The sequence below is a fragment of the Denticeps clupeoides genome, chromosome 6, assembly GCF_900700375.1.
Source record: "Denticeps clupeoides chromosome 6, fDenClu1.1, whole genome shotgun sequence".
Taxonomy (NCBI): domain Eukaryota; kingdom Metazoa; phylum Chordata; class Actinopteri; order Clupeiformes; family Denticipitidae; genus Denticeps; species Denticeps clupeoides.
In genome coordinates this window covers 2,462,729-2,570,023 of record NC_041712.1, presented here as the reverse complement: position 1 = coordinate 2,570,023, position 107,295 = coordinate 2,462,729, and the positions used below count along the sequence as shown (strand labels likewise).

Below are 107,295 nucleotides of genomic sequence, written 5' to 3'. Positions count from 1 at the left end.
CTGCATGAGAACAAACACACCCCTAGGGGGTTACAGACTGAACAAACAACAACAAAAAAACGTGTTAAATGGCACAATTCCAATTAAGATAATTTAGTAAGGAAATGTCACGTTTAACTTAGCTAATATCTGCCCATGCCTGTTACTGGTTTATACCACCTAAGAAGCTAATTATTTGTGCAAAGTATTAGCAGTTTCTTTTCCTGTACTTGTTGTGGTCACTGTACATTGTACATAACAATTTTATATTGTTTTGTTTATTCAGGGAGAATAATGCATGCATATAAATAGAAAAAAAATCTGAACAGTTACCAGACTTACGTGTTGCTCATCGTCGATAAGTGTCCGATATATCGCGTCCGGCAGCCGCAGCGTCCCTGCACCTTTAAGGCGCCGAAGGAGTGCGGCCGCAGAGGAGGAGGAGGAGGATGGGGAGGATGAGGAGGAGGAGGAGGACAGGGCTTATTCCGTTATGCTGGGAGCCGGAGGAGCAGTGGGAAGATGCGCCTGCTGCTTGTTGCTTGCTGGAAGGAGAGAGGTGGCGATGAGGGACCGACTTTAAAGGAGCGCAGCTAACAATTCTCGCCCCCTCGTCCACGCTCTCTGCGGGCTACACCTTGACTTTTTTTTCGAGGAAACTTTTTTTTGCTTCATTATTTATTTAGACTAAAGTGACTTTGATGGATTCGCTGATTGCGACGGCAGCGCTTTCGAACGACGCTATTTCCGGTGCCGCGCTCTGACATCCCACCTGTCCGCCGCGGGTCTGACTCAGCATCGCACCTGGACTGCAGCAGCCGAGCCGAGTCGAGCCGAGTCGAGCCGAGTCGAGTCGAGCCGAGCCGAGCCGAGCCGAGCGCCGCATGAACCCGGCAGAGCAGCGCACTGAGCGGCGGGCTCGACCCTGAGCAAGCGCGCACGGGGGACGCACAGAGACGGGCTTCATGGTCGCGACGCCGCTGCCACCGCACTGCAAATGAAGAACTGAATTCAACAGAAGGCCAGAAGAAATCGTAGTTTGGGGATTGAAAGGAGCGGGGCATGTGGATATTGGCTTTTATCTTTTCCCAGTGCATCTTGAATGGTGAGTTGTCAGGAATACTTCACACTGTAATCAACTTCGTTTGGGCCCTCATTAGCGCGATTTACCCTCGTTTACCCTCATTAATGGATGAATGAATGAATGAATGAATGAAGGCGAGATGTCGTGGAAGAATTGCGGTGGTGAGGCTCCGTGGGGCCACCACCACGTACATGCAATGCTTTACTTTAATATTATTATTTAATTCACTGTCCTTGTTAAATCGTCTATAATCAGTTAGCAGTATTGTGTTATAAGAAACATATAAATGGATTCGATATTAACGATATTTAAACAGACGTGGGCATAATTGAGACTCCGTGTCCAATCACATGATTTCCTGAGTATTTTTTTATTTTTCTAATTAAAGATATTGTTTAACGATATTTTAATGTTAGAAATTCAAGAGCTAACGTTGATATATGACTATAATTCAATTCAAAGACAGTGGTAATTTCTAGTCTTTATGCAAGTTTGGTATAGTATCATCCAGAACCATTCATAATAACATTTTAAGTATGTTGAGGAAAGATAAACCACAGGAATCATTTTAAAATTGATGTTGCCATATAACATTTTTTGAGCAAAATAAGAAAAGTCCTTAAGAAAAGGGAATTTTTAGAGAATGGATTGTTTTCTTTGGCATTGCATGCGCCATGTTGTGAGTGGAAGCAGGAAAGCAGAGGGTGATAAATACACTTCATTCAACCCTTATCACCATTTTTCATGCATGCAGCTGCAGCTGCTTTAATCCCCATAAATGGGTTTGACCATTGATAAAATGTGCAAAAAAAAAAAAAAAATTAAATGAACAAATTCTTCATGTTAACAGCAGCATGGATGTATTTTAAATGGTTATTTTAATTGGTATAAATGATTATAGATGTTGATATATCTTTTAAGATTGTGAAACCTTTTGTAATCGCTTGGACGCAGCAAGTGATGATGGATTAAAATAAGAAGGGGGTGAATTTGAGGTGTGGGGGTTGGTGGTGGAAGGTGTGGTGTGGCTGTGTGTGTGTGTGTGTGTCGGAGGGGGAGGAATGGGGTGATACACAACTGAACAGAAAAGAAAATGGGGGCATTTAAAATGTCTGTGTGCTGTGAATAGAGGGGCGTTTGAATCCGAAGTGGATACTGCTACGCGAGGAATTGGGAGACGGCGAAGCATCAGCCAGGGATGATAGGAAGACCATTTTGTAGCGAGGGGCTGGTGGACCGAGGGAAGCCAGTGGCTGTTTAGCACAATGGATACAGTGAGGATGAATCCCCCTGAATTTGTACCCAGAGCACAGCACCCAATACCAGTGCCCCATTAACTGTCACAGTCCTATTCTGTTCAGAGAATTACTTGAACAAACATTTCAGAGCATCCCATGATTCCAGCATTCCCCGGTGAGTTTAAAGGATCCTTCTGCTACGATGAATAGATGGACAACTCAGCCCAGCAAAGCATTAAAATGTAATAAATTTAAGCAGTTAATTCATCTTAAGTGAATTAACATTACGATGCATCTGTTCCATCCAGGAATATGGGAAATAGGGTGGGAAGAAGGTATCGTAGTGTAAGTATCTTTTTCTTGTGAGGACAGATTGGATATGTGACAAAACAAGGCTTTTATTATTTGGTTTAGCTCCTTAGGTGGTCTCTATGGAAACCCCCATAATGAATGTCAGTGCTGTGTGGGTTTGATTTTTACAAGGCCACTGTCTGTGCCAGTGACCTCCAGAAGTTCCACTGTGCATGACGGATTAGCAACCACCATATTGTTACTCAAAAGCTCAAACAAGGTAAATTAAAAGAAAACATCAAATCTTAGACTCTGTAGAACAGAAGAATAATAAGAATAGCATTTCCTGAAGATCTACTGTAAATGCAAAATGCCTCCTAATTTGTACTACAAAAAATATTTTATGTAACCCCACAGTGTAATTACAGTGCATTTATTATAATCATGCAGCACAATATCTCACAAATATCTTCTTTTTGGTTCTGCTTGTAATAATGTGATGGCATAATCATCTAGGCAACAGATATTGAGTTTTTTTTGCATGTAAAATCATGCAGTGATGCTTTCGATGGCACTTCAGGTTTTGGAGTGCTCTCGCCACAGTCTCTTGTTTAAAACACAAATGTAATTGGAACAACAGCTCCATCCTCGGAGAGACAGAGCGGCTAACGGGAATAATGTTGTTTTTGCAAACTGATGCCAGGGGGCAAATCTGATACACGCTCAATTGGACCCTAATAAGCTTTGGAAACATGAAGTTCCCTGAATTTGTTGCCGGTGTCGGAGCGAGTCGCTCTGCGGTTTGTTCAGGTGTTTTTGTGCTCAGAAGAAGAAGCTGATGAGAGAAATGTGAGCCTCTCTGGAGGCCTGTGGTCGCCCTCGGTGTTTGAACACATGAAATGCTTGGCATGCTGTTTATAGTCGGATTAGGTTTGACAGGAGGCGAGCTTTGGTAAGCAGATATCTCAATCAATGTGTGAACGGAGAAGCGGCTGATTCTGAAGCCAGCTGCCATTCCAGCATGATACATATGGTCTTATGGGCTGTAGTGACGGTAGTAAACGTGCCTTTTGTGACCCTCTGCTATCACAACATGTTACTTTGGATGCAGCAACCTTCAGTGCTTTTTGTTAATTAACATCCTAGGGAGCAGGTCTTTCCTCCAGAAATCAGCACCAGAGACAGCTCTTTTCTATCACTGACTATGCAGTGCACACAACGCACCCAGTAACTACATGGAATGAACACATGGAAGTGTAGTATTAAGCTATATATATATATATATATATATACACACACACACACACACACACACACATATATTGCAGCTTGGGTTAATAAGGTTTTGTCTCCTTTATATTGATGAAAAAAGCATATATTCTATATGCTTGTGGACTCAGTGTGTTAAGGGATTAAAACACAGCATGGAAACAGACTATTTACTAACCATTAAGCTACAATTGCATTTCTGGATGTGTGTGCATGCATTTCTGGTGTTTTGCATTGCATTTTATTCAATATTTGAATTTTGGAGTTAATGTTTCAATCTGTGCTTTTTCTGCTGCTATGGTTTTCTGTTGGAGGTTTGCGAGGTTATAGTGACAGTGATGTTTGGACCGAGAAAGGCTGAGGCTGTGGTGTACATTTGTCAATTATATGTATTAAATAAATAACCCAGGGTAAATTCTTACGTTTTTAAATATAAACATGCAGAAGTCAGCACTATCACGGCGGTGGCAGGAGCTGGACCTACCAGGAAGGACGCATTTGCACAACTACTCACAAGACAGGGGATTTTACTTGAAACAAAAGCACTAAATACAGGACATAACACAACAATGTACATACAATATCCCATGACCCCTCCAGAGTCAGGCCATGACAAGCACACAAACACCATAATGCAGCCACAGGCCATCATTTTATCTGTTTGCTGTGTTTGCTATATTGCTATATATTGCACAACATAGCATGCAGTCAAGGTCTGTGATATTAATATGCATGGGCATTATTATCCACAACTGCATTCTCGCTATTGCAGTATTCAGCAAACAGCCAATACCACCAGCATAACCAGTAACATCTAGTTTAAGCTCATGCTCAAAATTTCAAACATTCTATGCTAACAGAAGAAAAGTTTATATTTTGACCACTTCTGAAATGCATCCATGATTTGGTAAAATTACTTTTCTGAGAACAGTGTAGCAGTGATAATAGTTTGCTCCATATAACACATGGTAGAGGGTGTGGCTCACAGAACATAGTTATGTTTTTACTTGCATTTTTCATAACAGTACTACAAATTTCACACACTCTGTGATACATACGTTTAATTATGATTCCACATTGTTCACATAGTTACTAAAAATAAGATGACCCAAATGAATCCATTTTATTTGAAATCAGGAGTCTGCTCCTTACCTGCTAGGCAAACACTACCCACCACTTCAAAATGTGACCAGGAATTGTTTGAGCAGTCTGAGAAATCTTCTTAAAACGTGTTGGCAGGTCGTTTTAATGTTGGTGTCAGTTGGTGGTCAGCTGAGCATTTTTGTGTTGATTAGGACACATCACAAATTTTGTTTTTATGATGGAGATGTTTTTGTTTCGGGGTAAACCTATTAAATGATAAAATATGAACCCAGTCCATCCACCGCATATTTCATTATTTTGCTAGAATGTCAGTTAGTTTGTTTGCTCATGATTCTTTAAATTGTGCATTACATTATGGAACACTGTCTTCAGTTCTTCCTTGTGGCTGCAGATTGCTTCATCAGCGTGCCCCCTCCTCTTAATTCACATCAAGCTCCTCTCTACCAACATGGCTTAGTGTCAGTCAGGCCCAAGGTCTGCAGAACTAGGGAATATTCTATGTTTGGTAACAGGCTGACAGAACCGGGCTATGCAGTGGGATTGGGTATTATCTCCAGCTTTGATGAGTTAGACGCCTAATAATCCGGTCTGGTGTGAAAACTTCTGCATGTCCTGATAAAAACCTCAATGTAAGAAAAACAAAAAAGAATGTTTATGACTGTACACAAATTTATTTAGATTTTCTGGTTTAAAATGTTTTTAATTTGCTTCAAATTAAATATTAAAAATGTGTAATAGGCAATAATGTTTAAATACAGTCAGCATGCAAATATGCTAAAACAGAAGTGGGGCAGTAGGCTAATGTTCCGTCTCTTCACAGCTGCAGAATGTTGCCTAAATATGGCAGAGGCCAGCAGTGTTGATTAAAGAGGAAATACTAACATGATTATTTTCTTCTTTTCCATAAAAGAATGTCAAAGCAATATTTGACATATAAGGCAAATTCCTATAAAAAAAAAAACTGAAATTGAACATTTAGTTGTTGGGTGGCGGCAGAATTCTTATTGAAATACTATTGTCTATGTGTTTAATTTGTCTTTACAATCGCAGCTCAAAATTAGAGCTGAATGTGCAATTATGTTGGACATACATTGATACTAACCCTTTGCAGTATTAGCAATATTTACTTTGATTAACATTATTATTTTAGATTAAATGTAGAGAGATTCAGTTGATAAAATTGTTTTGGTGACACCCCAGTCCTAATTTAGATGGACTCATATGATATCTGATTTTTATACAGTATGTGTAATATGGCTACGGTCTGAGATGGTAAGAGCCATGTTTAGTGCAGCCACTGGGGGAAGAGTAGAGGCTGTGCGAGGGTTGGAGCTGCATGCGCTCTGCGACAAGCCAGGAGCTCGTCTGCACGTTCCACACCAGCCCAGCCCAGCCCCCACAGCACCCCACCATCTCTCCTCTCGTCTCCACTCCATTGTCAACACTCCGGACTAGGTCAAATTCATTTATAACATTGGAGGGAGTACTAGAATGCTGGGCTCAGCCAAACGGCCATAAACAGAGCAGTGATTGATCTGTGGTGCGGGTGAGGGACACATCAGTTCTCTTCATCTCGCCCCGCCAACTCCCTGTTTCTTAAAAAGAGCTGACAGGGGCCAGGCCGACGCGTACCTTCCCCTGCTCTGCACATGGGCACCATGAGGAGGGCTTGTAAATTATCATTTTTTTACGCTCTGTGCATTTTCTTTGGAGATTTTAGGTGAATTTTTAGTGTGTGTACCAGACAGTTCAATTCAATTAAATCAGTGATGGCTTCATGATTATTAATTTCTACTCAACATAAATTCTACTGCATGTTTTTATGTGCACAATCATATGAATTAAATATTATCTTTTTTAAATATCTATGCTATGCATTTATGTTTCTGTATTGTTGTACCCACTAAAAGAAAGATATTTTCAATTTTATGTTCAAATAATATCAAGTATAGGTCCAGTCTGCATATTTGTTAATTATACAGAGACAGTATGTGCTAATTATTTCCCTTTGGTGCTCTTTTTTAACTACCGAGACATTTTCTCCTTGGCTGGCCATCTCCATTTTGTGTAAACAGTTTTGCTTGACGGCTGAATCCATTTATGCCACTTAATTGTTAATGTTTGACGGTCAGAAAATTTGCATGATTCCAGTTCACGGCAATGTGTAACATTTTCAAAGAGCGCCGCAAATGTCTCATTAAAGTGTTGCTTGCCTGAGGTCTGTTGTGCCTCCGCTTCTGCTTCTATCAGTCCTTCCCCAGAAGTGATTATGCTAATTGCTGTTTGATCAGATGATTAAATTATAATTCGATTAATCCTGAGCACTAAATGCTCTGAATACATTTACATCTGCTTGGCTGCCTCGCTTTATGGAGCGAATGTCCCTTTGCCACACAGGCATGAAGAGAGATGACCTGAGACTGAAGTGCCAACCTGCAGTTTTTAAGGCTTTCCTATTAAATGTCCTGAAAATATTAAATATGAGCGCACCATTGGACTGACATTGGGGAATGCACTTAACACCTTTTATTTAAATTGATTTATTTTTATTTTAAAAAATCTTGGAAAGAATAACATGAATATTTGCAATGTTTATCTGAGTACCAGTTAACACAGAATTACAATTTGTATTGAATATACTGAATTACTTATTAGTATTATATATATTATAAAATTATATATATTTATTTAAAAAAGAATATAAATGCCATGTTGTCATTTTTAGGGCTAATTCTCTGCCCCATGATCTCCCGGTTTTCCGTGCTGTTGTGTATCTTGCATAGCCTCAATTTGCCAAATGTCCATGACAGTGATTTATTGTTAGATTGGGCATGCAGTCCTGGGGGTAATATCTTAGAATGATGAAGATGGCGTCGTTACCATACTCCCCACCCCACCCCCCTCGCTCCTCTTCTGCTCTTCTGGGCACCATTATGGGGGGCTTGCTGGTGGACCACGTGAGTTGCAAAGGGTTTCTGCTGGTTTTTTGGCTGCAGTTTGCAGATACAGTTATGGCAAGTGACCCCTCCTCCTGTCTGCCCACCCCAGAGATATCAGAAGGACACTCCACTGCAGAGGCTTTCCCTCAAGATGGAGTAGTGCTGTCCGTGAGGAGAGCAAGCAGGCAGGCTGGATAGGTTACTGGGGAGGGGGAGGGGGTGCTGCACGAGAAGAATGAAGCCGTTTCTAAAGCTGGAGATGCAGGACGTTCACACCAGGCCAGCAATTAATTTCCAACCAGCATCTTACCAAACTGTTCATCAACATTTCCATTTTTTAATGCGTTCCATGGCTGTAAAGTCTAAGGAAGAGATGAAAATGGAGACGTGCCACCGAGCCGCAGCGCAGGGCTTCCCCAGCTAAAACGTGAAATGAGAAGTGTAAATGTGTAATGGGTGAGAGCTGATGATGCATTAGCGCTCGCAGCTGTGCCGGTGCAAGCGCAGGGAGCTCATTTGGTGCCGCCGCCGGTGCCCACCCATCCGGGGCTATTAGCACCTTCCGGCTAAATGGAAACGGTATTCCAACCTGTATTCAGATGTGATATTCCCACAATCTCCAGTTAGGGATTAAAGGTTCCACCCTGCCTCCCCCGCCGAGCCGTCAACTCCCTTTCACTCACACTGTTGTCATCACTGATTGGCCGTGAGTGGGAATCCCTTAACTCATACATGTATGCTTATAATATTCATGAGAGCAAATTGGGAGTGGGCGAATGGTTAAGCAGCTCCCCGGCACTGCTGCTTCTCCCTCTCCCCACCGTAGCCCCGGGCCAGGGGCAGGAATGCTTACTCACATGGCCGCCGTGCCGCACCCGCCCCTCCCCCTCCCCAGGCTCTGCTCCAAATGCTGCATTAATTACCTTGAGCTCCTGACACAAGCTGTCACAGTGTCGCAGCCACTGGGGATACCCCGGCTTCACATCCCGCCACAGACAATGCCGTGGCCGCAAACAGGAAAGAGGCTCTCGTCCAAAGACACGAAGCCGACGTGGCTCAGATGGCAAATATTTGCAGCAACCAAGCTGTCGCCTCTCCAACACCTCCCCACACCCCACTCCCAGTAACCTAAACTGCCGAGAGAAGATATGGTGGAGGGTGATGATGTGTTGGTGACAGGGTCTACAGTTTGGTAAAGCGCGGGCGCCGGGTGTACAGAGGCTGCCCCACTGTTGCCAAGCAGAAGGATTAATGGGTTAATGCCCAGGCTATTTCTGTTGCTGTTTGTCCGGTCAGTATTGATTGCCCATTTACTTAAATGAATCGCCTCAGTAGTTCTGAAAGTGCTCAGTGATGGCTGGTTACACTCCGACACTATACACATTTGGTTTTGTGTTCGTATGATTGGGTTGCAAATCATGTTGTTTATAAAATGTAAAAAAGCTTTTCCAAAAACTAATCTGACGTTAAAAAGAAAACTGACAGAGTGGTACCTGTGTTTGAATATTTTTATCAGATGCATTTTTGAGCTCAAAAGCATGATAATGCAAAATAAAGTGTCTAGCAAAAATTGACAGAATTTCACTACTTGTTTTAAGACCATAGAATTAAAATGCATCTTGCCCGTTACATTAATGTTTATTTTATTTTTTTTATTAGAGTATTGGAATATTAGACTCATAATGCTTGATTCTTACTGATACTGTAAATGTAAAAATGTATGTTTAGGCAATAACACTGTTTGTATGCAAAGCCCACATAGATATAAAAAACACTAGATCATCCAGTTGTGGCTGCTCTAATTTCCTATACTTTCCTATAATTGTCATCTTTACCATGACTTTGATTAATATGATATTAATTGTTCAACCCTGACAAGTCTTATTTAAATTCTCTTATTGACACATTTTGCATAAAGATGTAACATTTTTTCTTAGGGATCTAACAGATCAACACATTTACAGAATCAGAACACTAAAAGTGCATTTTCTGGCACTGTGTGTGCTATCATGTGCTGTATTATGGGAAGAAAAGCTGATTTATTATTTAAGTGTTTCAGAATACCTTTGATAGTGTCTGTTTTCATGACAAGGAGCACCATGCCAGATCAGACAACAGTAGTAGCTGTAAAATTCAGTCCTACATAAAATTGGTTTGAAAAATGGTTTAAAAAGAAATTTGATGATTCAGTGTGGTATTTTTTCTGTATTAATCAACTTGTTGACCTCTCAGGACTAATTGTGTAAGAGTTTGTCACGTCTATTGTTCAATGATGTTCTTTGGGAAAGTGATATGTCTTTTGCAGAAACATCAGAATCTTGAAAACCACACAGAATTCTAATGTACACCACCCAGCCACTCAGACATACAAATGTACACTCTAAGAAAGGATGTGTTAAATTGAACACAATTTTACACATTAATGGGTCAGTTTTGGAACAACATTTATATAAAAAAATCTATTTTCAAAGGTCCAAAATAGGACAAGGACCAGACAGATGTTTTGCAATATAACATATAAAACATATAAAATATATAACATAAAAAAATGCAATATAACATAACTAAATATTTTACATTTAATTCATTTTAAAAAGATGCATCTTGGTCTAACAAAGCCAATGAGTTCAGTATTGGTCATTTGTCCAGTGGCCAAATGATGCTTTGCCCGCTTTGAGAAAACTCTCATAGGACAATCAGAGGAAAGCTGTTGGTCCTACTGGAATACCTGTGAGTGTGCTCAAAATCTGTGCCGACCAGCTGGCTCCTGTGTTCTCCAAACTTTTCAACCTTTCCCTCAAGCCACTGTCCCTCACTGCCTGCAACAATAGTCCCAGCCCAGCACCATTAGTGTCCTCAATGACTACAGACCCATTGCACTAACACCCGTGGTTACAATGTGCTTTGAGAAGATGGTTCTAAAGCACATAATGCCTTCCCCCACTGGCCTCCACTCTGCCCTGCATCACCTGCATCACTCCTAGAATTCTCTTCATCGCCTACAGTTCACATCATCTATCATATATCATCCCATAATATGCTGGTTGTACAGTGGCCGATAAGAAGAGACACCTTCTGGTCTCCAGAACAGCAGAGAAGGTGATCGCCTTTCCACTCCCCTCCCTGGAATCCATCGCCAGCTCTAGGTGTTCCTCCAAAGCCAGAGTGATCATTAAAGACCACCTACATCCTAACCACCACCTATTCAACATACTGTCCTCTGGGAAAAGGCTCAGATCCATCAGGTGCAAAACCAACAGACTGAAGAATAGCTTTTACCCATAGGCAGTCAGAGATCTTAATGTCCACATCACTGACATCACTCCTTTTACCGCTTTATGTGTGTGAGAGGGTGTGTGAGGGTGTGTTTGTGTATGCAGACTTTTCAATAGAGTCATCCCACTGTTGCCACTGACTATGGGCCTGTCCAATATCTTGGCAAATGCACAATCACCATCCTACCTTATTCTTACTGACTAAAGCCCTTCCATCTTATCTAATATACTTATGATGCCCTTGTTTTATAATCCCCCCATTGACTCTTTTACCTTACATTGTGTAATAGTGTTTTTATACTGTTTTTATATCTTGCACTGACACAGGTTCAACTTTAGTTAAGTCATTTTTTCTGAATAATAAAAACAGCTAATTGAGATAGTTAACAATTAAAGTCAAAGAAAAAGGTCTGCCTCGGGAGAGCTAATAAATGTTTCTAATAAACTGATACCATGGCCCACAACCACATTTTTACCACATCACATTTGTTGGAAAAATGTCCATGTTTTGTTGTAGTTACCCTCTTTATGGGACACAGGTTTCTTCAATATATTATGTTTCTGTAAGCATTTCTAAACATTTGACTTTTTATTGTCACTATCCAAGGTCTAATGCAGTCTGAACTGGAGAACGCTGCTGTAGAGGCAGATTTTTTTTCTCTTCTTTTTCTGTTTCTTTCCAAAAACAATATGATGACGATGAAGTTGATTGAATGATGGTTGAAATGAATGTGGTAAGACAATTTCCATGGAATCCCAAACAGTCCACCCCTGAGGCCATGTCATTGTGTAATTATTATGGATTATTTATACTTTATTATGATTCATCTAGTGCTGTTAAAATGAAGTGTCTAAAACTAAAGTTTAATGCCCTACTAAAACTAAATATAATTATATACAAACCATTAGCAGTTTCTGAAAGTAGATCTGTTCTGGTTGTGTTTAACTAATAATAATGTAATTGTTTATGCCATTTATTTGACGTAGTTATCCCATAATGGGGGATGGCAGCCGAAAGAATCTCAAGTTGTGTTTGGAAGATATTGGAACTGCTATGGATATGCAGACAATTTTCATCTGTGGTGTCATCACGCTCGGTGCCGTCTTCACACTCGCTGCACTGGTCAGCACCTCTCCACCCTTGGCACCCACACCCATCCCCCTCAGTCACCTTGACTCTGTGGTGTGAGGTGCCCTTGGGCTGTCACAGCCGAGCTTCTGAGATACAAAGCAGTGTGACCCAGACAAGAGCAGCGGGCCGACAAGTTACATTAAAGTCACTCTAAATCAGGCTTAAAATGTTCACAACGGGGAGATCAAACAGAAAGTGACATACGCAAAAATATGTGTTGTCTCGCGCTTCGCCAAGACGAGGGCTGCTTAAAAATCAAACAGTTCAAAGTGTGCTGGTAGGGCTGGTAGAAATAAGTCAAATAAATGATAGATGTACCATATTCATAATTGAACAGTATCACTTATACTCTTCTTGGTGGTTTGGCGCATGGAAAAATTATGTTTCATGCATTTCATGCAGGCCACCGAGAGGATGGCAGCTTTTGAGGCGCGGCATTTTGGCATGCGTTGCACCTCTCAGCCGAACACGTGTTCGGTGGAAACTATAGGGGCCTGTGCTGTATCAAAGATTGAACTGGAATAATCAGCAAAGAATTAGTTAAGACCATGTGTCAGCATTGACGTTGGGCTTTGGATGAGCTCACCTCTGGCTTATGGGTTTATCCCTAATGGTGGTGCCAGAGCAGACACTGAATGTCTGTGGGATTTCAGCTGTCTGCTTGTGTGCGTTTTTGAAGGCCCAGGAGACTTGTGAGCTTTTTTTTTGTACCCCCTTTTAAATGCTGTATTTGAATATCCCTTGAGGTTTTCAAGCTCAGAGCATCTAATCATATGAACTATTGAATATTTTATGACATATTTGATCTCATCAACATACTACATAGACAAGCTGTCTCATTTATTAAGCCATGGGTTATGTCATGACAGTTCTATTAGTGTTTGCTAATCAAACATATGAAGATTTCTCAAACGGCAAAAATAGTCTTTATCAAGCTTTTGTTTACTGAAATTAATGTCATGCTGTTTGCAGAAATTACTATTAAAGCATGTTACAATATTATACAAGTACAGCTTGTTGCAGTTACAGTAAAGCATCATGTTGAGTAAGTGTTCTTTTTGGAGGGTTTACTCAGATCCCAACTTGCCCAAATATGTACAAGTTGACTTTACATAAAGCTTTTCACAGTATGACAGTCTTTTATGACCCCCACCACACCTTAGTTCTCACTAACACAATATATACACAATATGAATAATTTGGACTTGTTTTACTTAAACATACTGAAGGAATGTGTTGGAAGGAATATATTGGTATTATGTACATAAAATACAGTGTGTGTGCATTATATAAGTCTGACTTATGTTTAAGTTACATGAGGATTTGGGGTGTTTGCTGTTGTGTTTGTTGTGACAGCTTGACCTGGGAAGGGATGCAAGTTTGCGAATAGAATTAAGACTAAGGTATTTCTGGATAAACTCAACAATTTCTCTGCTCTTAACCACTTGAACTGAAACATTTCATGCCATTTCCCAGGGTCGGTATGAAAAATCCAGAATATCTTATTTCTGTTTTGTATGCAACTTAGGGTCAGTGTTTGGCCTAGCAGGAAAGGAAGTGGACCTGTAAATGAATCCTGAACCACCAAGGTGCCACTGACTTAAGTACCATCCTCACACACTGCTCCCCGTGCGCCTTTCATGGCTGCCCACTGCTCACTAAGGTGATGGGTTAAATGCAGAGGACACATTACATTGTGTGCACTACATGCCCTGCTTGCTGTGCATCATAATGACTTCATTACCCTACAACTGCAGTTGGTACCTTTCTATAATCTATCAAGAGTTATGCAGTACTCATGCAATACAGGCTTAGAATCTGAAAGGCAAGTAAAGTTTGGTAGAGCACCACTGCTGTCCTTTGAATCCATAGTTGCTCTTGAAAGTAGACATAGGGGACAATTGAAAAAAAAAAATATTTAGCTATTTGAAAGTTACAAAATGTATGCCTGGAAAAAATGAACTGACAACCTAAATATGTTTATGAACATCTCCTGAATAACCCCTGAACTATGTAATCTAGGATTAGGGTTAGGTTGAGCTAGGGCTAGGTTTTGGTTGAATCAATGATCCAAAAACATATTGAATGTAATCATTGATTGAGTGCAGCCGTAATATTTATTTTTAAATTTATTCAGACTCATGGTTTTTCCTTGCAAAACATACAGAAGATATTTGCAGAAACTATACACTAATTGAGAACTATAGATTATTCGGTGACTGTGTAGTCATCGATCCATACCTACTTTGCATACCTACTTTTTCGGTTTAGGGATGATAACTCTGCAATCTATGGACACAGGTCACCAATCCACCGCAGAAACATTTTGAAATTTACTGTGCTGGGTCTGGTGGTGTACAGTACAGGACAAATGTTTGGACACACCTTCTCATTCAATGTGTTTTCTTTATTTTCATGGCCATTTACATTGGTAGATTCTCACTGAAGGCATCAAAACTATGAATGAACACATGTGGAGTTATGTACTTAACAAAAAGTGGAGACCTGGCCTCCACAGTCACTGGACCTGAACCCAGTCGAGATGGTTTAGGGTGAGCTGGACCACAGAGTAAAGGCAAAGGGGCCAACAAGTGCTAAACACCTCTGGGAACTCCTTCAAGACTGTTGGAAAACCATTTCAGGTGACTCTTGAAGCTCATCGAGAGAATGCCAAGAGTGCAAAGCAGTAATCATAGCAAAGGGTGGCTATTTTGAAGAAACTAGAATATAAAACCTCTGTGAAGATTCTCAGTCTCCAGGTGAATTTGTCTGAAAGTTGAGTCGTGACAACTGGACTTTCTTTAATGTAGAGACATTTCATTCTGCATCCACAGAACTTTGTCAATCTGAGGGAAATTGGCTTGTTCCCACAAATTTATCCTCCAGGTTGGTTTCACCTCAGTCCTGCCTTGAATAGGCTTGTTAAGTGAAACAAAGGTAGGTGGATGTGTGAATTGGGCCTGATTTTCCTGGGGATGGATGAAAAGGCATCATTATAGGTTGAAGATTGGTTGTGTCTGAGGCCTCCACCTCTGTTGAATGAGGGGTTTGTTGATTTGCACATGCAAATCTTCCCTCACTCCTCTCTCAAACCACCTATCTTCTCTGTCCAATATTTGAACATTCTCATCCAAAAATTTGTGTCCTTTGTCCTTAAGGTGAAGGTACACAGCTGATTCTGGCCCCGAGGTGTTGCTCCTTCTGTGCTGGGCCATCCTCCTGTGTAGCAGCTGTTTGGTTTCCCCGATGTACAGCTCACCGCACTGGACAGCATACACTACATTGCTCACTACATTGCTCTTCTTCTGTTTTGGTATCCGGTCTTTTGGATGGACGAGTCTCTGTCTCAGTGTGTTCACAGGTTTGAAATGGACCAGCGCCCATTTTTTACTAGTTTATGTTGTTAACATTTACATTTATAGCATTTATCCGACGCCCTTATCCAGAGCGACTTACAAGTTACATGGACAGTCTCCCTGGAGCAACTTAGGGTTAAGTGTCTTGCGCAGGGACACAATGGTAGTAAGTGGGATTCGAACACGGGGTTTCTGGTTCATAGGCGAGTGTGTTACCCACTAGGCTACTACCACTCTGTGGGCCTACAACATAAACTAGGTGTAATCAGGACGCTGCACCATAGAGCAGAGAACAACCAAACAGCTGCTCAGTGTGTGTACCTTCACCTTAAGGACAAAGGACACAAATTTTTGGATGAGAATGTTCAAATATTTGACAGAGAAGATAGGTGGTTTGAGAGAGGAGTGAGGGAAGCTTTGCATTTGCAAATCAACAAACCCCTCATTCAACAGAGGTGGAGGCCTCTCCAACCTATTTTGCTGCCCTTTCATCCATCCCCTAAAAATTTAGGCCTAATTCACACGTTCACCAGGTTGGCCACATTTAACGACCTGCTTAATGGGGGAAGGAGGAGCTGCCAACCCCCTGCCCTGCCTTTGTTCCACTTAATGAGCCTATTCAAGGCAGGAGTGAGGTGAAACCAACCTGGAGGATACATTTGTGGGCACAAGCCAACTTCCATCAGATTAACAAAGTTCTGTGGATGCAGAATGAAACGTCTATACATTAAAGTAAGAAAGTCCAGTTGCCATGACTCAACTGTCAGATAGAATATAAAACATGTTTTCAGTTATTTCACCTTTTTTATTTCACCACATGTGTTCATTCATAGTTTTGATGCCTTCAGTGAGAATCTACCAATGTAAATGGTCATGACAATAAAGAAAACACATTGAATGAGAATGTGTGTCCAAACTTTTGGCCTGTACTGTATGAACTGGGAACTATACAATTACATTTTGGCTGAGAGGAGTCCTGGTACATTTCTTTAAATATCATTCCACATTATTGCAGTTGTGATACCATCTTCCTAGTGGCTTCCGGAATGAAAAGAAAATTTATCACAGCGCTACATAATTTCATCTTATGAAATATAGCAGTGACACCATTGATGCAGTGAGTGATATGAACACTTTAATGGCCATGGGAACTGATAGTAGGAGGTGGTAGTAGCCTGGTGGGTAACACACTCGCCTATGAACCAGAAGACCCAGGTTCAAATCCCACTAACTGCCATTGTGTCCCTGAGCAAGACACTTAACCCTGAGTGTCTCCAGGGGGGGGACTGTCCCTGTAACTACTGATTGTAAGTCGCTCTGGATAAGGGCGTCTGATAAATGCTGTAAATGTAAATGTAACATTTCGGCCTTTGACTATTATTGCATTCATTATTTCGGCTACCACTAGAATTTCATTGTGACAGCCTCTTGAGTAAAATCATTGTTGTAGAAAGGATTGAATTCGTAACACTGTCAGTCTACTTTCTACTGGTGTGTTTTTCTTCTTATTTATTATTTTATTTATTTAGCTTTTTTTGTTGAAAGCTAAAATGAGATAAAAGCAAAAGCCATGAAGGTGAATTGAAGGTTGAAGTACAGAGTGCATGAGCGAGCAAGAGCACAAGACAATGACTGTGAAACACTTCATGACCTCCCCTGTGGCTTCTCCCTTTGTTAATAACTACCTGTACGCTGCTGCCTTAGTGCTTTTCAGCTTTGCTGCATTCTTTCTCTCCCTCTGTCTTCCCTCACAATGCTCTAAAAAATGAATGGTTTTACATCTCTGCTGGCACAAGCCATGCATCAGTCGCCGATTTACCAACTAAAGAAATTGACTTCACGGAAGGAGTCCCTAAATTTTTTATGAATTGCAAAAGCATGTAGAGACAAAAGCAGCACTACAGGAACATCTACAGCCATCACCAAAAATCCACATGGAATTGGTGAGGCTCTCTGTATGTCTCATTGTAAAGTGGAAGCAAATGGGGGCTTCATGACTGTCTAAAAACATAGTTGGAATCCTAAGTGACTTGGAGTTTGAGAGGAGTGCATCAGTTGATGCACTTGAAGTCACTGTTCATTTTAGGACTACCTCAGAACTTAAGGTGACGCACCTTTTACAATAAAAAAAAACGGCACCAAGCACAATAAGAGTGGATGGTGGATTTAACGGGTTGATATAGCGTTGTACTAAGGATATGTTGATATTTATTGATAATACTGTGACTTTCACTCTGCTGATTAATACGTCTATGTGTTATTATGCTGGATTCACGTTGTGCTCACGGTCTTGCCTAAACCTTTAATAGTGTCACAGCTGTACAGTAACATTGTCAGTTGTCAGTGCAATGTTTTACATTTTAATTTTTCTAGGCTCTGTGCATAGCTGTAATGCCATTTCAGCAGGTAATTTACTGTTCCAGTTCATTTTCCTACAGTCTCATTTGATTGTCTCAGCAGCAGATTTGAACTGGAAATGCTTTTCATCTTTGTATGCATATGTAGTTTTAACAGTTCCTCCACCTTCTGGAAATATGGTTATAAACATCATTACCAAAAAATAAATTCCATCCACCAGCTTTATCCAATGTATATACAAAACAAGAGTTTCAGTCCTGAGAGATGGCTGTGTGTCCCCCACCTCCACATCTTTGTGTGCCTGCTTCAAATGTTCTGAAGCACAGACCCTTATAAAGCCCTCTGTGGCTGTCCCGTCAATTCCATGACTCCATCTGCACGAGTAGAAAAAAACAAGTGATTAGAAATATGAAGGAAGTTAGGTTGCCTATACGTCCAATACCAATACAGGATTGATACAAAACCATCCCAGCAAATGTTAAAGTTTGCCATGGTAGACATTTGCCGTGGTTTTTAACGTCAACAGAAGAGGAAATCAAGTTATTAATCAAGTCAAGTTATCAAGTTGATTTTTATCAATTTGAGCTAATTTCCTACCTTAGCCAACATGAAATATGTACTTACCTTGTAATGCTCTGTAAACCTTTGTTCTCCAAATCTTTCTTGCTTTTTTCTTGATTCATATTGAATTTTGATCAGTGCATTAGTGAAGAGCCTTAAAAAAACAAGAAAATAAGTAAAAACAATGTGAATAATACATGTAGAAACAGCATCAATCAAGGCTGTATAACATGTATCAATTGACAGTAGAAAAACAAGCCATATTGTGTGGTCAAACAAGCATATTGTGTGGTCAGAGAGAACAGTAGACATCTCTCTCGCTCAGAACCATGTCACCTCACACTGCCAATAGATGGGAATGCCCATCTTCTATCTGCACCGCAGAACGTTTAATATAGAGATGATCAAATGAAAAAAAAAAAAAAGGAACTCCACCATGATTAAAAGTAGTTCATTTTCATTAATAATATTAACAATGTTGTTATTTGTCATAAATAAAAAATAAATATAAAATAAGCAAAAATATTAAGTAGAAAAGATGCTCAGAACAACCTCATTTGGACTAGAATCAGGCCTTATACAGAGCTCCTGGGGATGTAAATACTGGCCATTTGAAAGATGTAAAAATAATCATCTGACAACACAGTCCAGGACTGAATACATATTGATGTCCAAGTGGGGTCATGATTAGATGTCAAAATAGTAGACAAAGTTGCACGTCGTGTAAAAGTCCAGAATTGGTCTTACACCAATGGTGTCAATATAGACATGATCTGCTCATCCATAAGATGTCTAATGTTTAGTTGGTAATCTAATTTGAAACATTTGCAGATATTACCAAGAACCAACACATTATTTATGAATAAAGAATTCATTTATATCAAATGTGTTGTAACTTATGAAGAATCAAATTCAACCACAGTTTTAATAATATTTATGTAATATTTATGTAAAATTCCAATTTCATTGGAATTGTTAAGAATCTTCACTCCATTTTCTTCTCAAGGATCTGGAGTGTTTGTCTCAATAAACTGAAATTTAATTGTGAGAACTGAAGTTAATTTTGGAGAAGTGAAATTGGGTTACGTTTTTAGGGATGTGTAAAAAGGCAGTTTCAATTTAATTGTAATTTTTGGGAATCTGCGCTCCATTTTGTTTTCCCAAGGACCCGGATTGTGTGTCTTAATAAACTGAAATATAATTGTGAGAACTGAAATTGAATTTGGAGAAGTGAAAATTTGTTAAATTTTTAGGGATCTAAAAATGCAGTTTCAATTTAATTGGAATTCAGATTTAAATTAATACATTTTACTTCAGTTTGAACAATACAAATTCAGTCTGTGCATTTAAAATATATTAAATTAAAATTTAGTTTCTATGGGCACAAATTTAAACTGTTGTTTCTGTCATATTCAAGAGTTTGTGGTTATGCATGTGCATAATAGCACTATAGGCAGAACTGGCAAAAAAAGTAATTTCATGCAACAGTTTACAGCCATGTATGTGCTTAATTCAACTTGCTCAATTAGTTCTAAAACAAGTTGTAAAAAATTGTTATCTATGCAACTGTTGCTGTGTTGTTAACTTCATATGTCTGATATCTTATCTCTGATCTTTAAAAAGTACTATTAAACAACTACTATACTAATATTGCAGTATACAAAGTACACTAAATAAACAATCAGAAAATATAAATATGAAAGAGTGTATTAAAATATAAATGTATAAATGTGTATATGTAAACTTATATGTATGTATATATGTACACATATTGCAAATAGGAAAAAACACTTGTGCATTGGATGTGTGTGTTTGTTTGTCTGGTCTGTATATGTGGTCAACTGCAACAAATGTTTTATAAAGTCAACCAGTGGCTGGATGGAAAGACCTGAATCTCACCTTCTCATATCATATTCTCACCTGAAGCTGCAATTTAGCCTTTTAGCCATCAAGGGGTCCTCTTTCATGTAATTAAGCCACAGTGTATCTATAGTAGCCCAAAATAAAGGAAGTAAGTGCTGGATCTAGCATGTTGAGATTGAGATGACACACTGAAGTGGCTACTGGCACCTGGCAGATTCAGTTAGATGTGCTTCATAGGGTTGATTTAAATTCAAGATTCAAGAGAGGTTCATTGTCAATACAACAGTATACACAGTATATAACATCTTGAAATTAGTCCAACTGTATGCATTAATTATTGCACGTGCACCTATAAAAATGTGTTTAGAAATTGCTAAAAAAAAAAGATACATATTTGTATGTCAAGCCATGCTTACCTCTGCTTTTGTTTTTTTGCAGTTTACAGTGAAGATCTACATTCCAGCCTATATTTTGTCAATGCATCTTTGCAAGAGGTAGTGTTCGCCAGCAATACAGGGACCCTGGTGCCCTGTCCTGCTGGGGCCATTTCTCCAGCAACGCTGCGGTGGTACTTTGCTACTGGGGAGGAGCTCTACGATGTCCCAGGGATACGCCAAGTGCACCCAAATGGCACCCTCCAGATCTTTCCTTTTCCTCCTTCAAGCTTTAGGAACATAATCCATGATAACACATACTACTGTACAGCAGATAATCCCTCAGGGAAAATAAGAAGCCAAGAGGTTCATATTAAGGCCGGTAAAGTGGAGTGTTTTTTTTATTATTATTAATTTATTATTGTTATTGGATACTGCTGAATTGGCCAATAAATTGCTAGTAATTCTGTGCTTTGCTTTTTACTCTAGTCTTACGAGGGCCTTACACGGTCCGTGTAGATGACCAGAGAGCCATGCGAGGCAGTGTGGCAGTCTTCAAGTGCATTATCCCTCCCTCTGTTGATGCCTACATCAATGTTGTGTCATGGGAGAGGGACACCGTCTCCATTGTCTCAGGTAGGAACTGTGAAAAGTCAATAATCCAGTGTTGAAGTCCATTTAGTCCATTTGGACCTGCTTTCTTCTCCCTTCCTGAAAATGTGAATTATAAGTAATGAAATATAGCAATTTTATTTATTTTTTTCCACTGGAACGTTACCATCATCTAGAGAAACGTTACCAGTACATTGGCAATGTGATGTTTTGCTATTGATTTTTTATAGTTGACTGTGGTAGACCACAATATTCCACATATCAGTATATGTCTGTGTCATTTACCATCATTTTGTTGACCCAGTGGTTGACCAAGTGGAGTTTAATTTGATATTTCACATATTTTTAAAAAACTTGTGCTTTATAGACCAGTGTATCCAATAGGCTTTAGACATGGGGGAAGTCAACTTGAATGTAACTTCTGAGGCCATGAGTTTTTGAGGTATGAGTTTTTGCCCATGAAAACAATTCATTACATTGGGTTTGTTTATGAGACAATGACACATTATTCTTATACATGATAAGACGGAAGGTGTTCCTTTAATCCTTTTATATATTTTTGCTGATTGTAGTCTGACTATAATTAACCGAGACACTGGGCTGTATTTCGCATTGCATTTCTTGTTGCTGGTCCCAAGCCTGGGTAAGGGCTGTTGTAAAACCCGGTGTAAAACTTGTGCGGACCAGTTGATCCCCTGTGCTGACCCCTAATGGGAGCTGAAGGAAAAAAGTGTGATTATCATTGATCAATATGGAAGCTCTTAAGACTTTTTCCTGTGTGGATGAGTTTTTTGGTTAGAGAATTATTGTCTAGCTTAAGTTGACAAGGTGATTTTAGGTTTAGATTTCCCTGTCTATCGTTAATTTGTAGAAGTCCTTCTTGGGTAGTAAATTAATAAATGTTACTGACTAAAGTATACTGTATTTATGGGGAGCCATAACATTATGATCACTAACATGGATGTATATGTTTATATGTTGGAGGCTGAAAAACATGTGCAAACATAAGGAATTAAATGATCTGTCAAATGTTATCTCCAAACCTTGTAGCAGGATCTCCATCTGAAGTGAAATGGAGACCAAGACTTGTGCATGTGGGGTGGGCAGGGTGTTTTGTCCAAACTATTAGAAGAACAAATTATTTTATTGATTCTGATAGAAACAGTTGGGGTGGCCATGTTGACACATGGCAAAAACACCAACAATGGGCACGTGTACATCAGAACTGACCGGTAGCAGGTGTCCTGATCTGATGAATCACGTGGTGTGGGCGCATTGCTTAACTGGGGAAGAAATCACAACAAGATGCGTTAGTGGAAGAAGGCAAGCCAGTCGAGGTGATGTTTTGGGCAGTGCTTTGCTGGGGAACCTTGAGTCCTACATTCATTTGGATGTTAATTTGACATGTAGCACATATCTAAACACTGTTGTTGACTAAGCACAGCCCTTTATGGAAATGGTATTCATTAAGAGCTGGGACCTGGTTTAGAAGAAACACAGCAAAAACGGTCCCGGAATGGGATGGTCCCAGAAAGCAATGACTTTGATGAGTTGACTTGACTTGGCCTGCAGATTCACCAGCTCTCAATAGAGGGATGTGTGTGTGTGTGTGTGTGTGTGTGTGGGGGGGGGGGGGGGGGGGTGCTTTATTGCTGGAAAAACAAGTCAGTCAATCTATGGTGGCTCCTCCTTGCAACTAACAGGACTTAAAGGATCTGCTGCTACTGGCTTGGCAGATACCACATCTTCAGAGGTCTCCTGGAGTCCAACAGGTCAGGGCAGCTTTTGGTGGCAAAAGATGGACCTACACAACTTACTCAAAACCTGAATCTATGCTTATGATGTTCAAGGCCTACCAGTTTTTCAAGAGTGTGTCCTATTGCCGGACTAAAAGTCTTTGTTTTTAAGCTTTAAATCTTTAATGAACAAAAAGATCCACAAGAAACACACTCAATATTACATGACATGAGGGGAGGTCTGCAGCAGTGTTGAATAATGCATTTATATTGCACTGTTAAGAAAAGGAGCCAACCATGAACTAAATTGTAGTGGACTGTCCATTGTGTCTGTCCAGGGTTAGGTTGTGGCTGAAGCTTCTGCACCCTTGATCTGAAGTAATAATAATAAAGATAATAATAATATGAATATAAAAGATAAATAACAAATGCCTGAATGATATGTCATCATAGGGATGTTTCATGCCATAACATTTTGTTGTTTTATTTTATTTCCATGCGCAATGCCTGTAATACATAATACTTTTCTGAACTATAAATTCTAAGGCATACCTCTGAAATATTCATGCTGTCTAATCAGCACCTTGATATGCCACAACTCTGAGGTTGGATGGATTATCTCGGTGCTCACTAACACAGATTTAGACAGATTTGTGAACAATATATGTAGAAAATGTTTTAGATCTTTGAGTTCAGCTCATGAAGTGAGAACAACATTTCTCCCATTATTTATAGTGAAACACCTAATTTTTCAGCATGAGAAAGGTCTTTGTCTGCAGCCTTCTGATCTGTATACTAGGAAGAATGTAGGATCCCAAATGCTGCAGGGAAAACGCTTTGTATTCGAGGCATGACTGTAACACTACAACCATTGGTCTATCTAGCACAGCATAAAAAAACTTCTTCTTCCTGCCTCTCATTCTCCTTCACCTCTTTGTTGATTTATTTAATCATTTCATCAACTGCAGAAACTGCAAAATCTCCTGTTTTCCCCCAACTTTCACACACAATATGTTTTTGTGTATTTTTTGTTTAAGAATCAAATATATTCTATCTGAGTATTAGTTAACAGTACTTAGAATCGGTGTCATGAGGGCAGTTCTAACTGAGCGCAGAAAGCGGCAGTGCCTCTTTTAAGCATGGCTTCCATGCTAATAGTTTTACTGGTGCATGTGCAGCCTGGGAAGGGAGGGTGACTAACATGGCGGCATTTTCAGCAGCAAGGCTGCTGAGATGGAGGCTGCAGGGCGAGGCTTACTCTTCTGCATACGGGCAAGATGCTTTGCAGTGTGACAAGCTGGACTAGAGTCTTTTTTTTTCCTGTGATTGGCTAGAGTATTGTTATTCAGAAGAAAATGGGTCAGCTGGCCTGCAGAGGATAGGATGCGAATGCAGGCAGACAACAGACACAAGCTGTGGACCGGTGGTGGCTGCAGTCTGCAGCAGAATAATGTACATGTGTAGAGTAAAGTTTCCTTCTGTAAATTTACACAAGGTGTGTCAGCTTGAGGAAACCAGGTATTGCCGGCTATTCTCAAATAAACCATCCCATTTTTCACTTGTACTAAGGATTTAGGAGAAAAAAAGAACACACGGGAAAAAAATCAATATCTTGGTGCATTGAATCATGCAGCGCTGGCAAAGGAGCGTAATGGGAAAGTGGGGGGAGAAAAGCATTTATACATTCACTGAGTGTGCAACATAGAATTTAATTCTTCACAACAATTGCATATAGTTTATGTTGAGGATTATTATTATTTATAAACAGCATATTTTTAGCATCTACAGATGTATGATTCTTGTTGACCATGCTTTCTGTATGTAGGGCATGTAGGTGCTGTGTGCAGCAGTGTTTATGTGTTCAACTACACGAAACTCTATTTACTTGTGAGAGCTGCCGCACTTAATTCTTTAGTTACACTTTGCAGCGGTGATGAAAGATACGGCACAATGGAGAAAAAAACGGATGAACCCAGATCCCTTCAATCATCCACCCTAATCTGATAAACAATAGTTCATTGTTTTCATTTTTTATCTTAGAAATTGGATTTCCAGATTTCATGAATGTCCTAAATTTCTGAGTGTAGTATTACATCGTGCAGTTCCACAACACACAACAGTTGCAAGAGAAAACCTACATGGATTCATCAATTGAAATTTGAGAAACAGAAGAGTAAGATGGAAAATAATGAACACAAAATAAACAGAGCAGGATCTTTGATGGTTGTGGATCAATGTATATTGCTGTTGGCTAATCCCCCCCTAACCGACTTGACTGAAAGGTTACAACACTGCACTAAGAAAGATCATCAACATCAGTTTATGCATCCTCAGAATTAGTCGTCACCTCACAGACATCTTCATTTGAAGGCACAATTTACACAGCTGGTGAAGTGTCCAGAATGCTAACACTGCTAAAACAATTTTTTGTACAAAGTATTTATACACTGAGCTGTAAGTAAAGATAAATTCTGTTGCTGAGGATTTCTGCCAGTGCAGTGCAAGGAGTCTGATTGGCTGAAACAGCACATGACTTGCTTCTGCACAGCCAGTAAAAATCTGCTGTACTCTAGTTTGTTGTTGTTCCTTTTTTTAATTGCCTGGAGAAATTGAACAAAAATGAGTGAAAGACAGAGTGCCTTTCATCTAATTGAGAAGCTCGTATTAACCATGGAGAAGATAAACCTCACTCTCTTGACAGCCATTAAGTTCTCTGTTTGTTAGTGAGAATCATTTTCTTGTGAAAGCTACGTTTAAAAAATTAAAGAAAAAAGGGTGTTTTGCAGTTCCTCTTTACAGCATCACATCCTATTTTAATGTAGATGTTGCTCTAAAAATAGCCTGTTTCCCCCATAACTCGGTCATGCAATACAGTATTAAGTCCAAAATGGAAGCCATATCATGTGACCCTGAACATCCATTTTGTCTGTCATTTAGCACAGGTTACGTGTTTCTGCACATAGCAAAAATGTTCATGGTAGGAAATATATAGAAACCTGCAACTGATAACCCTATATGGACATACCATACCTCATCCATTGCATTCATAGAATATTTCATTCATGCCATGTTTAAATTATACAAATTTTGAATCAATTTGAATGATTATATATTTTTACTAGTGGCAGTCTTGTTTTACAAATCATTAATAAAGTGTACATATTGTATACGTAGCTTGTGAGTAGTATAATGGCAGAACATAGAACACAGCATAATTAGAGAATGATAAAAAAAAATCCTCATGTGCAGACCGCTGAACCTGTGGATTGCTGAAAAATGACACTTGATGCCTCATCTGAAGGGATCTTGATAAACGGTGCAGCCCTCATGTGCATGCGGTGGATGAAAGGCTGTGTTAACGGCTGTTTTCCGGTCCTGCTTGCTTGGTATTCTGTGCCACTGCCTTGGGCAGATGGGCCGGCAAGGATTAGATTCCCTAATGAGCGATGCTGGCGGGTGGTCACAGTTATGAGGCCACCCTGTCAAGGAGCACGTCTGACCCAGTGACACAGGAGCTCCACTGACCCACCAAGGTCACGTGGATGTTTCTGACAATTCAGTCCAAGCATAGGTCATGAAAACTTCAAGCGAGAGATGCTGCTCCCGCTCACCAAATGAGCTAGTCAGTTTAAATGAACTTCTGTAGAAATTCTGTATATTAAAAGCATATATTCACTTCTATATTATTGACATAAGGATACTCACCTTTAAAATAATCTGCTAATTGCATTAATATGGGCATGCACATCTATGTATGATCTCAGGAGACGTCCGCGGCCCCTGCGTTGTGGCGGTGACAGAAATCAACGCTCTCAATTTAATCCGGTGATCGCACAATGACGAACTGTCCAGTGTAATTACACAGGGCCTCATCCCGACAGCGTTTTTTTTCCCCTACCGTGCCCTAATCCTTGTGGCATATGGAGATGGAATTAGTAGAGAAGAAAATAAATGAATCAAAGCAGCCAGCAGCTTAGCAGCAAATATTTGCTTTGCAGTGCCTCCTTAACATCTTCATTGCAGCTGACATGTTTTATAATCCCGAATAAAAACAATAACAATAATATGTTTTAATAATAAAAATATTTTGTTCTTTGATTTCGAAAATCCTGGTAGTTCATTTATATAAAATGTATTATTTGTCCTCATTTCTACAGAGACGTTATGGGTAACATAATGATATATTACAAATTATGCAAATGTTCTCGTTTACAGTTTTTAAAAAAATTCTGTGACCAGAAAAACATGGTTGGTTTAAAATACAAGTGACATTGTAAGTGACATTGATTAGCTGGAGTCAACACACAGACCTGATCAAAATAATTTAGCTTTAAATCCACAGCTAGATCCCCCCGAGATAGAGTATCTCCATGTTGCCATGTTAGATAAATGCCGTAAATGTTAGGATTATTATGGGAATTTTCCTTTTTTATTATTCCAATGTGAAATTCCACTTTATGAATGCACAAGTTGCGTTTGCGTTTTGGTGATATTTGTTATATGTTTAATCATTTGTCCTTTATTTTCATGGTTGTCTGCTTGTGTAAAAAGACTGCGGGGATCAACAAACTTAAAAAGTCCACAATCACATCAAATTCTCTGGTTATCTTCCTAATGTTACAAAGGTTTAGATGATACACATGCAAAGGGATTCTGTGGAGCTTTCATAATGGCTAAAACTTTTAATCCCCGAACTGAAAACTCCACATACTGCCCCATATGTTATCTGCTCTCTCTTGAAACCAACAGGGCTGACTTATCAACTTGGACGTCTTTAACTTAAAGTCCATTCTTGCATCTTTACTGAGAACCAAGCTGGGATGAAGGAAGATATATTTAATGCTGCAATTATTATTGGAAACAATGACAACATAATTATTTGTTTAATTACAACCACATACTGTAAATCACATACTGTAAATTTCATGCAATTGTAGTTTAAGGTGGAGTTTGTGTACAGCTCATCCAGAGCCACATCTTATCTTCTGACCCAGCTATCAACTTATTCAGTCACCATATTTAGCTACTTTGAGCATCTGGGTGATGCAGGCATTATTGGACTGAGGGAAAATATAACTGCTCATACAATAAATGCACATTGGGAAAATAATATCCAAATAAAATGACAAATCCATTTTATGATTGTTTTATAACATTCAACCACTGTAGATAATTCAGGTATTTTTGAGCATTAGTCTAATGTCTGCATCTTGTTATACAAATTTGTGTGATTTGTGATAAATAACCAACCTTCATAAATAATATTTTGTCATTTCATCTACAGTGAATTTCTGCAAACTGAGCTCCACACAGTAATTTATCTCTAGAAATAAAATTAATTATTTATAGTAATATAAGTCTGGTCTGAGAAAGTTTCAAGAGTTATTGTGTAGAGGGAGTTATTGCATATAGCATTGAGACTCATAACAAGTGAAGTCCTCTGATGACTCCAAAAAATCATTTCCACAATTGCCGCAGCAGCTAGTCTACCATTCAAGCAAAAGTGACTGCCACCCAAGGTTTCAGGAATAATTAATAAAAAAGACTAGAGTGACTTACACCTGTATACTCAACCTGTAATTAAAAAATGAATAATGCTCCAAGGCAGCAGCTGACCTTGAGCTCCAAGGTTCCCTATTTGGCTGCTTGCATTATTCAAACGTTCCTCAGCTGTGAAGGTGGCCTCTGATGCAAGTTCATCTACATGCATAAATTCTGTAGTGCCTCAGGATATGAACATATGGGAGCATTTAGCAACCTCTACATCCATCCTTTTCCCCCAATTTACCCCATGCCTCCCATCATACCCCCTACTGCATGTTCAATTAACCTGTCACTTGTCACCACACAAAGCTCAAGGTACCATATGCTTTACATATCAGACACCTTCAAAGAATCCCAGTCAGCCAATGGCACTGGGTTGTTATGTTTTTTTTTTACTTGTCTTAATGTGTATAGATTGGCCATGAAGTGTGTTAAACACAGTTTTGCATGAGTGATAGAGTGATTAAAAAAGTTGTTTCTGACAATGACCAGTGACTTTGAAGTAGCTTCAGTGCTTTTTTGTGTTTTAATCAAAGCCTTGCATCACTAATCCCCTTTTGAAAATCTAATTCCATATTTTACATATGTACAATTTAATGTACAGTTTATGTGCATTGTTGTGTGTACTCAGCAAAAAGCTATTAAGAGCGTAGTAGCCTACTGGGCAAGACACTCACCTAAGAAAGACCACAAAGTCACAGGTTCAAACCCCACTTACTACAATTGTGTCTCTGAGCAAGACACTTAACCCTGAGTCCCTGTCACTACTGACTGTAAGTTGCTCTGGATAAGGGAGTCCGGTACATGCCATAAATGTAAATTTAAGTGTAACACTTCGAGCACATTTTTTCACTTCTTTTTAACCAACCAAATCATCTTGCCGAAAGGGCAGCTGTCAACAGCTGTTTTCAAATGTATATAATTTCCAAATGTTGTCATGAGGCTTTTTCTTCATCTCTGCTCTGAACATCACAGGCTCAAAGCTGCTACCAAACATGCTGACCGATTATCAGCCCTTTAACTAAAGGATTCTGCTTTTTTTAACCTGTACTGTTAATGATAAAGTTAATTACAATATTTTGTTGCTTTGTATAGTTACCCAATTCACAACATAATGGCAACTCATCAAAAAACAACACATACACATTTTTTTTATCTATACATCCTCTGCACTGACAGATTTAATCAGGGTGTTCTAACTACCTGCCAGGATAGAGGCCTTGTTTGTTGCTTCTTAAGGTCATCCACATCACAGTAGGAAGCACTTCCATTTCATCCACCCTGCAGTTTGCCTTTTTTTCCCCGTCTGTTTCTCTGTGGGCTCTCCATGTAACCCTGCTCTAAAGGTTAAAATAGTGCATATTTCATTTAAGCCAGTTAGGTTTCATATATGAACAATTGTGCATGAAGCCTGATGAGTTCATTTTTGTTGTCATTTCCCCATTAGAACATTATCCTCTGCTACCTCTGCTACATCATCTGCTCTGTTGCAAGAGTGTCATGTGTCTGTAGGAGATTCTCTGGGATTTCAGCACCTGAACAACTTGATTTTGTAGTCAGCAGGCAGATAACGGAGCACTGCAGCGCTGCTAGTCGTCCTGAGCACGCTCAAACCCACCCCTATTGTTTCTTATTCTCCTTTCTTCTGCGAGGTAGAAACGTCGAGTCTCCTGGTGCAGTAACCCACTGACACATCCCTCTGATCAGACCCCTGCTTTCTGCTGAGGGTCACCCCGCCTCCACCCCACCCTCCGCTGCTAATGTCACTGCCTTCGAGTCACTCTCCTGGTTGCCACAGTAACCACCTTGCCTTCCTGCTCCTGTCACATCACACCTAAAGAGAAGAATATGTCTTCTGCTGGAAGTGAGGCTTAAAGTGAAAATGCAAGTCGCTGTTTCACTCCCCCACTCCTTCGCTCTTTCTCTCTTTTTCTTTATTCAAGATGTTACTGAAAGGGAACATCTGCCATGAAGAGCGGGGGAGAAGTAGGGGGGAGGGGGTGAAAGGCTAGAGGGGAGGTGTTTCTGACTCTGACATGACAACCAGGCTTTTTCAAATTTGCAAGCTTCACAGGACACTTATATTTTCAAAAGCCCCATGGCAAAATCTGTCTTTTCCCCGTCCATCTTGTACAGTAGGGAGGTTTGTCTGCCCCGTTCAAAGAGTGCTGCGGTGCACCGTCTTCACTGCTAAAGGACTAATTACCCCCTCATGCAGTAAGCATCATTTTAAAAAAATGATTACATTTTTAAATTTCATGTGAAGTTTCTATTTTCATAATTTAATTCTCCATCAGGCACATCCCTATGCATCTAATGTATAGTACTAGCATGTCATCATCATTCTCCATTCCACAATCAGGCCGTAGCCTAGTGGGTAAGACATGAGACATCCCACATGTGAGAAAAGCACAAGTAACCCTGACTACCATTGAAACTGTGTTCTGCCTGTTATGAAATTATATATAATAATATGTAGTAAGAATCCATAACAAAAACAAGGTGATATGGCCTTAGGAAAACTAGTAAAAATTGAATAATTAAATTTTTATCTTAATTTGTGTACATGCTACAAGCAAAATGAATATTAGCTTTTCAGTCAATTATACTTTCATTTCAATTAAATTTTCAGTGTATTCAGTGTATATTGAAAATGGCAGATTGAGCATTTTTATTAACTAAAGAAAAATGCACATACATTTTAAGCCATTGCAATGAAATGTAGGGAAAGTGATTATTTGTCACTGCAAACAGTGAAATGTGTCCTCTGCATTTAACGCATTCCTTGAGGGAGCAGTGGGCAGCCGTGAAAGGGGCGGTACTTTGCTCAGTGGCATTTGGCCGGTTCAAGATATGAACCAGCAACCTTCCAATTATGAGTCTGCTTCCTTTCCCGCTGCTTCATGGGCAAACAAAATGCCACAAAACAGATGTTGAGCTGAGCCAGAAAGAACCAGTTAATATGAATACATAATCCATCAATTTGTCTTTTAGATATACATCCATGTAAAATTAATTTTATCATTTGTTTTACTCAATCACTTAATTCATCCTTGACTTTAACTTAAAAGCTTTTTATTGTACAATGGTTTTCTTGCATCTACATTGGGTACGGGGTACTGTCACTCTTTGTTATAATGCAGCTATTTGCTAAAACCATTTAAGTTCATTTTTTCCTCATTAATGTGCACACAGCACCTCATATTGACAGAAAAACACAGAATTGTTGACATTTTTGCAGATTTATTAGCACAGAAAATATCACATGGTCTTTAGAATTCAGACCCTTTGCTGTGATACTCATATATTTAACTCAGGCGCTGTCCATTTCTTCTGATCATCCTTGAGATGGTTCTGCAGCTTCATTTGTGTCCAGCTGTGTTTGATTATACTAATTGGACTTGATTAGGAAAGCCACACCCCCATCTATATAACCCCCTACAGCTCACAATGCATGTCAGAGCAAATGAGAATCATGAGGTCAAAAGGAACTGCATGAAGAGTTCAGAGACTCTTCTGTGGCAAGGCACAGATCTGGCCAAGGTTACAAAAAATTCTACTGCACTTAAGGTTCCTAAGTGCACAGTGGCATCCATAATCCTTAAATGGATGACCAGAACCCTTCCTAGAGCTGGCCATCTGGCCAAACTGAGCTATTGAGGGAGAAGAGATTTGGTGAGAGAGGTAAAGAAGAACCCAAAGATCACTGTGGCTGAGCTCCAGAGATGCAATCAGGAGTGGGGAGAAAGTTGAAGAAAGTCAACCATCACTGCAGCCCTCCACCACTCATGGCTTTATGGCAGAGTGGCCTGACAGAAACCTCTCCTCAGTGAAAGCCTGCATGGAGTTTGCTAAAAAAAAAAAAAAAAACACCCAAAGGACTCCAAGATGGTGAGAAATAAGATTATCTGGTCTGATGATGATAGAACTTTTTGTCCTTGTTCTATGTAGTATGTGTAGAGAAAACCAGGCACTGCTCATGACCTGTCCAATCCTGAAAAACCTTGCTTAAGACCTCAGACTGGGCCGAAGGTTTACCTTCCAACAACACAAGACTGTTCTTGAATGTCCCTGCCAGAGCCCTGACTTAACCCAATTAAGCATCTCATGAGGGACCTAAAAATAGCTGTCCACCAGCATTTACCATCCAACCTGCCAGAACTGGAGAGGATCTGCAAGGAGCAATGGCAGAGGATCCCCAAATCCAGGTGTGAAAAACTTGTTGCATCTTTCCCAAAAGACTCATGGCTGTATTGGATCAAAAGAGTGGTAGTAGCCTAGTGGGTAACACACTCGCCTATGAACCAGAAGACCCAGGTTCAAATCCCACTTACTACCACCGTGTCCCTGAGCAAGAAACTTAACCCTGAGTGTCTCCAGGGGGACCGTCCCTGTAATTACTGATTGTAAGTCGCTCTGGATAAGGGCATCTGATAAATGCCATAAATGTAAAAGGCTGTTTCTACTAAATACTGAGCAAAGGGTCTGAATACTTAGGACTATGTGATATTTTGCTTCGTTAAATAAACCTGCAAAAATGGGTTCAGTGTTTTTCTATCAATATGGGGTGCTGTGTGTACATTAATGAGGAAAAATTTAAGGGGGTTTAAATATTTTCTATACCCACTGTATCCCCTAAAATATGAGCTCTGAATGGGCAAATTACCCTTTCAGCTTGTCCATCCTGTTTGTAGATACAGTGCACAAACTGATCCCTCATAAAACACAGACATACACACAGGACATACAAGGCCCATTTGTTTCCACAAGCTACAGAGCAATCTAATGAACTAGCCAGAAAGTCGTGGCCCCTCCCCCTCTGACCGCCTCCACCTTCAAGACGAGGCAATGAATATTTAATAGCAGTAAATTACAGGACCCCTTGAGTATAATGAAGGAAAATCAGGCAGTTAACGAAAGGCTGTGCTTTGAATCCCATATCTCTCAGCAGAGGGAAAATGGTTTGAAGTAGCACGTTGTTTGATTATCTAATACTCCTGTTACCCCTTGTGTAATACTTACAGAGCATGGCTTGGTATGCCTTTACAATTGCCATGAAGTGATGAGAGCACAATTTTCATAAGCAGTAGAGAAAATAAAGTGAATCAGTTGTAGAATAACACATTTTATGAATACTAATAAATTGAGGCAAAATAGCTACAGGCCTAGAGGGTTAAAGATGCACCTTTTTATTTTCCCCTTTGCTTGTTTTGATGAATGTCTCACAATTCATATGGCAGCATGGTGAAGGGATGGACACATTTGCACAGCATATAACAAATCAGGGTTTAATACATGAAACAAGGACATGCAGGAATATAAGACAGACATTCAAGGACCCGACAAGGACATGATACAATGGGCAAACATTTATAACACTTCACCGATGTAGGGTAGATCAGGGTAGTCAGGAGCACAACACTGACAATATACAAACTCTGGTCCAAATCACGGAGCCAGAGTCCCCCCTCCGGAGTCAGTCCATGACATACATTTTAACGGAATGGTGTGGAGATGGCATAACCAGTGGTCAGGGAAAATATTTTATAATTGACTGGAAGTAGCATCAGGATTTAGTTCTATTTATAGGAAATGTTCATTAGAGATTGAAAACTGTGCAAATTATTGTTTAATATATATTGGTGTTTGAAAGTTTGTGAGTAAACTGTCTGGTGAGATATATGGACATAAAAATGGATAAAATGAATTCATAAATAGCACATTAAATTGCCTAGAGCTGTGTGGCATATTAAAATGTTTGCCAAGAAAATACAAAACAATCAAAATGTGCCTCCAGAATTACAATAATGGCAGTCCTGTAACTACGCATAGCATGCGAATGTTTTTTAAAAGAAGTGAAGCCAAGAAGTCTACAGATATTCTTGCAAATCCATAATCTCTTCTGCTCAGCAAAGCTGTTAGCACATAAGTGAAAAGTGAAAGTGATTAGTTGTGACACACTACAACACAGTTCACACAGTCAAATGTAGTCTCTGCATGTAACCCATACCCTGATGGTGTGCTCTGGCTGGAAAAATATTATTAGCTACCATATTAGCTATCAGATAAAAGCCGTTGATGGCATTGGAGCACAGGATTTCCTGAAATAATGTTAATATTTTTCATCTTTGTCAATCACAATGGCTCATTGTGCAATTGATGTTATTGCAAGAGGTTTTGTTGTTGTTTATGTGTAAGCACATGTATGCACACTGATAGTGAGCAAGTGGCATCTTATCAAATTATTATATTTATTTATATGAGCATAAGGGCTAGGCACAGATAATATAATCTGAGTCCATTTACTTCTAAAAAATTATCGACTTAATTCTCGGAGTGCATCAAATAAACGTTGCATGAATTATTCAATTCAATCCGTCTGTGTGGTAGAGGCCGAACTACCTTGAGCTTTGCTGTACTCAGATCAGGCAACAACAGTCACTACTTTTTGACTAGAATTTTTATGCCCCTGGCAGAAAATCACAAGGCAATGTCATTATGATTGTGTTGTGCAAGGCATCGATGCAGGTTCGTCCACATCTGCATCGCAATGCATCAATTATGCAACTATTCACAACCCCATAGAAACTCATGACCCCGTATGACCCCCTGAAAAGAGATTTTTTGCTACAGCCTGCAAAGCAATGCTCTTCTGCGAACACTGTTTTCAAAGTTGAATTTTAACTTTGCGCGATGTGATGAACTGTTGCACGACCAATAGAAACTATGCATTGAAGCAGCTCTGAAACCAAGCTTACCGTCATCTTACCGTGACGGTCTTCTGGATGCTACAGGTCTGCCAGGTGTATTTTGACAGTGAACGTTTCTTATTCTTGGCTGTATATATGAAACTGTCACAGCCGCCAACCCACCTGGAACCTGACAGGGTGCACGCGGCTGCCCCCCCCAGGATGGCCATTTGGATGCAATCATGGCTGTGGTCAGTGTCCTGTATAGACATTCGGCGGCCATCTTATCTAGCGCACGCTCATCATTGTGGTTTATCGTCTTGTTGCTGTTTGCCCTTTTTGAAACAGACAACTGCCTGTTTCTTTCTAGGCTTGTCACATGAGCTCGGTCACCGTGCAGTAAGAACGTAGAACTGGATGACATACCACCTATTAAAGTGCTATTAAAATGGAAGTTACTCAACTGCCGCATTGTGCCTAGTCCACAATTGGGTTCTCATCGCCTCCCTCCCTCGGATTTCTCTGCAAATGCTGTTTCGGACAATTGCCCAAAGACATTTCTGCTGCCTGACTTCCACAGTAACCCCTGACTCAGCTGCTGCTTCATGTGCCCTCACTGCCTCCAAATGCTTGCATGCTTGTTTGTGATCTCTTTACCTATATATTATGCATGTATGTTTTATTGAATCATTTCAATAAATTAAAGAAAAAATATAAAACAGAAATAGAATGTGATAGAATGTGTTTTTTTTAACAAAAATAATGAGGTATAGTTATAAAACACATGGTGGTAGTAGCCTAGTGGGTCACTAACCAACCATAAAGTTCCTCACATTATGAAATGTATTTAACATGAACGTTCAATATTTGATTTACATATGTTTTTTCTGGTTGAGGCGGCGCAATGTAAACATGTGGTCAGCTATGGTGTACAGGCAATCAATGTTAATTTGACCACTTGCCCAATTGGTTCCACACAAACTTTGCGCAGTTTAGGAATATGGAATAGAAATGGAATATTGTTAAATAGTTCTTTACATGAAATGCACATGTTATTTACATGTAAAGGGACTTACAAAAGCAAACAGTAAATGCCTAATCACTTTGTTGAACATCCATCCATCCAGGCCAAAATCGAAGGAACACAAACAAAGTGGTTCTTAAAATTAGTTTATATTTACATTTACAGCATTTACCAGACGCCCTTATCCAGAGCGACGTACAATATGAATGTATCTTAATAGGAAAAGAACAAGACCCCATGAATTTACCTGCACAAAAAAACCTATTGTCACATGATTCCATCCATGTGACTGGGAGCAACACAGAAATGAGGTAATGTGACTCCTATAAATAGGCAAGATGGCCACTGCCAGTCGCTCAGTCATTGATTGACATCGGTTAATTCAACTCGGGTTTAACCCGCTACAAGTAAGACCTCTCCTATTCATCTCCTCTCTACTCCTTCCTCTCAACCTGCCCCGTTAACAAATTCAACCTCAAGCGCAAACGGCAACATCCGTGTGGTGTTCGGAGGAAACTTAGCTGCCTCCTTCATCACACCACGCCGGGGTTCCTAATTTTCTCCCACATGTGCTCGCGTTCTGGACCCTTGGTGGGATGGTTCTAGGAATAAAAAGGCCTCATCTTCTAAACCGAACCCATTTTTCCACTGTGTCCTCTTCCCATTCATCGTTGTCCCTGGACCAACCTCGCCTTGGACTTCATCACTGGTCTCCCCGAAGCCAATGGAATGACCACCTTCCTGACCATAGTGGATCGCTTCTCCAAGGCGGCCCACTTGGTCACCCTGCCCGGCCTACCGTCCTCTGCCACACAAATCATCTGCCTTCACAGGCTCCCCCAGGACATGCAGGTTTCCTCTGCCACAGGAAACAGCCCTTTTTAGGTCTGTTACGGATTTCAACTGGCCATCTTCGCCCACCAGGTTCCCGTAGGTGGGGTCCCATCGTCCCGTCAGATGGGACCCATCAGATCCATGGCTGCCGAAACACCTGGAGAACAGCATGGTTGGCCCTCATCACCTCCACCCACTGGACGTTGGCCCAACATGACTGCCGACACCCACGCCGACTGCGCTTCCGAGTGGGACAGAGACTGTGGCTGTGTCCTCAAGATTTTTGTCTCCAGACCGAGTTATCCAAACTGTCCCCTTGGTTCATCGGGATGTTACGGATCCTCAGCCAGCTGAATCCCCTTGCATACCATCTCCAACTCCCACCTAATATCCATGCCCATATGCCCGTGTCCATGCCTCGGTACCTTTTTCCAAATGGTAGGATTGTGAAGAGTGTATGTGAAAGATGTGTAGAGTCCTTCTCTATGCGGTTGGCATTCCTGATGCAACAGTAGTATGAATAATAATAATACCTAAATTTCCTATCAGGCTACCATGGCACTCCCTTTGGCACACCCCTTTGGCACTCCGCTACGGCAAGCCAACATGGCCAATAATCAGCAGGTTCACAACACGTTTTTAAAGGGTTAGTGGGGAACAATCAAGAGTCACAGTTGCCTACTGTCACAATATGAAAAAAGTTGGAAGCAAATGTGGTTTCACACTAAGAAATAAAAACGCTGATTAACATGGTCTGAATTGACTTCTTATCTCATAGCAGTGCTACTGTTTACTAAATTTGCTGGTCACAAAAGTCAAGTAAGCACAGGGGTCACTGCACCATGTTTTTCCAGCCGCACTGCGATTAGAGATGATCACGCTTCTCCTGAGAAAGAAATGTGGGCTCACATGGCTAATTCCTGCCTCTTTTGTATGTGGCGAGGAAAAAATGTGGTTTTTCATGTGTGAAAAGACTGTGTGGGTTGGAATGACCCCTCTAATGAGGCAGGAATGGGGGAGTTGAGGTCATGTATTTAGGCTGTTAGAATAAAAGACTTCCAACAAGATGCATATGACTTTGTGCTGGAAAGAAATGTTTGCGTTGCTGCAGGTTTAAATCACACTGTGGTAGTTGACATGATGGCAATGACTTTTTTTCTTACTTCAAATTAGATGCTAATACGTTCACAGGTTCTCACAGGCAGTTAAAGATTTTATGAAATTAGGAGCAGTGTGTGTCAATTAGTGAAATATGTGAAATAGCAGGTGATAAAATCCACTTTTAATTAGAGTCTCCTCAAGTAACTGCAGTTCTTATTCTTTCCCTATGTATTTTTTTTACATCTTAGCAACTGAACAGTGGCAGTTATCCCACTTAAAAATGACAGAGGTCTGTAATTTTAATCATAGTTACACTTCAACTGTGAGAGACAAAATGAAAAGAAATCCAGTAAATCGCATTGTATGATTTATATTTGTATAATGGTGCAGAAAATAAGTACTTGGTCAATAGCAAAAGTTCACCTCAATACTTTGTAATGTAACCTTGGTTGACAATAACAGAGGTGAAACGTTTCTTCTTGGTCTTCACCGGGTTTGCATAAACTAGCTTTGATATTTTCCCATTGTTCCATGCAGATCTTCTCAAGTGATCTTTTGGGGCTCTTGCTGGGCACAGATTCTCTATTGGATTGAGGTCTGCAGACTGGCTAGGCCACTCCAGAACCTTGTAATGCTTTTTATGTAGCCACTCCTTCATGCCCTGCGGGGTGTTTTAAATGACAGATACATGGCCCCATTCATCCATTCTTCAATACAAATTCAATACAAAAATTTTCCTTTGCTGAAAAAAGGGTGGTAGTAGCCTAGTGGGTAACACACTCGCCTATGAACCAGAAGACCCAGGTTCGAATCCCACTTACTACCATTGTGTCCCTGAGCAAGACACTTAACCCTAAGTTGCTCTGGGGAGACCCTGTAACTACTGATTGTAAGTCGCTCTGGATAAGGGCGTCTGATAAATGCTGTAAATGTAAATGTAAAAGCAGCCCCAGAGGATAATATTTCCACCATGCTTCACAGTGGATATGATGTTCTTGGGGTGCAACTCTGCATTCTTCCCCCTCCAAACACAGTGAGTGGCATTTATACCAAAGAGTTTTATTTTGGTATCATCTGACCACGTCATTTTTCCCAATCCTCCTCTGGATCATCTCTGGCAAACTTTAGACAGGCCTGGACATGTGCTGTCTTAAATAGGAGCGCTGTCATTTTAATCTATGACAAGGTAGTGTTTTACTAATAGTAAACTTTGTTATTGTGGTCCCAGCTTTCTTTGGGTCATTGACCATTGACCGTGTAGTTCTGGGACGTTTCCTCAAGATCATTTGTACCCTACAAGGTGAGATCTGGCATGAAGCCCTAGAAGATTGACAGTGATTCCATTTTCAAATAATTGTCATATGGTACATGGCATGAGAATAGAACCGGGTAACAGAAATCATGCAACAATGCAGACCAGAAACATACAGGAACCTTTATACCATACTGCAGATGATGACAATCAAGGACATCAGGCAGACAAAAGACACAGGACACCAGGAAATCTGGTCTGGAGTGTCAGGTAATGTTTGGATCATGATCTCTTCTCACCAAGTTGCTTGCCTGTTGTAGATTGGCTCATCCCAGTCTTGTGCCTGGTGTCCTTAGACAGCTCTCTGGTCTTGGCCCTGGTGGAGGTTGGAGTCTGACTGTTTGAAGGTGTGGACAGGTGTCTTTTATACAGATAATGAGTTAAAGCAGGTGCCATTAATACGTGTAATGTGAGAAGGATAGAAGAGCTTCTTAAACATCCCCTATGAAGAAATTTTTTATTTTGTGAGATTATTTAACATTAATACAAGTTCCTCTAGCCTGTTGGTGGCTCTGAAGTGGCTAAAAATGGTGATATGTATAAAAAGTGCTTTGGCCATTTTGCTTTGCCATTCAGAAAGCAGGAGCTCAGACAGTCACATCTGGAATGACTCCCCTTATGTCGTCATAAGGGGTCGGGTTATCTTCCCTTTCTTATGCTTTGTTTGTCCAGAGATTTTCCCACTCCTCCCCTAAAAAAGGAACTCTACTGACTGTCATGGAAAATGTGCATTGCAGTTGCTCGGTGATTGGATGTAAAAATGAGCACATTTTATATCCATACAGGGGAAATATCATTATGGGACTGCCTAAAATGGCTGTAATTCTGCACCATGGCTGAATTTCAAAAAGAGACTTCAGATATAGTATTAGGAGACCGCTGTCACACTGATTTGGCATGGCGAGGGAGGAGATCTGGAACGATGGCTGGACATGGCAAGGAAGAAGGACACATATGCACAACATCAGGAAATGGGTTTATTACATGTTGAACAAGACTGGGGAAACATCAAGTAACAATGACCCGTCAGTGAACAGACACAAACTGGGCAACTTTATACAGGCAGACACAGGTGAAAACAATCAGGAAACATAATAGCAGTGGACAAACTTGAAACTTAGGTCTCAACTCCAGACCCTGACAACCACTACGACTTGTATATAAGCAAAAAAAATAATCATAATAGAGGACCTTAAAAGAGTGAACCTTCTTGCTTGTTTGTAGGTGCAAAATTCTGTCAAATTCTGTCTCTCACAGTTTGTCACGGCCTGAGGCTGATGGGCACACACAGCAGGCAATTCTGTGCCTGATTAGCAGGTCCTGATAGCTGTCTATCCGCGGACCTGTTGAAAAAAGAGAGGAGCCACAACTCATAGCTGCAGCATTAACATGGACACTGATGCTTATCTTTTTTTTCTTCAGTTCCTAGCAAACGTCACACGGCTTCGGCATGCCAGTTTTGTGTTATTAATAAATCCCTGCTCTGGGTATTCTGCTTCTGCGCCCCTTTCTCATTCCGACCCGTTGTGACAAAGTGTACAAGTGATGAAGTGCTGAAAATTACAGCCATCTCTTATCCTTTTAACTGGGACAGCTTGCACAATCAATACTTCCAAATACTTTTGCCTCACTGTATATGTGAATCCACCGACTGACTTTTAGTTAAAGGTTGCATGACATATTAGTGAATATAATAAAAATAAATAAACTGTAATTGCACCATGGCTTTTGCACAGCAGACCAGCTTTAGGCACAGCAGGTGTTGCATGGAGACAAAAGCCCTGGAACATTGGGGCAGAGCCTTCCTTTCACAGACAAGTAGTTGTGGGCAAACAGATGGTAAAAAAAAAAATGCATTTCATGTCAGCAACTATAACTTGTTTTCAAGGTTACCCTCAAGTGTCTGTACTTTCCCAATGAACTAAATAAACACAGAGCTAAAAAAAAAGAGCTTATTAAATCACAATGTCACTGCTTATTATCATGACGTGTTCTTTCAGGAAAACTTGGAGGTCATGGGTCAAAAAACGGCAAAAAGAGTTTAAAATATTTTCGTGCATTTTATATCACACGCTCATGAACCATCTTCCCTGTTTTCTTTTGATCCCAGCTGGAGAGTTACACAGCAGTGACTTTTTCTATCTTCCAGATCATTTACGAAAATGAAACATGGAGAATAAAGCCAGATTTCATAATACAATTTGTTATGGTCTCAGTGGCACCTCCCCCTCAGCAGAGGGGGCACGAAACTCCAAAAGGAATTCTGAACCCCAGCAAATAAAAAATAAAATAAGAAAAAAACCTTCATAATAAAAACGTGGCAAAGATGCTCATCACAGTTTGGATTTACCCCTGGCTTGCGACACTGACTTCCTGGTACAAACCTGCATTCGACCACCCTTACTTTTATGGCACACTGGCAATACCAAGTGACTGGACAATGTGATCCTCCCACCTGTTTTTTATCAGGGTCTGCAAGATTGCATTAAGGATGAGATGGTAAACTACGATTGAGAGGAGACGATTGCACTGACCATCGCCATAGACCATCAGCAGTAGGAATGGCATCACAAACGGCAAGGCACCTGAACAACCTTCCCAAATCTGGAGCCGTGGCGCCCAGTGCCGTCAGTTCTGAGACAGCCACCAAAAGCCAAATGTCAGAGCATGCTGTGGCAGACAGAACTACCTGAGACAATCAGGAAGTGTCCACCTCTTGATAAGATATGCCCATCACGTTCACCTGGGCTTTAAACCTCTTGGACCAAGTCCTTGCTCTGAGCTTCTGTCTGCCCTGTCACTGCTGCGTCCAAGCCCTGGATGGTCGGCCCTTGGGCACCAGTCATTTGGAATTCCTTACTGCCGGTTTCATCATTCCCAGTGGCCACAACGAATTACTCGTTATGCTGTTCAATTTTTCCAACAGCTGGGCAATATTCTGATTCCCCTGAGCCAGAGTCCATCCTGCCAGGCCCATGCATTGTCGCTCCAGTGGGGCCTCTGGGACAAAGTTCTGGCGATCCACCAGATGGATCTGCAGCTTCCTGACATGCCCCCCAACATGGTCTACATTCCTGGCCCTCTTTGACCACACATCCTCCAGTTGGGCCACAACACCACACTGGCAGATCACCCGGTCTGCCAACAACACTGGAACTCATCTACCACCCCTTCTAGCGGCTGATGTCCACACCTACATGGTGTCCCCTTTATCCTTGGTTTTCATCTCTGGCCTGCCCCCATCCTATGGAATGATGATCATCATGGTTCTGGTGGATTGTATATCAAAGATGGCTGGTGGTTTGTAACTACAGCTCCCCTGACGACCCCAGTTCATAGCAGTTCTGGAGGCAGCTTTGGCAGCAGTTGGGTGTCACAGTCAGACTCACCTCCGACTAGTGTAGTGACCCCCAGTCTAATGGTCTAATGGCGTTATCCATGATTGACTCCTGTGTTTTTGACGTGCCTTCCCTGGACCATTGCCTATTAGATTTACCTCTGGCTTGCGCCACTGATGAACCATGCTTGTTCTTTACACCTCTTTTAGCCTGGCACCTTGATTGACTTCCTGAAGCAAACTCTGCTTGAGTTTGACTGCACTTTCTGCCCTGCTCCCACTCTGAACCACAACAGCCTTACGAATGCACTTGCGTTCACCACTACACTCTGACTGAGCATCCTGCATGGTGTCCTACCAACACAACGTCTCATTCACCTCAGACACTCATCTCATCCACCACAGACACTGCTTTCTATGGCAAAGCTAATCTTCAGTCAACCCGATCTTCAGTCAGCGACTGCAATTGCACACTCCACTATCCCACTTGACAGAAACATAATTAAAAACACCAAATCTGTGTGACAGACAATAAAAGAAAGGGCACATTAAAATGTAACTATTTTCTTCCTCAATGTGTTTATTGCATGTGTTAATGCACATTACAATATTACTTTTTTGTGGGATTAATTTAATTGCAGTTGGTTAACAGTCCAAGACCTCATGAAAGATTATTATGTTCACATGCATTAAATGCATTGCATATGTCAGACGCCCTTAACCAGAGCGACCAACAATCTGAGGTTACAGGGACATTCCCTCAGGGTTAAGTGTCTTGCTCAGGGACACAATGGTAGTAATTGGGATTTGAACCTGGGTCTTCTGGTTCATAGGCAAATGTGTTGCCCACTAGGCTACTACCACCCTATGCAAAAATGTAGCTTGCTTCAAATCATTTTAAATAATAGTGCCAGGAAAAAAGTGCCTCTTTAAGTGCCTGTCAGGATCAGTCAGACAGGAAACATTAAAATGTTTTTGATAATTGTACATTTCTGCCATGATAAGAATTAGCATATGAAAGTTGTTTTTTTATTCAATGTGTTCATGTGTTCATAAGTAATTTCACATTACTGAGGCTGACTAGACCCCGGTGTTTAAAATACAACACTGTTCCTCATAAAGAAATCTCATATCCAGAGATGGAAATTACTGTACTTAAGTAGAATTTTGGGGTATCTGTACTCTACTTCACTATTTATTTGTGTAACAATTTTTTTGTACATGAGCAGGAGTATCCTTAAAACCACTGGTGCTCTGGTGCATGTATTGTGGTAGTTAATGTTGTGAATACTTGTGCTATCCCCCATAGTTTTTGAAGCGACGCACATACAGACACATTTACATGGTTAAAAAAGGTTCTGGTACTGATGTGATGTGTAAACCTTGCACATTGCTGTTTACAACAGGCTTCAGATTTCTGTGGAAACATGGTTCCTTCGGTTCTTCACACCATGTTTTACTACACTATTTTCACACCATGTTTTACAGTCATGTAAGGTTATGCGTTTTGGTGTTTGTGTAGTTACTTACCTATTTTTAAAGCTACTCAGAATTTTGAATGATTGGCCACAAAATAGGCCTCCACTGCCCCTATATGTAATATAAATTACAGAAAAAATAATAAGCTGTTACAGTCATATATAAGGGTTCATATGTAATATTTATACAACTGATAATATTGAAAACAACTGATGAATATAGATACTGTCAAAGGTTGGCTGGACATGGTGAGGAAGGAGGACGCATTCGCACGATTTCACACGACAGGGGTTTAATACAAACTACACAAGACAGGGGAACATCAACACGCACAATGACCCGACGGCGAACAGACACGAACAGGATAGTTTTATACAATTATATAAATATACACCAGGTGAACACGATCAGGGAACATTACGCAAGACGAACATGAAACTCCGGTCCGAACTCCAGATCCGGAGTAACCCCTGCCGGTCCAGATCATGACAGATACACATCAATATTAATATATCATAGTAGTAATTAATAATTGTTAGTTTTGATATAAATTGTCACGTATCTGCTAGTTTGATGCATATTGTATAATGCTTAAATCCTTGGCATGTGCTATTGGCTCTGTATATGTGCTTCCTGTGAATGTGAAAAAACAGGTATTTCTGTAGTTTCTAAAAGCATGCTAAGAGAGTGTTGACATCCAGTCCAGAGAGGGAGTGCCCTGTGACGCAGGGGACACTGTGTAGGAGTAGAGACCAGCCAGCCGCAGTGGCATGCGAGCTTTCCAGCACCCCCCTCCCTTCACGCCACCCCGCTTCCATTTATTATTGAAGGCTTTCTGTGCATTTCTGTCAGTTTGCATACTGTAGGCGGCCTGTCAAGTGCAGGGCTGGTGTACTAGAGCACACCAGATCGTTATTATTGACCACACTTCTGTGTTTTCTGTGCTCTGCAGACACACACACACACACAGACACACCTCATAGTGCTTCAAAAGATGCTGCATTAAATACACAATGTAAAGCTGCTGCATCTAGTTCAATTTGTGTAATTTTCTTAATTTAAATGTTCAAATCAGTCACTGCTGTTCTCTCTGCACTGCACATTTCTCTGGTCACAACGTCTCTAAATAGGGTCTATATTCCCATGCAAGGCAAACCTAATGATGTTTGGTTCTATCCACTCACAAACCTTATTATTTTGTGGTGCAAAAGAAAAAAACGTTGACTGTGCATTGTAGGAAACTCACTGGGGGTCAAGCAGGCAGAGTATGAAGCAGGGGTGCACTGCATGCTGCATTATTCATGAGAGGGAGCGAGAAAGGGAAGACAGACAGGGAATGAGAGAGGGGAAAGGGTGGTGTTGGGTAGATTTTGCAGGAAAAAAGCAGGGAAAAGGGGCATGGCGCTTTCATTTTCACCACAGAAACAGTGCATCAAAAGCAGTTTTTTTTTACATAACATATTAGGACAAAAAGATAATCAATTTTTTTTAATCTCTTTCTCCCTTTACTTTAAGCTGCTGCATACAACAGTGACATTCACTAGTCACGCAAACCTTGTAATTTAGTGGAGTGTCATTTGTTTTTCTTATTGTAATTATCTAATAATAATAATAATAATAATAACAAAAAGAATAATTTAATTGTTTCATTTATGAGAAAAACAGAATATGTAATTTAGGTTAGCACAATACAATCACCGCATGCTGCTCCTATGGAGAATAGTTGGAACTGTTGAAACAGCTCGTCGTTCAGGTTACCATGACACAAATGTGCATTTCAAATATCCCTGAAACTCCGACTCTGGATTTTTGGGTACGAAAGCAGGATTCTGATTCTGACAAAGATTTGTGTAGTAATGCAGAAATGCTGATAAAGGCTATGTTCATGTGTGTGTATTCATTTTGTGCATGCTGTGAGGGTTTAAGAGATTAAGCCCCGCCTCATCAAGCACGCACACACACTCACAGTTCACTATTGCTAGTGGTTGCCTGTCTCACACACATCTGTATTTAGTCCACAAGCTGAAAACGCCTTCAGGATATCAAATTCATGGTCTCTTATTTCTATGTAGGTCGCGCTTACAATAGCAGCATCCTCTTTTTTCGTATCCATTTTTCTTAGCTCCACTTACACCTTTTTAATTCTAATTTAAATAATTTTCCCCCAGACTAACTGTTTGATGGAGTGCACAGAGTTTAACATGTAATTGCAATTCTGTCACAGAATGTTTTCTATGCCATTTCAGTTTAATTTGTTATATGAACAAAACCAGAAATTTGGTTCCACCTTATCATACTGTAGGTAGAGTAGGAAAAAGCTGTATGTTGTTTATCTAAAAGAACATAACCACATCCCATGGGTACAAGCCCTCAAGGCTGAAGCGTCTCGCTGCCTGTAGATGTTTTAATTGCCGCAGACCGTCCCAGACATTCTACAATTTGGTTCCCAGTTGAGATTTAAAGCCCTGGGGGAGGGACAGGGGAAGGGGGAGTGGTCTTTGTTTTAATTGCAGATAGGATTGTACTTGTGAAGGAACACTTGAATTTGCCTCTCTGGCTCACGTACAGTATGTGTATGTGTTTTCCTGTTCCAGTAAAGACACTTAATTCACCCCTGTGTATTAGGCACGGTGCAGCGGAGAGAGACACAATCCCATCCAAATTGCATTCGCCATCATTTCTGATGTTGGCACATCCTCTCAAGACTGGCCCTTGAATTTGACTGCTATATCAGATAGTGTTCCTCCAGAATGAGCTTCCTCATTTCTAGATGATTCCAAGAATTAGCATGTTATTGGCATGGTGAGCATGAGTCATGGGTAATACAAAGGCTATGCTTGATCACCAGTCCTCAGCACTCAAACCAGGACCCTGGGGAGGCTGAGAAACATGAGCTTTCTACACCTGCAAACTAAGACCGGGGTCTCGTCAACAGGGTCCATTAGAAGAGACGCCGATGAACTTAAATGTACTCACAGAGCTGTGCAGCAACACTCAGTTTCCTTTCTGATTTCAGGACCTCGACTGCTCATCACATCCACTGGAGCCTTGTACATCCTGGATGTGCAGGAAGAGGACCAAACACATAACTACCGCTGCATGACGCGGCATCGCTACACTGGCGAGACCAGACAAAGCAACAGTGCCCGACTCACTGTGTCAGGTGAGGGTCAGGCATAATGCCTGCTTTTTACATTTCCTGCTTACAGAATGTTAATGCTGACGTATGTTTCCTAATTCTGGACATTTCACATGAATAGATGTTTTTATAAATGAGGTTGTGGCCAGTCTGAATATATGGACTGGAGACTCAACTCAGACTACAAAGCTTCTGAACTGTGACTCAACTCTTATCTGCCGAATAGGCCGAATTATCTGGCACTGAAATAATGTGGTTCACGCTCACTAGACATGAGTCCTAGGCTTAGAAGCTGAGGCCTAGTTTATAATTTTAGTCCCCAAAAAAACAGATAACTTGATTCATTTTCTGCATCTCCACATATTCACATCCGTCATCTGATTACCATCTTATCTGTTGTGATATCTGTTGGCATGTACACTGCTAATAAATAATCTAATTTGTGCTCCTTAAGACCCTGCTAATTCGGCCCCTGCGATTCTCGATGGTTTTGAGCGGCGGGAGGTCATGGTCTCTCACCGGGTGGAACTCCAGTGTAAGGCTTCAGGTCACCCGGCACCCAAGTACAGATGGCTTAAGGACAACAAGCCCCTGGAGCCCGACCCTCGTTTCCGCCAGAGTGTGACTGGCCTGCTCATTGAGAGGTCCCAGCCCAGTGACAGTGGCACCTATGTGTGCGAGGTGTGGAACAGCCTGGGAAATGCAAAAGTTGTTGGACGCCTGCTGGTCAAAGGTTAGTCAAATGTGTCATGGACCTTCTCGATGTTGATTTCATTTTCCCAAAACATAATCAAATCAGTACTTTTATGTTACAAATGTCAGAAATTTATTGACTGATTCCAGTCATACCCATCATTATTATCATATAATTCCATTAATTATATTCCATGATGTGTCTGTTTCTGCAGTTGCTCAATGACAAAAGTTTAAAATAATAAATAGTATTACTAAAGAACTAAATAAATAAATAAATACACACTGTGGTGGGCCCTGCCCTGGGTGAGGATCCCAGAATGGTCTCCAGTAGCCACAACCCAGAATAACAGCACTATGTTCTTAAGATTGGGAGAGAGGGACTAAATACACAAGAACCATGCAATGCTTTCAGTACTTTCATTAAATCAAATTTTTAATTGCTAATTTACTGTAGTTTAGTTTGGTATAAGCCAAAGCTGCTGAAATTACTGTAGTCAATTTTAAGACTTATTTATTCAGCAAAGGTAACACATCCTAGCATGTTGGATGTTAATGAATACTGATACAGATACTTGAACAAATACGTGTTTGGTCACTAGTAATCTCACGACTGGATCAGCAGGTCTACCTCTGAATGCTATATGGCCTCTACGCCTAATACAGAATGCAGCAGCACTGTATTAGCAGCAGCACTGTATCCCTCCACTCATACAGAGAACATTATACACTATAACTGATGGATCTAAAGATTCTGCATTACTATCTGTTTCTATCTGTTGTATTTTTACAGAACATCTAAAGGTAGAGATCACCCCACGGATTGTGAAAGGTAGCGTGGGAAGCCAGGTCTCTTTAACCTGCAGTGTCACTGGTTCCGATGATTATGACCTCTCCTGGTACCACAATGGCGAGGTCATTAACCCAAGCAACAGTGTGCGCATAGCAGGACTCTATGGGGAGAACATGGTGATGGATGGAATGGCTAAGAGCGACGAAGGCGCCTACCAGTGCTTCGCTAGGAAGGGCAACATGTCAGCTCAGGACTTTGTTCAAGTCATCTTGGAAGGTCAGTTATTTTGTGCTTATGTGGTAGAAAAGGGAGCCAAATAGCCTAAGGTCATGTGCTGGAATCATGCTGGGAGCATGTACTGGGAACATGACTAATGCTGATGCTTTGAGAATGCAGATGCTTAATGATCATATGTAAACTGAATACATATTCTACTCGTCCAAAAGCGTTCACTCCACACACAGCGGTTTACGTGTGTGATGACTTTGCAGCCTAGAACAGCACAGCTGGGACTTTGTGCTGATGGGACCTGCAGTGCAGTCATTGTGCAGCCCCTATTATTTGGCTGACATTGCTTGTGGTACCTAAGCATTGTTGCTGCGGCAACTGTCTCCTGTGGTCATGGAACTGTATAAAGAGAGTATTGGTAATCTATAATGGTGAAGACAGGTAGGTGGCTGATGAGAAAGAAGGATGCTCACTGCAATGATGCTCACTGCAATTCATGCACAAAAATATTTAGAAAAATAAATAATGTGGGTGATAACAGGATACAGTTTTGACCTCTCAGTAATTGACTCACACAATTCAATCACAAGTAAAAGTGATTGTTTTGTCATTGTGATATACATAGCACAGCACACTGTGCACAGAACAAAATGTGTCCTTTAATGTGCATTTTACCCATCACCCCTAGTGAGCAGTGGGATGCCGTGAAAGGTGCCCAGGGAGCAGTATGTGGGGACTGTTCCTTGATCAACGGGACCTCAGTGGCAACTTGGCAGTTCAGGATTCGAACTCACAACCCTTATTATTACGAGTCCACTTCCATACCTGCTAAGCCACCATTGCACAGAAGTCTGTTGAATGTAGAGGACCAGAAATTTGAACTCCATTTGAGTTTGATCCAGATATGATTGCGGTCCAGCTCTTGTGGATGCCATACCCTTGTGATTTTAATTGATAACATGTTCTACCCTCTCCAGATGGTACCCCCAAAATTCTGTCAGCATTCAGCGAGAAGGTTGTCAGCCCCAACGAGTTTGTGTCCCTGGTGTGCCATGTCAAGGGCACACCTCAGCCCACAGTAACTTGGAGCCTGGATGATGACCCCGTCATCAAAGACATTCACCATCGCATGGGAAGGATCATCACTTCCGAGGGCAACGTGCTGAGCTACCTGAACATTTCGCACACCCAGGTGCGTGACAGCGGGGTCTACCGCTGCACCTGCAACAACTCAGCGGGGACGGTCTCCTACCAGGCTCGAATAAACGTAAGAGGTGCTTGTCAGATCAGCTCCTCCAAAACACACACACATAACTCATTCTTGTGGTTGAAGACCCATGTATGCATAGAGGACCAAGCAAATTGTTTAGTTCATCCAGGGGACAGAACAGTTGGTTAGTGAGTCACTTTAGGCCATAGTGATAATTTTCTAAAAGGTGTCAATGAATAATAATGTCTTCATGGGATAATCTTCACTCTGTAATATATTTGCATAAATATTCTAAATCTAAATCATGCAAAAAGTACAAAAGTACTTTTATAGTACATCCAGAAAGTAATTATCACTTTTCTTTATGTTACAGCATTATTCCAAAATGGATAAAATACATGTTTTCCTCAGAATTATGCACACAACACCCCATAATGACACATGTGGAAAAAAAACTGTTGATTGGACATTTGGATTTGATTTGAAAAGGCACACACCTCTCTATATAAGATTCTGAAGGTCATGAAGTCAAAAGAATTGTCTGTAGCCCTACAAGACAGGATCTCAAGGCACAAATCTGGGGAAGGTTACAGAAAAAAATCTGCTGCTTTGAAAGTCCCAATGAGCCTCTATCAGTGGCCTCCATCATCTGTAAGTGGAAGAAGTTCAAAACCACCAAGACTCTTCCTAGGGCTGGCCAGCCACCTAAACTGAGCAATCGAGAGAGGAGGTCCTTAGTCAGGGAGGTGATCAAGAACCTGATGTTCTCTCTGTCAGAGCTCCAGAGGACCTCTGTGGACAGAGGACAACCTTCCAGAAAGACAACCATCTCTGCAGCAATCCACCAATCAGGCCTGTATGGTAGAGTGGCCAGATGGAAGCCACTCCTTTGTAAAAGGCACATTGTCTGATGAGACAAAGATTAAACTCTTTGGTGTTAACGTCAGCCGTAACGTTTGGAAGAAACCTGGCACCGCTCATCACCAGGCCAATACCATCCTTACAGTGAAGCATGGTGGTGGCAGCATCATGCTGTGAGGATATTTTTCAGCTGCAGGAACTGGGAGACTAGTCAGGATAGAGGGAAAGATGACTGCAGCAATATACAGAGACATCCTGGATAAAAAAAAAAACCCTGCTCCACAGCACTCTTGAACTCAGGGTGACGGTTCATCTTTCAACCCTAAGCACACAGCCAAGATATCAAAGGAGTAGCTTCAGGACAACTCTGTGAATGTCCTTGAGTGGCCCAGCCAGAGCCCATACTTGAATCTGATCTCTGGAGAGATCCAATCTGATGGACCTTTTCACTGTTTCATTATGAGGTGCTCTTGAATAGAATTCTGAGGAAAAAATGTAATCCATCTAGGAATAAAGTTGAAAAAATGAGGAAAGATTTCTAAATCTTAGATTTCTGGCATTATGCCCATTAATTTCTGATGTTGTCTTTAAAAAAACTGCTTCTTATAGTACATTCTTTATTACGTAAGATCATACGTGTGGAACCATTATCCTCATGTTTTTATTCATTATTCATTATCCACCTCTCTGGTTCTCTGGAGTTTTCAGTATTTTGGTCACATGTCAAAAATAATTCTGCCCATGCAGTGTCTTCTATTTAATTCATGACTGGGTGGTGTGATGCAATTAACAAGATTTACCAGATGGCTGATGAGCAATATTGTCTGGCATGTAGTTAGCAGTGAGATATGTCCCTGCTGATACATGCAGGGAACCTCCTACAAATGGCAAAACCAGTGGGATATTTTTGAACCCTTATGGTGGGGGGATCACAAAGCAGATTACGAGGCAGATTTTTCTACCAGTTCCAGCACCTCAGTAGAAGGTTGCAGCATGTGAAGACCTTTACGTCAGAATCAGTTATTTTGTGCTCTGTATTGCGTTTTCAGCCTTCATCAGTACCATGATCGTCTTCACTGTGTCTACTTATACGTCAAAATCACAGACTGTACACCACAGCAGAATACCCAAGATAAATACCCACTGGGGTGATTTCACAGACAGTATAATGATTGTTCCGTGCATCACCAGTCCTGTAATAGCAGCGAGGATAATAATTGTTGGTGTGCACGAAAGGTAAACTGCAGACTGAGCCTAGTCTCAATCTGCAAGAATAGCGAGAAATAAATAATGAAATTCTTTAGTGCATAATAGTATGATTTAACACATAGACAAAGGTTTTGGTTTTGATTTGGTCACAGGGAGGCCGCTAAAACTTCACCGTACTGTGCTGACCTTGCTGGCGCATTTACACACACTCATATTTAAGATAGAGCCGAGCTTACAGTAAGTTATGTATTTATGTATGTTTGTGTATTGATCTACTTTCAGGACCCGCCAGCATACGGCCAATGAGAAATCTCACAGCCATAGTTGGCCGCGATACATACATTCATTGCCGGGTGATCGGCTACCCGTACTACTCCATCAAATGGTACAAGAACTCAAATTTGCTTCCATTCAACGACCGGCAGCGCGCCTTCGAAAATAATGGCACCCTGAAGCTGTCGAATGTGCAGGACATGGACCAGGGGGAGTATACCTGCAATGTGCAGGTCCAGCCCAAGCAGCCCATCAGCCAGACGGTCCACGTCACGGTAAAAGGTATGCACCAAAGACATTTAAACAGACAAATGGCACACATGTCAGTATCTAACAATTGACTATTTACTATTCGTAAACAGTTTTTATATTGTTTGTAAACATTTTATAAACTGGTGCCATAAGCTTTTTCATAGAGAAATTAGCATTATAGTTTAAAAAAAAAAAGTGAAGTGATTGTCACATGTGATACACAGCAGTACAGCACACGGTGCACACAATGAAATTTGTCCTCTGCATTTAACCCATCACCCTGAGTGAGCAGTGGGCAGCCATGACAGGCACCCGGGGAGCAGTGTGTGGAGACGGTGCTTTGCTCAGTGGCACCTCAGTGGCACCTTGGCGGATCGGGGTTCGACCCGGCAACCTTCTGATTGCGGGGTCGCTTCTTTAACCGCTAGGCCACCACTGCCCTGTTTTATTTAATATATCAATGCTAGCATATATAGCATATATAATTATTTATTTTTAGAAAATACCAGAATAATACATATATTCTAAAACATAAATGACCTATTATAATCCTGCAGTTACTCTGTACTTGAGTACCCTTAACACTACATACATTTGTACTCTTACTTGAGTAATTTTTTGGCTACTTTTTACTTGTACTTGTGTATTATTATTTTGCAGTACTCATACTTGAGTAAAATTTATGGCTACTCTACCCACTTCTACATCAGAATTATATCAAAGCATTTTGAACACCCCACCATCATAGTGGAGCTGACATGCTCCTTGGCTGCTTAAAATTCAAAGGGAATATAATATACCAATTCCCATGAGCACCCTGTCCCGTTTTTACTCTTTGAATTAAATAAGCACTAGAGTGCTGCTAATTTCAGTGTGGTTTTAAATCATTAATTTGTCAAACTGCATTTTCCCATAGCTACAGTGTCCCTTGAGACTGTGATTAATGTTAAATGTCCCATGAAGAGGAAAAAAATGCTGCTTATAGTGATTTCTGGTCATTACATGAAATTATTTATTCCCTTATGTCCATTTTAACCCAGTAAAATTGCAAACCAGTTTTTTAACATGCACTGAATACTGCTTTTAACAGATAAACATAATGCTTTCACACCCAGCTTAATATGAAATATTGTAAATGTCTTAATACAGGGATCAGCAGTTAAAAACATACTGTAAACATACTGTAATTCTGAGGGTATTTTTACAAAAAGGCCTAAAAATCTTGTTATTTATTGGCTGGACATGAGCGTGGCTTGGTTTTCCAGGGGTGGCCAAGAATGACAGGGTCGTGGGGGTGTGGCCATCAGGAAAAACACTATCGTGGTCTTGTGATAGGGTTCGATGTGCTGCATGATGAGGGCAGTCTGGAACAAAACCCTTCCAGAACACAGATGTTGTCTGTCCAGGTCCATGACTGTTCAAGGAGGGTGACATGGGTTGGTTGGGATTCCAAGGCAGTTGACCAGGTCAACGTCCATCAGATTCATTGCTGCTCCAGAGTGCACCAGTGCACGTGCCTGGTGGCTACCAGGGGTTGCTGTTGCCCAGTTCATTCTGAAGAGAAGAGTGTACGGGGTGGTGGAGCAGTGGGTTTCAGGGCTCACTATGGGTGTTTTCCAACAGTGCTTGGTGAGGACGATTCGGGCAGTTGGAACTAAAATGATTACAGCTGCTGCAGTAATAGCACAAATTCTTATCTTCCCTTTACTGCCTGATGAAGCAAGGAGGACCACATCATCTGAAAAAACAGAGATGAGATTCTCCTGCCACCAAACTTGACACCCTCCACTCCACGTCTGTACCTAGAAATTCTGTCCATATAGGTTATGAATAGAACTGGTGACAAAGGGCAGCCCTGGCGGAGTGCAGCCCTCACCAGGAACAGGTCCGACTTACTGCCGGCTATGCGGACCAAACTCACGCTCCTCTTAACAAAAGGCCATCCTCTCCATACTCCTAGAGTGTCCCCATAGGATGCCCCTGAGGACACATTTACATTTACAGCATTTATCAGACGCCCTTATCCAGAGAGACTTACAATCAGTAGTTACAGGGACAGTCCCCCTGGAGCAACTTAGGGTTAAGTGTCTTGCTTGGTGACACAATGGTAGTAAGCCGGATTTGAACCTGGGTCTTCATAGGCAAGTGTGTTGCCCACTAGGCTACACTAGGCTACTACCACCCCGACATGGTCATAATCCTTCTCCAAATACACTAAACACATGTGGATTGGTTGGGCAAACCAGGACGAAAAACACATTGCTCCTCCTGAATCGAGATTCAACTGGACCCTCCTCTCCAGTACCATGGAGTAGACCTTTCCAGGGAACACACCCTCTGGTCCCCCTTCTTAAAAACAGGTACCACCAACCCAGTCTGCCACTCCATCTGGCCCCCGATGTCCACGCAATGGTGCAGAGATGTGTCAACCATGACAGCCCTACTACATCCATAGCCAAGAGATACCCAGCATGGATCTCATCCACCCCTGGGGCTCCGCTGCTGTTTAGCTGTTTGACTACCTCAGCAACTTCTGCCCCTGAGATTGGACAGTCCATACCCAGGTATCCCAGCTCTGGTTCCTCATCGGAATGCACATTGGTGGGATTGAGGAGCTCCTTCCACCGCCAAACTCTAGACCCAGTTGACGTCAGCAGCTCTCCATCCCCACTGTAAACAGTGTGAGCGAGTTGCTGCCTTCCTCTCCTGAGACATAGGATGGTTTGTCAGAACCTTTTTGTAGCTGATCAGTAGTCTTTCTCCATGACCTCACTGAACTCCACCCACGCCCAAGATTTGGCCTCGGCAACTGCCACTGCTGCAGCCCGCTTGGCCGTCTGGTACCTGTCTGCTGCTTCTGGACCCACATACCAGCCATGCCCCATAGACCTCCAGCTCCTTCCCCGCCAGAGAGGTGAGGTTCCATGTCCCAATAGCCAGTTTCCTTGTTCAGGGATTAGACCACCAAAGCTCCTGCCTTTGTGCTCCTGCCACCCGATCCACATTGCACCAGACCCTTCATGTTCCTCCTGCTGGTGGTGGGTCCACAGTTGGATCCAGTTCTGTGGTTCCAGTTCACAGTGGGTCCAGTTCTGGCTGGGCCCAGCTGGGCCCCAAGTGTCGAGCAACTTAGGGTTAAGTGTCTTGCTCAGGGACACAATGGTACTAAGTGAGCTTTGAACCTGGGTCTTCTGGTTCATAGGCGAGTGTGTTACCCACTAGGCTACTACCACCCTGTACACACACTGCTCACCGGGCGCCTGTCATGGCTGCCCACTGCTCACTCAGGGTGAAGGGTTAAATGCAGAGGACATATTTCACTGTGTGCACCATGTGCTGTGCTACTGTGTATCACATGTGACACTTTTTTTTACATCACGGGTTCCTGCCAGGCCGCTGCAGAGGTGCACTTGCCCCCTGGTGGCTCGGCAGGGCAAATGCTGCCATGAAAGTTTGAACAGAATTCTGCAACATTCTCATAAAGTCTTCCTGAATATTTAAATTATCCATCCAATCGATGCAGCTTTTTATCTGATGTGCCCCACTATGAGAATATTTTTCAATATTCTATTTTATTTTTTCTGACTTCTTTTTACAGTGCCTCCCTTCATCCAACCCTTTGAGTTCCCTCGTTTCTCTATTGGCCAGCGGGTTTATATCCCATGCTCAGTGACTTCTGGTGACTTCCCCATCTCGTTCACCTGGCATAAGGATGGGCGTCCCATTAATGCCAGTCTGGGTGTGACCATTGACAACACAGAGTTCTCCAGCTCGCTCCGCATTGCCAACCTCTCGCTTGTGCACAATGGCAACTACACTTGCATCGCCAGCAACGATGCAGCCTCAGTTGAGCATCAGAGCCAGCTCATTGTTAGAGGTGAGAAAAATGTTTATACAACTGTGCAGTAAATATCTGCAATAATGTGACATAACATGTGCTTTTGTATATATTAAGCAAGTGACACAACTTTCTCTTTTCTGTGCCAAAAGAACCGCCAAAGTTTTTGGTGCAGCCGGAAAACCAGGATGGCATTCATGGAAAGGCTGTGATTCTGAGCTGCTCTGCAAAGGGTTATCCCCCTCCTACAATAGTGTGGAAGTACTCTAAAGGCATGTACATATTACGAACATTCTGTTACAATATTAACATCCTTGAGCCGTTAAGAAAGCCAAATGTTCCCAACATGACCGGGTATAGGACAGTGTAGAAAACTGAATATATCTACACAGATCTATTTTTGTTTTGCTAGAAATGGTTGCCTTCTATTCAACAACAATGCAACTGCATATAGGTAGAAATCAAATCCTTTTCTTAAGAAAAGCAAACTGTTGCTTATTCAGTGTCAATATTATACAGTACGTCTGTAAGTAGGTCTTAAATGTGCAGTTTTTCATCAGTGAGTACCAACATTTCTAAGCAGGGATGGTTATCTCCCTAAGGTTCAGGAGTGCCCCAGTTCCAGCCCATTGTCCTGAACTCAGGCAACAGGATTCAGCAGCTCCGCAATGGTTCACTTCTCATCAAACATGTTCTGGAAGAGGACAAAGGCTACTACCTGTGCAAGGTCAGCAACGATGTGGGAGCTGACGTCAGCAAGTCCATGTTCCTCAACGTCAAAAGTAAGACCATCCTCTAAGAGAGCCTTCTCCCACTCTTTCACCATTCTAACACCGTTCTGCAGCATCTGTATAAAGTCTTTCATTTATTTGTAGGAGCTTCTTGTCATTTTCTATTAAGTATTAGGCACAGCATTTGTCTGCCCCCTCTTTTGCCAGTAAGAGAAATCTAGGTTTCATGCTCTGGGCACTATTTTCAAACTGGTACTAAGTGCAGTTGGTACTTCATGCCTGTTTAGTGTGGCCTGTTTACTAGGCTAAGGATTTACATAAATAAATATATTCAACAAAAAAGAAAGATGATCTTTAATAATGTTTGCACATGTAAGATATTGACCGACGCAGGTAAAAATTTTTACCAGAGTGACGAAGTCCCATTTTAAACTCACACCAACAAAAAGGATAATTAGTTCCTCTTCTTTAAGATATGGATAACAACCAAGTCCTTCTTTCTAGTTACCTAAAATCTGAGGACACCGACCAAAACCCTAGCGTATAACGTTGCGCTTAGCACCAGCTCAAAAACAGTGCCCTTTCTGTTAATGGTGGTTGAAAGGTCATTTGAGTTTACTGTGCCATATTCTGCGACAGAGTGCCACCACAGCTACAGTATGCCGCAGTAGTCCATGTTTTCTGCCTCAGCGAATCCCACAAGAGCAGCGTGTTCACTGGAAACGTGTGTTTATCCGCTGAGTAGCCAAAGACTTATCTCCCCTCCATTAAGCCTTGAACTCTTTATTCAAGCAGAGGCTGCCATGTGGAAAAGTGAGCTCCGAGGAAGAGCTGTATCTCCCCCCACTTCTGTCTCCCCCGCCCGCGCCACTCGCTCACATTGTTCGGTTTATCTCCTCCCATTGCTTCCTGTTTTCCCTGTCTTCCTAACTTGCATGGAGCATTGTTGACATGATGTATGACTCCAGCAACAAAGGCTGGTGAATCAGTTTGTAATGTGGCCTTGGTGTTTCCCCTTTCTACAGGCGAGGCAAAACTATACGCTTAAAACAATAATAATGTTAATTCATGATGTACTATAAAAATACAATGTTTACCAATAGCAGAAATAACCCATGTTATTGCATTTTTTATAGTATTCACCTATTTTTTGACTAGTGGTTTTACAGTGTTTAAATATAAACTGGTAAATAAGGCTTTGGTCCTTGGACACCACACCTTCTCTGAAAATGACACTCATGTTTAGTTTAGCATGTTTAATAGATCTGCAGCTATAGATGGACTTGGTATTCTCTACTTGGTCTACTTGTGTTCTTTATATTTAGCTCTATGTTTTGACTGGTTATATATTTTATATTTTTCTCACTACACAGATTTCTCCCTAAATATTAGATTTTTGAATTTTAAAAAATGTCTATTAGTTGCAGTTGCATCCTCCTGTCAGATTGTAGCATCCCTTCTGTGCATTTTTTGTGCATGATTTATAAAATGATTTATGATGCCAGCAAAAAAGTATGCTGGTTGTAATATTGAGTTGGTGAGGAATTTAAGACTGTGCCTTTCAGTTTGTGATAATCACATTCCAGGCATTTAAAAATATATATTTCATAACTGTGATGTGCTCTTCAGACTGTTGTCCCAGTTTTATATTTAGATATACCTACTAACTGTGACTAAGTAAAACCAAGAATAGCTCATTTTCTTTGACTTGTCAGAATATTAGATAGTTCACATTGAAGCAGCAAAGTTTGTGGCATTGTTGCTAAACTGTAATTTTTCTCTAATATCTTTAAATCTATTTTAAGTCATTTTTGAATGTCTAAGACATTAAATATTTGTTTAATACCTCTAGCGTTCCATATTCTGCAGGCTTTTTTGTCTTTGTAAGTTGTTTTGCATGGTAATGGTTTTAGCTTTAATGAATTTAAAGTGCAGCCATTATACTCAGTTGCCTGATTCACTGATATGATCATAGTAAGAAATGGTTAAGAAAATCGGTAATTAAGATAACAGACATTTTTATGTGTCCTGTCTAAGCAATAAATAATAATAATTAAAAATCTGTGCAGTCAGAGTCTCTGTCTGATGGGTAGGCGCATCCATTAATCCGGAATAAATTTAGATAAATGCAAGAAATCCAAATATTGTATAGCAGCTCATTTGTTTTAAAGGTACTGTTTCAGGCTGCTTGGCCATGTTTGGGAAAAGTCATATTCTCATTTGATCACGCTCTGATGTTAGCAAGGCTAATTTCCCAGTGCAGTTGTTATCAAGCTATAGCAGACGCTTCCCTGCAGAGTTGTTCTCAGCCCGAGCCAGAATCTCTCTCTCTCTCTTTCTCAGTGGCTCTCTATATTTCTCGAACACAAACCATAAACACACATAAACACACACACACACATGTCTGCATTCAACCTTAAGTTGACTCTGTGCTATTGATCAGCTCAACATAAAATATTGCTAATGCTGTTTGGTGTGCTTGGCCATGCTCGCAGCATCTGAGATAAGTAGAGGCCCCCAGGCACCAAGCAGAGTGTTGTTTTCACTGTCCGCTGGTAACTCGAGCCACACTCGTTGGTCCATCCCTTTTTTCTCTTTTTTTTATGCATGCTGCTGACACCTGACACCTTTATATACCATATACACCTTTATAGAACCATCATGAGCGTTTTCAGCAGATGGATTGGAAAACCTACCAGCACTGTTTTGGATGCCAGCGGTTTTCTTTCTTTAGAGCACTTTGTAGCTCCTGACCACTGCGGCCTGGGAACAAAAAATTGCAGTTGATCCAGGCATCTAGGATCACAATTTGGTATGTCAAAGTCACTCAAGTCCTTGTGCATCTTGTTGTTGATTCATTTCACCATTATCCCATGGATATTTACATTTACATTTACAGCATTTATCAGACGCCCTTATCCAGAGCGACTTACAATCAGTATTTACAGGGACAGTCTCCCTGGAGCAACTTAGGGTTAAGTGTCTTGCTCAGGGACACAATGGTAGTAAGTGGGATTCGAACCCGGGTCTTCTGGTTCCATCTGCACCATCAAAATGGAGACTATGTTCTTCTCTAGATTTCCATACATATATACATCCTATATTTGAAATTGAAGAAATCTGAATCAAAAGATAACAAATGTATTTTAATCAAGCTATGAATCTATGCTTTGTGCTGAGCTGTCATGAAGATAAGCCGTGTGTGTTTAGGGGCGGGGTACTGTGTCTTTTGTCTGGTCCCTATATCCATTCAATATTTATGGATGTGTGTCAGATTGTGTTATTTTGAAAGGACAGGTTGAAATAAACATATTAAATGATGTTGTGTGCTACTGTGTATCCACTAAGGACACATACTACCATAAAAACTGAAACAAATGATTTAAAAGACAACCATCGTTGTCACGCCGAGAGGGTCACACGAGGCAGAGCTGCAAAACATTTATACACAACCAGGCATGGTAGCCTATAAACACGACTCTGGGCTGTATGGGGCTGTGCAAATGGTCCTGAAGCCTGGGAGCTATATAGGGGCGTGCTCTAATTAGAGAATTAGACAACGCATGAGGGTAATTAGGGTTAAGAAGACAGTGACATGGTGCCACCCGGTGGGCCAGGGACCTGTTATTGAGAGACTGTATATTAAATCTAGATGCAGTAACATCTTTAAAATCAATTTCAGATTTCTGTTCTATTCTTGTCCTCTATTGACAAACCCTCTAAAAGCATGGAGGAGAATACAGGCAGGCCATAGCCAGTTGGCATGGTAACATATCCAGGTGAAAGGGAGCCACAGAGCAGAGTGGGTTCTTGTGGAAGAGGAGGGAGGAAAGGCAATGTTCTTTATAGGTTGAAATGTTGTGTAATTTCCACTACATCCCTTTATATCTGTAGTGAACAGTTACACTGGGTAATTATATTTCATATATCAATGTTTATAAATGTATCAGAATACACACACATACACACACACACACACACACACACACACACAGAAATGCTCAGAATCATGCATGTTGCTATTTATAGTTCCATTCAGACTTGTATTGGACAATGTTCCCATACTGAAGGGCATTTTTTTAAAGGCCTGGATTTGGCTTTCATCAGAGCAAAAAAAAAAAAAGCCAATCTTTTTCAAGCCCAGTACTCAAGAGGCTTCACCTTGATTGGGTAAAAATCATCTGAAATCTTTGACGTCCCAGCGTGCTAAGCTTTCATCTTCTTTATTTTTTTTAAGGAAGAGAGACACACAGATTCGTCTATGGATTTCCTTTACTTTAGCTTCATAAAACCTGTCAATATTTTTATTAACTCAAGGTTCACTGCCTATAGGACAAACCATTTGCATATGGTTAAATTACAAATACATGGCCCATTTTGAAGCTGAAAAAGATGGAGAAGATTTTCACTTCCTTGAGCTCTCTTTAGATGCGCTATTAAGGGGCATATTTCTCTTCCTGTAACTTTACTGGATATTAAAAAAATACATCAACACTGTAATTACCAAGTCATCGGGCTTCCTGAGGGGAGGGCGTAGCTCCTCCACTCAGACAAAGAATGTCATGGCCCCACCCCTATTTTCTGCATTGTTCATTTGTACCAGTTTGGGATATTTCCTCAATTTGTCAGGAATTGAAGAACTCACTCTTGGGGTGCTTTTGTTCCTGTGTAGTGTGCAAATGCAGCAGGCCGCAATGAAAAATGCCGTCATTTGCAGATGTTATCTGGCATTCTGCGGTCATCAAGGCACGACTGCCGGTCTCAAGGGAGCCGAAGCGCCGATCCGCAACCAGCAGCCAGCAGAATGGAAAAACCCTCATTCAAAGCGATAACATTTAGATAAGGCCGAGGAGTAATTCTGCTCCCCTTTGCTCGAAACGGGCCTCACTAAAAATTCATAGTTGTCATGCAAAATAAATCAGTGCCCCCCATATACCCCCTCCCCCGATCAGACACACACCCTTTTTTTTGTTTTGCTGTGCCTCCTGAAATGTGCCTGGTGAGTGAATAAGAGATGAGACTTAAACGTTTGCAACCCTTAGCCTGACACATTGTATCACGTCACAGAGGCAGCGGAGCTTTGCAGCAGTCCTCAGTCCTCCTGCTTCTATCAAATGGCTGACGCAGCGCCTAAAACACCACCGCTTTCTTTAACCTGCCCCAGCTATTATAGATATTAAGCACTGCTTATTGCTTATTTATTTGTTAAATGTTCAGCCAATTGAAGAAAGGGTAAGTTTAGTTGAGCCCCAGAGTAAATGAATATTCATCCATGCTATAGTCAGTATTAATTTAATATGCCTGATGTATTAGGGGCATGATGGTGTATGAAATGGCGTTTTTCTGTTTTTCTTTAAACATTTCTTTAAATGTTGAATTAAAGATGTACATAATGTGTAGACGATTTGTAGACTTATTGCCATTCCACCCTAACAAAGATCTGAACATTTCAATTCATTTTAGGCAACAGTCTTTCTGTCACAGCATCATAGCTCAACTTAGACCTCTCTGGCCCTCATCTGTGATGCTTTGCTGGAACTCAATGCACAATTTGCTTTCATAACAGCATTTCTGATGTCTGCCAGAACAAGCTCATTCTAGGCCTAATGTGCCACTTAGAGGATCCCATGTGAATCTGCTCAAATTGAAAAAAATTATAATAAGAATAAAAAATAAACTTGAAATGAAACTTGGTGGTTTTTACCAGAGAGGTTTTCTTCCCTCTTCATCTTCATTTTAAGCATGATTTGAGGGGAAAAAATACGCAACAAGTAGGATTTTTTTTTAATAATGTCTTTTATTGTCTCAAATATTTATTCTAACAGTCCCCGCCATGATCACGTCATACCCAAACACAACATACGCCATAAAGGGTGAGAAAAAAGAGATGAGCTGCACTGCCCACGGTGAAAAGCCCATCATGGTGCGCTGGGAGAAGGAGGCTCACATAATTAACCCAGAAACCAACCGCTACGTGGTCACCGTCAAAGAGGAGGGCGACGAGGTCGCCTCCACCCTACAGGTTTGTACGCCTTCTCGTTCATCTGCAGATTGCATTAAAAAGTGCGAGCAGTGCAGGCTCATTCAAGTTCGCCTTTCTCTCCTAGATTTCCCCCACAGTGCGAGAGGACTCTGGCTTCTTCTCTTGTCATGCCATAAACTCCTATGGTGAAGATAGAGGGCTGATTCAGTTGATTGTGCGAGGTAGGATTGGCTCAGATGTAAGGACATGAGGTGTGGGTAGAGTTTCAATGGTGACATGTTTTTGTTTTTTTTTGTTCTCAGAGCCCCCAGAACCCCCAAAAGTGGAGATCGGAGAGGTGCGAGACAGAACAATCACCCTGCGGTGGAATATGGGTTTTGATGGAAACAGTCCAATCACAGGCTATGATATTGAATATAAAAATAAATCAGGTAACAAATCAGTTAAGAAACATAAAGAAGGATGTGGAATTAAAGTACTTGATTTTTACCAATATTTTCACTATTTCGGTAGCTTCCTGGGACGTTGTGGATCTCACCTCTAGTGGGCAAACAAGAGATGTTTCCTCCCAACTCAACCAAGCAACCATCATCGAGCTCCACCCTTCCACCACTTATAACATCCGCATGTTTGCCAAAAACATAATTGGCAAGAGCAAAGCAGGCAATGAACTGACCATCACAACAGATGAAGCAGGTGGGTTTCCCAGCCAGGACCATATGTACAGTTACTGTAACTGTTAACATTTCCTCTGATAAGTCAGATAAACAGCTAATAGTGTTTTTGCTGAGTGGACTAAATGACTAATGGAAATTTGAATATATGATTTTTTAAGTTTTTTTCTGTAAATTATCTGTATATGCAAATCCAACATACATCCTTTTTTTATAATTAGTTCCTGATGGACCTCCTCAAGATGTTCAACTTGAAGCTATCTCGTCTTTGAGTATCAAAGTCTCATGGAAGGTAAAAAAAAAATATTTATTGGATGACCTGTGCTTAAAAGCTGCTAAATATATAAATGTATACATCCACTGAGTTTCATGCTTCCTAAGTAATTATGGGTTGTCATCTTCTATTGCTAGGCTCCACAAAAGCATCTGCAGAATGGAGTAATAAGGGGCTATAAAGTTGGTTACCGGGAATACAGTATTGGAGGACGAAACCAGTTAATCAAGATCCCAGTGGAGGCAACAGGGGACCCAGAGAGCATCATACTTGACAATCTGCAGAAATTCACCAAGTATGGGGTCGTGGTATATGCAATTAACAGTGTGGGAGATGGCCCAATATCACAGGAAGTCTTTGCCTACACCTTGGAAGATGGTTAGTATCATAATTGCATGCTACATGGCTAGAAAAAGGCTTTCCTTTTGTCACTGAGTAGTGGATTATTTAGAATGTGTCTCCACCTAGTGGACATAAGTGTGACTGCTCATGAAAGGCTTTTTTTTATTTAATGCCGTAAACATATTTTATGTGTCCTCAAATAGTACCAAGCCATCCACCAGAGAATGTCCAGGCCAATGCCACGTCTCCTGAGACAATTTTCCTATCATGGCAGACTCCTGCCAATGAAACACTTAATGGCGTTCTACAGGGCTTCCGTGTCATCTACTGGGCCAACCTGCCTGATGGAGGTATGTTCTCATCACTGTTATCATAAGATTATTGTTCACACAGCATGGTGCAGCATAAGGTACAAATCCAGTGAAATCACCATACAACATGCCTAAGACAAGGTTGTAGGATTGGGATTGATTTTTTCAAATGAAAGTGTAAGGAGACCTCACATTCAATATTCTGTTATAAAAGCATGTGCTGCTAGATTGTGCACATGCAAACAATCTGTCAGATTGAATATAGTACTCAGGCACTACAGATGTTATATTGCCACCTTGTGGTCTCCAAAAATCTTTTATTCCAGACTGCATACATGGAAGGTCAACTGAAGGATTTGCAGCGTTTGGATATTAGGCAGCTAATTTTATTAAAATTATGCTTCAAAACAATTTTATAAAATAATCAATATTTATTGTTATGCATATGAAATTAGCATTTGTGCCACAGGGCACACACACACACACACACCATTCATACAGAGGTAGAGCAAACAATCTACGAACACACAATGTCTGAGTTGTGATTTGAACTCACAACTTGGATCTGTAAAGCCATGTCACTGGCTGAGCTGTGGATATATATATATACACACACACAAATTGATTTGATTTATAATAATTGAATACCTTTATTGTCTTTTTACATTGTACATTATATGCAGATTAGAAGAACCAATTATCCAAAATGCAATAATCAACAATACATTAAGATTTAAATTGTACTAGGATCCTACACATACATTGCATCTCATAACCCATAAAAATGTATTATAATTACAAAAAAGTGGAACAGTGGTTCATTTGTAAACATGGCATCTAAATAGCAATCAATCATCTATCTTTTGCATGTTCTGATTGATTTATTACACATACAGCACACGTCTGAATTATTAAGAGAGTAAGGACAACATTTTCCATTTAAAATAACAAAAATGATTTCAAAATCACTATAATTTTTGTAGTATAGTCAGTCTCATGCTTCAATATATTAATGTTTGGGTCATAAAGCAACCTGCACCTATTTTTCAGCCCATCCTGTGTGTACTGCATCTGTAGTCTGCAGGCTGGAAGGATAAGCAGTCATTTGAATGCTTGCATCTCTTATGGTCAGTAGAAAACCGTTTTATTACTCTATTTTATTTCAGTCTTCTGTTCTGTGTGTCCTCTCTCAGAGCTTGGTGAGATCCGAAATGTCACCACGATGCAGCCCTTCCTGAAATTGACTGGTCTGGAGAAGTACACCAACTACAGCATCCAGGTTTTGGCCTTCACCCGTGCTGGAGATGGTGTTCGCAGCAAACAAATCTTCACCCGCACCAAAGAAGATGGTATGGCCATAGTGATGTTCTGCTACACTTAGAGGGTCATAATATGAATCATAATCATGTCTCACCATGCTGTATAGCTTTCAGACATTCCAATATTTATATATAATACTAAAGCATGCCTGTAGGTTGTATCTCCTTAGCTTAAGTTTTTAGCTAAATGGTATGGTTCAGCATTAAAACCATGTTCATATGTTAAAATACTGAATGTAAGCAGTTTCTATAAAAAATGATCTTCCTTCCCATTTAGTCCCAGGACCACCAGCCGGTGTAAAGGCAGCAGCATCAGCAAACTCAGTGGTGTATGTGTCCTGGCTGCCCCCTCTCAAGCTCAATGGAATTATCCGGAAGTACACAATTTTCTGCTCCAACCCGTATAACAGGGTACAGCCGCTGCACCCTCACATTTCTAACCAATGCTGTTCCATGAATCCTGCACATACTAATAACCATCTCTGTGCAGGGAGAAAACCCAACAAAGTTTGAAGCGGCACCAGATGTGTTCCTTATTCGGGTACCGGATTTGAGCCGAAACAGAAAGTACAGCATCTGGGTTGTGGCTTTCACATCTGCAGGTCAAGGCAATTCTAGTGATATTGTCACAGTGGAGCCTCTTGCCAAAGGTATTAAAGATGCAGCTATTCTATTCCATTCCATTCTATTCTATTCTATCATACACTTGCTGTTTCATTGTATGTTTGAAGTTGAAGGTGAGCTCTACTGTCATTTCAGCTATATACATGTTAGACAGTACATAGTGAAATGAAACAACATTTCTCTTGTGCTACATTTAACATTTGAACGATTAGACAAAGTTACATACTGACATAAAGTGCACGTGTGCGACGCTGACAAACTGTGCTACATGAGGTGCAAACAGGGGCACAGGTAGTGCAAGAATAACATTTAACTAAAAAACATGTAGACAATGAGACAGACAGTGCTAAACTGGTAAAATGAATAATAAATAAATGTGCGAATAAAATAGCGCAAATTTCGCTGTGCAAAATGAAACAGTGCATTTGTAGAATATATTACAGAAACATAATCAAAAAGGAAAGATGCATGAATAGATTATTTTACAGATTATTTCTACAGATTGTGTGTGTGTGTGTGTGTGTGTGTGTCAGGGTGTCGGTCCAAAGTGGAAAGGACCTGAGTGTTCAGGTGTCTGATGGCTTGTGGGATGAAGCTGTTGCAGTGTCTGGCAGTGAGGGCTTTAGTACCTTTAGGACATGTTAGGACATTTACAGCATTTATCAGACGCCCTTATCCAGAGCGACTTACAATCAGTAGTTACAGGGACAGTCTTCCTGGAGCAATTTAGGGTTAAGTGTCTTGCTCAGGGACACAATGGTAGTAAGTGGGATTCGAACCCAGGTCTGGGTCATAGACAAGTGTGTTACCCACTAGGCTACTACCACCCGGGTGGTTAGGAGGGTGAAGTGCATTTGGGGGGTGTGTAGAGTCCTTCACAATACTGGTGGCTTTGCGAATGCAGCGTGTGTGGTAAACGTCTGTTATGGAGGGAAGAGAGACTGATGATCTCTGCTGTCCTCACTATACAATACGATACAGTCCCCAAACCCGACAGTGATGCAGTTGGTCAGAATGCTCTCAATGGTTCCTCTATAGAAGGTGTTGAGGATGGATGGTGGTAAACACCATTGTGGAACAGGAGAGGCCGCTGCGAGCTACTGTCGGGCCACCACCTTACCGAAAGTTTCTTAGCCCTCACATTTTTAATGCACAAATTTTTCAATTATGATGGATTAAGTTAAGCTTGAAGTTGTGATTAACCAATAGGAAGGAACCAACAGTAAATTCTTGGACAGTGGCCAGCAAATTTTTATTTACCTGCCAAAAGAACATTTAACCTACATTTGGACAGTTGGCAGTGGTGACAAGACCGTATCTGACATAGGATTTAGCCTCTGTAGTGAATAATGTCCATGATTCAGCTGTTGCTAATTATTCATATTATGAGATTACAGATGGAGTCATATATTGTCTTTCAGTAAATTTGGTTTTATCCACTGAAATAGCCAGGTTAATGCATAATACATTACCGTGTTTATATTTATTTACTCTTATTTGTTACTACATAGAATGCATCTCTTTTTTTTGTCATTAGCTCCTGCCAGAATCCTCACCTTCAGTGGCACCGTGACAACACCTTGGATGAGAGATATTGTTTTACCCTGCAAAGCAGTTGGAGACCCACCTCCTACGGTCAAGTGGATGAAGGAAAGGTAATCAGAAGTTAACAGTAAACATCAAATCCTCAGCAGTTCATAATAATTCATATAATAATGATAACAAAAAACAATTATATATGTATCTATACACATACACACACGATGTCACGTCCGCGAGATGATAGGAGAATGAAGCGCAATGGGATTTAGTTTTACAAAGTAACAAAAACGGGAAAAAACGCAGGTGTGTGACAATTGCCAGAACTAAAAACAACTAACACAAGTTGTACGGTCCACATAAAAATGTAGAAGCCCCCAATGGGCTGCTCAACAAGTCCTTATAACCAGCCCTGATGTCAAGCAGATTTTTGTCTGAGGTGCATTTCTAGGAGCACCCAATCGTGACACACAATAGTATTGTGTCAGTGTAACACATTGTCCTGTGAGAAACATTGTCCTGTTACGTGACCCACTTATAGTTCAATTTCAAGTCTTATATATAAAACTTAATTTGAAAAATGTTATAAATTCAATGGTGTATGGGTAATAAATAATGCCAAATCACTGCGTTTAATATATAAAAAAAAACAGTTCCTTGGATATGTGTGGGGGTTTCTTTATCATTTTGAAGTATTTTTGCTGATGGGTTAATGCATCCTATGCTACACTGTGTAACAGGTCGAAATATGGCTGTTGAATAAATTTGTGATAAATTGTGATTGTGATAAATTTCTGAAGTTTCCAAAATTTAGGGTTTTCTATAGTCTTGTGACGGCTGCATCAAACCATTGGAATGCATCATGAAATTACATAGTGATCACACTGACATTGTTTTCTAGATTTGTGTTGTGTTATGATTCAAACCATATGCGGTTACATGTGAAAATGACCTTCTGTGGCTTAACAGTGGGAGCCCAACACCTGCAGTCATTGATGGAAGGAGAAGTGTCCACGGAAATGGGAGTTTTGTCATAAAATCTGTGAAAGCTGAGGACTCTGGGTACTATACCTGTGTAGCCAGTAACAGCTGGGGATCCGATGAAATTGTACTAAACCTACAGGTTCAAGGTAAAACAATGATAGCATGCAAATTAACATGAATTATCATTCTGGATTTTTTTTATTCTTTACTTAATTAACACACCAAAAAAATCTTCAGTCCCACCAGACCAGCCACGGCTAACAGTAACTAAAACAACTACTACTTCCATCACACTGTCCTGGATTCCAGGAGATAATGGCGGCAGCTCAATAAGAGGTGACCATAAAGTATCTTTAATGTTCTTTTAATTGTGCATCAGACTAGTATTATTATGTATATTAGCATCACTGCTTTTTCTGCATTTCTTCAGGTTACATTTTGCAGTTTTCCGAGGACAACAGTGAAGAGTGGGGAAGCATTCCGATCAGCCCTAGTGAACGTTTGTATCGATTAGAGAACCTGAAGTGTGGAACGTGGTATAAGTTCACGCTAACTGCTCAGAATGCTGTGGGCCCTGGACGCATAAGTGAGATCATTGAAGCCAAGACTCACGGAAAAGGTATGCATAATTATAAAGAGGAAATCTTCAATTTAAGTTGAAAAGAGCCTTAATTTCTAATGGTTCTCCAGTTGTCAAAATGTGGACTTTTTTATGTTCACCAATGTGGGATTACATAATTCCTAATTGCTTTACAGAGTAAATAACCATTTTGAAGTTCTAAATCCAAAATTTGTGTACGTATGTGCCTATTTTCATAATGTGTCTGCCTGACAGCGTTACTCATTATATGCAGAACAAAAATGCAACACCCACCATGTTTCATTTTGCATTTACATTTACGGCATTTGGCAGACGCCCTTATCCAGAGCGACTTACAACGTGCTTTCAAGTTACCATCGATGAAGAGATCAATTCCGGTTCACTAGGACCCCAACTATGAATACATCTATTTTATTCACTCGGTTGTAGATTCTGTACACAAAGTTCGACAACAAGAAAATTACAATTTAATCTAAATATTCTTTAAAGAGGAAGGTCTTGAGCTGTCGTTTGAAGGTGCTCAGTGACTGAGCTGTTCTGACCTCGAGGGGAAGTTCATTCCACCACCGAGGGGCCCAGATGGAGAAGAGTCTAGATGAATGTTTTCCTTTTACCTTCAGAGATGGATTTTCTTCAACATACTTATGCTATACAGGAATAGAGTGGCTATGGATATTGTGATTTTTTGGGATAAAATATTTAATGGTGCAGTATTTAGAGGTTGGTTTTATTCGAAAAATGGAATGTTGTATTCATAACTACAGTTTCAGTAGTTTTTAATGCCTCAACGGAAAATTGGTGTGCTTTTATAAACTTGAACCCTTGATATTTACATGGGTCATGGGTCCTTCTATACTAAGACTACCCAACTGCATTACTGCTTGCATTTCTTTTTTTTATTGGAGAACTCGTGCAAATGTTTCACAGGAGTACAAGTGACTGACAAATCAGCACATTGCAAGAATTCCAAGAATTAATTGAAATGGTTTTAATTATAGGAATTTTGTCAATCTGTGCACTCTCAAGGATGCCTACACAGGACTTATGAATTGGCTTTAATAAAAATATATTGTTAAATAAAGGTAAATAATCAATTTGAAGAAATACAAGTTACTAGTTATTCTACGTTCTATTACATACATTCAGCTGTTTGCAATTTGCATCCTCATCACTACAACTTATATCCTGCACCTTTAATATTAACCTTATTCATAATGTGAATATGTAAAGATGTCTAGAATATATTAAGATGTAGAATGTTGATAATATGTTTTTCCATTTTTGAACAGAGCCACAGTTTTCCAAGGAGCAGGAGCTCTTCACAAGTATCAACTCAACCAGGGTCAGTCTCAATCTCATGGGCTGGAGCAACGGTGGTTGCCCGATCACATCGTTCACACTGGACTATCGTCCTGTGGACACCGTCTTATGGATGGCTGGACCTCGTACATCTCTCACCAAGAGCTACATGCTGAAAGACCTGCAGGAGGCCACGTGGTATGAGCTCCAGATGAAGGTGTACAATAGTGCTGGGTTTGCAGAGAAAAGGGTGAAGTTTGCCACTCTCAACAGTGATGGAAGTAGGTGTTTTCTCATTTCTGTCATGTGACATTGATCAAAATATTATGCTCTCTGATTATTTCCTGTGTTATTGAACTTTTAAGCATTAATTTAAAGTATTTCATAGCATTTCATTGAACATGTAGTGCAGGTTTACCTCAGGAATATCTCCATTAGTATTTTACTAGGAAAGCTACTTACATTACATTACATCTAAATGGGACACCTATGAAATTGTATAGCTCTTTTTATGAATTTGGAGGCCTAGACAAGACGCAATGCCATTGTGACATTTCCAGCATGACATTATGTCATGGCACCTGGAACGTCGCTGCACCACAAGGACCAGGAGGAAGACGATCTCCACTATAACCATCTGATCATCTTCCTGCTTCCTCGCCAGCTCTTCGGTTGTGAATTTATACCTCTGTTGTTGCCAGCCTTTTTCTCTGCTCTTGGTCAAGCCTCGTGTCGACTCTTTGTCTTTGACTACTCTTCTGGATCACCCCTGCCTGTTCTTGTTAGCCCTCCATGTGCCCCAAGTCTGCTGAGTACCAGGGCCATTCTGATGTGGGGAAAATGCACATCATGCACATCAGCCCAGGTTCCCGTGCCAGGGGCATAATCCACCGTTCCACATCCTCTGCAGTGCCCCTCATGGGAAAAAAGACAGGGTTCTCATCCAGTCTACCTCTCTATTGGCACCTGAACAAAATCAGCAGGAAAAAATGGTACCCGCTGCCCCTGCTGAACACAGCATTTGATATCCTTGCTGGAGCCAAAGCTGGATCTCTGCAATGCCTTTCACCTGGTTCGAATCAAAGAAGGGGGTGAGTGGAAGACCGGATTCAGGACCCCCTCAGCCGTATTCAGTCATGCCCCTCATTTTCTCAAACAAGCCCTGGTCACCAACGTGTTTGTCTTCCTGGACAATATTTTCATACCTGCTTTTGGTCAAGCTAGCCCTGGAGGAGAGGAAACACTGGTTAGAGGGCTCCACAAATCCTTTCCTCATCCTCATGGACCACATAAACCTTGTATACATCTGAGAGGCACTTTCCCCAAATCTTGCCAGGCCCTATGGGCACTGTTCCAGTTCACTCCCACTTACCACCCTGGGTATCGCATCACAAACGCAGATACCCTGTCCCGCTGCAACACCCTGCCAACCTCCCCATCAGGCCACCCCAGGCACGGAAGCAACACAAGCGCTGCTGCAGAGAATATCCTGGCTCACCACCTACATTGCAGGCTGTGGCTCTCCTGTAGAACCACCCGGTTCTGGAGACAGTTTTGGTGGCAACTTGGTGTGATGGTCAACCTAACCTCCGGCTATCACCCTGAATCCAATGGACAAACAGAAAGAATAAATTAAGATGTCAAAAATAAGTGCTATTGCTCCAGCCGTCCATCCACTTGGTTCTCCTCCCTGAATTGGTCCTGGTCCTCTTCTCCATATTTAATTAGCTTGGAACCAGCACCTCTCCCCCTTTAAAGCCTCCACTGGACATCAGCCAATTTGGTTCCCCACTGATGTGGTGGATGGTACCATGCCCACAGTAAACCTCCGCATTTGCAAGCTGCACCGATCCTGGGCCCTTATTCACTGTCCCAGGACAGCAGACTCCATAAAACGCCATGCTGGCCACCGCCACCCAGCCCTGTTCTTCCACCCCAGAGACAAAGTGGGACCTCCCCATGCCATCAGACTCCAAGAAGCTGGGTCCATGCTAAGTCGGTCTATTCAGCGTAGTCCGGCACATAAACCCACTGGCCTATCAAGTCTCCATCCCCAGGACCATGAGAGTTAGCCAGCTCTTTCACGTGTCCCTTATAAGGAAAGTGCTGACGTCCTGGATACTTCTTCACCCCCTTCCTGCATCCTGCTGCCTTTTCTTCACCAGATAAACAACAGATATTTAAATGATAACATGATTAATCAGACTTGGATGAGTTGTTGGTGAATGCCAGCAGGGCCACTCTGATTGTTTTACTGCTATTCTGCACCATACACAGCTACTCCTGCACTGTATTTTCTCACACCTTTCTATCTTCACCAACAATCCTTGCAAGATCTGCCCTTTTTCACCTTAACCTGGTTGCCTTTCCTTGGACCACTTTTTTGACCATTCTGTCATTTTGGAGATGCTGTTTTGGTGAACAATGTCATCTTGTTCATATTCATAAGTTTTGTAGCAGGGACTAGAAACATAAATGAACATTGTTGTTACAATTCAGTTGATTTGCAAATTCTCATTCAATACAGGTCAGGCGTTGTTAACTTGTGTGTTTGTGCACTTTGGTGAAGGTACAATCCCTCCTCTGGTCAAAACTCCTGATAAGAACAAGGAACGCAAGGGAGGAGGTGAAGGCCTAAAGATGCTGGTGACCATCTCATGCATCCTTATAGGCATCGTTCTTCTTTTCGTCATGCTGATGGTATTAAGGAGAAGGAGGAGGGAGCAGAGGCTGAAGAGGCTTAGAGGTGGAGCCATACCTCCTTTATCTACCTTTATCTTTTACATATGCACATGTTGCTTAATCTATTTGCAGTAATCTCCAGAATGACATCCATATGTATAACATAACATGACACTTTTATGGCTATATTTTACTGACGCTAAATAAGACTAATAATTCACCAGCAAATCCGTTGCTTGTATTAAATGAAATATAAACATAATGTTGTGGTAATGCAACTAATATTGATATTTAAATACAACTGTTTACATTCAAAAATTTATGGATTATATTTTACATCATCTATGGTGAGGCAGTGGTGGCCTAGCGGGTAACGAAGTGGACTCGCAACCGAGTCCACTGAGGTCCCCTTGAGCAACGCACGGTCTACGTTCTATGGTGTAGAATATCTAAAGTGCCTATGTGACAGATCAGTAAAAACTTTTTTTTTTGGTTCCATAGATGCCAAAAGCTTGGCTGAAATGCTGATGAGGTAAGTCTGTTATTCTTATAAGTTTAATCAGGGGCATAGTAACCAGGGGTCAAATAACTCTCTCATGCTATGAAAACCTGTAAACTTGATTTGGGCTTGTCGGAATGTAAAATGCATTTTCTAGTAAGAACACACGGCCGTCAGACACCGTGAACAAGCAGCAGCAGACATTAAGGATGCACATCGACATCCCCAGAGCGCAGCTGCTCATTGAAGAGAGGGACACCATGGAGACAGTGGGTAAGTCATAGCTACGCAGATGGTGTTTAATTATATTTGACTGACCTGTGAAGTGGCAGCGACACTCAGACTTTCTGTTTCTCCTGTCCTCCAGACGACAGGTCTACAGTGCTGCTCACCGATAATGACTTTGGAGAGACGGCCAAGCAGAAGTCATCAACTGCCACTCACACTGTGCACTACCAGTCACTTTCTCAGGCCACTGGCCCACTAGTAGATGTATCTGATGCTCGGCCTGGAACTAGTAAGCACTCATTTCTGAAAATATACATATTTTGTTTAGAACATTGTAATTGAATTATACTTTTAAATGTACATTTGTAATGTACATTTGTAAATGTACATTTGTACTGATCATTTTATAACCGGTAACAATGTGATGCGAGCTGATGTGGAAGGAAGCGCAGAGGCGGGACATAATGCAAACAATGACTTATTTAAAAGGAAACAAACGGCACGATGGCCGAAAACAGGGGAAATAAAGGGGAGAACTTAAACTAGCCTGCTGGCGTGTGCCGATTGCCAGAACTGAAAACAACTTCACTCAAACAGTTGCAGGGTCCACTAAAGAGTTCATAAAGAATGTGGTAGCCACCGATGGGTCGCTGCTCGACGCCTCTTATCTGCTGTCTGGATTGGGCACAGGTGATGTCTCCAGCTGCAGCCAGTCCTGACATATATAAACAGCGCTGTGAAAAGGTTTAGACAGATGTGAAACTAAGAACTCTTTCAAAAACGAAAGTTTATTCTCATCAATTAAAAAATGCAGTGAATGGACTGATGAAATTTAAATAAGTGGTGGCCGTGATTATAATGAACATTTGAACACAGTGTGAAACAAATCAGTTTGATTGCTGAAAACACATAAATACCGCGATCACACTCCTGTATGGTGTAACATAATGGATGCGCTGGCACTGTTAGAAGATTATGTCCGTGGCAGAGTTAGAAGAGAACGGGTGTTCAGGAACCATGAAGAATTTTTGGCCCCTGATGATGATTTAGATTACTTAGATGCGTGCTGAAGCTATGTGCTGATCTAGGTCCAATGATCAACCCTGGGGTATCTTGCAACCAGCTTTTACTAGTGGAAATTAGCCGACAGGTATATATTATAATTAACAAAATGTATAATTTGTTCTAAAGCTTGTTTAGGAAAGTTTAAGAAATGCAAGAATAATCAAAATGGGTTTAATTGTATTCTAGTTCTGGCATGTCACACTCTTCGGGCACAGTCCTATTTGCAGGACTCACTGTTGCCACTCACTGCCTTTTTTGTTTGTAATCCCAATACCTGCATTTTACCATGTATGTGTCACAACCAGGGGGGGAATGGAAACAATGGACAGAAATGAACACAGTTTATTAGGAATGGGCATCAACAAAGCCGCCCCACCTTGCGCTGAACACAGTTCCATCTGGTTCTGCTGTATGTAGACTCCATGCGGCTTGCCACTGCTGCCTGCTTGCCCTGCTTGCCATACAGCCCTCCAGATTTCCTGCAAGTCAGTAGTCCTGGACACACACACGTTCCTGTGTGGTACACAAAACCCAAACAGAGGGAGACACTGGGGACGTGGAACCCTTGGGCAGCATGTTAGAGAACCGCTCTGTCAATCCCCGGCGCTGCCTGGTTATATTGATGCTACGCAGGTTGAATCAGGGCTTGCTCCTTAGGTGTGCAGCACCCCCTGTGATGCCCAGAGGAAGCAGAGCGTCACAGAATGGTTGAAGGAGGAATGTAGAGGGCGTAATGTGCTGTCAGAGCAAACAAAGTGTTTGGTGAACTAGACACTGCAGGCTACATAACCTCCCATAACCCCCTGCAGATCCCACAGCACGGCGCACAGCCAAAGCAGGCCCTGCTGCCCGCAGCCGCTATGCCAGCCAATGGACACTCAACCGACCACACCCCCCTGTGTCCACCCACACCCTCAGTACTGACTGGAGGCTGCCTACTCCCCGAGTGGCTGGTTCTGTGGACAAGGAAAGCGACAGCTACAGTGTCAGCCCATCTCAAGACACAGGTAATGTCTACAGAGGGATCAGAATAACAGGACTGCACTGTAGTCAGTTGTTGGACTGGTGCCAGAGATGCAGATATTATAGAAACACAGTTCATAATATAAATCTTCATTATGAAATCTTAATAAATCCTCTGTCTGTGTGTAGTCTTAAGGAAGATATATTTAATCCGCGTTGTCTACTTCAAAGCCATGATGGCGACCATTGAGGATGGAAAGTGTCCATGACTTCAGTGTGACCGCACACAATTTAGCAAGTATAAGTACAACTCGGAAACAAACTATTGCTTTGGTTGTTGTATGGTCAGATCGTGCACGGAGCAGCATGGTGTCTACAGAGAGTGCGTCGTCCACGTACGAGGAGCTGGCACGGGCTTATGAACACGCCAAGATGGAGGAGCACCTTCGACACGCTAAGTTTACCATCACAGAGTGCTTCATCTCCGACACGTCCTCAGAACAGATGACTGCAGGCACCAATGAGTACACAGACAGCCTGACATCAAGCACACCCTCTGAGTCAGGAATCTGCAGGTTCACAGCGTCCCCACCCAAACCTCAGGACGTCTGCAGGGTCATGAACATGGCTGTGCCCAAAGCTCATAGGCCAGGTGAGAACACCTACCGCCACAGCTAAATTTTTTATTTTAAACTGTGTTTAACTATGTGTTGAGGCACATCTGAAAACGTTCTTATCAGAAATTTAGGGGATTCAACATAATTTACAGCTTTGCTAAAAACAATTGCAATGAAATGCTATGGTGTTTTTAGGCAATTTTTGCAATGAAGTTGCAGGAGATCGTTTTTCTTTTGTTTGGTTATTTAAATCTCTTCCTGTAAGAAAACAGCAGTCTTTAGCAGACATTTTTGTATATACAAGACATATTTGATGCACATGTGGCTTTTAATCTGTGATATCTGTGTGTGAATTCATACAGTGATAAGCTCTAAAAGCATTCATACACAGTCACATGATGTTTAAGTTAATAGTTGTTGATTTTTGCCATGATTGGTGAACTTCTGCTTACCTCTCAATATTCCCAAGGTTGCAGTGATTTGACCAAAATTATTGCAACTGTCCATCTTATTTAAGTCTACTTTTCCTCTAGGAGGTGAGCTGGTGCACCTGCCCCCTTACCTTCGAATGGACTTCCTCCTAAACCGTGGTGTGTCTGGTGCAAGCCGCGAGGCGGCCCTGGGACAGGCATGCCTGGAGCCCCAGAAGAGCCGCACGCTTAAAAGGCCCACCCTCCTGGTGGAGCCCACCCCACTGGAAGTGCCCACCAACAGGGACGTGCAGCAATGGCAGCCGGGCACTGCCTCCACACTACCGCAGCGGGAAGCGGGGTCAGACTTGGCACAAGCAGCCAAATTAAGCACCTCCCAGGAGTCTTTGCTGGACTCGCGAGGACACCTTAAACAGAGCAGCAATCCCTACGCAAAGTCCTATACCCTTGTATAACACAAGTGCATGGACCAGACAACACACAGAAGTTCTATTCCTGTGCAAAAAGCAGACTCTTCAAGCAGCTGTACATAATTCCCATTCCTAAAGGAAGGGCAATGTTTATTCTTATCCTTATTAACTTATCTTGCTTTTTTGTTGCATTTTTTACTTGTGAATTCATTTAAAACGACACTCCATAAGGAGCTTGCCAAAATATTACGAAAGATTATTATTATTAATATTATTATTTATAAGTAAGTGTATGGCAGTGAAGGTGGGAGTCCATTTTTGCCACTGAATTTTATTATAATACAAGGAATGAAATGCGGGAGTGAAGCCTCGGCGTGAAAGTGAACCACTGGTCCTAAGTCATCACTGTTCTCAGATTGTTCTGTTTAAATAGAATCTATTTCCTACAGATGCATAAAAAAAAAAAAAAAAAAAAAAACACAACAATTATTATATAGGCTGGTCAGTCCAGCTTAGAATTTTGTCACTCAAAGAAATGATCCAATATGAAGATTTAGTATTCTTATTACTATAAATATATAAATATATCTATATATAAATGAGAAATCACATTTATTTGTGGATATTACAGGGAAATTTTGATTTGGTTAATAAAGTCCTTAGTCATGTTTGCACATATCTTGTTTTAATTAGGAAAATGAGTCTTGGTTGATCATTTTATGAGTCCCAAACTCAAATGGTGCAATATACTAAAACAGTGAAAATACTTTTGCTTTATAATGTACTGTAACATATTGTGTGAGTAAGAGTAGAGGGGCAGACAAAATAGAAAATAATTTATTCAGGTGTGGATGTGGGTGGTTTGGGTGGTAAACATTCTTTATGTGGCCAGAGGTGGTTGTTGTTAACGGTCTGTCTGCTCATTAACCCTGTGCACGTAGTGCACTTGGTAGTGTCCTCAGGGCACTCACTCTGTCATCTTCACTAGATTTATTTTTTGCTGCATTGCAGTAATACTCCTCTACAGGGATAACTGAGACAATCTAAACAATCCCCTTAAAAACCAAACTCAAATTCTATATGTGAATATTGATTGTGTGAACATAAATCTGTTGTAGATGTCATGCTGCACCAACCATTGTCTTGCAGGGAGAATTTGATAAGAATGCTGTGAGATTAAAAAAAAGAGATCAATTAATTGTCACCATTATTATCCTTTTACAAATGTTGCTTTTTATTTTTGGACAGGGTGTTCACGTTCGTGTCACTCAAATGAAGAAGAAATTATACAGTTTTAACTGATTAATAAAAGGCTGTTCCCCAAAAGACCTCTGGCTTTTTGATATTTAAAACATCCACATAACCATGAATGGTGCACAACTTACATATATAGCACACATATTATAAACCCTTTCCTGCATTAGTTATATCTACATTAACATGTAGCTGATGTGATTCCTGTTTGCATATTTTTGGGCACTAGAGAGTAAAGTATTGTATCAGAGCAGCTTTTCCAACAACAAATGCTGTCATCAATACTGTCAGTGCATTAGACACTCCTTGGTCATCAGTACCTTTGCTCCAATACAGAGCCAAGTATCAAACAGTTTAACAATCAGTGGCTGGAATCCATCTTGATGAGAAGAAAGCGGTCCGGCAGTCCATTAATATATTATGTAATTCATAAGAATATGCTTGCTTGATGAGTCATAATAGTAATTATTTAATAATAGTAATTGACCAAATATGACAATATTTAAAACATTTCCTATTATAGAGTTTGAATTATTTTCACCACAGTGAAGTTTAGATCATCTTGAAAATGAAAATGAGCTTATTCTCATCTAGAGGTGGAATGATGCAAAAATATTAGAGCATCTGTGAAAATCCTGCTGAATACTGGACAAAAACACAGGACATCTTTAAATGTACAAAAAAAATCCGTTTTGGAAAAATCAAGTTCCACCATTTCACATGTACAATTAGATGTGTCGATTTCTTTTAATAAACTTCATTTGGCAGTCCCAATACTACATTTAATTATAAACACTATGAATTGGTTTTGCGAGTCAGTTTAGGCACTTTACTTCAATAGATCCTCTCAATAAATCCAGTCTACAGACTTCTACAATAGGTGTGAGTACTGGATAAATATATTACATAATGTTACAAATGAATTAGCTTTTGTGATAGGAAAAGCACATAACCACTCTAATGGGAATCCATTGGGGTTCAAAAAAAATGAAGACAAAAATTAACAAAATTCTATTTTTGTACTAGCCAGTTAAGTAAATGATATTTCATTTTAAAGAATGATTCTAGCAGAAAATTCTGTCATATGAACTAAAAGCTAATTTGCACTGACGTTCTTCTCTGGAGAACTGAGGTTTGGATTAGTGCTAGGGGTTAAAATGTCTATTTGTGACACTAGAAAGTGAATTTCTATTGTATATATTTGAATTTGGAATGCACGATTTGAATTGTGCAATGTCAGTCATTGCATTAAAATACTGAATCTGAAATGTTTTCATTTGGATCTGAACTCCAATGAATTTAGAACTGCATTTATCCTATGGTAATGCTCTATACTTACAAATTAATTTCTCCCAATTTAATAAGTACACCATCAGTACACCAGAACAACCAGAAGTTTATGTCCAAAACATTGTTGCACATCATTAAGTTCAATATGTGACATTCCTATCTCAGCGTATACGTTAAGACGTTACCCTTTCATCCTGATGGTTTGCTGCTATCACTTGTGAGTCCTGTTCCTTAGTGAAATAGTCAAATAAGGGGAATACAAATCAATCTCCATCAGTCACCTTGATGGCCCATTGCCCATTGAGACATACTTTATGTGATTTTGGGCTATATAAGAAATAAATGTTGTTGTTGTTGTTGTTGTTGGTAAGTATTCCACAAATCAGTCTTAAACATGATGAATAAATTTCGTATATTGATCAAATATTATACTGTGATGTTCATAATTGTCATTCATTTGGTTGTATAGCATGGTTAGATTAAATTGCATAAATACAAATAAGATTATTTTTCAATAATTCCATCAAGATATGACTCAAAACCATATATATACACAGTTACATAGATAGATATATATATATATTGTTAATTATTGAAAAATTGTGCACTGTCAGTTGTGCTGAATCTGAAATGTTTTCATTTGGATCTGAACTCCAATGAATTTAGAACTGCATTTATTCTATAGTAATGCTCTGAACTTACATATTAATTTCTCCCAATTCAGCTTCAGTTCTCACAATTCATTTTCAATTTACTGAGATACACAATCCAGGTCCTTCAGGAAAAGCAAAAACCAGAACTCTTTTCCATGTTCAGAACAGTTCTTCAGGTTGCGGTATAGTAGAACTTTACACCAGAAATATGGTGTAACTGTCACGCGTACCACCTCCAGCCCAACAGAGGGAGCAAGATCAGCCGGGGAGACAGTGACCTGGAAGCAGAAGTGCAGGGGTTCAGCGTCCAGTATAAAATTCAGGTGGCCAAGGGGGACACTGCCTGCTGTACATAGCAACAGGAATGCACACAATATATATATATATATTTTTGGTGATGGAGACTTAGACAGGTGCATTTAAACCATTTTTCTTGGATTTAAAGATTTTGATGTTAACCTGTCCAACTTGTATTCTTGAATTCAGAGATCATTAGGCCGTCAGTGCTGACATGTGACTTATTGAATCCAGCTCACATGAGCATTGATACATTCATACAATACATCTGGAAAGTATTCACAATTTAACCACAATTTTTTATGTTACAGCCTTATTACAAAAATTATTTAAAATACTTTAAGCTATTTAAAAAGTATTCTATGTACAAAACCTCACATTGATAAAGTAAAGAAAATAATAATAATAAATAAAACATGTATTCACAGCCTTGACACTCAAAAGTCAGTTCAGGTGCATCCTGAACTGGAAAGTGGTGGCCTAGCGGTTAAGGAAGTGGCCCCGTAACCAGAAGGTTGCCGGTTCGAATCTTGATCCGCCAAGGTGCCACTGAGGTGACACTGAGCAAAGCGCCTGTCATGGCTGCCCACTGCTCACCAAGGGTGATGGGTTAAATGCAGAGGACAAATTTCACTGTGTGCACCGTGTGCTGTGCTCCTGTGTATCACAATGACAATCACTTCACTTTCACTCCTGTTTCCACTGATCATTCTTCGAAAGTTTGAATTGACTATCATGGCTGCCTATCCTGTGGTAGTTTCAATTGATTGACATAGATCAGTTGACAGGCATCAACCTGTAGAAGAGTCCAGAATAAATTAATGCCAAATCGAAGGTCCTAATGAGCTTTTTGTAATTTACTAAATTCTCTGTTCTAAATTCTCACGTCCTTTTTCCCTGACCTGCAATGATAAATGATCCCAAATATTGTATTTAAAGAGTAATTAATGAAAATCCTTCAAACATTACAAATGCAGCTGTGCATTAGTCATTCTTTTAGAAAATCTTTAATGTTTCAAAATAAAATCAAATAATGAACTACTAAACAAAATTCATAAACGTATGATCCAAAAAGTGGCTATAATTATATGTAACCAAGTGATTAAGTGTTCATAAAAATGAGACTGGCCATGTAAAATAAATAAAGACTAACAATCAGATTTGGTATAAAATAAATAAGAAAATAACTGAAGGGATATCTCATTATTAAGAAAAACAGTAATCAGTTATGAAGTTTCACATTTTCATGGTGTTATTTGTGTTCAGCAAGTTGCCGCTTCCCTCCCCAGCCCCAGCACATCCTCCCTTCCCCTTGTCTTGGTCCATAATGCAGTAATTTGTTTAACATGCAACACTGGGCCCATACGGTGCACTCAGGCCTCCTGAAGGCACAACTGCCTTCAGGGATCTAGGACTTCACTGTGTGTTTTTTCTTTTGGAACTTTCTGAACTGTGACTGGATGGCAACAGCTGCCTTCTCCGTCTCAGGAGCGCCCATGTCAATGTCGAAGTCCTCAGCTGGGACATCTTTCTTTGACGCGTCTGTAAGGGTTCAGAGAAAATTACAACATTCAGCCACTGCTTTGATGCTCATTAGGATTGTGATTAGTGATCATCAATCAGATGCTTGGTTTAAATTTAGTTCAATAAGTACACCAATAAGTACACCAGAATTGTTAAGATAAGTCCAAAACATCATTGCACATCATTAAATTCAATATGTGACATTCCAAACTTATAACAAATCTGTAAGACATTTTTAAAACGTTACCCTTTCCTCCTGAGGGCTTGCTGTTATCACTTGTGGGTCCTGTTCCTTCTCTCTAAAGTCAAATAAGGGGAATACGAATCAATCTCCAAGTCACCTGGATGGTAAGTGTTCCACAAATCAATCTTAAACATGATGAACAAATTTCGATCCTGTATATTGATGAAATATCATACTGTGATGTTCATATTGTCATTAATTTGGTTATATAGCATAGTTACATTAAATTGCATAAATACAGTGAAAATACAAAGCTACAAATTATTTTTCAATAATTCCATCAAAACATGATTCAAAACCATATATACAAATTATATATACAGTCCCTGACAAAAGTCTTGTCACTTGTGTACAAATTGACCTGAAGTGTCGCTCAAATATATGTGAAGTGAATACACAGCAGCACAGCAGACGGTGCACACAGTGAAATTTGTCCTCTGCATTTAACCCCTCACCCTGAGTGAGCAGTGGGCAGCCATGACAGGTGCCCGGGGAGCAGTGTGTGGGGACGGTGCTTTGCTCAGTGGCACCTCAGTGGCACGTTGGCGGATCGGGATTCGAACCGGCAACCTTCGGGATTCAACCTTCTGCTTACGGGGCCACTTCCTTAACCGCTAGGCCACCACTGCCCCCTAAAACATCAGTGCGCCGCCCGGGAATTGGGAATCTTTCATGATACCACTACACCAGCGGCAAATATATTTCTAATCAAGATTTTTGTACAAGAAATGGCTCGTTTTATTCCCAACAGCTTTGTAGCGATGTTTCAGTGCAAAACAAAATTGTCAAAAAGTATTTAATATTCAATTTGATAAAGCTGTCATGATCCGGTCCAGCAGGGGTTACGTCGTCTCCGGAGTTCGGACCGGAGTTTCATGTTCGTCATGTCTAATATTCCCTGATTGTTATCACCTGTGTATGATTGTATAAAACTATCCTGTTCGTGTATGTTCGCCATCGGGTCATTGTGTGGTGATGTTCCCTTGTCAAGTGTATTATGTATTAAACCCCTGTCCTGTGACATTGTGCGTCCTCCTTCCTCGCCATGTCCAGCCATCGTGACAAAAGCCCATCGAGTCAATTTGTTGTCACCTTGTCATATGAGCTTCACCTGTGACTAATGGATCAATTAGGTCTCAGGTGTGTATAAAAAGAACCCCAGTACACTAGACCTTCACATCAACTGCAACTAGACCTTCAAACATGCCTAAGATTTACCCTGAGACTAAAGTGTTGATTATCAAGCAGGGTGGTGCTCCATCAGATACTTCCATTTCCTCATCAAAGTTCCTCAAGGAAAAGAAAATCAAGATGTTCCAGGATTAAACTGAAGTGATTGTCACATATGATGCACAGCACATGGTGCACACAGTGAAATTTGTCCTCTGCATTTAACCCATCACCCTGAGTGAGCAGTGGGCAGCCATGACAGGCGCCGGGGAGCAGTGTGTGGGGACGGTGCTTTGCTCAGTGGCACCTCAGTTTCCACAAACTCTGTTGGGGCCTGCTGTTGGATATTCTTCCAGCGGAGTGCTCATAAAAGGACAGCTTTCTTTTGAATGGACACCTTCCCAAACCCAAACAGACCCAAGCTGAACAGTGCCAATTAATTTATGACTGGGATGTACCTGTGGGGTGGAGTGGAGGTCAGTGAATTGTTAGGTTTGTTTTGATTTGGTTTGTGTTTGTCTTGTGACTGTGTTGTTTGGTGACATAAAAAAAGTTATTTATTCTTTTTATTTCTTTTATAACCCAAATGTGTGGACCCAATGGGAGTTTTGTGGTCATCTGTGTGTCCCACAATGATCAGGGCCTCTTCAGAGTACTCGGATCAAGCTGCTGCAAAACCAAATGCCCCTGCAACAGCACAGAATTCAGACTAATGATCTTCCATACATTATCTGCTGATACACTTCACAAACATAATCTGCATAAAATTAATGTCACACAGCACTGCACTGAAGCACTGTCTTTTGAAAATGGACCAGTGACAGAACCATAGCTACAATCTAAGTAAAGTATGTCCAGTGCATCCGGAAAATATTCATAGCACATTTTTTCCACATTTTCTTATGTTGCAGTCTTATTCCTAAATGGATTAAATTCATCCTTTCCCTCAGAATTCTAGACACAACACCTCATAATGACAACATGAAAAGTAAAAAAAAAAAGTTTATTTGAGGTTTTGGCAAATTTATTAAAAATAAAGACTAAAAAAACACTTGTACAAAAGTATTCACAGCCTTTGCCATGAAACTCAAAATTGAGCTCAGGTGCCTCCTGGTTCTCCTGATCATTCTTGAGATGTTTCTGCAGCTTAATTGGATTACATCTGTGGAAAAACAGTTAATTGGACCTGATTTGGAAAGGCACACACCTGTCTTGTCAGGATAGAGGGAAAGATGACTGCAGTAATATACAAAGACATCCTGGATGAAAACTTGCTCCAGAGCAATCTTGATCTCAGACTGGAATGACGGTTTGTCTTTTAGAAGGACAAAGACCCTAAGCACACAGCCAAGACATCAAAGGAGTGACTTCAGGACAACTCTGTTAATGTCCTTGAGTGGCCCAGCCAGGGCCCAGACTTGAATCCGATTGAACATCTCGGGAGATCTTAAAATGGCTGTGCACCGACACCTCCCATCCAACCTGATGGAGCTTGAGAGGTGGGCAAAAATGGTGAAGGATAGGTGTGCAAAGCTTGTGGCAGCATATTCAAAAACACTTGAGGCTGTAATTGCTGCCAAAGGTGCATCGACGAAGTATTGAACAAAGGCTGTGAATACTGTACATGTACATGTACTTTCTCCATTTTTTATTTTAAATAAATTGCACAATTTGGAATAAGGCTGCAACATAACAAAAATGAGGAAAATTATGTGCTGTGAATATTTTCAGTGGAATATTGCACAGCTAAACAGACCACAGCTGAAACATGGGATGAGCGCTTCACACTCTACAACATAACCTGAATTATTCATTCAGCACTTTCAATGGGTTTCCAACAGTTCAGCAGACGCTTTGATGATAAGTTGATGAGCACAGCGGGAAAACCTTTCTGTGAGAGACTAATGGTGAAAGTCTAATTTGGTGGAACTGTAAAAACAATGAAAATGTGGTGTGGGAGAAGAGAATAGAGTGTGTAGAAAAACTCTTTCTCCCTCCACACAAAGCACTGTATTCAACCACTCCAATTTGATGTTACCTGGCAGAAAGAGGCATGGCACAATAGAGGTTAAAAATGAACAGTTTCTAATTTATTAACACCGGTAAATAATTATTGTAGTTACATGTGAATATTGAATGTAAAAAGGTACCAAGGTTACAGAGAAAATAAAAATGAGAAGAAAGAGTAAAGAGGGAGAAGAGAAAAAGAGGGGGAGAGAAAGACTCAGAAACCTTCCGGCTTCCGATGGAAAAACCTCTGAGCAAGAGAGCCCAGAGTCCCTTTTTCCACATGTGAGCAGACCTTTATACCCCTGGCCTACAGGAAGTTGTCACTGACCAATCAGAACCTGTTGTTTCTGATGTCACGCCCCCCGGTGCCTCCCATTTGGGGAAGACAAAGAGGGTGGGCGGTCCTGACGGCTGATACTTCACACGTTGCTGTCAGACAAAAGGCATGTAAAACAGGGGTGCCGAATCTTCACCCACAACCGTCGACACAGGACTGTCACACCTCCCCCTGCAGACATCTGTTATGCAAGGCAAAAGCAGGCTCCCGTGATGTCCATTCTTACAGATCCCAATCTTTTCTGCCTTCAGATGTCCTCTGCATCTTACTTTTTCCACCTGAACCATCTGCATGTCCTCTCTCACCACATCCTTATGCCTCCTACTAGGCTTCCTACTCTTTTACTCCTGCCTGGTAGCTCCATTCGCATCCTCCTTCCAACATACTCAGTGTCTCTCGTCTGTACAATTCCAAACCAACACAGTCTTGCCTCTCTGGAAACATCCAGCCCTAACTGTTCCTCTTATGCACTTATTCCTGACCGCAATCAGTCCGGCCACCATTCCACCCTGCCTGCACTCTCTTCTGCACCTAAATTTTACAAGTCAATATTGCCTAAATGGACAGCGATTCTGAAAGAAAAGAAGTGATTTAAAAAAAAAGTTCACACTCCTTGCTCTGGATTGTTGAACTCAAAGTATCTGAACTGCAGCTCTTTCACTAGCTCTGCTCCCTGTAACCTGACCATCCTGCTGTCCTCCCAGAACTCTGGACAAACTTTCTGCACTGGTGCGCTAGCACAAAAGTTAGATGCACCAAATTTTCTCCATTTTCTTTCTGTCCATTTAGGCAATATTGACAATATTTACAAGAAAGCTAACTTACTGAAAATGTTTGAAAGTGAAAGTGATTAGTTGTCACGTGACACCACAGCACAGCATCCAGTGAAATGTGCTTCTCTGCAATTAACCCATGAAACCCTATGAAAGGTCCCCAGGGAGCAGTGTGTGGCAACCTCAGTAGCACCTTCCCAGTTCGGGATTCAACCTTCTAATTACAGGTCTGTTTCTTTACCCGCTAGGCCAACCACTGCCTTCTGATGGTGCTTAAAGTGCTTCACTGAAATTAAAACAAGACAAATTAAATAATAGAAAATCTAAATTAAATGTACAAGTGCTTTAGGGCTTGAACTTGATTATAATGTCAACCTGATCTGTTGCCTGTTGCTGAAAGGAAGAGGGGAGATTTGGCCAGTACATTTATCGCTGGCTATGTTTTTCATGCATGCATGATGCTTTTTCAGCATTTAATTTCTATCATTTTACTCGTACTCGGGCTTGCACAGTAAATAAGTGGTCAGGTGAGTGTTTTAATTAGTGCAAAAATTAATGCTGTGGTAGGAAACGAGGTAGCTTTAAGTTGTAAGGCCTGATTTAAGCTCTGTCTTGCACCACTTTCACATCCTTCTCTGCCACTCCTGACTTTCTCATACAAAACTACAATTCCTCTCTAGTCACCCTGTCATATGCTTGTCCCCTTGTCACAAAGACATGGTGTAGCTCATTCTGACCTTCTCTGTACTCCAACATCAACACCCAAACATCGCATTTGTAGTGCTCTTTCCCAGCATGACACCATACTGCTGCTCAATGATCACTGTTCTTCTTAACCTTGCTTCTTCACCAGACTGATGTGAGTTGGTGATGTAAGCTGAAAAAGAAAGCTGATTGTCTATAGTTACTCCAAGGTTACATGCAGTTACAGAAGTAGAGATTTGTGAGTTGTCCAGGTAGATAGTGAGATCCTGATGTGGTGAAGAATCTGGTGGAATGAATATTAGTTCAGTTTTGGTATGACATCCAAGATGAAATGTTATTTATACATGCAGAGATCTTGGAGGCAGCATGTACACCTGAGGGAGGGGAAAAAAGAAGATGAGTTGTGTGTTGTCTGCATAACAGTGGTATGATAAACCATGTGAGGAAATGACCTCACCAAGTGATCTTGTGTAAATGGGAGAAAAGGAGAAGACTGAGTACTGAGCCCTTGGGGACTCCAGTGGAGAGTCTTGTGTTTAACAGTGTTAAATGCTGCAGAGAAGTTGAGGATAATATAAACATATGACAGTTTTGCTGTAGCTTCTCAGAATAGCCATCACAGTCAGATGACCTGCTCTGAAGCTAGATTTGTTGGGATCTTGAATGTTGTTCAGATAGATGTGATGTGAAAGAAAGAGGAGAGATACTGATTGGTAGTTGTTGATGTCTGTAGGATCAGAGGTGGGTTTCTTTAGGACTTGGATGAACCCCTGCTGTTTTAAAGGCAGGTGGCACATCACCAGTTTAAATGTCTTTTTAGAGTAGAGTACGGGCTGGAGAATGTAGAGGTGGAGAATGTCTGGTAGATTTGCTTAATCTCCCATGTGAAGAAGGTTAGGGAAGAGTCGGAGGGTTGAGTAGAGGGGAAAATATGTTGGAGGTTTTGAGGGTTGTGCATTTTGAGTGTTCCAATTTTGCTTTGATTCCCCCTCTCCCTTTGCGTTGCTCTGTAATCAGGTTATTTGTCTCCTCCAACATCTGTTCTTTCCTCTTGTCCTGTGACAACCCGTGACAAGAGACAGAGTGAAGAATTGGGATGGTGAAGGAGGGATGGTGATGAGTTTTGGATCCGGTAGGTAGGGTGAGGGTAACGGACAGAAAATGGTGATCGGAGATGTAGAGTGGAGCACAAATGAGGACATTTCCATAGTTATCCGTCTTAGTTAGCCTTCTCCACCTCTCTCCTGGCCTGATGGAACCTCTACTTATACTCCTGTGTACTACCTTCAGCTCTCTGACTATGCCACTGCTACATCTCTTCAACTGAATTCTCTCCTGTACTTCCTCATTCCACCATCAGGTTTTCTTGTCCAACTTCTTCTGTCCAGACGTCACACAAAGCATTTACATTTAAAGCATTTATCAGACGCCCTTGTCCAGAGCGTCTGATACAATCAGTTGTTACAGGGACAGTCCCCCTGAAGCAACTTAGGGTTAAGTGTCTTGCTCAAGGACACAGTGGTAGTAAGTGGGATTTTAACCTGGTTCAAACCCCACTTACTACCATTGTGTCCATGAGCAAGACACTTAACCCTAAGTTGCTCCAGGGGAACTGTTACAGTGTCCCTATAACTACTGATTGTAGTTCCTCTCCCATCACTTAAACAGATCCGTAATCTGGGGTTAAACTCTCCTTAAGAATATGGGCCCAATTTAGGAAATACTTTGGTCTATGCAGTTTCTCTGTTATGAACCCCATTGCTGGCTATCCTTGGTGCAGAATGTAGTTTGTCTGCAATGGCAGAAGAAAGGTATTGTGCGTTTTAAAGATTTGCTAATTGGAATTACCATGGCTTCATTTGAACAACAAATTTCTTTAGACAATATGTCCTCTCCCAGTCCCCCAGTCTGCAATCAGATACAACATCTGTGGTTCTGTCTTTAAACCCATCATGCAGAAGGCTCACATCAGTTCTTTATGGCTTGGTGTCTAGTTTAAAGCCTGCGCCCATTAACAGACTTAAGGTAGCATGGGAGGAGGACTTGGGTGTCAGCCTCTTGGATGACATATGGAACTCTGCACTTAAACTTGTGAACTCAGAATCACTGGTTTAAAGCTTCCTTATTACCACTGAGTGAGTATTGAAATATATGTAGCTGGTTTTATTTTATCCCTAATTTACATTAATTACATGAATACTTTATACAGTTTACCTTTGATTGTGAAAAAGGGTCCTGAATCTGTCACAGCAGTGTGACAAGTCTGTTCTGTGACACAAAAAGTGTTCATTCTTCTTTGTAACCCTTAAAGGGTCTAGCAAATTGGTCATTTCACAGATTGAGCTATCACAATGTTCAAGGGGTGCTTGGAGTGTTGGTGATGATGGAGTGTTGTATTGGCCCAGCATAGATGCACTGTAACTGGCACTGGAATGTTACAAACCAAACCTGCTACCTAAGTTCAGAAGTTTTTATGTGGGGCAGTGGTGGCCTAGCAGTTAAAGAAGCAGCCACGTAATCAAAAGGTTCAAATCCCGACCCGCCAAGGTGCCACTTGAGGTGCCACTGAGCAAAGCACCGTCCCCACACACTGACTGCCAACTGCTCACCAAGGATGACTGGTTAAAAGCAGAGGACACATTTCGTTGTGTGCACTGTGCTGTAGTGAATCATAATGACAATCACTTCACTTCTTTATGGTCCTGTTTATCAGATACTCATAAAAGACAAGCCAACACCCATGGAGACAATGAAAGCAGATATAGAATATTTTTCATGTTTTAATGGCCATTTACAGTGTCCCCTTGGGCCACTTCTGAATGTTAATTATTTAGGGTACATAAAGTAGTATGAATATGTAAAATCATTGGCTCAATCAGATAAAATGCTTCATCACAGATATTTAGATTTTAAATGAGTTAGTGAAGGGTCATATATTAATTATGCAGCCAGCAGTAGTACCAAATATTCATAAAGGCCTGCACCCCTTTTAGCGTATTTAAAGTAAATATACATGCACTTGTGTAGTGCACATTCTGTCTCCAGGGCTTTTGGCTGTGGAAGTTCATTTCATGGGTGTAATGTGGTGCGATATGAAGGATTGTGGTTTTCCTTTGAACTGGGATTAGCTCAACTCTGTGTTCAAGACCTCTGTTTTTTCTGAGAGAAAGAGGACTGAGGTGCTGTTGGATATCCAAGTGTCTTCATCCTATCGTCCGATGATGTCCATGTTGAATCTGCGAGTACTTTTTTTTTTTTAAATAAAGATAAGGATATTTGAAATTAATAAAGGATTGCATCAGCACTTTGGACATTGAATTTACATTTGCAAAATGAATTACCATTTGAATATTTGTGTTTCTAATCTTCCATAGGCGAACACTTATTTACGATTAAGGAACACGGCGTGACTTCCAAAAGTGGAGGAGGATGCAGGCAGGTTGATTATATACTGTGCAAGATGAAGAGTTTGAAGGAGATTGGAGACTGTAAGGTAGTGTCAGGGGAGAGTGTAGCTAGACAACAAAAGATAGTGGTTTGTAGGATGAGTGTAACTCAAGAGTAAGAAGACAGTGAAGGCAGAGCAAAAGATTGAAGAAGAGTTAAAACAGCCATTGGGTTGCATTGGGTTGCAGCCATTGTTGCCAGATAGTTGAACAACTACTTCAGAAGTGGTGAGGAAAACAGCAGGAAAGGTGCTTGAAGAGGGTGGTAGTAGCCTAGTGGGTAACACACTCACCTATGAACCAGAGACTAGGCTACTACCTCCCATAGTTCCATTTCTACCCAGTCAGGAGCTTCAAGGTTATGACATAACGACCAATAGATCAAGTAACGTAGGTTTGCAGCCCAGTAATATAAGAAAAAATTACGAAAAGCCAGCCCACCAGCAGCTTTGTTTTTCTGAAGATGTGCCTTATTTATACAAGAATGCTTACTCTAAGATGAAACAATAGAGTCCAGTTGATCAAAAAACGTTCTGGAGACAAAAATCAATATAGCCTGAAAGATGTAAAGCAATTTACGTAACAGTCATTTTTATGGAATTGATACTCCCCACAAGTGACATGGACAAGGGGTACCACTTTGTCAGTGTGTGTTTAATCTGGTTCAGCAAGACAATAAAATTTCCTTTAAACAAATCTTTATATTTCCTTTTTACTAGGATACCCAAATATGAAAAATGGTCCTTCTCAACTCTAAAAGGGAGACTGGAGAAGTCCAAGGTCTGTGATAGTCTATCAATGCAAGTTGAAATACCTGACCATGGCTGTCCCTGCTGTCAAGCTGATTGGTGAAAAGTGAGTCCCCAGCTGTACCCAGCCGTGACAATAAAGCCCTTAATGGTCTTGCATCGCAGTACTTGAGGGAAGTTTTAGTTATTTAAAATCCACCATGCCCCCTGTGTTCAAAAGGTGCGGGATCACTACTGGTACCCAAAGTACAGAAAGTCACAGCTGGGAGTAGATTCTTCTCCTATAGAGCTCCGCAGTTGTTCGGGACTCAAACACAGTCACATCATAAATTACCAGACAGAGTGTCAATTATAAAGTCCACTTTATTATACAGTCACCTAGTCAAGCATAGACAGTGTTAAATTGTACCACAAATGCACCACTATAACCATTTATTTCTGTACCAGTTGTACAATGCCACTCCCTGTCGCTGCTACTGTTTGTTTTCTTCAAGGCACTGAATCATGTCCAATGAAGAGACCATCTGATTAATGTTGGTCCTTGGCAATGAACTGCTGATGAGACGACTTAGCATAAAATGTACCACAGGATCACCACAGCCACCACCATCATAACAGCTAAAGCCTCCGGGATCTTCAAATGTACCAGTAGCATTATAATGCACAAGCAATGTACACCATGACAATGGACTCAACAACTACGCTGCACTGTCCAGTACCTCCAAACATGTACAGATGCTATATACTGCACTTTGGACATTTTCCACCTCTACACCTGTTGGACTTTTCTTTTTTCTTGGACAAATCATCACCAACCCTGGAAGGTAAACAACAACACGGGGATGTGGCCCTAAAAACTCGACATGGGGCAAACAGTCTCATACAGACAAACAGGTCTCAGAATCATTGTGAACGTCTCTCAAAATACAATGCTGTATTGCCAAGCATACACAATATAATAAGCTTGAGAAGCTGCAATCCTCTGAGGTCTTATATCATGGTCTGTCATGATCCAGACCGGCAGGGGTTACTCCGGAGTCCGGACCGTGCAAATGCATCCTCCTTCGCCGCCATGTCCAGCCATGACAGAATGACCAGATCATGTGGACGCAGCCGATCTACGCCCCGCTGAGATCCAGGGAACCGTGGATGGTCGGGAGGACGTCTACTCCACAGTTTCATGTTCAAGATTCCATGTATGGACGTCCCCCGATGCCGCCGTCTCGTCCGGATTCCAGCGATGCACCTCCGGTAATCGCCAGTTCCCCGCCATGATCCACGTCATGTTTTTAATCAGTTCCCCAAGTGTGGCAGACTCTCGGTGGCCTACGAAAGCTACTGTGGGTTCGAGAGGATCTGTCATGCAGTCCATGTTCCCCCTGGCGATTCCGGAGGCGGGGAGTACCGACGAATCCATACGACCGAACCTCGATGGCCTACGAAAGCTACCGTGGGGTCGAGGAGACCGGTCGTGCAGTTCAGGTGCTCCCGGCATTAACCGAGACGAGGGAGGCGGCGAACTTTCCAGCCGGGCGTGCCGGAGACTGACCGGAGCGACTGTGCCTGCGGACGGCAGACAGGACGCCGGTCCCCCACGGACGAGCCGTGCTTTGGCCCGGGCCTGACGCCGCCGGTGCAGGACAACCGCCACTCGTCCTTATGGACTTTCTCCCCCATTTCATGGACCGTTTTGTGGGGCACTCCCAGGTGGTAGTGCCTTTGAGGGGGGAGTACTGTCATGATCCGGACCGGCAGGGGTTACTCCGGATCCGGAGTCCGGACCGGAGTTTCATGTTAGTCTTGTGTAATGTTCCCTGATCGTGTTCATCTGGTGTATATATATATATATAATTGTATAAAGCTATCCTGTTCGTGTCTGTTCGCCGTCGGGTCATTGTGCGTGTTTATGTTCCCTTGTCTCATGTATGTTGTATTAAACCCCTGTCCTGTGAAATCGTCACCGCCATGTCCAGCCCACCCGTGACATGGTCTTATGTCAAGGTGGTGTTGCCGGGAATTGCAGGTGGTTGATCAGAGCTGCCAGAGCTGACTGCAGTTCGGAAAACAAGGAATGGTAAACAGGGCTGGCATGGAACTTGTGTCCAACATGCAACTGCATGTTTCTAAATTGTGCTACTTAAATATTATTTAATAAAGTGACAATGCATTTATGACCCAAAAAAGTCTGTCATTTTGTTGCCTTAACGCACAAAACATTTGTTATTTGCTATTACTGTCACATTCTAGAAATTTGCAAAAGCACTGACATAAGATTAATAAACACACTGCAGATCACAAATATATAGCATCAAAAGGATATATGTACACTCATATTGAAATCCTCACAATCAATAATCTGATTATCTGACAAAGTCTAGTTCAAATTTATTTGGAAAGCCAGCAGCAGATGAAATGGAGAGAGTGGGGAATGTGGCTCTGAACCAGTGTTACGTCAACATTTCTCCTGCTCCACTCCACTACTCATTGCTCTCTCTTATTGCACACTGCATGGACACGGTTACATAATAAACCTCACTATAATCTGCAGGAGGATTATTCTGAAAGCTCTGGAACATGTTTACATTATTATTCTCTTTTTGCCCTTTCCCAAAGCTCATCCCGGTTTTCTATTCTATATTAGTTCTATGGTGCTTCATGAATTTGCATAAGAAAGAACAAAAGAGAAAAGCATTCAGTTGACTTCAAATGGGTGTTAGGCAAAGACACTATAAATGTTTCATGTCTCTTGGGGCTATCGCGTGGTACCATCCTAGAGATTTTAATTCTGGAACTAAATGTATGTTTTAGAAATGCAAAAATAAAAAATATAAGCAAGGTATATTAGAATAGCATGGACATCCACAATTGGGAATTTATTTATTACCATTGTACATTGGGCATTGTACATTGTATATTGCCATCTCTGGGTATTCTGGATTATGTGTTTTACAGGACAGAAATGTATATTAAAATTAATCAGATCATCTAAAAGTATTATTTGACTTAGTTATCAACATTTATTAAAAATGTGGTTAATATATGAACAAATAGTCAAGTGGCCTGAGGCTGTATAAATCCATAAAAACATCAATGTTCTTCACAGAAGGACAATCCATATGTAGTTTTAATTTAAAGTTAACATATAAATAAATCCAGGCATCTGTGTATTTTTGGTTCAAATCTTTCTATGTAACTGACTGTATCAGACAGAAAGACACACAGATAGAATGTTGTAATGTTTCCCTAAAGGGAATTTTAAGGGGGAAACACAAACAAGAATGGAGATTTTAAAAAAGACGCACTTGTATTTAAGTTTTACTTGTGCTCCCACAGCTGAACAGAGACAGTTGGTGTAATCAGACCCGTAAGGCAGAAAGAGCATTAGAAAGATGCTAATATGCGCAAGCACATGGCCATGGCACCATTCCAAATTCAACATGGCAACAGGACAGATGGTTGACTGGATTTATAAAACTGCAAGAAATATCAAAAGAATGGAAAAGAAAAGTCATGAATAATAATAATAAATGTTCTGTGACAATAATTACAGCAAAAAACAGCTAACCTTTAAATATTTTTTCTCTGCTGGGAGAGGCTCAAGAGGCCCAAAATCGTACACTAAAGCCTTCTTTGTGTCATCCCAGGAGAGGGTAGAAGGACTGTCATGCTTACTTCCCATATGCTGCTTTCTGTAGCTGAGCTCTGCTAATGAGGATGATTGCTTAAAAATACTGACAGCATAGAGTGCATGAATTATTTTCAACCATGTTTTACTGGGTGATGGGAATTTCCACCTGAAGTAAAGTCAATAGATTAACTAAAGCCCAAATTTTCCAGCTATCAGAATGAGTAGTACAGAGAAGGTTAGATGGACAGAAGCATATGGCAGGGTGCCTAGAGAAGAAATGTGATTTTGTATAAGTAAAAGGGGTGCAGGACACGTATGAGGGCGGTGTGACAGCGATGAGGTCTGCAGTAGGACTGTCAAATGTGTTGAAGATGGAGGTGGGTCTACACCAAGGATCAGCTCTGATGGACAGGTTGACAGATGAGATCAAACTAAAGTCCCTATGGACTATGATGTTTGCTGCTAGGAATCAGTGCATTTGAAGAGCAGTTAGGGTTAGATGTTCGGACATAAAGTCAGACAGGCAAGATTGGAGGAGATTCAGAAGAGAGCCACTGATTATGTTGGGAGAAGGATTCTGAGGATTGAGCTCACAGGCAGGAGGAAAAGAGGAAGGCTTAGTAGAAGGTTTATGGATGTGGTGAGAGAGGTGGTGTGGAAGAGGAAGATACAGAGGAGACATTGAGATGGCTGATCCATTATTTTTGGTATCAATTGACAATGTTATCAATACTTCCAGTATGATAATTCCAGTTCTGCATCTGACAGGTTAAGAAAATCATAGGCAGACTATAAAATTATAGTATAGCAGCACCTAGGTAGCTCCTCCTCTGGCAACCTGGAGGACCCAATGGTTACATGAGAGACACTTTAAACATAATTCTGCAGCACCAAGCTTGCCATGAAGTGTAAAAAGCAAGAGCAGTGTCTAGAAATATTTTGGATATCAGATGAACAGGGAAAAGCAAAAGATGTGGACAGGACGTTTGCAAAAAGTGCTTGAAGTTGTCGCTGTCAAAGTGAGCAGCACAACAAATTTTGCAAAGCATTTGAAAGACCATCACTCCAAATTATATATGGAGTTTCGAGAGGGAAGTTGTTGTTCAAAGGTGATATGAATATTTTAATTGCCACTGTCAAACAATACTGTTGACGTTCATTATAAGAATGCCTGTGTCTTCTCTCTCCACATTTTACAATTATGTAATAGCACAATGTGAATATATTTTTCACTTCTGCAACATGAGAAACGAGGGGTGCTTTTTTTAGTTTGGCTCAAAAACATTAAAATACATTTCCTTCATTTAATCATTTATTTATTTATTCATGTGTTCATTTTCTTTTGCTTCTAATCTATTTATCAATTTATTTATTCAATTCTTTACTTAGTGTTTGTGACTTAATATTCTTTACTTTTTTTAAAAATTAAACAAATAATAGTACCAAGTATTCAGTATCATCCTTAGAATCGGTATCAAGTTTGAAATTTCAGAATTATACGTTTTTTTCTTTTCCCCACTGCAATACTTTGATAACCTGTTAAAAATGTGTTGATGAGAAAAAGAATCTTGAGAAATGTAAGCTGCATGTGCTACAACTTGCATGAATTTAAAGAGGTTGAAAGATGGTGTGTCTCAGACCCTGTCAGGGTGATCTTTCAATCTTCTGGGTGCTCTGAATTAAGTGAATTAATGGCCAAGTATAATATTTCATCCTTCATCATGACTCAATCAGTTTCTTGCTGAAAACTCAAGCCCATCTGGCCTTGCTGAAACACTTTACCCTGCATGTGATTAATCACAGCCAAAGCTTTCAGCCAAAAAGTGTTAAGTGCAGTAATTTTCTCATGTGCCAACATCTAAGCCTTAAGACTGAGCGTGGCAACAGCGAATGGGATCAAATGTCACTGCATTGAACAGCATCATCCAAAATTATGATTTGCATTAACGGACTCTGGATTTCTGCTCAACGACTGCATGCTCATTAAAAGAACTGGAGCAGAGGGTAAATAAGTTTCTTTTGAAATATGTCATATGCACCAAGAGAAACAACAGAATTATTTTAGATACTGAAATGTTTGCTGAGCTTTTATTGAAAATATAGAAAATATAGAAACAGTGCTGTATGACAACATGCTTATATTAAATAATCATTCTAATGTGATCAGTAGATCACTGAAGAATATCAACAGGTAATATGCATATTAGTGGAAATTGTATTACCAGTTGCAAAACCATTATTTTTGTGAAATTACAAATATACAGCTATAATATAAGTGTATAAAAACATGTTCAATATAACGCAGATTCATCACATGAATCAGAAATCTGACTAAGAGGGAATGCATTTCAAATTAAATGCACCACTGATTCCAGTGCTGTATGTGTACAAAACAATTTCTGCAAGATAATTCAGAAGGTGTGGTATTAGCCAAGTGGGTTACACACTCGCCTATGAACCAGAAGACCCAGGTTCAAATCCCGCTACCTTTATTGTGTCCCTGAGCAAGACACTTAAACCTAAATTGCTCCAGGGGGGACTGTCCCTGTAACTACTCTGGATGAGGGCATCTGGTAAATACTGTAAATGTAGAACAAATTGAATTGTTGACTTCATCATTATCTGACAGTGAAATTAAGGTCTGACAGTGCGAGGTGACAATCTGTTCTTAACACCATGGTAAGAATGCCAATGTCTGTTTTGAAGACAAAAACTTATTTCTGAGACTTATCTGGAAATATTATTATTATCTGGTAAGAGAAATATATATTCCTCCATTAACTGTAATGCATCATATACGTGCCAAACCTTGTGTCAAACCAAATATGCAAGATTCCATGCTGATGTGTCTGCAATTAGCACATTGAATAGGGCTGCTTGCATATACAACATTAGATTTGCATTCATCCAATCATATGCCATCTGGATTTGAAATCAGGTCATAAGCATAATATCCTTATGCAATGGCATACCATGTTTCTAATGGTATTTCTTTGTCTAAATATTAAAGCTGAGAGACAGTACAGTATTGTACAGAATTTATCTTCCTCCCTGAGCTGTACCATGGAAAGACCATTTTTTGTAATTTTATCATTGTTGAAGTGTTCTCTTTTACTCACTGAATTATACTATTTAACCAAAAGAATTTTATCCCACAGTAACAGTTTCAGTTTAATCAAAGCACACCAGGACTAGACGAAGAACAGTGACGGGACGTTAATTCTACGAACATCTGGAAGGAATCTGTGCACATCTGTCGACTTTTATGGGAGGTGAGCTGTCAGCTGCGGTGCTGAGTCGGGGAGCCAGTCACGCAGTCTCACTCCACTCCTAATATTCCAAAGAACACGAGCCACGTCCCACGCAATCCTGAAAACAAGTTTCCTCCGACGCGCAAACGGCGCGTTGTCCTCGCGATCGATAAGGTGATTTAAAAAAAAAAAAAAAGAAGGCACGACCACCACCTACCTCACTCATGTCTGCGGTTGAACGGGGCTGTGCGGAATCTCGCGTGGCAGTGGGCAGCGTTCACGCTCGGCGCAGCGGCAGCGAATTTATAGTTTTAGCTCGAACCCCCCCCTCCTGCCTTCATGTTCGCAATAACCCAATGAGAGCGCATCCACCCTGCTAATCTCTGAAATATTCATCAAATCACACTCATGCATATTTCATGGCGGAATGTTTTTTTTCTCGCCAGTTAGTGTTGTCATCCTGCATTCTGTTTCTTTGATAAAACATGAGATTAACCTGAGATTGATCTGATCTTTTTCATTAACCCATCAGATTTTGATTTCAAAAATATATTTATGATTATTTAAATAGACGACCGAATAGACGACCATTACTAGACAAGACCAGAATCGCGAGAGTTCGGGGACGCACTCGCAGACATTAGGGCAGGGGAACGAGTCATCGCACAGGGAGTGGGCACTGGAGTAGCTGCGGAGGATGACCGGAGGTGCGTGGCCTGTGGGGGGAATTGGAGGCGAGGGGATGAGGCTGGGGTGGACTGGGGCAGAAGAGAACAGGAAGCTGGCTTGAGGATGGTCCGGGAGTATGGGGGGGTACGAGAGAGCCTTGCAGAGGTGAGAGACGTGGAACTTTGGTGCTTATGCGTGGGATGGCCACCTGGGACTCCACAGGTTGATGCGTCTTCAGGCGCTTGGCTGTGCAGTTGAGGGCCCAATAGACTTGGGACAAGACTTTAGCGATCATGGTTGGGGTGGTAGTAGCCTAGTGGGTAACACACTCGCCTATGAACCAGAAGACCCAGGTTCAAATCCCACTTACTACCATTGTGTCCCTGAGCATTACACTTAACCCTAAATTTCTCCAGGGGGACTGTCCCCTGTAACTACTGATTGTAAGTTGCTCTGGATAAGGGCGTCTGATAAATGCCGTAAATGTAAATGGTTGTGGGAAACCAGATGGGTTTGAGGCCAGTGACCACCTTGAAGGGAGAATGCCCCGTGGCGAGGAACAGTGTTGGTTTCTGGGTGAGCTCTGCCAAGAGGAGGTGTTTGGACCAGGAGGTGGTTCAGGTCGAGCAGTAGCATCGGAGGTGAACAGCACAAAGTGCACACAGTGAAATTTGTCCTCTGCATTTAACCCATCACCCTGAGTGAGCAGTGTGCAGCCATGACAGGCACAGTGCTCCAATCTGTAAATACAATTGTGCCAACCCAGAAGCCAACTTAGAAAATTGAAGATGTTTTAGTAATCTAATTTTATTAAAAGAAAGGCTTAAGCTTGAATTTGAAGACTTGATTTAGTGAATCTATTGTTCAAATATCTAGTGGATGTTCATTCCACCATCTAGGAGCCAAGAGGGAGAACAGTTTAGATTAATGCTTTCCTAGAGATGGTGGTACCAGTCAAGCAGTGCTGGTGTATCAGAGAGATCAAGGTGCAGAGCAAGACGTGATGAGAGATCTAAGGTAGGAGGGTGCGGACCAGCATATATGAGGGGGCAGACAGAAATGTGAAGAGGGCACACAGTGGCAACAGAGGCAAGAAATGTGTGGGGTGGGGTGCTCTGGATAATTTGGCTGCACTTTGTCAGGCCTCTAACCTAAGACCTTACCAACTTTGTTGTCCCATCTGAAGGCTGAGCTTTTGCTCATTTTGCTCTTAGCACACAACCCCCAGACCATTATGAGGTGGCAATTCCTCAGTGGGAAAAGTAAAATAGAAAACACCAAAAAAATTAAAAACACGACATTTACCTTAATTGGATAACTAATCATATGTCCACAAAAATAAAGGGAACACTTGAACTGAAGGGAACTTAGGTCAATCACACTTTTGTGAAATCAAACTGTCCACTTAGGAAGCAACACTGACGATCAATTTCACATGCTGTTGTGCCAGTCGAATCGACAAGAGGTGGAAATTATAGGCAATTAGCAAATCATCCCCAGTAACGGAGTTTTTCTGCAGGTGCTGACCACAGACAACTTCTCAGTTCCTATGCTTTCTGGCTGATGTTTTAAGTGCTTTCACTCTCACATTTACATTTCACATTTACAGCATTTACCAGATGCCCTTATCCAGAGCAACTTACAATCAGAAGTTACAGGGACAGTCCCACGGAGCAACTTAGGGTTAAGTGTCTTGCTCAGGGACACAATGGTAGTAAGTGGGATTTGAACCTGGGTCTTCTGGTTCATAGGCGAGTGTGTTACCCACTAGGCTACTACCACCCGCTGTAGTGGAAGCATGAGACTGAGTCTTCAACCAACACAAGTGGCTCAGGATGGCACATCAATGCTTACAGCCCAACACTGTGCAGCAGTGACATGGAACACCAAGATTGGCAAATTCGCCACTGGTGCCCTGTGCTCTTCACAGATGAAAGCAGGTTAACACTGAGCACATGTGACAAATGTGACAGAGCCTGGAGACACTGTGGAGAATGTTCTGCTGCCTGCAACATCAGTAATGGTGTGGGGTGCCAGTTCTTTGGAGGGGGGTTGCACAGCCCTCCATGTGATCAACAGAGGTAGCCATTAGGTACCAAGATGAGATCCTAGGACCCCTAGTGAAACAATATGGAGGTGCAGTTGTCCTTGGATTTCTCATAATGCAAGACAATGCTAGACCTCATGTGACTGGAGTGTGTCAGCATTGATGCTATGGACTGGCCTGCCCGTTCCCCAGACCTAAATGACTTGCTCCATCCACCAATGCCCACTCTCTTGTCAATCCTGAAGAGGCTTGGAATTCAGGGCTCAGCATGGCAGTGGTTTGCTTCCTACCTTGATTAGCGATCTTACCAAGTGACTTGGAAAGGATCCACCTCTACCTCACGTAGATTCTCCACTTGTGTCCCTCAAGGCTCGGTGCTAGGTCCTCTTTTTTTCTCTCTTTACATGAGATCACTTGGTGAGGTCATTTCCTCACATGGTTTATCCTACAACACACAACTCCTCTTCTCCTTTCCTCCCTCTGATCTACATGCTGCTTCCAAAATCTCTGCATGTCTAACCGACATCTCGTCTTGAATGGCAGGCCATCACCTCCAACTCAATCCCACCAAAACTGAACTAATATTAAATCCATTCTTCACCACATCAGGATCTTGCTATTTACCTGGACAACTCACAGCTCTCTACTTCCACAACAGCCCGCAACCTTGGCGTAACAACAGACAACCAACTCTCCTTCTCGACTCACAACAGCAACCTTTCCCGCTCATGTAGATTCCTTCTCTACAATTATCTGTCAACCCACTTCACCTCGTATTCCCAGAGCCTCCAGTACTGCTCGCCTGGTCCCTCCATCACGAAAAAAAGGAAACATTCATCTAGACTCTTCTCCGTCTTGGCCCCTCGGTGGTGGAATGAACTTCCCCTCGAGGTCAGAACAGCTCAGTCACTGAGCACCTTCAAACAACAGCTCAAGACCTTCCTCTTTAAAGAATATTTAGATTCACTTGTAACTTTCTTATTGTCGAACTTGTGTACAGAATCTATAACAGAGTGAATAAAAAGATTGTATTCATAGTTGGTCCTAGTGAACCGGAATTGATCTCTTCATCGATGGTAACTTGAAAGCACGTTGTAAGTCGCTCTGGATAAGGGCGTCTGCCAAATGCTGTAAATGTAAACGCCACAATGTACCACAGACTGTCCAGGAGTTGGCACTTGCTTTAGTCCAGGTCTGGGAAGAGATTCCTCAGGAGACCCTCCGCTACCTCCTCAGCAGCATGCCCAGACGTTGTAGGGAGGCCAGTGGTGGAGTGGAGGCCGGGGCAGTGGTGGTCTAGCGGTTAAGGAAGCGGCCCCGTAATCAGAAGGTTGCCGGTTCGAATCCCGATCCGCCAAGGTGCCACTGAGCAAATCACCGTCCCCACACACTGCTCCCCGGGCGCCGGTCATGGCTGCCCACTGCTCACTCAGGGTGATGGGTTAAATGCAGAGGACAAATTTCACTGTGTGCACTGTGTGCTGTGCTGCTGTGTATCACATGTGACAATCACTTCACTTTAAAAATATACACTCTAAAAAATGCTGGGTTGTTTTTTCAACCCAAATGCTGGGTTGAGTCTGTTGTTGGGTTGATTTAACCCAATTTGGGTTGAAAATCGGTCTTGATCTGTAACCCAGCGGTGCTGGGTTGGGAACGCGGACCTGAAAGAGAGCATGCACGTCACGTCAACTACCTGGGACATCAGCGAGAGAAGCCGCCATTGTCTTTGCTCCGTCTTTAGTTTCTGAGAGGCAAAAAAATAAGTTTCTGAAGGGCAAAAAAATTATTTTATGAGAGAAAGCCGCGGGGTTAGGAGACGGGCGGGAAAAATATTTTTATGGGGCAAAAGCTGCGGGTAGAAGGACAGAGGAGAAATTTTGAAGTTTTCTGCAAGCTTCACTGCTTAATATCTTGCTAGCTAACACTTGCTATGCTAACAATGCTTAATATCTTGCGACTGCATTGGAGCCACCAATTTGTGTGTACTCACTCACATGGAGATCGGTAAGCTTTATTTTGCATATACACTGTGAAAGGGGGTTTTGGGGTTTAATGTTGTATTTTAGAAGTATACCTTTCTGTCTACATTTGTCTGTTTGTCTCAAGTTTGGACTTTTTTCAAAGGAGTTTTGCTTGCTGCAATGAGAACCATTTTGTGGATGAACAAGGTGAGTTGTTTTCTCTATTCAAATTAGAAACTGCTGGAACATTTGTAGTTTGAAACATGTATTTAATTATGAGGTCATCTTAAGGGAACAGTGAGCATTTGATACTTGCAGCAATGTGTAATTCAAATTATTTCAATGTAGGTTTGAAAAAGTAAACACCCACTTTCAACATATGCCAGTTTTTTTTTTTTGCACTACTAGTTTTGTTTAAAGCCACTTTAAAATGCTTTGGAAATGCAAGTACTATCTGCGAGAAAAGCACAGTTTTTTAAATATTACAGGCTAAAACATGGAACTTATGCAAGAAGGAACTAAGCCATTTCCTTGCTTGCATCAGGAATCACATTTGTTCTTAGACAAGAGGAGGTTGTAAAGGATGAGCCTGACATCAACCAGATGATCCAACGCTGGCCAGCGCTTTTCACTGAAAACCAGGTACACACGCATGTATACAAATATACTTAAGTAATATGTTTATTTGCACATTTTCCTATTGTGGGGTAGTAATGATGGGAACCATGTATGATTGTGGCAACATAACATGATTGGTGGGAGTGTCACTTAAAGGATCTATCTACCCGTCAGATTTTCCCTTTTTTCTGAATTCTTGGTCTTTGGGGAAAGGGAGGCTCAAGCCAGAATCATGGCATCAAGACCAGACATACATTGGGCATGCAGGAAACCTGATTAGAAGATGACAAGTAGGATTCTCTGTTTCTGACCTGAATTCAAAATAACCGAGCTCAGAGTACAACTCTCTTACATCAAGTTTACAGAGCTTCGGGAGCAGGGCTTAAAATAGAACAGATAGCATAAAACAACACATGCACCACAGATGAGCAACAAGCAATGGAGAAATTGAGGGAGCTTATATAAGTAGGGTAATTGAAGAAAAAGCTATCCAGGACCGTGACAGTGGAAATATGCACAGTGATGTACCATAGTAAAATATTTAACCTTTTTATACTGAGATATGTAGAAAATTATTAAGATCAGCCATCTCAGATCATCTCTAAGATTTTCTGGAAATTCCAAGATACTGAAACATTAGGAAAAATAAAATGCTTTTATTTTCCCAATTTGAAGGCAAATGTTTTTGACTGCATCAGCATTCACAATACCTGTGCCATATGTAATGAAAGTGCACAAAATTCAAAATTTTGTTGCTTCCTAATTGCTCCATGTGACGCCACTTGACAAAATCTACTTGGAGAAGCAAATTCCAAAATCAGAGCTGGAAATGGAACACATTAGACAGCTAATGTAGAAAACCCAGATACAAATATTAAAACAGCAGTTAAAGGTGAGTAGTCACACAAGTTGATGGATTGTTAAATGTCTTTCAGCACAAAATACTGAAATTATGTATTGCCTAATCACTTAAAGGAAAGAACAAAGACTTGTTTTGATTTTATTTATTTGACACTAGTTATTAAACTAGAAATTATTAAAACATTGTGTTTGACAGCTTGTGCATCTGTTGCATTGACAGGATTCTCAGTGTTATCAGGGTATATAGGAAAATAATAGCAAATATCTACTAGAGCTGACCAATCAGTAGACAGCACATGCATCACAAAATGCTCAAAGAATGCTCTGCTGGTGCATCGTTCAGTACCAGTAAAAACAGGAGCTTTCACATGGAGACAAATGTTAATTTGTTTTGTCTTGTGTGCGGGGCCAATATATCTGTAGCCAAAAACATACCATAACAAGTACAAGGATCTTGACACAGAAGCACCAGAAAGTAGAGCAGATGAAAAGAAGTTTGGTTTCACAACAGACTATGTTCACAAAGCCATATCACAAAGTGAGCCTGCGTTGTGCACACAACAAAATGTGTCCTCTGCTTTGGTGAGCAATGTGCAGCCATGAAAGGTGCACAGAAAGCAGTGTGTGGGGATTGTACTTTGATTTAGGTGCAATCTTAGTAGCCTGTGAAGCTCTTTTAATGCAACGCAATCTCCGTTTAAAGCATCCTTGTGCTCAACAACACTCTCACTTGTGTTGGTGAGAGGATCACTGAAATTATCTTAGCATGTCCTTTTGTGGCAGGGCTGAAATGTGGTAGAATTTATTAAACATTTTATCAATTTATTTGTTTGTTTGTTTGTTTGTTTATTTGAGGGGGGGAGCATGGAGGGATTTTGCAGTTCATCTGATCAGCCTTCATAATATTCTGGAGTATATGCAACTTGCCATAAAAAAACAGAAACAGAAAACTTTGTGAAAACCAGTATTTGTGTCATTCTCAAAACCTTTGGCCATGACTGTAGTGACACTGAAGTTAAAGTAAAGTAAATACTCTTAGCTTAGGTGCTGGAGTTTCCACGTTACATCTCTGACACCGTACCCCAGCTCCGTACCCCAGATGGTCAAATGATGTTTATTGTTTGCCAGCACATATCTGTGTTAGCAACTATTTTCCTTGATGTTACGTCCTGGTCTAGGACAGTAATGTTAACGAATAGGAATAGGAAAGAGGGAGGGAAATGGTATGAATGTCTTTAATCA

General features: G+C 41.0%; 1 protein-coding gene and 1 long non-coding RNA gene across 3 annotated transcripts; one reads left to right on the top strand and one right to left on the bottom strand.

Moving 5' to 3' along the window:
• Positions 1–482: 482 nt before the first annotated feature.
• dscama (Down syndrome cell adhesion molecule a) lies at positions 483–79,059 on the top strand. 2 transcript variants are annotated; one of them, XM_028982684.1, is made up of 33 exons: positions 483–1,084; positions 20,888–21,205; positions 21,313–21,459; positions 47,508–47,654; positions 48,085–48,363; positions 49,117–49,392; positions 50,322–50,618; positions 52,907–53,179; positions 56,748–57,026; positions 57,140–57,259; positions 57,590–57,769; positions 63,544–63,740; positions 63,826–63,922; positions 64,004–64,132; positions 64,215–64,397; positions 64,597–64,667; positions 64,787–65,027; positions 65,195–65,341; positions 66,496–66,651; positions 66,899–67,032; positions 67,112–67,271; positions 68,783–68,900; positions 69,754–69,914; positions 70,006–70,104; positions 70,199–70,387; positions 71,659–71,949; positions 74,238–74,414; positions 74,852–74,882; positions 75,007–75,122; positions 75,217–75,366; positions 76,952–77,149; positions 77,455–77,757; positions 78,256–79,059. In XM_028982684.1, the coding sequence occupies exons 1-33, from the start codon at positions 1,042–1,044 to the stop codon at positions 78,606–78,608; spliced, it is 6,060 nt and encodes a 2,019-aa protein (XP_028838517.1). In that variant the 5' UTR covers positions 483–1,041; the 3' UTR covers positions 78,609–79,059. The 2 variants fall into 2 exon arrangements, with proteins under 2 accessions (XP_028838517.1, XP_028838518.1); XM_028982685.1 differs by lacking the exons at positions 56,748–57,026; positions 57,140–57,259; positions 57,590–57,769; ... (20 more) ...; positions 77,455–77,757; positions 78,256–79,059 and having other exon boundaries at positions 50,322–50,611; positions 52,907–53,065.
• A 3,989-nt stretch (positions 79,060–83,048) lies between these two features.
• Positions 83,049–100,250, bottom strand: LOC114791997 (uncharacterized). The gene is made up of 3 exons (XR_003750072.1): positions 100,112–100,250; positions 83,829–83,880; positions 83,049–83,599 (listed from the first exon to the last, which is right to left on the bottom strand). It is a non-coding gene; the product is annotated as an uncharacterized LOC114791997 (long non-coding RNA).
• Between the last annotated feature and the right edge of the window lie 7,045 nt (positions 100,251–107,295).

Coding starts and splice junctions, on each gene's coding strand:
- dscama (XM_028982684.1), top strand. CDS start 1,042: ATGTGGATATTGGCTTTTATCTTTTCCCAGTGCATCTTGAATG. Junction 70,388..71,658: donor AGCCAAGACTCACGGAAAAG/GTATGCATAATT, acceptor ATTTTTGAACAG/AGCCACAGTTTTCCAAGGAG. Junction 74,415..74,851: donor GAGGCTGAAGAGGCTTAGAG/GTGGAGCCATAC, acceptor TTGGTTCCATAG/ATGCCAAAAGCTTGGCTGAA.